The sequence below is a fragment of the Tetrao urogallus genome (genome assembly GCF_951394365.1).
Source record: "Tetrao urogallus genome assembly, chromosome: 14".
Classification (NCBI taxonomy): domain Eukaryota; kingdom Metazoa; phylum Chordata; class Aves; order Galliformes; family Phasianidae; genus Tetrao; species Tetrao urogallus.
In genome coordinates, this window is record NC_136827.1 from 15,066,476 (window position 1) to 15,171,034 (window position 104,559).

A 104,559-nucleotide genomic window follows, 5' to 3' on the forward strand; every position below is an offset into this window, starting at 1 on the left:
ATGGAGTCATCCAGCAGCACAGCCCGAGCCCGGCTGGGGGCAGAACAGGTTTCAGCATGTTCTCTCATCTCATTCTTTCTGCCTCCTTTCAGTTGGAAGCTCAACTGTCAAGATTAAACCATCCACCTGTGTGGTATACTCAAGCATGGCTGAACTTGATAGATCTGCACAGTTGGATTCTGCAGCAAAGATTATAGATCTAAGACACATTGAGAATAGTCTCCTAATCTTTCCTCCTTCTTCGCCTTCACCCCCCTCCCCCCCAAAGAAACCCAAACATGTGTTTTTCCTTACAGTGCTTTCTTTTTAAGGTATCCCCTTTCAGCAGTGTCATGATGGGAATTCTCAGTGGAAGTCTTTGCAAAACGATATTTCTGTCATTACCTCGTGGCTTACACACAGTGCATCACAGCAGCTGAGGACAGAAATGTGTAAGAAATAATTTGTGAGGGGAAAAAAGAAAGACAAAAATCAGCTATGGAAGACAGGGGTAGAGTGCTCCTGAAACATCAGCACAGCTTGGAGGGGAAACACACGAGTGATGCCTCCATGGGAAAGTGGCACAAGGTGCTCCAGGATCTTAAACCCTCCTGAGAGGCAGCTTGACATTCAGAACATCTCAGGTCTGGGCTTGGAGCAACACGTTCTTCCCAACCATTTCCTCCATCAGGTGTTTTCCTGTCTTGTTTTTCAGGGTTGCTACCATCATCAAACTTATGTTACCATGGCATCCTGTTATGTATCTGATCTTCTTTCCATTCCTGAAACCAGGCTGGTGCCCATTCATCTTTTTTATTCTTACCTCATCTGTTGAACAAATGTCACAGCCACAGTTATTAGAAATATTTGAACCCGACAGCTGCAAATACTCAAAGGCAACTAACTATATGTGCCCAGACCTATAATTAGGTGGAGCGTTTAATTTTCTTTTTAAATCACAGAGATCCTGTATTGGAATCTCTGCCGACACAGACCATCAATACAGACAGTGTGACTTAGCAATCTTTATGGTCATTTATTTTCCATGTATGTAGGGACAACCTATACACCCTGCCTACAATGGCATCTGTTGTGTTGATTTTGCCTTGCTGAGGCTCACGCAGTGCTCAGCTTCAGCAGTGACAGCACACTGGCTGCAACAAAGGTAAAGAGTCTTCCTTGGTGACCTCTATGTGGATTAAATAAAAATAACACATAATTATCAGTTAGTAACTGCTGCAGAGTGCACTGAAACTGAGGTGGAACTTCAGTTGTGTAGGTATCTATCTCTCATCACCCCAAACTTATGGAGGGAGGATCAAGACACCAGGGATGCCCAGTTTCCTCAAAGACAAAGCAACAGGTGAAGTTAGAGGCAACAAGTCACAGCCTTGGGTCCTATTATTCAGAGCAGTTGGGTTTTCCTTGATATCTGCAAATCCAATCTGCAAATCTGTAAATCTATTTCCTATTTTGCTGTGCTCCTGTGGTTTGATTTCCTGTTGTCCCATCTGGAGCTTTGTAGCTGCAACATCCTCATGCAGCACTCAGCCTGCCTGGCTTCAAAACACTCCAGGCACAATAAATCTGGGTAACATTTTCTCTTCCCTTCTCCCGTACCCAAAGAAGAGCAGAGATGCTCAGAGCAGGGTGCCACCAAATAGCCTGACCTCAGCTGGTCTGGATCAAGCATACCAGGGGTCCCCAGTTTCCTCTCCTGGTTCATGAAGCTCTTCTTTTTGCTGCTTTCCAAGGAAAAGTTTTGGACTTAGGACACGTGAAAAATATCTGGTCATTGCTGCTTCTAGGTGTAATGTATCTGCATAAATTGCATGATGCTACTTTAGGTTTCTAATTGTGAGATCAATTAGTTTATTTGAAGAGAATACATTTGGAGTAATAAAAGAAAGAGGACAAAGAAGCAACAGCCTATAAAATCATTGCATCCTAGTGGCTTTATTGATATGGATTAGGAGAAATAGCTGGAAGACAGAGAAAGAATCATATTTAGCTCAGGTAATAAAATTATATGAGCTGCCATTTTCATAATGTTAAACAAGACCGGAGGGAAGCTTAACTTAAAAGATTACACAGGTGGATTCTTTTCCTTAGGAAAGCACAAGAGATTATTGTAAATGTCTCCTCATGCAGCCTGCCTCTTCAAGCGCAGTCACAAGAAATTAGCCAAGCACTGCTTTCTCCCAAAGTGACCACCAGGTTTGCAGAGGTTTCTCTGAGCACAGGAGAATGAGAAAGAGCCCATGTCACTGCCCCAGCTCCAAACAGGGCACAGGAACGATGTTTTTGCTCGTAGTAACTTTGAATGTGGTTGTGTTGTGCCAGCACACCGCTGTGCTGCTCTTCCATGGCTCGGGCACCGCTGGGCACTGCTGTCACTCACAGCCCTGAGAACTGTCTGCTGTAGGAGAGAGGCAGGGGATCAGCGTGCAGCATTTGATGAGGGCATTGGGTATGTGGTGTGCCTACTGGTCTGGGCTTTACAAGCAACCCATGGGAAAGGGAGCAGCTACTGAGCAAGGCGCGAGCAAGAAGGGAAGCGCAGAGCTCTGTGCCTTCCTGCTGCATGTAGCTGTCGTTGGCTACCAGGGGGTTCAGTGTAACAAAGCAGAAAAAAAACCTAGGGTAAAACATGCATAACCTTGGTCAGCATGAGTGGTTTGCCACCAGGGACCTTGCTGCCTGATATTTGAATCTTATTCTGTGAAAATGTTGAAGATGAACTCTTAGATTAGATATTTTAGCCCTTAATTTTAGCATAAGTTTAATCATATGCCAAGGTTGGAAAGCTAGCAAACCTAAAGCTAGGAAAAAGGTTGGAAAGCTAGCCCTAAGCTGAGAGAAGAGCCTTACAGTTTAAAAATCAAAGTGGATAAAATAGGAACTTTGCTGTCCTGTGAGCGGGACTCATTTCCAAAGAGGCAGTGCCCTGGGCTTGGGAATTTGTTTGGGTTTTTACCTTGATGTTCACTAGCTGAGAGCACGAAGATCCAAAGCCTATGATGAGAGCAATAACCATTCCGAGACGTTTATAAATGACCCTCTTAACTGTTTATGAGACATTATCTGAGGTAAAGCAGAGTAGGAGAAATAAACTTGAAGTAGGAAGAGCTGGCTTGCCTCCCAGATGGAGCATGATAAAGCACCAGTGTCAGTGTTTCTTCTCAGTTTTATGGCAGCCTTTAACTGCTTGGTGTTTAGGATTTTTTATCAGAAAACGGAAAGAAGAAGGAATGGATCCAAAGCAAAGTGGTTTTCACAAACAATATTCTCCAAATGACTTTATGTGAGCAGATACTGTGTTATCTGGCTATCAAGATAACACCATTTTTTTTACTTGCCACAACAGCCTGCTGCTCAGATTCCCAGTCCTGGTATGTACAAGGAATTCCTGAGCACAGCAATAAATTTTCAAAGGGATCTGGGTGACTTCGCTGCTTCTTTCCTATTAGAAAATGTCTTGAACGGAGTTAATCTCTGGTCAGATTTAGCTCATTAAATAGATTTCTATTGTCTCACTTAAACACTGTGTTAGTTTTCAGTTCCATATTTAGCAATGAATATCTTTGTTACTCTGAAACCCCCTGAATTCTGTTTGTCTCCCACTGAACATTAATGAATGGCTCATGGTGGAACCACAGCAATGGGATAATTTTGTTACACAGAAAGTTCTCCTGGAAGTTCCAAGCACACAAAAACCACCTACTTTCTTACTTGTCCTTAACTCAAAGCATAAATCAGATGAAATCACAGACTTTCAGTGCCCCTTCAAGTGATCTTCAACATTATTTGAGGGACAGGTTAAAGCCTTTCCAGCTGGTTCAAATTTTATAATGCAAGATACAAAGATGCAAAATGAGAGCTGGAGGAAGGGTCGATGGAAAAGGAGGGCTCTGAATGGAGATCCCTTCTTTTAATCACCTGCTTCAAGCACCAGCAAGAAAGTGCCTAAAATGTGCAACAATCTCCAAAAAGGAGATCTCAATGAATGTGGGTATCCAGATCTGAAAGCCCAATGCAGTTGGACATTGAAATAGAAAACATTCTTACAAAGAATATTTTTGTCTTCAGAAAAGCAAAATGTAGATTTCAACCAGCAGATTTATAAGTGAATTATAGGTTAGCAAAGCCATTGAGTTTAACCAGTGCCATTGTCCATAGAAAAGAGCATCAGCCAGAATGAAAAGTGGCCACTGCTTACTGAGGAATTTCTTCGTTCTTTAGGTCAACCTGTAGAGAGAATTGAACACTGGATTGGACACGTTTACGTAGGGTGGAAAACTTCATTTTTCCCTGTTTCATTTTATAAAATAACTTGATTTTTCTTTCAAGTTGTCCCATTAGCAGAATGAACACTTTTGATAAACTGAAATACGTAGACTCATGCTGATAATGCTCTTTCTCGTGCCACTGTGAGAACCTGAAAATGTGTCCAACAAAATTCATGAAAGAAATCTGGCAAAAGGAGAAAAGTGTGTTGTTTTTCTGAAAAATGCTTCCAAAATAGAAGGCTTCAGATCCTCCTCTGCACAAATGGAGGATTTGACATACCCAGCCCACTGGTGCTTGTGGCATCTCAGCAGTGACGTGCTGTGCAGGACAGGTAGGACACATGATGGAGTGGGGCATGCCCTGGAATTCTTCCACTTCTCCTCAGAACAGAGCTGAAATAGGTTCATGAGGAGAGAGCCAAAGGGCAAGGAAGCGCCATGGCTCAGCACCCACAGAGCCAATTTGTGGTTGGATCCAACATCACAGCCTTCTGCCAAGTGCAGCATAAATTTATCACCAGTTCTCCTGAAAATGGTATTCTTCCCATCCCTAATTGCTTGATTCAGCTTAGCTCCTCCAGGCTGATCTACTGCCTGCAGGCAAAAGTGGAAACCCTTTCTCTGAGAATTTACCTGGGAATGAAGCCCACTGTCAGCAGTGGCAGCAAATGATGAGCTACAAGAATAAAAGCACTGGCCATTCCCACAGAGTCAGTTTGCTCTGTGGCACTGGGCAATCCTGGGGCTGCAGAGGTGAACCCAGTGCTTTGCAGATGGAAGGAGTCTGCATCAGCAGCAGTCAGGCAGAGCTGCTGTTCCCACCAGGCACCAGATGCTGGAAATCCTGGATAAATATGTCACATTCCCTAATTGCAGCGATCTAAAATTTCCAGGCAGAAAAAGAGAACGCTTCCACGGAAATCGCGCAGCAGCCTGACCTTCATGCTGTCAGATCCAGGGTTTTCAGAAGGTCCTGATTCAAAATTTCCACTAATGCTGTTTGAAAATATACCCTCCCCCGCCAGCAATGGAGCTAAGCATTACTTGAGTCCACAGCAAGAAAAAGTCACAGCCAAGCCTTGGAAGACTGGGCTGGTTTTGACATTGAGGAAAGCGATCCCTTCCCACAGTGGAGACTTTTTCTTGCAGAGCCACAGTTCCTTCAGGTTCCTCACCCCTGCCCTCTCTGTGTGCTGTAAGACCTGGCCCCTCTCCTCCATGCACAACCCTACAGGCGCCCTACACATTTCAGCTCACTCAGCTTCTCCCATGTTGAACCAGAGCTGCTCTAAGTCACCCTGATGTTACAGCACTACTCTGGGTTACACTTGCAGCATTTTTTACTCCATTTTCCTCTTTCATTTTAGTCTTCTGGTTGCTTATTTTTCCAGGTGAGAGTAGGGTTAACAGAAATGTTCATGCACTCTACCTCTTCAAACACAGATGCCTGGTAATGTCCCCTCTTTAGCTACCTAAGCATAGGAATGCGAGGTTCTTCCAAGATCAGCCATCCAATAAGAACCCATGAACCAAATTTCAGTGAGCATTTAAACTGTGGTTCTTCCATCCTCATTATTTACTGGTAGAATAAGGAATAGCATGCATGTGCAACACGGGTAATAAATCCTTATACTTAGCACAATCCCCTGCCAAACAAAGCCCCAAAGATCTACAGTGCTTGTGAATAGAGCCGAATGACTGCAAACAGCGTTTTAAGTATCTTAACATCTCTCCACTGAAAAATGAGGGACTTTGAGACCTTTGAGTTTGCTCCAAGCAAAATATAGACGACTCCATAAAACACATCCCACTGCCCATACCCTGTCACTTGGGTACCCAAAGCAGGATGGCCCTGTTAATGCAGCACTGAGCCCAGGAATAATGGAGCAACAAGACATTGTCCATCTTTGCTGCATTTGACCCTCTGTTGGCTGTGTTGGTCTTGCCTGGGGATACCTGCACCACAACACTTTGTGCAGACTGCACATACCTGGTATGGTAAAGTTTATCCCAGCAAAAGATTTTTGATCCAAGTCCTCCAGCACAAGCGTCAGCAAGGATTTTTGGGCATGGAAGTGCTATTCCCCATTTGCCATTTAGAGTAAAATGAAAGGAGAGACTGTGATGCAGTGTGCTGCCCATGGATTAATGCAGAGAAAAGTAACTCGTAAAGCAAAAAGGGGGACTTAAAAATAAAATAACTTGACAAGGAAATACTTGAGCTGTCTAAAATAGACTTATTTATATGTTTTGGCAAAGATCATATTAATTGGGGTTATTATTCATATGAGCCTGGAACTATATAATATTATCCAATAATACAAAGAATCTGACAATGAAACATGTCATAGGATACATTGCATTTGCATTTGCCAGACATGGAATCCTATAAATTGTTCTGTCTGATAATGGTCTGCATTTCAATGGAGAAGACTTTAAACAATTTGCAGGGGATTATGGATTTCGACATCCAACATCCAGTCACGGTTATTTGTAATCAGATGGTCCAGTGGGAAAGGGAACAAGACTCTGAGCACAGCCTGGCCTGAGGCTCTGGTGAACTTGAGAACCACACCTTTAAAACCTGGACTGTCCTCCAGCATGAGAGCCTCAGCTGCTGAACCTGCAAAAGAAGGCAGAGCTGATGGAGCATCTAGGAGAGGACAGCACAGAGATCACACTTCAACAAGGCTTCCGAGATGCAAAGCCCTGGATACACAATTAACTGCATGCACGGTGCTGTTCCAGAGGCAATGGAGATTGAGATTTTATGGCTGTTGCTCATGTTTCCTGTAAAGTTCAGTGCTCAAACAGAGAGACTCCCAGAAGGAAGCAAAGGGGGATCACAGTGTATTTCCCCTAGGAACGGGAGTCTAAATTGGAAAAAGGATTCAGCAGAGCTACTGCAAGACCGAAGAGCAGCAACAGAAACAGGGATGGAAATGAGCCTCAGGGCATGAGCCCAAACACCCAGAACTCCTGAAAGATTTAGTGAGCTCTGATACAATAGCTACTGCCGCCCAGTTTCCTGCAAAGACAGCAGTTCATACTGGAACATTATCAAAAAAGGGAAGGTTTGAGTAATCCAGCACTGGAACCCAGTACTACAGGGTAGGAACCATGTTGTCATGACTCTGCAAGAGGGAAGCTCTCAGCTTTCTCCCAGGACATGTCCAAGGCTCCTGGGGAAAAATGTTAGGGAACTCCCTGTTTTGTCTCATGCTTCGTTTGACTTAACCCAGCCTGGGTCTGGTGGACCTGGTGGCTCACCAGGGCTCCAAAGGGTGGTCACAGAGAAGCAGCCTGACGTTGGAGAAGCACCAACAGGCTTCCTCAGCAGCCATGCCCCGTTCGAGCAGCACTGAAATCTTGGTTTCTCTGGGGCTTTAGTTGTGAGTTCAGTTGTACTGAACTTCTGCTAACCATCATAATTAGGGTTACAGACCGTTGCCAGAGACGTGTGCAAAGAACCCAGTAAAATCCAAGCGTGTCAGTCTTGGAATCCTGTCTTGGAGCATTTCAGGAAAGAAAAAAAGTGCATTGAATGGAATGAAATGGTAGAAAAGGAGAAAAAAACAGATGTTGCTTTTATGCATGGTCTCTCCACACACTGGGAGCAATCAGCAAAATACCGATGACAAGATGGGCCTGTGTGGGGAGATGTCTTTGGAAATGAGAAGTTCAGCCACCTCTGATCGTCTTTGTTCGGTCCATTGCCTTGGAGCACCGCAAAAGAACAGCAGAGCTCATAGCCTTGAAGATCTTGAATGTCAGCCTGGACACCAAGGTTATGCTCAGTTCTTTCCAAAGTCTCCACAGGATCATAATCCCTTCCCCTTCTTTCTATGGAGAGTGCTGGAAACCACTTATAAAAGCATGTGCTGAATGTGTGTGATCAGACCAGAGTTTTCCAAGTGAACTGCGCGCTGGCAATGGAATCCAGGTTGAGAGCAATGGGAATTGCTCTGCTCCATTTAGTAAGAGTACAAGAGCACAGCATCAGTAGTGCAAACAGCTCCACGTCCCGCTGCCAGGAATATCTGCAGGCAAAGGAAAGAAAGGAGAGGCTCACAAGACTCCAGGAGCACACTCGTGCCCCATGGCACGATGATATCTGGTTCAGTACATTGAAGCAATCCCTCGTGAGTTACAAAGGGCAGTACTGCAGGATGACCTTCTACTTGTCCTCAGGATCTTGCTCTCTCTGCCTCTAAATCCTCCCAGGAGGACCCTGCGAGCCCCACACAGTGCAGAGCAGCATGAGTGAGAAGTTCCCAGCAGCTAGCAGGTAAAAAGCAGGAGCACCATTGAGATTGCAAGCTGGGATGTCCATCCACACTCTGTGCTTCCAAACATTAAAAACATCCAACTCTATAATTTTCATAAGCTGTTTGCTTTGAACAAATTTTGGCTTTACATACCTCAGAGCAGTTCCAAAGTACAGAGTTGAGCTGGGTAACTTCACACTCGTGTGGAAGGAAAGCTCCTGGTTGTGCACCATGTGACAGCAAGAGCAAAATGAGAGCTAAAGCAAATTCAACGCCCTGCTTTTTGCTAGCAGTGCTAAAGCCATCTCACTGCCTTGCTCCGATTGCACCACACACATCTCTCAAACCTCAGATGTGAGAGCTGATGTCGTTCGTTGGGACAGCTTGGATTTGGTTCAAAGCAGGGTTTTGAACACGGCAATTAGAAGTCAAAATATACCCTGACAGTTTAAAAAAAAAAAAGAATACTTTTATCATCTGAAAATGAAATTAACCCAGCAGAAGAGATGCCTGGGAGTATTCTTGTATCAGCAGCAGCAGCGTTTTGAAATGGGATACAGCAACATCCATTTTGCTGATGGGCTCCCGAGGCAAAAAGGCAGAAGTGACAGTCCGTGCTTGCCAACCAAACCGAGGGCTCTGCAGGTGTAAAACTGCCCCAGGGGGCTGACACATCCTCACCTCCCCACAGCTCCATGGGGCTGACACCAGCACAATTCCTATGGCATCAGTGTAATTCTCTTGATGTCAGTGAGCCTCTGTCAGGATTAAATTAGTATTAGTCATATAAGAATTAAGCCTTGTAGGTTGAGGATTTGGAATTGTTATCTCTGTTCCACCTGCCAGCTCCTAAATCGGCATAAAAATCAAAATGGTCAAAAAATATGAAATTAATCTTTTTTAGCCGCATTTGCCTAAAAACAAGAAGTATAAATGAGGAATGCTGTATCTATGAAATGCTTCACATATTCATTTGGAATAGCATTCCAAACAGCCACAGAGCCAGAGAAAGGCTTCAGCTCCCACAGCTCCCCACGACATGGGGTGGCACAGAGGCACAGCTACCACACTACAGCTCCCAGAGGAGCCCAGCAGCACTCCCATTCCATTTGCATCCCTCCAATTCTGGGCACACACACAGCCTGCAACACAGAGCTCATTTCCAACCTGGCCACAGAACTTCACTTCCTCCTTGGTGCCATAACAGCAAGGCATTCCTCACAGCTCACTGTTCTTTGTGTTGTATTAACATTATTAATTGTCTTCAGTGATGGTTCTAAATGGTTGGTCGTTTTCTCCCCCCAGATAAGACAAACATGTTTGAATGGAACAAGCCTTGACACTGCACTGAAACAATGAGGGAGCTCTTCCACGCAGTGCCACAGTACATGTGGGCAGGTTGTTGTGATTGGAGCAGTACGAGCTTGTCAGGTCACAAATGGTCCTTATTGAAAGAACAGGTACGAGGAAGAGCAGCAGAAAGTATTCTGCTGTGCAAACATGCAGCTGAGCAAAACCTCTGGAAAATCAGGATGCGTGCAACATCAAACTATTTTCTGCGCAAAGCTTGTTAGCAGTAGAAATCCCCACAAAGAATTGGACCTTTTCCTGCTGTGTGAAAAAATGTGAAGTAAGACCCAAATATCTGTAGATCCAGGTGCATAAAGTGGAGAGAGGATGAACTGCGTGGTGCAGAGCAAGGAAAGCTCCTGAAGTTGAGCAAACCCAATGGTGGCTTCTGCAGCAGCCGTGCATGCAGCATACAAAAATCTGTGCCTGGATAATGTATATCCAAATTGGTTGCTTGATTTATTTTCTGCAGACTGTAGACCTGAAGCATGCAAACAAAAAAGGTCACTGACTTTTGTTAAGATACTCGTGGTTACAGCAAATTTAGGCATCCATATACTGAGCTACACTGCGTATGAGTGAGCTTCTCTTGAGACCGCAGCAAGAAATACTGCCCATTTAACCTGCGTGCATTTCTAATAGTATTAATTTACTAAAAGGAAAGGAAGGTGTGAGAGGAGCTCTTCACACTCAGTGTGTTGCATTGCCTGTGTGCACAACATGGGCGACCCATTTCACAAAGCATACAGCAGCATGACTCACTTTGCCCACACAACTCCCAAACTTCGGAATTTCAAGGATGTTCCGGTTGTGTTCTATGCAAAGAATATTTTGAATGGCAACATGCTTTCTGGATCTGCTAGCTGAGCTGCATGCAGCAATGGGTGTTCTGTACAGGACTGCCAACTGTCACTGCCAGCCCATGAAGCCAGTGCAGCTGTGTCCTGCTCTTGCCCTGCTCCATGGTGACACCCAGTGATGCTGCCCTTAGTGGGGTGGAGAGGTTTGGGCTGGATATTTGGAAATGTTTCTCCTCTGAAAGAGCAGTCAGGCACTGGCACAGGCTGCCCAGGGAAGTGAGGGACTCACTGTCCCTAGAGGTGCTCAAGAAACATGGAGATGTGGCACTTGGGTACATGGCTAATGGACATGGTGGGGAGGGGTGGCCACTGGACTTGGTGATCTTAGAGGTCTTTTCCAACCTTAATGATTCTATGATTCCCATGACACTGAAAATATGTGGCTGCCTTTCCTAAGAGGGGGCAGGGATGGCTGGAGGTGTCAGCACTGAGGGCTTCTCACCGACACACTGACATCAGCTGTCCCTTTGGTGGAGGATTGCCCTGATTCCTTGCTCCCACCGCACAGGGCTCCCATTTGCCTGCTCGCTTCGGTCATGTCAATGCCACAGGCCCTGTGGGTCAGGGGAAGATGATAGCTGCAACCCAATGCAGCAATAATTAACTGCAGTGCACCCAAGGGGAAATACCATGATGACTGCAATGAGCATCAAGAGCCTGCAGCCTGAGGCAGGCAGCTTGTCAGGAAGGGAGCAGCATCGGCACAATGCCGGGCGGCCGCTGCCCTCCGCCTGCTGTCAGAAAGCAGCTCCGGGTGTGAATTTACACCACAGCGGTGGGCTGGGGGGTGAGTTCAGGTTTCAGCTTCTGGGAGGTGTGTGTTGCATCCCTCTGCCCCTCGCAGCATCAACCTGCAGCTGCAGGCAGCGGGCGCAGGTGCTTGTCTGAATGCAGACAACCTCAGGCTCTTCTCCAACCACCAGCTTTGATAATCCTACAAACAAGCCCTGCAGTTTAACATCTTCCCGTGGCAAGAAAACAAAGGCACGGTGAGATGGGATGTGCACACAGCTCAGTGTGTCCCACTGCCCTGGGAAGGGGAAGCTGTGTCTTCTTACTGCCCATCCCCTGGGATGGAGGGTAGGAGATGAGAAGGGATCTGGGAAAGGAGAAGTGAGATAGGTTGGAAACACAATTGCCCAAACGCATCTGTGGCAGTGCTGGGAAGGGGCTGGGAGGAGCGCAGAGCTCCATGATAAGGCAGCAGGATGCAGGCTGTGGGCTGAGTTCTAAGGAGAGATTAAAAGCACCAAATATGTGCAGAGATGGTGAAGGGGACATGATAACAGCCTGCAAGTATTTGGAAGCTGTAAACATCAAGGAGGGAGAGGAATTATTTACAGTTATACATTGGGCATAACTAAGAGTAATGGGATGAGATTAAGAAAGGAAGGGTTTAGGCTGAACATCAGGAAATATTTCCCAACAACGAGATGCATTAGGCTGCAGAATAATCCTTCCAAGGCAGCCACGGGAGCACAGCAGTTCAGATGGTTACAACTGCCCATGACTAAACCTTGGGCTATGTGCTGCCAGGCATAATGGAGAATGTAATTCCTACCTCTGGCCTCCAAGGTTATTTCCTTTCTGTGTCTACAGAAAGAATATCTTATCGAGCACTGCGTGCTTCTAGCATGATGCTGCTTTTGTCACAGACCAAAGAGGCTGCCAGTTCCCTGCCCTGCCAGGAGGGTCACTGCTGTCAGACTGGGGATGTACTCAGCTCTGTGGGTCGCATCTCTTGCTTTCAGGGCACTGCCAACTCTGCCATACTCCAACTGAAACAAATACAACCTGCACTTCAAAAAAATAAAAATAAGAGGAGTGGACCTGGGTCATTTTGCACTGCTTATAAATTTGCTGTTAAATAGAATGAAATGAAGAAATGGAAAAGAAACTGATCCAAATGAAATGCTGGGGGAAATTTTAAAAAGAAGACTAAGAAGAATGTGAATCTTCCCGGCAAGCTCTCAGTATCCTTCTTCTTTTGTTGCCTGTTTTGTCATGAGAGCAACAGGGATTGGTCTCAGCTCAGCATCAAAGGTCAGAGCTGGGACACCCTTGTGCCGTACAAACCAGTGACCCTTCCCAGGAAACAGGAGACAGGAGAGTTTCCATCCAGCCTCAACAGGGAAGAATCAGTCACCAAAAAGAAGAAAGTATCTGGAAGAGCCAGTGAGTCACTGCCTTTGCATTGTAATTATGGGATTGGGGATGCTCAGCAGCATCAGGTGGTAACAGGACTGGAACAATATCACCTTTCAGAGCTATTGCGAAAAGCATTGGATGCTGAGAGGGCAGCAGGGCTGGGACACACAGGCACAGAGGACAGAGCACTCACAAGTGCCTTTCCTGAGTGCAGGAGAGCCCAACCCACACCGCTGTACTGCACTTCTCCTGCAGGTCTTCTTGCTTCCAGCCTTACACTGAGATCCCTGTGCCATGAACATCAGCAGAGTGATGGGCAGGGAGAAGAGTCACTGCTGAGAGCTTTGGAGCCACAGGGCTGGGACACCATGGGAGGAGGAGGATGAGGGCAGTCTAATAAATAAAAGCTCTTTAACACTGGATCCCAGGGATAATAATCCATCAAATCCTAAAGGTTGCCCAGAGCAGCTCCCTGGGTTATGCACAGTGGGTTCCTTCCTTTGTACAAAATCTTTCATGCATCCTTATTGCTCATATACTATTTCACCCTATGTTATACCTTGTAATCTTGGCTTATAATGCAGTTTAGAGTTATAATATGTCACGCAAAGGTTGAAGCTGAACAAAAGACCAAACCACAGCTCGGCTCAGACACACCACAGCAGGAGTGTGAGTGGTTGCAGGCACTGGGGATTCCCCACCCACGCTCTGTAACTGCCAGCAATTGTGCTGCGTTGTGTCCCATGACCAAGGGCTGCAGGAACACGTGGTGACAGGAGCAGAGGTTTCTCATGGTGGATTGCCAGTACGGCCAAGATGTGGTGAAGTCCACACAGCAGCAGGTGTGTGGATGCTGTCTTTGAAGAGCTGAGGCTTTTTGGAAGAAACATTTTTGACATTTAGTGAGGCCTTTAAAGCCAAGCAAGAGGAAGGGATGTGGAAGCAGAGTGGTGGGAGCTCCATGCCCTGCTGATCCTACAGCACATCTCCCATCCTCCCATGAGTCAGGACCAGGCAGGACACCAGCCCTGGCCAACCAGAGGTCCCATCCGGTTTGGAGGAGCCAAACTTTCAGTGTTTACATAAGCACGAAGCAGAATAAACTCTCATCCTTAAAACTAAACATCGAAATGCACTCACTAATCCCGAGGCATACAGTAAGCAATTATACAAACACACCTTAAATGTTTTCTGGCAATTTTTGCTGTTCACCCAGCAGGACGTGTCATCTTTCAAAACATGACAATCAGCCTCCGTCAGGTTGGTGAGGATTGCTCTGCTCTCCTTTGGTGAACAAGAGAAGCCTCAGCCAGGTGAGCTTCACACAAAGCCCCCATGACTGCAAGCAACATAGAGGCAAAGCCAGCACTGCGTGCAGGGCAAGCAGGTGGATTATGACTTCAGTGATGGGGAGAGAGAAAAGAATTAGGATCTCTGACACTCTCACCTTGTTCTATGATGGTTTTCCCTCATGGGCACGTGTGATCCTTTTTTTACAGAGCCTCCACTCTTGCCACACCACTGAATCACTGTTGCAATACATTCTGAAAGACTTTTTTCTTTCTTTCTTTCCCTCCCTCCCTCCCCCCCCCCAAAAAAAAAACAAACCATGGGAATAGTTCAATTAACTTAATGTCTTGTGGAGTAAAACCACAAGGTTTCACTCAGTCCTCATCTCTAATTATGGTAGACACTAAAAAAATCCCTCAAGAGCCCTGACACACACAGAGCCAGACCAGATCCTCCAAGTTTCCTCCACACGCAAATCCTCTGAATGACTAATATTAATATATAGTAAATAATAATTGCAATACTTAGTGCTTTTCCCCATAGATCTCACGATGTTTCGCTAAGCTGGATGAGTGCCTTTATTCCCTTGCTCACATGCAAATGAGGACTTCTTTTCTGCGAACGCGTTCCTCATGGGTGTGTAATTTTGACCTGGTACCCAGTTCTGGTGATTATCTTGTGATCAGCCCCATGGCTGGGAGGGACCCAGGTTAGTCTTCTGCTGTAGATGCTCCCTTTGGGAAAGCAAGAATGCAAAAGCTATTTTGAAGATACACATGAGGACGATTGATTGGTTTTCTAAACATGTCTGCACCCAAGCTCGTTCACTTGAGATCTACAGATGATTTCTCATTGCTACAAGAATTTTTGGTTCAGTTCCACCACGTATTTCTCTCTGCAGCTCCCTGAAAAGAGGTGCTTTGTGCACACTGGAGTAGAGGCAGAAAGGGGAGGATGCAGGAGGCAGAGCAGGGGGGAGAGGCAGCTCAAGGCCAACACAGGGCAGCCTCTCCCTGAGCATCCCCTCTGTGGTTTAATCCATCCCCACAGTGAAGAGGCAATGACTCTGATGGGAAAATGTAACAAAATATTAAGCCATAGATTCTCATTCGTATGAGGCCTTACCTCAGGAAGCCATGTAACTGCTGCCAAATAAACCCTTGTCTCATTGCCCCTCTGAAGCCAGCCTGCTCACCTCTGAAAATTAACACTTGGGACCCGTGTGCAGGGCGGAGGTGAGTTTCAGATGGCCACAAGGCACTTAAATGGTTTTAGAATAACTGTAGAAGTCGTTAATGGTAACACATACAGCAGTGATGGTGCACGGAGACGGTCTCACTGGCAGGAGTTGGGGCAGCTCTGTTCCTGTCTGCTCTGCTGTCCCCTGTCCCAGCTCAAAGCCTCTCCAATGGGAGGAACAAAGGAAATATTCAGTGATAGGTCCCCAAAGATGGCACTTCTATGATCTCGGTTGTCACCCCAGAAGTGAGACTGTAGTTACCCTTAAATGTGTGTTTAGTCACTCCCTGTTAAAGCCAAAGGCATGGTGGTGATGGGTTGGTGGTTGCACAGATGATCTTAGTGGTCTTTTCTGGCCTTAATGATTCTATGGATCTAAACGCTTCTCAGCTAGACGTGGAATTGAGTATGCATATCTATGCAGGGCCCCTTTTCCCACCAAGGCCTACAGAGTTGAAGCAGTTGCCAAGGACTCAAAGGTGGCACGTGAAGTCTCAGCACTGCACCCTGAAAGCGTGTGAGCCACAACATTGCTGTGCTGGCAAAGCACAGCCAAGCAATACGCAGCACATCTGGAGCCAAATGCAATGATACATTTTGAGAACATGGAGTACATGTTATCCTTAGGGCATATATGTCATTTATCAGCTTCTCCCAGAATCTATAGTGCATGAAATATAACTGCAGCAGAGATACTTGGATCGACATGTAGACCTTAAGTAACTTTTCACTAATGCTAAAATCCCCCAGATCCTGTTCTTTGGCAGCAGCAAGTCCTCAGACAGCTCTCTAGTAAGTCATTAAACGTGTTGCAACTTAACTGGCAAGTAAACAGCTGACCACAAGCTGCAGAGTCAAAACTACTGCTCGTGCAAAGAGGAGAGATGCAATTAGAGATGCACATTGATTGAGATCAACCCCCGTTGACATCCCCACTGTGTAAGGAAACATCTCCAAATGTAACTCCTAAAGCATAACAAGCAGTTTTATTGGAGTCAATGCGGCCATCCCAGTTGTCGCAAACAGGGCTATAATTATTTTTAAAGACCTAAGAGAATTAAACTAAGTCTTACCACCCTCCACAAAACTTTGTTTGTTTGTGTTTGTTTGTTGTGGGTGATCCCTGCTTTGCAGCTTGTTAGCGGCGTGTCACCAGGGGATAAACACAACCACACACAAAATCTCTTTCCCCAAAGTCTTCTTCAAAGTCTTGCATGCTCTGCCCACTGCTGTTAACTGGTGATGTACACAAGTGCTGCAGCTTTTGTTGTTCTTCAATAAATGCCACCGTTAATAATTGGGAACGCATAAAATATTGAGCTTGTTTATTACTTAAAGATGACAATAATGTTAAGTTTGATGACTGAAAGGAGTGAAGGAGTTTCCTCACCACAGAAAGTCCTTTCTGTGCTCCATCTCACCACCAAGATCAGAACGTACTGCTCTATTTGTCCAGGGAGAAACCAGGTCTACCATCAGTGCTTCAGAGCACCGGAGCAGCTCTGCCTTTTCCTTCACTGGCAGGCATGGGGATGGCCTTGGGTCCCATCCTGCTGCTCTCATCATAAATCTGGGGAGGGGGGAATCCTTTCCGTCTTGCTTCAGCGGGGAATAGGAGAGGAGTGAAGTGCTGGAAATATGACCAGCTTTGAATGGATGATCTTGCAGGTCTGACTCACAGCAATCCCCTAGCAGAGTGAATGAGAGGGCTGCTGGACTAGGATTGAAAGGGAAAAATTCGGTATTGAGTGCCTTCCCCCCATATGGTTAGGTCTGCCTTGGGAAGGACAACATTTTCCAAACAATTTGTCATTTTTTTTTTACTTCTGAGCTCTCCTTTCCATTTGGCTCCAAAGCAAATGTGCGTGCACAGAAAGAATCTTATTCCTTTACAATCTGCCTCTTCTGGGAAGTTTAGAAATGTTAGAATCCACTCATGTTCCAAACATCCCCATTTCTCCCAAAGAAGCTGTGCAGCCTCCTGGACACTTTTCCAAAGATGCACTAACGGAGCATGAATAAAGGAACAGGCAATCTTGGAGAGCCATTTCTTTGCTATATTTGGAAATAAAGAGAGACTTTAATGAATGTTTGTGATGATGAAAGTAAGCACTTACAAGGGGTTCCTTTGTTTGCATAGGAGCAATTTGTAGCACCACACTTGGTTTTGGAAACAAGCCTTTGGGAAGCAGCTTGGGTTGGTCTAGAGACGATCTGATGCTCTTTTGGCCTGCAGCAGGAGTTCACCTGGCAATAAGGTGCCCAGCAGCAGGTGAACCTTCCCATCAGCCCCCAGCAACCCTGCCAGCATCTACCCCCATGTACTTTTGGCATCTGAATCCAACTGATGTCTTCTCTAAGAGGGAAGCCTTATGATGTCCATCTTTTAAACCCACAGGCACAGTGTCTCATTCATGCATCTTCAGATCAAGCACAAAAGAAATGACAAGCCTTGGGCACCTACAGATGGATGCTTGCTTATTTCAGGTACCACATTCCAGAGCTCACTCCCACGTCTTGCCTCAAAGGTACGTGTAGTTTCTAGTACCTGGAGCCTGTTGTTAGTGCATGGCCAGAGGCATCTCAGCCCTGCTGAGCTATCTGAGCCTCATTCTACCTCCATGGGGGCTCAGTCATGCTTCCAGCCCACTCATACCCTGCAAGTATCATCTCCTAGGCAAGGAGAAATGGAATCTCTTTACAAACACGTGCATCTGCACGTCTGTTTGTTACAGGGAAAGGGTCCCAGCAGCCCTGAACTATGCTGAACGTGGGTAGGGAGTCTTTGCCTTTTGCCACGTTCATCTGTCCATAGCCACCACACAAAACCTCGTGGTTGTTCAGTGTCCTGGAGTAGTTTCCTCAGCTCCCACTGGAAGACCTGGGCAAAGGCTTTCCCAGTGCCAGCCCTCCACCAAGCCTCCTTGACCCTGCACAGGGAACACTGGGGCCATCTGTAGAGGGACAGGGGGCATCTCACCCACACTGCTCAGGCACTCAGACAGCCAGGGAAGCTCCCTCCATCCTCAGCATGTAAACATCTGCTGGAGGAAGACTTATTCTCCTAATAACACATCATTAAACATTGATTTAAAGACAATCGTCTTCCCTCTCTTTAATTTCACAGCACCTTTAAAACAGCTGTTAGGCTGCAGTGGGGACGATCAGCCCAACAGGAAACGCATTGTTAGCTCCTCACATTAAAACAGTAGAATGCATTAATTTATGAGCTCCTACTCGCTCTCCAAACGTTTTATTATGTTAATATCACCTTGACGTGCTGGTAGGCCCCAGTGCCAAAGCCTCTTTCACACAGTATGTGCCATCCTAAATTACAGGCTGGGCGCCTCCTGGAACTGCCTTTGGAAAACTGGAGTAAACCAGCAAGCACTAAAGTTAATATTATCTTACAGACTAACAACCAGCTAATGCTCGACATGTGAATCCCATTTACTTCTTCTCTCTATAGCAAATGGCAAGTGTGGGACCGGACTGTTCCTGATTTTATGCTATTTATCTTTCTGATCCATTCCATATTCGTTGTCCTTGGTTTTCGGCTATGACTACAGGCTGGGTGTACGTGCATGTGTATCCCTCTGTCCTTAGCAAAGCACAAGCCATGTCCCCACTGCAGTGCTTGCCTGGTCCCTGCACGATTGGATGCTGCTCCCTTCAGAATGACCCATTAGGCTCTCCAAAAGCCAAGAGGGGGGCACATATTGGGAGCAAAGCATCTGAAACTTCAAAACATTCACTTGAAAATTAAAATGGATAAAGGGGTCTGGGGAGGGATGTAGGGCTGTTGGGGAAGCACAGCACTCCAGACCCATGCAACTCATCCCTGCAAACCTACGGCCTCCCTTCAGCCTCTGCTCCAGCTCTGTTTGCTGCCTCACCTCCATACCAAACACTGCAGCAGGAGCGTTTCCTCAGGGCTTCTCTCTGGGGGAAAAATTAAAGAAAAAAAAAAAAGTGGCCACTGCTTTCCCTGCCCCCTCAGCCGAAGAAAACCAGCCGGGAGGAAATGAAGAGGGCAGGGGCCGTGGAACCTTGAGCACGGAGCCGCCCGGGGAGCAGCACCGAGCCGCCGGCGGTGGGGCGGGGGGGCCCGACCCGGGATGCCGCTGCCGCGGGACGGAGATGCAGGACCCGGGGCTGCGGGTTCCGCCGTTCTCCCGGTGCGGCCGGCCCTGCCCCCGGCCCTCCCCCGTGTGCGGCACCCTGGGACGGGGCTGACGTCAGGAGGAGACGGGGAAATCTCCGAAGAAAACCCTGGAGCGGCGGGCAGGGCGCGCACAGCGCCCGCCGGGCCCGGCACCCCGCAGCGCCCGGTAAGTGCTCCGGGCGGCCCCACGCGCGTCCCCGCGCTCCCGACCCCCCCACGCGCGTCTCCCCGCGTCCCGCACGGTCGGCCCCGCGCTCCCGTCCCTCCTCCCCTCGTGCGCTACGAGCCGCGTTCCCCCCCCCCCCCCCCCACGCGCGTCCCTCGGGTCGCGTCCCGGCCCCGTTTTCCCCTCTCCGGAGGTGCGGAGCGTTGCGGGGCCGCGCGGTTCGGACCGGCAAACAAAGCGGGGCCGGGCCGGGTCGAGAGAAGGGGGGGGGGTGGTTGCGCCCCTCACCGCTCCGCGTCGCCGCCCGCCCCGCAGTTCTGCGCCCCGCGCACGGCCGCGGCCCCTGGCATCGTTCTAGCGCGTAAATTCTTTTCAGGGCCTCTGCGCTTCGTCAGCACTGACAAATACGCATGGAAACGTAATTCCAAAAGGGTTACCTCATTTTATTTCAGATTTTTGTCGCCGTCGTTGTTGTTGTGTTATTATCATTTTATCGTAAGCGCACCGTTTTCAACTCCGAGTTCTTCTCCTGAGCAGCGCGGAGTGAAGGACGGTCCCTACTATAGGATGGGGCGGCCGGATCGGGGCCCCGGGGGTGGCCGGGGGTGGCAGCACGGAGAGGCTGAGCCGGGACAGGTGGAGGGATGGGGGGCACGGGGAGCTGCGTGGGGCTCAGCTGGGCAAGAGAAGCGGGCGGAGAGAGTCTGGCTGCCGTTCAATTAATTCCCTGTTCGGAAAAAGAATATTCTTCCTTTCCCCTGCTTTTTTTTTTTTTTTCCACTTTGCGTGTGTTATTATTATTATTATTATTATTACTATGTACATTCTGATTGGAAAAAATGGACACACCTTTAGGAACCCCCACTCTCCAGCAATGTCCCGCAACTCCTCTCCGTCCAACGGGGGTGAAATTCTCGGTGCGGTGGGAAAAGGCTTTTTTTTCCTCGTGTTTACTCCGTTGAATGGACGTGCGGAGTGTTCCCCCCCGACGGTACCTTTAGAAGAATTTTCAGGTGTCGCATAAAAGGTCGTCCCTAAGAGCGTTTTCTGTTATTTCGTCCTTATTTCTTAACCTCGCTGTAAGCGAACACAAACGCCGAGACACGAAATGAACCAAAAAAAAAAAAAAAAAAAAAAAAAAAAAAAAAGCAAATACAGTGTGGGTAGCGAGGACCGAGACGCCGTTTGCTTATTTCCTAACAGTCTTAAAATACGTGATTTCTGCCTTCCAACCCAAGGGATGCTTTCCCTGCGCCTGTGAGCTAAAACCCGGCTTCCAAATAATTGCTGAGAGCTTCTTCTCTTGGAGAACGTCCCCAAAATCCTTCTGGTGCCTGAATTACTGGCCGAGTCCTGGAGATCGCGAGCCGGAGCGGTGGCACCGTTCCCCGGACGCGGTTTAGCCGAACGAAACCCTGAGCGGGAAGAGATTTCCCCCCGACAGCCGCCGCCGAACGGCTCCGAGCCTCTCCTTTACTACCGGTTTTATTGTTCGAGCAGATTTCATTGTGAAATCGTGTATTTCCCGGGCTCTGTCCTCCTTACCGGGTGGAAAGAAGAGCGCGTTCCTCGGAGAAAATCACTGCGGGTTGAACGGTGCGTTATTTCCCACCCCCGTCCCGAGCAGCCCGCATAGATGCTGCTTTTAAATAACAAAAGGGGAGGAGAAAACATTCTCTAGTAAAGCCGAATTCCTTCGTTAGACCGCCTCCTAAACGTGCTAATAAAACTAATTCGTTTTATTTGCCCTGAACTTTTATATCTTGCCCCGTGCGCTGATTAGCGCAGCCCTCTGGAAGGCGGTGGTGTTCTCCTATCTCTCGTTTAGATGTGCCCGTTAAGATACGGCCGTTCCCACAGTGAAACTGGGAAGAAAATTGTCCCCGTTCCTCATCGAGGGACAGCGCAGAGCCTTTGTGGGAGGAAAAATAAGAAAAGGGGGGGGAAAAAGAATGGGAGGGAAAGAAAAGAAAATAGAAGAGAGGGTGCTGAATGCGCACAAAGGTGAATTGTTTCTCCGATTTTGCTTTTTAAGGCAGGAAACGTGTGGCTCTGCAGAGATTCACGGCTGTTCTGAGAACATTAAAGCGCGTTCAGCCCTTCAGGAAATGTTCTGTTTAGGGGAAATGCGTTCCCCCCATCCAAATGCTGCAGCAATTAAGAGGTTGCTCGCCCGAAACAAGGTGAGGGAAACCCACAAGGAAACGTAGCATCGGTGATACCAAATGCGGCCCCTTTTCCCGCAGAAGAACGATCTTAATAAAATGCCAACGGAGTACCCGGTCCTTAGATTACCCTGCACCAGAGGCATCTTTTTTAGTCCACAAACCAAACCTATTTCGGACCTAAAGATGCACAGAGTAACATGAGCAGGCTGCCTTGCAAGCGCCGGTGCCCCTTCCTCCATCAATTAATAAGAAAAGCATGTTCCCTCTGCTCGGAGAGGGAACTGTGGGACTATAATACGGCCCTTTCCCCCTTTCTTCCCCCTCCCTACCGAGAGAAGCAGCCTCCGCACCCCGAGCTGTCCATCCTCTGGCGGTGGCATTGCTGATCCCACTCTGCGGACAACCAGGACTAAACTCGAGCCGCTGCTGACAGCGGTTTTGCTCAGAGCGTGGCTCGGTGCTCGTGGTCTGAGGGATGCGGACAGGGCCACGGAACAGAGCCAGAGCGGGGCTGTGCCCAACGGCACTTGGGAAAAACGGAGTCATCCCAGGAGATGGTTTAATTTTCGGGACAGGAGGGCCGAGGAGAACCCCCCCACACACACACCCCGTTTGCTTCCAGCTGCAGAAACCCGAATAGGAAAACCCTTTCTCCTCCCGTCATTCGCCGCGTTTTAAGAAAGCCTTGGGGTATCATTTGTATCTGTCAGAAAACATTAAGCCTTCAACTTTTTCATCCCGACTTTTTTGGAAGCGCTGCCGTTGGCCGCCTGCGCCTGGGGCAGCCCCGGGCCGGTGGGGGTCCAAGCACAGAGGGGCACCGGGAGGCACCGGGATGCGCCGGCTGTCACGGGCCGAATGCCACCGAAACATTCCGTTTGCCCCTCTCTGGTAAAAAAATATATATATCAGTTTCCCCCCGAAAATTGTGCTTTCCCCACTGGGTTTGAATAGCGGTGTGGCAGGGCCGGCCGGGTCGAGATGAGCGCGGTGCCCCGCGGGCAAATCTAGGGGAGTAACGGGGGGCTCCGGGAGGCCGGGGGTGGCAGGGACGGCCGGGGGAACCCTGAGCGCCCGCGGAGCCGGAGATTGGCTGTGCCGACCGGGGCTGCAGATCCAAAAGGGACTGATCTCGTTTTGCTCAACTTCTTAGGAAAATCGCTCTCCTGGCTGCGTAGAGGACAGGCCGGCTAGGAGCCAGCGTAATTTTCCACCTTCCTACCCTGAGCGATTTAACATGCTTTCTCGGCTGGGATTCTTCCCCCTCTCCGCTTCCCTCTGCCCGCTCGTGGGCACCCGAGGGGGACCCGGTTCGGACGGGGTGGCCGCAGAGCTGTCCGTGTCGGGGCTCGTTTCGTGCTCGCCGTTTTTTGGGGACTGCTCGGTTAGAGCCATGCTGGCGGGGGCGTTCACAGCCCCAACAAGATGGTGCTGAGCTTTTCCTTGCTCTGGGGCGTACACTCGGGTCTCTGCTTGGCTCTGCTAAGGTGATGCTGCTTGGGCAGGACCCACGGGACGTGGAACCGACGGACATCAGCCCCGTTACTCCGCGACAGTGAACTCCGTCCCATCGGAGCGGTCCGAGCTCCGCGGGGCACCGCGCAATCCGCGCATACTGTGTGTATCTCCCCTGCCTACTTGCTCCCAACCCAGAACCACGCAGCAAAGGATTGACAAGGGCCGGAGGCTAATAATCGCTTATCTACTCATGCGAGGGGCATTTTCACCGTCGGGGAGTTTTAAAAATGCCCCTGTCACAGCGCAGCCGGCTATGCGCACGGAGGAGCTGTGCGTTTCTAGCAGTTGTCGTCTCCTGCTTCAGTCAGTGGCGGTGGCCCTTCACCACCCCCGCACCTTCAGCCGGGCACTTTTGGGAGGGTTTTATTATAGATGTTGTTTTCCTGCAGCCAACTCCCTTCTACGGGGCTCTGGGAAGGGTCGCCAGGGTGAAGGTTGGCTGGTTTGCCTTGGCTTTGCTTGGGCTTGTTTTGACTGACTTTGCTTTGGATGAGTTTGGCTGGCTTGTGTTTAGATTGGTTTGGTTTGGTTTGGTTTGGCTTGGTTTGGTTTGGTTTGGTTTGGTTTGGTTTGGTTTGGTTTGGTTGCGTTCAACTGAGTTGGTTTGGGTTGGCTGGGCTTGGGTTGGATTGGGTTGAGTTGGACTTGGTTGAGGAATGTCTCCCTTATCCCTTGCCTCACTACTGCTGTTTTTATTGTTTTGCATTTGTTTGTTTGTTTATTTGTTTATTTTGGGAGGGCTTCCCTCTCCTCTCGGACTGAGATGCACTTGGGAGGAGACGCTTTCATTTTCGTAACGATTCCCAATAATTTATAGACTGAATCTGAGTCCATACAATGCTAATAAATCTGAAGAGGAAAAGCTGGCGGAGACTTCTTAACTTCGCTGCCTGATATACGGCCCAGGTGGTTTTGTGTTGGCTACAAAAGCGGCCGCCAGCCGGGGATGGGAGCTCCTTTCCAAAAGTAGGAAAGCTCCTGCAGGGTCTCTGGCGCAGGACTCGTTCCGGGATGATGAGGAGGGACTGTGGGCCCCTCTGAGACCACTGGGTGATTCTCCAGTTCGGTCTTTTCTCGTCCCCTTCTCAACTGAGTTACAACTGGCGTGGCCAACTCTAGTTTATTCATAAGAGCAGCGGCTCGTTCTTGCATTATTTATGGCAGGAGGAAAGGAGAGGTGTATTTGCGACCCTGCAGCCCTGGGCCGGGGGAGTCCGGCTGCGTGGGCCCCGGGTCCGGCTCGGGCGGGCACTGCGAGGAATTTTCCCAAGCAAAATCACCGCGGCCCCCGGCTCCAGTCCTCCACGGCCCTTCCCACACCCACGAGGGTCACGGCTCCCTCAGGGGGTGTCCCCACAGGGACGGGTGGGAGGCTGCCCCGTGGCTTCGGCCTCACTTCCCTTCTTCCAGCATCAAAAGATGCAAGGCGTGACGTCAGGGAAACGGGGCGTGACGTCACGCGGGGGTGACCGTGACGTAACGCCTAAAGGAGAGGGATGCAGAGAAGGGATGTTCCCGGCACCCGAAACGGAGCGGGCCTGGGTGGGGAAAAAGGAAAAATGCAAATGTGGGGAGGACCGGTTTGTCCCGACAATGTGTCGTCCGGGTAGAACGGGAGGAGATGGCTCTGTGTGACAGGAACCCTCCCAGCTCCTAAAGAGCAGAGCAAGAAAGCGCCCTGAGTCCCACATACGACATACATAAGGTGTTTGTAAGACATGCATAAGGCGTATATCAGACATACAGAAGGCACATACAAGGCGTGAAACAAACACGTATCTCCATGTGTGATACTCTGGATCCGTGTACAGGTGGGCAGTGAAAGCCTGATCATGGCCCGGGCACGGACACGCATGGAGAGAAGGGCAGGATGCCGGGCAGGGCACGGAGCCCTTCTCCACCCCCCCACCCCCCCGCCAGGCCCATGCCCCAGGGACGCCCTCAGAGGAAGAACGCTATCCCAGGAAAAGCCTCTGCGTCCTGGCTGAGCCTTTCCCTGAGCCCAGCCGAGGGATTTGATCCTAGAACGAATTTTGAAAATGTGTTTTATAGAGCAGAACAAAAAGTGAAAATTGGGCTGAGGGTAAAAAAAAAAAAAAAAAAAAGGAAAAAAGAAAAAAAGAAAGAAAAAAAAAAATGAAGAAAAAAGGAAGAAAGAAAAAAAAAAAGAAAAGAAAAGAAAAAGAAGGAAAAATCCCGCCTCCGGTTTTCAAGCTGCTGTGAGCAGTGGGTTTAAAATAGCCGGAGCAGAGCAGCCGGGCTGTTGGCAGCCGCCCTCCAGCGCAGCAATCCTGGCTCCAGCCGAGAGCTCCCGGAGAGCTGCCCGGGGCTGCCCCTCTTCCGGCCCCGCAGAAATTCAAATAATAATAATAATTTTAAAATAAATAAAAAAGAAAGAAAAGGAAGGAGGGGACTGTGAAATGTATCGGCTGCGGAGCTGGAAAAGAAAAGAAAGAAAATGGATAGAGACCTGAGCGTGACAGCACCTACCTGTACACACCCTGAGCTGCAAAAGGCTTTGGAGATCAGAGGTTCAGAGCCGGACGCAAGAGCCCGGTGAGGGAGGAAAAAAGCCCGCACTGCAGCATTGCTCCATTCCACTTTCCATAAAACAGTTCAAAAGTTCTCTCCCACATCTTTACTTGATTTGAAAGCAAAATAGAGTGTCAGGATGGATCAGTTAAAGGGGGCCGAGAAAATAAAGAGGAGAGAACGTCCCTTCCACGGGCAGAGCGCAGCCGAGATCCCCTCGCATCCCCTCGCCCTGTCCCCCAGATCACCGCTGCTGCCCTTCAGCGAGTGAAAAAAAAGAAGTGTTAGAAAGGGATAAAACCGAATCAGACACAAATCCCTGGGGGCCGTTCCCAGGGCAACCCCCGCAGCTCGGAGGGATCCGTTCCCCGCGGGACTCGAACTCGCCGTGGGGACTCTGCGCGGGGTGCGCAGCTTGCGCGGACAGGAGGCCCGGGGGGGGGGGAAGGGGGATGCGCGCGGAGATGCGCACGGGAACAACCTGCGAGGGATGAAAGGAGGCCAAGGGGTGCTGCCACCCCCCCCACTCCCACCCAGAGGTTGAGGGCAGGCAGAGGGGGAGGGGGGACGAACCGCCCTCCGCACGGCTGGGAATGATTTTCCACCTTTCCATTCGTTATGAAATATTTTTAATACCTCGGCGAGGTATTTGGGGGAGGCGTCGGGGGGAAGCGGCGGGGGAAGGCTGGGGGAGCACCTTCAAGAGCTGCATTTCTCGCACGAAGAAGTCAGGAGGGGGGGAAGGGGTGCGGGGCGGCCGCGCAAGAAGCGCGCAACTTCGGCGGGGAGCGCGCAGGCAGGTCCGCCCGCGCGGCCGGGCTGGGCGAGCGCTAGATGGGAGTGATGCATGAGCGAGACGGGGAGGTTTTAACCTTCAGGGGGAGGAGCCCCGTTTAACTACAGGCATTTGTTCTAGGGCAGGTCACTTTAATCTCTTTAGCTTTAAACTGTCCAACTCGCAACTCGCGTTTCTCTATAAGGGATCTTTACCACTTTCCTGCCTATGCGGCCGGACTGCCGTGCCTCTCCCCGCGCAGAGCCCGGCGGCTTCCAGGCTCTGCCCAGATCTCTTCTTCCGACACCCTTAAAATAATACTGTTAGTAATAAGTGGATTTGCTTTTGTTTTTTTTTTTTTGTTGTTGTTGTTGTGTTTTGTCGTGGTTTTTTTTTTCCCCTTAAAGAAAAAAAAAAAAAACAAAACCAAAAAACGAGAGAGAGAGAAAAAGAGAGAGAGGGGAGAAAAAAAAAAAGCAAAAAAAAAAAAGCTCCTTGTTCCTTTCTGTGTGGAATAAACACCTGCAAACTCCCCCAGGCAGCCCGGCGCCCCCGCCATGGATTCCTTTAAAGGTGGAATGAATTTGGAGAGACTGCCCGAGAGCTTGAGACCCCAACCCTCCCATGACATGGCTTCCAGCTTCCATTTGCAAAGATCCTCGGAGCCCAGAGACCCGATCGAGAACTCGGCCAGTGAATCCTCCGACACGGAGGTGCCAGGTAACCCCCCCGCGGCCCCTGCCCGCTCCCCCCGCGCCTCCCCCTTCCCCTCCGCGTTTTCCCTCCGCGGGGCGCTCGGCGGTTCCGCGCAGCAGCGAGCGGCGGTGTGGGCCGGGGGGCGGCTGTCCCCGCTGTCCCCGCTGTCCCCGCTGTCCCCATCCCCTCAGAATCCCGAGAAGGGGTCCCCATCCCCTCAGAATCCCGAGAAGGGGCGAGAGGGACCGGCACGGAACGGCTGTCACCCGCGAAGAGGACACGCGCGGCCTCCGAGCCCCATCCTGAAGCTTCTTTCGTGATTATTTTTCTTTCTCCTTCCCCATCTTTTTTTTTTTTTTTCTCTTTCTTTCTTTCTTTCTTTCTTTCTTTCTTTCTTTCTTTCTTTCTTTCTTTCTTTCTTTCTTTCTTTCTTTCTTTCTTTCTTTCTTTCTTTCTTTCTTTCTTTCTTTCTTTCTTTCTTTCTTTCTTTCTTTCTTTCTTTCTTTCTTTCTTTCTTTCTTTCTTTCTTTCTTTCTTTCTTTCTCTCTCTCTCTCTCTCTCTTTCTCTCTCTCTCTTTCTCTCTCTCTTTCTCTGTCTCTTTCTCTCTCTCTCTTTCTTTCTCTTAGCTCTTAGTTATTTAAACAGCGATCAATTAATCGCACCAAAGTGAACGGCGCTCTTCCTGGAGCGCGGTATTGCCAGATATTTCTGAAATCATGTCAGTTCTGCCCGGGTTTATTTTGCAGCTCGGGCCGTGCGGACATGGAAAAAGTTTTTTTCTGTCTGAGGAAGAGGGGAGGGAGAAAGAAAAAATATGGAAAATAAAAAATTCCCCGCAGAACGGAGGGAGCGTGGGGCAGCGCGGAGGGGACGTGCGCGGCCGCGGAGGACTTTGCGCAGGGGCTGCGCGATTTGCAGAGGCTCTCCGCGCCCTGACCTTCATGTGCGAGGGCTGCAGGGAAAGCTGTGGTTTCCCAGTTTGTATTTAATTGAAGTAGCAACATTTCCAGGGTGACGAGGGAAGCTAGGAGAGGGAAACAAAAGCTGCAGGAAGGAGCCCGATGGCCGTTTTGCTTTTCTCGGGAGGAGTTTCTCTCTCATTTCACTTCACATTACTTTTTCAAAAGATGTTGCTGCTCGTGTCGGTGTTAGCAGGTCTCGCCGCTGCAGCACGAGGCAGGGCCGGGCGGCACACGGCGATACGCAGCGCCGAGCTCCGCTCAGCAAACTGTGAGGGACCGGCGTCTGGAAGGGACTCCGAGATTAGAGGGGATTATTGGAGATTAGGGAGGGAGATTTGCTCCATTTTACCGTACCCCTCTATGTGACCCCTCGGTGCGGGGCAGGGCTGAAGACCTGCTTTTTTTTTTTTTTTTTTTTTTTTTTTTTTTTTAATCTCCGAGTAGCTACGAAATACCTTTCACGTTCTCTTTCTTCCTTTATTATTGTTATTTATTTATTTTTAATGAGGGAAAGAAAAAAAAAAAAACATAATAATAATAAGGCACAAATTCCAATTGAACCGAATGCTCTCTCTGTTTTGAAATGACACCGAGGCCCGAACTGAAGGCCGGGTTTCAGCTGAAATCACGGCGGGGCTGAACGCGGGGCCGCGGTCGCAGCTCTTCGTTCTGCGTATCCAGCCGGGTCCCCCCGCACCGCCGGGCCGGGAATGGGGACGGCGGCCCCGGGAGGGCAGGGAGGAGGAGGGGGGGTAGGGGGGGGGGGGATGGGGGGGCTTTGCTTTCTGTTTGCTCGGTGGTCCAGCGACCGGGGCAGCTCTGGGGCTGCTGCAGGCCTTGTTTGCTCTGCAAACCACTTAACTCCGGGAGAGGCCATCCGAGCTGCTATCGGCCTTTTCACCGCGTTGGGGTCTACGTTGAAGCTCTCTGTCCCTCCTTTTTATTCCGGAGGGCTTCCAGAGAGAAGGGTGACTTCTCCAGGCCGAGCTCCCCGACTCCCTTCCCCCCAGCCCATCAGCCGCACGCAACCCACGGTTCTGTTTAACGTCGCAGGGCTGCAGAAATGTCCCCGCACCGCCGCCTGAGCCTGCGGGAAAGGCGCACAGCTCGGCCCGGGGGGAGGCGGACGGGCTGCGCGCCCGCGGAGTTTCCCTCGGGGCTGAAGTGCTCGCGTCCCGCAGCGGCACTGCGCGGAGCCCCGGCTCCCCTCCACCCTCCGTCCCCTGGCCCACATCGCTCTGCTTTTGGCCCTCGCAGTGCCGTTCCGACACGGAGCTCGGAGAGAAGCGAGGAGAAGCGTTCCGAAAGGTTCTGTCCCCCGCAGCCGCGGGGCCGGGAGGGATTCCCGCATTCCTGCTTCTATAGCGTGCAAATCCCGATCGCCAAAAATGCGACTGAGATTTTTGTTGTCGTTGTTGTTTGTGCTTCTTTCGAAACTCTTTTTTTTTTCTTTTTTTTTTTCTCTTTTTTTTTTTTTTTTTTTTTTTTTTTCCTGCAGAGGGCTTTGCTCGACCCGGGGTTAAAATAAACAGTCAGGTCCTAAAAGCAGCGAAAGAGGGAAAAGGGGGAAAAAAAGAGAGAAAGAAAACAACAACAAAAAAAAGTGGGGGAGTAAAGAGAGAGGGCGACTTTTGCAATTAATTGCTGCGGGTTTTACACCCCTGCCCTTCCAAAGTTTCCTGTCGCGGCCGAACACAACAAAGAAAACGGAGCAAAGATCGCGCCTTAGGGTTTAAAGGAGTAAAAAAAGTTGTCGTGGGCCGCAATGAGGGCGATGCCGCTGTTGTAATCCGCTCCTCTCGATCCCTTTCGCCCTTCAATCCGAGCCATGCGGGTCCCGCGATCTCCCCGGGCCGGGCCGGGCTGCGCTCGGTGCTGCGGTGTCGGTCCCTATGGGTACCCCAAGCACGGCTGTAATGGGGCGGGCAGGACCGGGGGTGATGAGGGGGGGGGGAGGGGGAGCTGCCTTTGTGTGCGTGTTTTTGAGTATGAAACAAACAAACAAAACAAAAGAAAAAAAAATGTATGAGAAAAAAAAAAAAAATATATATATATATATATGTTTATACCCAAACCCAAACATCCCACCGTAGAAAAAGAGAGAAGCGGAGAGCAGAAAAACGAGGACGGGGCCGCCGACGACCCGGCAAAGAAGAAGAAGCAGCGGAGGCAGCGGACCCACTTCACCAGCCAACAGCTGCAGGAGCTGGAGGCCACTTTCCAGCGGAACCGCTACCCCGATATGAGCATGCGGGAGGAGATCGCCGTGTGGACGAACCTCACCGAACCCCGCGTCCGGGTAAGATGGGCGCTGCGGGCCTCTGCTGGGCCGGGGGAGCTGAGGGAAACGGCCCCTTTTGGGAGCGGGGCCGCTGTGGGATTGGTTTTGGTTGCTCAGATTGGTGGTGAGGTTGGAGAGGAGACATTCAGCTCCTGGCTGCGGAGGCGAATTAGGGCTGTGCCGAGCCTCATAAATGGGGCGGTGGGACCGGGCTGGGATGCAGCCGGTTTGTGGGGTGAGACTCTTCGGCTTGGCTCAAACCCTCGATTCCTTTGCAATGTTCCGGTTATCCCCATAATCCCGGCAATAACGAGGACCCCCCTCCCCCAAATAAACCACCGCTCGGCGGCTCCTCGGGATCGCGGCTCAGCCCCGGGATCCGCGCGGAGCGGTGCGGAGCGGCCGCGCATCCCCCGCGGGGGCAGCGCCGGACGTGGCTCCGCTGTTTGCGGGGCTGCTGGCAAAGCGAAGGACGGGGAGTTGGGGGGAGACTGCCCTCCAAAGTCAATAGCACGACACGTTCCCGTAAGGCGGAGGCGCTGGGTCTTCCTACGGCTCCGAGCCGATGCCATCCGGGGATATATATATATATAGCCTCGGCGGTTATTTAGAGAGATTTACTTGCGAGATAGCGCTGCGATGAACAACCAACACGGAGCGGCTCGGGCCGTATCGATCCGCAGCAGTTTTTCCCATCTCCGCTCGCCGTTTCCTCCCGAGATTTTTCCCTGCGTGGTTTCGGCCCCTCTGAGTCCTCACCAGGCCGGGGCCGGAGCAGAAATTCGGGAGAAAAAAAAAAGGGGGGGGGGATCGAGAGTCACCCCTCAGCCCCGCGGAGCCCCTCCTGGTAATTGAACTCCGAGTGATCCAGTCGGATAGCAAAAATTCCGTCTAAAATCTTCCGAGAGTAAACACGCTCTCATCCGAAAGCATTGCACTAATTGCGTTCAAAACAAAACAAAACAAAGCCCGAGAGGAGACTGAACGGCATTAATATTGCTGGAATATTTCAGGAAGCAAATAAAACTAATATACGAGTGGCCATTAACATCATTTCGTTCTCCCTCTGTGCGGAGATGTTTTGGTTTGATGTTCTGAGATTGCAGATTGCAAATCTAACCTTAATTTGCTGTGAGGGCCTTCCTTTAAAATGTCTAGGAGCCATAATTAAAACTATTACCCTCATTTTCAGGAAATTCCTGTCTGGAAGCACCTTCCGAGGAGTATATTACAGGTTTTGAAAACGTTGGCTTTCGTTTCCTCTTCTTATTTAATACGGGATTCTTTTTATTCTTGTTATTTTTTAAATTGGCTCCGCCATCCCTTCTTCCCTCGTAGTTTGTTGGTGTCTTTTATTTTTTCCCTCCATCCCCATGAACGTCTGTGAAGGAGCGTTGCGCCATCGCTGCGCGGGGAGGGGAAGGCCGGGGCGCACCGAGGGGCGCAGCCTCCGCGAGGCCGCGCGCAGTGAGGAGGGGGAGGCGGAGGAAGCTGAGAACCGAGCGCGGTGCTGCCGGGTTTAACTTGGGGAGAGAATTCGGAACCCGCGCGGCCCCAGTCCCGGCCCGGCTCATGGCTCCCATCGCGGGGAGCTCAAAGCCTTTCCTAAAAGAAAAAGAAAAAAAAAAAAAAGAAAGAAAAGAAAATAAGAGAGAGAGCCTGGATCGGGTTTTTGCATCAAACACCAGGAGCGGCCCCTGCTCCTCTGTTTCCCAGTCAGGGCTGTAAATTCTCATTAGATATAAAGGCAGAGGCTGCATCCATCCAAGGGCCATGCAGGGACTGATTTTTTTTTTTTTTTTTTTTTTAAACCTAAACATACTAATCCAATCCCCTTTTTTATGATCTGTAACAGGGGACTTTTATTACACAGCATTAGCATTCGGAAACACGGAGGAGCCGGGGCGAGCCGGCCTAATCAGAGCGGGCCGTGCCTTCTCCCCATGGCAAAGGGAGAGGGGCGGAGGGGGATGCGGACACCCGAGCACGGACGGCTGCGCGCAGCCCCGCTCGCAGATGCCGCTGAATATCGCCTGCGCGCGCGGAGATGCGCGGACAGGGAACAGAGGGGCAGGGAGCGATGGGACTGGGAACGGTGGGACTGGGAGCGATGGGACTGGGAGCGATGGAGAGCGTGGGGAGGGTGGGGACGTCTGGGCGGTGAGGGGTGGCCCGGGAGCGGCTGCGCGCTCCTTGCGCGCCTCTGCGCGGCCGGGAGCGCATCGTGCGCGGCGGGGCAGCTCTGACCGTGGCCTGTCCCTCCCTCAGGTGTGGTTCAAGAACCGCCGAGCCAAGTGGAGAAAGCGGGAGCGGAACCAGCAGATGGACCTGTGCAAGAACGGCTACGTGCCGCAGTTCAGCGGGCTGATGCAGCCCTACGACGACATGTACGCCGGGTACCCCTACAACAACTGGGCCACCAAAAGCCTCACCCCGGCGCCGCTCTCCACCAAGAGCTTCACCTTTTTCAACTCCATGAGCCCCCTCTCCTCGCAGTCCATGTTCTCGGCTCCCAGCAGCATCTCCTCCATGAACATGCCCTCCGGGATGGGCCACTCGGCCGTGCCGGGAATGGCCAACTCCGGCCTCAACAACATCAACAACATCAGCGGCTCCTCGCTCAACTCGGCCATGTCCTCGCCCGCTTGTCCCTATGGGCCGCCGGGCTCGCCCTACAGCGTGTACCGGGACACTTGTAACTCCAGCCTGGCCAGCCTCAGACTGAAATCAAAGCAGCACTCCAGTTTCGGCTACAGCAGTTTGCAGAGCCCCGGCTCCAGCCTAAACGCCTGTCAGTACAACAGTTGACGGACTTGACACGAACCGCCTCCGACAAACACCGCCGACAAAGGAAAAATTACTAAGAAAAAAAAAAAAATAAAAAATAAAGCAGAAACAAAGCGACGTTTAACGGAAATGAATATATATATGTGTGTGTGTGTGTATGTAGAAACCCGATGATGTGTAAAAGCAAAACCCGAGCAAGTGAGAGAGGGAAAGAAACAGCACAGACAAACAAACAAAAGCAAAATAATGGTGACAATAAGGATAATAATAAAAGAAAACCCGAAAGCTCTGCGGACTTCGATTGTCTAAAAACAATAATAATAATACTGAATAAAAATAAATAAATAGAAAGAGAGATCCGACGACACAACCAACAAAGCAGCGCTTTAAAAAAAATAAAATACAAACCGATAGTAACCATTAAAAAGCAAACCATTAAAAAAAATTAAAAAATAATAATAATGATTTAAAAAAAAAAAAAACAACAAAAAAAAAAAAAACCGAAAAACGGAAACGGACCAGAAAACTTTTGCAAGAGACACCGAAATCTGGTACATGGATGAGTTGCAATTTTTCTCTGGATGATGCGGGTTGTATGTGTTTACTTGAACTTGCACAGGAGGTGGTAAGGCGGCCGCTCCCTGCGGCCATTGGGGGCGGCCCGGGGGGTGAGATGGGAATGGGGGGGTGAGGGGGAGGGAGGGGGGAAGTTCGGGTGATGTTTACCACTGAGGAACGGAATCGCAGTCCAAAAAGGGGGGGGGGGGGGGGGGGAAAGAAAAAAAAAAAAGAAAAAAAAAGACTAAAAAAAAAAAAAAAAAAAGATTAAAAAATAAATAAAAAAAAAAGAAAGAAAAGAAAAAGGGAGGGGAGAAGAAAAATATAATTCGCAGAGTCGGTTCTGCGGGGGGAAATGGTTAAAATATTAGGTATGAAGCTATTAAAAAATAATAATGACAAGGGTCAACCACTTATATAAGGTTATATTTATATCTGCCGTTACATTGTGCCGGATCATTGTCCTTGGCCGTTGAATAAACTGTTTTTAAAATGCATGATTCTCGATGTTTTTTTCTTTAGTTGGAAGCTATAATCCAGTCATTCCCGATCCTAAGCAGCTCCAGGTTCCTACCTCCTCGTCCTTTCCAAACGACTGCAGTATCCCCGCTCGCGAAGCGCAGACACCCTCCAGCGATGCGAAAACTCTCCAGCGCTTTCCCCATCCAAAAGTCTTATCCTGATAATGAAATTATCGCCCGTCTTTATTTAAACGCAGGCTCCGATTCTTCTTCTTCTTTTTGTTTTGTTTTGTTTTTTTTTTGTTTTTCTCTTAAAAAAAAAAAAAAAACTTTTAGAGAGTCTAAAGAGAAAGAAAAAAAGGCCAAAAAAGGTCTGTTATGAAGCGAATCCAGATACTGCATCTCTGCTTGAGAACGGTGAGCTTCGGAGTCCGGAAGGGTTGCACGGCAAAGCCGAAAGCGTTCCTCGCTTTTCTAACCTTGAAGGAAAACCAAGGAACCAAAAACCAAAAGAGAAATCTGAAGGTGTTCCGATGTAAAATGTAGATAACTTTAACAAGCGCTTGTTGGCGAAAAAAAGAAAAAAAAAAGAAAAAAAAAAGGAAAAAAAAAAGGGAAAAAAAACCAAACAAAAAAAAAAAAAAAAGGAAACGATAAATACGATCTTTATTAATACGCATATGAAATTTAATTGCAGGCCTATTTGTTGCTTCTTTTTTTTTTTTTTTTTTTTTTTTTTCCGGTACTCATTACCTGTAGGTGACAAAGAAACGTAATATAAAATGCACACACGGTACTTCTTTCCCAGTGTATTTCACACCTGTGGCAACGTTACGCTGGATGTTTCAGTTATGCTGTTGTGGATACGGATGCGGTATATATATTGTTTTATAAGTTATGTTCTGTGATTTTATTATTATTATATTTTTTTTTCCAAAATTAAGAGCATGGGAATAATAATAAGAATAAAAAAAAAACATAAAAAAAATATCAAAAAACAGTGAAACGAAATGTAAAAATGCCTTTAATGTTCTTTTCTGGGTTTGAGAGACCGGCTGCTTAAAAGAAAAGATTTCCTCCATCCCTCCCCCTCTCCGTCCCCCCCCGGCGGTGGCATTTCGGGGGGGTCCCACCGCTTCCTCCCGTAACTGCGCCGTCCCCACGACCCCCCCCCCTGTCCCCGGGGAGGGCAAACAGCCCTGCGGCCCCCGGGAGCCCCCCAGCTTTACGGCGTCCTATCGCCGCTGCTCCGGCGGGGCGGTGGATGCCGGTGGATTTCTGTTCCTCCGGGTTGATAACCCCGAACGCTTCGTTTGTTTCTCCCTCAAAAGATTCAGTCCTCGACCCCGGAGGAACCCCCTCGCAGTGTAGCACAGCCCCGGGGCCGCTCCATCCCACGGAACCGTTCCTCCCGTTTTACCAAGGTGTGTTTTTCCCTTATTTCTCGGATTTCCCCGATATTCTCAATTTAAGGTTTATTCGATGCTTTTCTTTTTTCTTCCCCCTTCCTCCCCTCCCAATGTTGCCCCAAGCCCCGCTCGCTGATTTCACACCCGTTATCGTTCCGATGACATTTTGCCGAAAACGCCATCATTTCACCAAAACGAACCGAGAATTCCTCTGTCACAAAGCCGCTCCTGGTGGGGGGGGGGGGGGGGGGGATGTGAGCTGCAGCCTGGCCTCGCCGCGCCCCTCGGTGTCCTCTGGCAATGGGGGGACACTGGGGGGAACTGGGGGGGCACCGAGCCCCTGCCCGAACCCCTGGGTCCTCCTGAGCCTTCAGAGCTCCAGAGTTGGGGGGGGGGAGAGGGGGTTTGGAGGGAGTGCAGCGGGCGGGGAGCTCACATTGTGTCTTATTGTAGCTGCAGGAGCATGCACATCAGGTCAGGAAAATTCCTGCTTTTCCCGTCCTCTTTCCTTGGGGGGGGGGGGGGGGGGGGGGGGAGGGAGGGGAGGGTTATCTGAAAGCCCTCCGCTGTTATTTCAGCCTGGATTGGCTGCATTCGTTTTTCTCGTGTTCCTGGAGGTAGCACTGTTAGCCCTAAATCAGGGCAGCGGCTGCGGTGCTCGCATTCAGCCCTAATCCTGCTGCCAGAGCCCTGAAACCCCCCAAAATGCAGTTCGTGTGTGAGAGCCATGCAGCTGCCGGGGTCTCTGCAGTCACCACCACCATCTCCCCCCACTGCCATGTACCAGGGGAAGCTCACCCACCTCTGTGAGGGGGAAATGTGGGCTTCTCGACTCGTTTATGGCTCAGAGAAAGGAAAATTCCAAGTAGACACTGAACAGAAAGCACCTCCTACACCTTCCCCGTGCACATTTATGGATGTCCTGCTTCCAGCAGCTTTCAGGTCTCCCCCGCAATGGTTACAGCCAAATTAATGGGGAGATTTGGTGGTTTTGAAGCATGGAACCTCCTGTCCAAACACAGCTTCCTTAGGGATGTCCTCAGAGGACATCTCTGTCACAACCCAGGTGTGTGCCCAACCCCGGGGGGGACATCATTAAATGGTCTCTGAGCTCCCCGAGGGCTGTGCCCCATACACAACTCCCTTCCTCGCTGCTCTTTGCGTGCTGGTTTTCAAGCTCCCATCACCAGGGCCGTGTTGTCGCACACCGGAGGCGATGCTTTTCTCACCCTGCACATTCCTACAAGTGGTTTCCAGCACGGGAAGCTTGTGCTGAAGCTGCATCACTCCATCCCCAGTGGATCTCTGTCTTTGGCGGTGCTGTACGGAGTCCCAGAGCTCTGCCCGCCTCCCGCAGCCTCGTGTGTGCTGAGGGGACAGGATGCTTGGAGCCCGAGAAAGAGCTGAATCAAGTTTTCCATTCGTTCTGCGCGTGCTGGCTCACCTAATAGCATTCCCAAGGCCGAGCTGCCTGGGGAGCACTCTGCATACCTGCCTGGGCCGTGGTTTGGCGTGGGAGCCCTGCATGGGTTGAGTGGTCCCAAAGGCTGCTGTGCTGCAGAGGCTCCTATTGCATGCAGTCCACAAAGCCCCAGTGCCTCAGACTGTGCTGTTCGATCGAGATTAAATGTCTTCTAATAAAAAGCTGTGGTCAGTTTAACTCTGCACCACATACTTCTCTTTATCTGTGGCCTGGAACCAGGCAAAGTATGCAAAGTCCCATTTAAATTAATGGGATGCTTCAGTACTGATTTTAATGGGATTTTGTATAATAAAAATAACACCCTAACATTTTGCTGCAAACTCGCAACAAAAGTCGCTGGGACTGGGATAATAAAGTGCAGGCTTTATTTGGAACCTCTGAAGGTTTTGTCATTAACTTCAATGGCACCATTTCAGGTCTTATTATTTTAGTTTACCAGTGTGTAAGTAAAAATTACTTTACCAATTAAAAAGGATCTGTGACAAGTTTTCTGATCCATTCTGGCGACTCGTAGGTGGACATTTGGTTTGGTATTATCCAACCAGCCAAGCAGCTCAGACTCACAAAGTACACAGGGACAGAGAATAAATAAAAATAAGAGCTGCACATTCTTTCTGCTAAACGAGTTTGCCCATCAAGCAATGTGAAGTTGTTACTTGCAAGAAATACCTCCGATTCCTTCTTTTAATCTAACCGAGCGAACAGCTTTCTGCTCACCCCCATAGAAAACAGTAAAAGCCTCCTTCAAAGTGAAATATGTTTTAATTAACAGAGCTGCAGAGTAAAATCCACGCAGCTCTCCTCCGCTGCAGCTCGCTGTTGTGCGGCTCCCATTAACAAGCTGCAGGCTTTGCGCTGCGCCAAACTGATTAACAGGAGGCTGCGGGCAGATTTTCTATCAAAAATGCCCCAGCAGCAGCCAGCCCGGGCTTCTTTGTTGCTGTTGTTGTTGTTGTTACAGGAAAGAATCATTTGTTTATCCCCCAGCTCTGATTTATCTAATGAAGAAAGCACAGGCACGGTTTTAAGAAAAGAACGCGCCAACGAATGAAAATAGGAAATTAAAATTAAAAAAAAAAGAAGGGGGGGGGGGAATAATGAAAGAACATCCGCACTTGGATTTTTTTCCTTCTTCACCCAGGCGATTTCTTGCAAGAAAGCACCAAACACCGCCGGGACTCGGCGAGAGGCGAACCGATTTGCTCCCAGCTCTTCCCAGGAGGTCGGCGGAGCGGAGCAGACGCGCTGTGCCCACGGGCGAACCACACCGATGTAAAGAAGCCGCCCGGCAGCAGCTCCTCCCGACACCTCTGCGGGCGCAGCAGCGGCAGCGCAGCACGGCAAGCAGCGCCCGACCCGCGCTCGTCATTCGGGTCCCGCATGGCAGCATCGGGGCTTCCAAAAAATCGCTGTGTTAATATGCAAGAAACAAAAATCTGCCTTAGTGAGAGCGGGGACAAAGTAGCTGCCGTCCCACAGGAGCGCCAAGTAATTTATTTTACAGGCTTCAAAGTGATACGTGCCCGGGTATAGGAGATTAGCAGTGGGATTTTCAAAAGCCTTATGTGAGTGAGGAGCAGATTTTAAAAAATGATGCAGTGAATCAGTGCTGGTGTGAGATTTTCCTAGAAGTGAGTTAGGCACCTGGGATTTAGATACTAAGAGTGAGACTTTTAGAGGGATTTAGATGTCTGAAGATACAGCTGAATGCACAGTGGGATCTTTATAAGCACCCAGTGCTGTGTGAATCCGAGGTGCCGCGCTGGTTGGGTAACTGTGGGAACCCCAAAACCCTCCAATGATTCCCATGAGCATCCAGCATCCCCTCAGCATCCAGCCTGGGGGCTGTGGGCAGCGTTGGCCTCACAGAGGCAGTAGGGCTGTCACATCCCCACATCCCTGCCCGTGCCACCTGCTCGCTCCTCAGCACAGAGATGCTGCACAGACAGCATCACCGATGGATTCCTGTGCTCGGGTCGGGTGCAGCATTCCCTGGAAAGCAGGAAAATGAGAAGGGAATGCCTGTCTCAGGGAGGGTGTGCAGGTTGGAGGAAACCCTGCAGCCCTTCTGTGGCAGGGAAGCAGGCTCGCACCTCTCCCCGCACCCCACAGCACTTTGCTGGGTCGGATCCTGACCTCTGAAAGCTCAGCTTCACACCTGGCCCAGCTCACAGCCTCCACTGTGTCCCTGGTTGGCAGAGTGACTGCAGACCTGGTCCCAAAGCATGCTTTGGAGGAGAGGTGAAGGCAGCCCTTGCTGACTTAGCAAGATTCCTTCCCTGGTTCACCCTCCCAGGCCCCTCTGAGCTGCCTTTTCTCCCCAGTATCTGTCCATCCCATGCACCAACCTACACCTCCCCATGGGGTGGACACCAAATCTGTCCCCTCCATCTGAACACCTGGTCACATTTGAAAAAAAACAAGCAGAAACTGCTGCTCTATGGCCCCATCTGCTCTCCTGATCCAAACCCAGGCTGTTACCTGTTCTCCCCACACAATTCTGCCCCTCCTGACAACACCCATTGCTATTTATTTCCCAGCTGTGTGCTCACCTATGGGACAGTTCCCCCCTTCCTCCTCACCTGCCCTCCCCTGGCTTCCCTGTGCCCACCTGCCCATATGATGTGGCCACCTGGAACCATGCTCATAGCTTTCTTTCTAACAATTCTGTATCAGCTAAAGGCATATATTGCTCCCTGCTCCTCTAAGGCACAGGGTTACATTTAAGCTGGGGTAGGACTGAGGCATTCAGAGGGGTCAGGGTTTGTTTAGAGTTGGGGCTGAGGTTGGTTTAGGATTAGGGGTGGGGTTCTGTATTGAGGGTTATGTCTGGGCTCAGGCTGAGCTAAGGGGAGATGTGTTAGGTTTAGGATAGGACTGTGGTCAGTATTAGGGTCAGTGGTAGCTCTTGGTTTGTGCTAGGGTTAAGGTGAGGTTTTCAGATGAGGTTGGGTTGTGGGTTACTGCTGTGTTCACAGACTGCTAGGGGTTAGGGTAAGGTTAGGTTTAGCCTTGTGATAGGACAAGATTTAAGGTTAGGGTTAGGTTTGTGTCAGCATTTAGAATTAGTTTTAGAATTGGGTGAGTGGTCAGATCTCAGCATTCATCATGTGAGTTCTCTGTTTACTTCTTGTGCAAACAGCTCTTTCTCTCCCTTAGGAGTGCAGCCCTTCTATTCCTCCCTCCCACACATCCACACATATAGGTGTTTATATCGGACTTTCAGAACTCCTAGCAATCCATTTGCCCCATGTATTCTCATTTACTGACCTCTCTGCCTATCCTGCCTGCATTCATGTCTCACACACATTCACATTCAGTCCATCTCACATCCACTAGCCCTCATCCTCCCTTAGAGCAGTGATGTATTCACCACTTCTGCTCTTGCCTGAGACATCAATGCGACTAATGCCATGATTAACCGATCCTTTTTGCAGTCTGTTCTATTACATACTCATTACACTAATGTCTGTGACTACTTACCTATCTCATCCATCTCATGCAAATTCTAATTCATCTCTCTGGATTTCCATAGCACTCAGTAAATGATATATTTTTGTCTTCCTCCTTGTTCCATCCATATTCATCTCTTTGCTCACCCATACCACTCTCCTGAGCTTCCTGGTACCTACTCATCTCTATGTGCACCCACCTACTCCACCATCCATCATCCTGTCCAGGGTTTATTCCCTTATTTAACATCCCTCTAATTCGTACTCGATCATCAGCCTAATTTCACAGCACTCCCAGCTCATGAATACTGCTCTGTCTCTTTCTGTACCCATACCTAGTCTGACCAGTTGGCTCCCTAATTCTTCTAAGCTTGTTTTTTTCAGCATAATCTCTTTACTGTGAATGTATTTTATATGTGATCTATCCACTCCTTGCCTATTTTACCTGGCTCTTCCTTAAGATCTCTCTTGCTTTTTCCCATATCCACTTTTCTCTCACATCTGCACATTTATCTTTTCTGTATGTGTCTGCCCAATGCTTCCTTTGCTCAGCAGTCTTCTGCATCTCCTTTTTTCCCCTTCTCTGTCTACAAAGCTTCACAGGCAGCCTGACTGACCAGCTCCCCTCATACAGGAATTACTCGTCTGTTACCCTATTAACTACTCATCTATTAACTGTTATTGCTCTTCTACTATCCGTCCACATTCCCCATAACTGATGCCCTATTCACCCTATCAGTCCACATTTTCTGCCTGTATTAGTCACACATTTATTCCATTATTCCAACGACCTTTCCATCTCTTTTCCCAAACAACATGTGTTCTGTCTGCCATAAACCTGTCCATCTCAATCTAATCTCTTTCTCTTTTGGCCTTTAATTCATTAATCTGCCCTCTACACGTTTATCTGATCAATCTTTCTAACCCGCGAAAGCTCAGTTAATAATCTCTTTACTCTTTACCCATCTTCCCATCCTTCCATCCAGTTTTTACACAACTGACCTACCCTCAGACTGTTCTCAGTATTTAAAGGGGATCATCTTTTTGACTGCAATTCAGACCCCACATTACATCTATTTGGGTCGCTGCTGCTCATGTCACTTATATTTAATTTAGCTGAGAACATCTCTCCATCTCTTCACCTAAACCATTTGTTGATACACCTATCAATTTGTGCCTCCACTTGTTCCACATCCCCTGCTAAGTCTTCTATTCCATCTCTGCTTATTATGGCTGTGTACACATAACACCCACCTACTTGTAAATGTCCACGTTCCCATATTTATTCTGTCCACATTGCTCTATGGCTGGAAGAGCCTAACTTCCAGCCACCCAGTAGTTACATTACCTATCCAGCCTAACTTTGTCCCTTTCACACTCATCTACTTCACACCTGTTGAAGAAGCTGGTATGAGCTATACAGGCATCTCTTTGCTCATTTCAACGTGGCAATCAGGATTAAGTATACTGCAATCCATCCCACACATATTTATCTGTCTAGCTAGCTTCTGCCTTGTTCTAAGCCATACTAAGTTTAATCTATACTATGTAACTGATCATTCCTTCTCTCAGTTTTTCCCTCTACAGTCCTCCCATACCGAGCTGTACATTTTAACATATTTTTTATGGCAAATACAGACAAAGCCTCTTCTAGCTGCGTGTTCAGCCCAGAGATGCTCAAAGCAGTCCGTCAGCCCTCTCTGACCTCACTTCACTATCTAACCACCCAGCTCCTATGCAGAGTTCCCACCCACCCACATGGGACTTGCTGTAACATGACCCATCCTACATCTATTCCAGATATTCTGTTATCCATTGAGTCCACAGTCACCAGGCCAAAACGACGGCTAGGCTGTGTGCTCCATGTCAAATACACTCATTTTCCTTCCATTATTACCCTGTTTGCATTAATATGGAATTATCCACCCTCTGCATAGACCCTCTATGTGTCTATACAGCTATACCTTTTATTGCAGTTCATCCATCCCCCACATACTATTCTGTACACCTTTACCCAATTATTCCCATATCGTTATCTAACTTGTCCATCAGTTTACATCATAAAATGCAGAAGCCAACCCAAGTGACCATTCAGCCCATGTGCCCAACATGCTCTCCCTCATCATACAGGGGCAATTCTGTTCAAAGTAACCTTTAGCAGCAATGCTCTTATCACTCTTGGTGACCCAGCCTTGCATCAGCCCGATAGGTGCAGGGGGATGGAGAGCAAGGCCAGGTATTCTCAGAGTAAAACACCATGCAGCTCCGTACACCTCCAAGCAGAAATGCACCAGCTGCAAGCAAGCAGGAATCTGCTCCTTGCACAGTGTGGGGGGTCAAGAATGCTACGCCAATAAGCTGGAGAAAAGTGGATGTTAGAAAAAGACAAAATAATCCTCTCTGTGAAACCCACATCTGTGGAATATGCGATTTCCATGACATGGGACTCACTTTGCCTGTTCTACGTGCTCACACGGTGTGGGAGCTGCATGGGTGTTCTGTAGGTACATCGTCTGTCAGCGCGTCTATCAGGACGAGAAAAGGGACGTCAAAGATTCCTGCGTGAGCTTTTCATTCTCTCCTTACAAATTCACTTTCCTAATTTCTACTCCAAATCTTCCCCTGACCACACAAACCTACACCTGCTCCAAGCGGAGTTCTGCCCTGCAAAATAGACACCACTGCCCCACCACCCCCTTCTGAGCATCCATTCCTTCTCGCTAAGCCCTGGATCCTGACCTGACCTGGGTCCAAACAAGAGCCTCCCATGGTGAAGCTTCATGTCTGAGGGGGTGAAAACCTTTGAACCTCTGCGTTTGGAAGTGTTCATACCCAGGAATTCAAGTTATCGGGATGCTGAGCCACGCGATTTGGCTTTGAGTGCTTTGCTGTTACTTTATCTATTCTTAATTACCCTCCAAAATGCAAACTGCATCGCTTTGTGCCAAAAAACTTTGGGATCGGGGAACCACCAGGTAGCAAAGAGAGACCAAAGCCAGCGGCCAAGCGCACCCAGGTGCTGCAGAGAGCCCGGCGGTGTTTGCTGCGTCCTTGCAAGGCACACACACGGAGGGCAGGAGTCGGGAAACTCTTAGGAAAGTGTCATAAATACCTCCCGATATTCCCTGAGATAGCAGAGCCCGAACAGGCACTGCCGGCCGCAATCACAGCCCGGGTAAGAAATTGTTTGTCTTGGTCTTTGTATCGGTAAATGCCCAACCCAAAGGCACTGATAAAAGCAGACACTAGGAAAAAAAGAAAAAACAATCCAGAGACAAGGTCTCCTCGGGCCCCCAATCAACAACAAAAAGGCAGCAACCAGACAGCCATTTAGTGAGCATCTCAAAGCTATCTCCCGTCTGCTGGAGGGGCTTTAAAGGCATCAGATTTGTGTGTTTGGCTCAAGCCAAGCGAACTGGAGTCTAAAGCTTTTCCTTGAATTCAAGGCTGTGTTTACTGCAGTCAGGGCGAGGGAAGGAGGCAACCCCAAAGCCCTCCCTCCTCCTCTTCCCCCACCCTGCAAGCCCCAGGCTTGAAACTTGATTTAAAAAAAAAAATACAAGATTGAATTTCAGTTTGCAGGATTAGGGAGACGACTTTTAGGGGCTGCTTGTTGGAAAAAAAGCAAAGCAAAGCAGCTGGGAGGGATTAGGCTGAGCTGGCGTCTGCACTTTCAACTGATTCAATTTTGCTCCACAAGACATTGTATCTGAGCCTTTCTGGAGACTATTCAAAGCAAATCATTTTCATTTTACCATTTGGTAAGTGATCAGAGTCTATTTTTAGTGTCTTGGAAGCGTCGGGATTTTTCTCCTTTCTCTCTTTCTTTCCACTTTTTTTTGTCTCTCTCCCTTTTCTCCCACAATTGAATATCTGCATTTGGGGTATCAAGAACAGGCATGTTTAAAGGGAAGCATACCCAGCAATGCAGAGGCAATGCAGCCAGCAGCAGCTTCCATTTACCCAGAGAAAATGGCAGCAGAGAGATCTGGGGGCTGGCAGGTCTCTCGATCCACTGTCAGCCAGCCCAGGCTCTGCACCAGTTGGGGTTTTCCAGGTGATTCCTTACAATCTCAGCAAATGGAGCCTCTTGCACACAGGTCCTGCAGAGCAGAGGTGTGGGTCCCTGTGGGATGTGGGCTGAGAGCACTGAGGGTCCCTGCTGCCGTTTCTCCTGCTGATCCTCTCCCCCACAGTGGTTCATTTGCTGACCCCATAACGGTTGGTGCAGTCTGTGTTGCCTTTACCATGTTTGTCCTTGGGAAAAAAAAAAAAAGCAACTCAGAAAGCAGAGAATCTTAAAAATAACGAAAGGAAAGGGGAAAAATGGGAAGAAAAATGTCTGTTAAATGCATGGAGGAATAGGGGAGAGAAAATGCTTTTCCTTCCAGTTTAAATGTATGTTCCCACATTTTCCTTCTTCTTACACTTCACTTCACTGAGCACTGAATGTTTGTGCAGCATTATTTGTCTTTTATTTTTCGCTTTCTTTTCCTTCTCAGACCTGATGTTCTGGTGCACTGCTCCACAGAGCAGAGGGGCACACAGTGAAGGTCCCCAGCATCACCCTCCAGTCCTCTGCTTGGGCTTTGGGTGCCCTCCCCAAATTATCACCTGGGAAAGGCTCTTGCAAGCAGTGGTTGGAAGCAGTTCTCTTGCTCCTCTATGCCATGGGTTCATTGTGCATCTTTAGGGTAAGTTATTTACTCTCTTTGCATCTCCCCTTCTATAAAAGCCCATAGCATGGAACAGAAGATGATGAAACATTGGGCATCTTCCTCCTTACATTGCAAAATTTGCTCAGAGAGAACCGAGTGCTTCTGCTGCTCCCTCACCAGACAGCAGATGAACGATGCAATATCACTGCATTTCCACATCAAAACACCAACCCCTGGATAGAGTCCTCTAGGATGAATGATTTCCCCTTTTCTCTTTTATTCCTCAGGAGGTGCTTTTCCTATTAGCGATGTCTATAAAGCACCAGATTTGTGCAGCAGTCCCAAGCAGAGAAGGTGAGTTTATTCAGTTTAATCTGTCTGCAGAATGGGAATAAGCATCATCCATCCTGATGAGCAACAGGGAAGAAGGCACTAAACCACTGTCTCTGGGCTGGAGAAGGCAGTGCAGCAAGTCCTGAAGGCGCAGGATCCAAAGCTGTAGCAAGGGGAGCAGCCCTGCTGTAAGAAGGAACCTTAGGTGGGATGGCAGAATGGCAGAATGTGCTTTTCCTTAAATACAGCAAACAGCCCTGCTTTGGCTGTGCTGGGCTGAGTGTGCAGCCTGGCAAAAGCAGAGCCAGGCAGCAAGAGCTGCTAGGTATTGTAATAGCAACAATTATTTATTCACAAGCTGGAGCAAAGAGGAATCTGCAAGCAGGGGGAGAGCAGGGGGAGTAAAACACAACCTGATCTTGTAAAAGAGCGCCTTAAAAAGTACCACGCAGGAAGGTCCTTGCACAAGCCTTTCATTTATCAGTCTGCAGTTGGAAGAGGAGAATGCAATAAGTGCGTGGCACACGGGGTAGGAGGGTCTCGTAATAAAAAAGAATGGGTCTGAACAAAGAAAAAGGTTCTGTTAAACTGATGGTGGCAGATGGCATCGGTCCCACCATGTTCCCCTTCAGTTGCGGGAAAATATAGTAAAGCAATTTAATGAAAACGCTTAAATAAGCAAACAGTGCAGTTAATTGAACCCATATGCATTAGGAAGGAAATCTAAAGTATACTGATTCATTAAGTTTTATATAACTGTAAACCCCCAGAACCTAGGAAAGAGTAAGAAGCCATGATGAAGTGCCAACTAGAAGGAGACCTTCCACCAAACTTTGCTCCAATCTGTTTTGTTATGACAAGAACAAGTGGTTTTAACAAGTATGCCATAAATCAGGGGCGCGCGCTCCAGCCCGGAGCCTTCCAGGTACAAACTCACATTCCTTTTCTTCTGGTGGGGTTTTTTATTTTCCAAGACTGAAAAAACTGGAACTTGGATGCTGCCATCTGCAAATAGGTAGCGGAGGGCTGATCCTTGAGGTCAGTATTAGTAGCTTTGTTCAAGAAAACTCATAGCAGAATTCAGATGATGCTCTCCGAATCTCATGTGAGTGAAGGCCCAGGGCACATTGCATTTGGCTTTGCTCTGTAAGACAAAATCCTTCTTTTCTGCAGTGACCATACTCCTCTAGCCATGACTTCTTGGGCTGCTGCAGATGGAAAGCATGGGCTGGGAAATGCACGGCTGTTTTGTTCCAGAGAGCTCCTGCTGCACCCTCAGTCTAATAGCTGTCCAGAAGTGCCTTGGGGAGAAAGGAACACTGGCACCACTGGAGTGGGTGAAGGTAACAAAGGCAGAATTTCACCTACAAATCAAAACTTTGGAAATGTTTGGTTCTAGGCTCTCCCCTTGTGGTTTGGGTCTGCAGGTGCCGATGCTGTTTCCCTCTCTTGCTGAGCTCTCACTGCCCCGTGGAAAGAGATTTGTTTGGTTTTCACAGCAACATCGCTTGCTGCAAACAAAAGCCTGCAAGCAACTGACAGAGATTTGCTCCCAAGGCACAGAAAGGATGAAGCTGGGAGTCAGGGCTTGCAGGGGTGCTGATTTGAAGAAGCAGTGACCAGAAGGGGAAGCTCTCAGCCTCAGTTCACTGTAGCTGGAAGTGGAGTTTCCCTGCAGCAAAGAAGATTCCCTTAGAGAACCCAGGATGGCTCAGGAGGTCGCCAACACCTTGAAGACAAAAAGGCCTTTTCCATTCCTACCTGACTGCCCACACACACTATCTGGTGAACGGGGGCTGTAATGAGAGAAAAACTACAAAAGCAAAAAACTGAAAATGTAAGTTTTCATCCAGTAGGGTTGGCTTAGGAGCCTAAACCATTGCACAGTGAACCTTTTGGTTCTTAGGATTCAACCAACCCACCAACCTAACAATAAAGCACAGTGTAAGAGCGTCTTTAACAAATATATTTCTGAAAAATATCTTGATTTAAAAAGAAAAATTAAGGATAAAGGCAGAGAAGAATTCTTACGAGGGTGATGGCTTCTCCACACGGGCACTGAGGGACTCTAAGGGGAAAAGAAACACCAGTAGGTAAATACAGCCATCCCTGTTTGAATTTCCTGGATGTCAGGCACGGTTAATGTTAGGGAGACAGAGGGAGAGTTGAAGTATTGGCCCCATTTCAACAAAGCACTTAAGCATGAGCTTAACTCTAAGTAGGTACTTAAGTTCCTCCTTATATAGCAGAACATATGTTAACGCCCCGCGTAAGTGCATGCTTAAAGTTAAGTGTCTGCTTAAGAGCTTTGTTGAATCAAGGCTCGTGTTTACTTCTAACAATTGATGTCTCCTGGAATATCCACATTTCTGGTTGCAAACCTGACACATCTGTTTTCCCTTAGCATTATTAATAGAGTCATTCTTTTAAAAAAAAATACCCGACAAGGCAACCCTTAAAAAGCTGTGATCACTGCTCTCAGGAGAACAAGTGGCCAGCGAGACCCAGGCACTTCCATGGGCATTCCTATGGGCTGCATTTCCTTTCCATTCCAGGGAATTTAAGGGGAAGCAGCGAGTTGCAAAATGATGTGGAGTCGTCAAATCATCTGAATTTAGCTCGATAAGGAAAAAAGTGATGCTGATTTGAAGACATTTTGAATAGTCAAAGGTTGCTGGTGTGTAAACTCGTGTTGTGGTTTGGGTTAGGGTTAGCTAAGGCTTGTCTCAGCTGAAACCATGAGAAGTTGTAAATTAATATTGGATTTGTAACATAAGAGAGTGTTGGATTACTGTATACACGTAAATACTGTATATCTAAATTCTTCTCTTAAGTAGAATAGGTACCTGAGGAAATGCTGAGTTATGATAGATCCTTGGAATTCAGCTTACCACCACCACCAGGCTGCGGAAGAGACGTCATGCAGACATGGAGATAATTCAGAGCTTGGGCTCTTTTCAAAGCCACGTGCCCACTGCCAAGAGAATCAGCCCCATGAATCCCACTCGTTCAGTCCCACTGTGTGCCCACCAGGACATGCTCAGGGGCTGCCGAGCCAGGTAAGGCACAGAGCAGTGTTTTGTGGCTCTACTCATCCATTATTATGATTTTTTTTTAATTTCATTCATTTTGGAGTGGTTTTGGGCCATCTCTCCTGCATCCCGCTGCTCTTGGGAAGCAAGGCTCCATCCCTCCATTGGATGCAGATCCAAACCAGCCATCCCAGCCCTGCCAGGCAGTTTCCTAGCGATGCTGGAGACTTAGACCACAATAGAAGGAAATCACTAAAGCTGAATTGCTCCAAGTAAGTCCTCAGCAGGGTTTGACTGGTAAATATTTAACAAGGAGAACTCCCTATCCTCTCCTGGTACGTATTAAACTAATGCATTTATTTTAACAAGGGAAATGGTTTCCCCAAGCTCCTGCTCAATTTGAGCCCTTGACTTCTACAAAAGCCTAAGTAAGGTAGGCTTCCTGGGGCTTGGTAATTCACTGGGACTAAACAAGAGATGGCTCCGAGCCACGAACCAGGAGCATGGAGGTGGCAGGACCTCCCCAGGGCTGGGAAGAGCTTGGTGCTGGGCTCCCATCCCACCTGTCTCCAGTCAGGTCCCATCCCCACCTTGAGACATCCCTGCTGCTGCCATCTTCCCACTGCTTCAGCCATCCCATGGAGCAGGTTGGTCGTAACCAATAGGCAATCTTTTTGTGCTGGAAATGGTCCCACATCTACAGGTGGGGCTGGGGGCTGGTTTGAGGGGTGAGGCTGTGGGCAGGCCCAAGCACAGCAGCAGCCATGAGGACCCAAGTCTGCAGGAGGTTCTCCTGCTCCCTTGCTCATCTTTTTCAGGCTTGCCCGCAAGGAAACAAAAAGCTCAGAAAGCACCTCCCAGTTTTGCATCTATCTTTGCTCAAAGCCGGCTCATGGCTCCAGCACTTTCATTCTGACTCATGGGCAGGAGGGCAGGTTCCAACAGCTGTGGCTGCCTCTGGCAATTATGGCTCCTGGCATCACGGCATAAAACTCTATGGGAAATTCTCTCCAGCTCAGCATTCCCAGGATGGCAGCAGGCACTTTTTAGGTGGATTTGATGAAGGTAAGCCCTGCTACCTCAGAAAGAGTGACCTGGTATCACCGAACACCTTCTGCTTCACAGCCTTTGGAATAAAGACATTGTCCCTGCATCCTCCTGAGTGCTTGTGTGCAGAAGATGCCTTGAGCATGGAAACATTCAGCTTTGGTCTGAGCATCCGGTGCTTTTTCTCCTGCCATCGTGGGCCAACATCACGTCTACCTTTCATCGTCACCAAAAACTAACCCATGAGCTGTATCTCTTCCCCAGGTATAGCAGTTTGCCTTTGGTCCTTCACAACATTTAATAAACATCTCTCTCGGACATGGAGCATCTGCACACATTTCCTCACCCTCCCAAGCATGCAGAACCCCTATCTCTGTCCCCAGCCCAGCCCAGTTTGTAGCAGGCAGATGGGTCTCTCCTACCACCACCAGTATCAGCAAGAAAATTCTTTCTGCTCTTTCTATTTTTCTGGGGCTGTGATTCCAGCAAGTCTCACAGAAGCTTGGCAGTACAGAAAATAAGAAACAGATTTCTAATGTTTTGTTTTACCATTTTCTTCCTTGTAGCATCCAAGCACAGATTCTGAGGACACATAAAATTCTTCCTCTGTATTGCGGAGCTGTGCCTGTAGGTATCATGAATGGACACAGTTTTCCAGGCAGGCATCAGAGGAGAGAATGCCACTTGGGCCAGCAGCGTATCATGTCAACACAACTGAGTGGACAAGTCTTCATAAGTGCTCGATTTTTATGCAAAATGGGAAACCAGATAGGAAACAAGGCCCCACAAATGGTGAACTATGAAATGTCCAACACAAGCACATGCCAAGGGCCAGGGCTGCAGCCAGTTTCTGTGCTAGATTGAGCTTTTACTTTGCTTCCCATCGCAGTTGTTCCCAGTCACGTTGCTCCCATGTGCTCTCACACCTCTGAATACTGATTTTGGGTCTCAAAACTCTGGGACTGACTGCTCTCATGCCAACATCACTCCAGAATAACTCAACCCATTGGAATTATCCCTGAAGCACTAGCAGGCAAGAGAAGTATGAAGCAAATGATTCATCTTTTAGCTAGGCAGTTATCTCTATTACAACAGAAACCCAATTTTCAGGCCTTTTCTTAGACTTCATCTAACCAGACTCCCCAGTTGCTGACTTTGGGGAGGTCTCACTGAAAAACCCAACTCCCTGGGTTGTTCTGACAGTGTGGGTAGGTGGTGGCAATGGTTCTTGGTCTCATGACATTTATGTATCAGGGCAGGATATTACCTGTGAGCTGGTATGGAACGCAGCATCCATCTGGAGATTACCTCTTGTGCAGGACTATACAGCAGAGCAGTTTTGGAACAAGTTTGGAGACTTTCAAGGAAAATCCCTCTGGGATAGGGTCATCTTGCCAACAAAAGGCTGATTCACAGATGAGATGATGAAGTACACCAAGCATTCCTAGGCTGTGTGTTACTCACAGGTCTTTCATCTGACGCCATGGCCCAGCACAGCCAAAAGCCGTGGTGCAGCCAAGTGACAGCAGAGGGGAGTGATGGTGGGGGAGACCCCGGGTCCTTCCCTTGCCACCCCATCACCCATAGATACTGAGGTCCCTTCCCTACCCACTGAAGCCCCTTCCCTACCCGCACCTCTCCTGCTTTGGAGAAAAACATGCCGTGAGACCTGGAGGCAGCCAAGAGCCGTCTCTGGTACGTATGCAAAAGCCTCCAAATGTCTTTATCCTCATAAATGGATTTGATTCTTTTTTTCTTTTAAATGCAACATTTCACACATTGCAGATTAGTTTTTAGAATACATCAGTGTTGGTTAATGAGGCAGATTAATCTTACACTTGTTTCAGCTAGAGCCAGAAGTGGCAATAATAGCAGATCCAGCCAGTAACAGCAGCGTGCCTCCAGGCACCCCTGGAATCTCTTGTGTAAGGCTGACTTGCAAAGTAGGCAGCTAAATTGTGTGCTTATGCATTCTGTAACATTGGCACAAGGCTGTGTACTACACTGCGTGGTAATCCCTGAGGATCATAGAGGCAACACAGAGGCAGTATTTGGACAGGAGAGCTTCAAAGCAGAGTCTAGAGGCTGCAGGAACTGGTGCTGGCATGGTCTTAGTTCCCAGATATTGCTTACTCTTCTATTCCTGATGCTATTACACCCATTACTTAACATTGCATGTTAAATAGACAAAATCCTGTTGGGTTATAAGACAAAATCAACATCAGCCTGCTTAGTAACTTAGGAAGTAATTAAGAGTTGTTTTATAGGTACAAGTTCCCACTGTGCAATAGACCAGTAAAACGCTGTCTGAGTCTTCTGATGGATGCGTGCAAGGATGTGTGTAACACACGGCCAGGCTTGTGCCACAGGTATGCCTGTGCCTGCTCATCTCTGGTCAGAAAACAATGAGAGCACTTTATATAGGACTGAAATCCCTGCTCATGTCCACACGTGGCTCAATTGAGGCTTTGCTAGGCGGCCTGGAGACTTGTGTGCAGAGAGCAGTGCTCTGAGCATGGGGAAGCAAGAGTTATGCACTGGATTTTAACAGCTCAACGCCATCATAATGGATGAGAGGTGACAGCCTTAAGTTGCACCAGGGAAAGTTCAGGTTAGATATCATCTTCACCAAAGAGAGGTGATGCAGCGGCACAAGCTGCTCAGGGAGTGGGGATTCACCATCCTGGAGGCATTGCAGAATGTGGACATGTGGCACCTGGGGACATGATCAGTGGGCACGGTGAGGCTGGGGTGAGGTTGGGCTTGAGGATCTGAGTTGTCTTTTCCAACCGTAGCGATCACATGATAACGGGCAGGAGCTTGTCCCCGAAACTCCAGAACAAAGAGCAGTGATGGGACCACTGAAGCACCAAACCCATCCACCCAGAGACCTTTCCTTGGCCAAGGCAGCGCTGGGGGATTGAGAGCCAACCTCTGCTCGCAGGCCAAGGCAACATTTTGCCACACTGGTTTAAACCGTTCACATGCATCTCTACAAACCCTCACAAGCTTCCAATGCTACGTAAACACAAGAGAACCAGAATCATTCCTTCCATTACTGTTTAAAATAGGCCGTGTTTTCTCCAAATGGCCCCATGAGCAAAAGGCAGAGGGTGATGCTGGAGCAGCCCCAGCAGTGTGTGATATTTCACCCCAGCACGGTCCGGGCAGAGCTTTAAGAGACTCCGAACACAAACAGAGCTAGGTTAGCTAAGTCCTGCTCCGAGCAGCCCTGAGCGTTGGAGACATAAACAGATCTCATTTGAGCTGGGCTTAATGTAACTGGGTTTACAGATTCACAGCTGATGGTGACATACATCAGAGGTGTTGTGTATTTAGTGAGGCAGCGTGGTCCACAGGCTTCGGATCCATGTCCCAACCCCACTGCTGACCCCCGCACCCCCCTGCAATCACTGCCCGGCCTTTATCTGCAAAATGGAAAGAGCTGACGCACGTCATAGAGCAAACCTGGAATCAATTAATGTCTAGCCTGCATTTAGGAGAGGCAAAACACTATATAAACATTATGTATCATTTGGCTTCTGAGGAAAAGCCATCGCCTGACAAAAGGGGCCTCTCTTCTATATTATGGAGCCTGGTGCACACCAGTACAGCTCTCCTGACTTCTTTGGCTTGCTCTTAATTTACACCAGGAAAAGCACAGTCATGCATACTTTAATTTCCCTCATTAATACCGAGAACCTCTTTGCTGAGAACCCCCATTTCATATTTTGCAGCTTGAAGGGCAGCACCACACCGTGGGGTGGGCACCAGTGAGCCCACCAGAGCCCTGGGGTCTGCTTTCTTATCACCTGAGCAGAGAACTTGGGTCAGTCCTGGAGAGCAGGAGATGCTTGCCCAGCTTGGAGGGCTCAGCCCATCACCATATGGCACAGAGGAAGGGGAAGCAGAGCTATGAGGCCTTCACACTGCATCATATCCCCAGTGCTGGGTGCCGTCCTGCAGTCTACATCTTTTACGCATCATTTCCTGGCCCATCTGAGCCCTTCCTATAAACACAAGGAGACTCAGGGTTGTTTTACACATTACACAAATGTTTTATCTTGCCATTAAAATAATGAGAACTGGGATTACTGCCAGCCTGCATCCCACGCTGGGGCTGCCCACTGGGATGATGCTGCAGGTGACCTCAACAGCGTGACCCCAACAGAGCGGATGAGGTTGCTTTGCTGATGTCTCAATCCTACCCACCTTATAGGGATTTGCTAATTGAGACAAGCAAAATTCCTTTAACCTTGGCATTATCAGCTCACAGGGCCCATCTCTAGGATGAGTGTTTTCTTCCCTGTTTTTCCCCTGTCCTTAAAGAGAGCATAGGATCAAATCTGTGCATCAATGAAACCCTGAGCAATGCACAGGGATGTACCCAGGCACAGACCTGGGTTACCCCTAGAGAAAGGGAGGAGAGCCATTTTTGATAACATATGAGCAAAAGAATCCACCTGGATGCAGAGATGCACACGTGGTATTTCAGGAGGGGTGCACGATGTGGGAAATCTGTACCTGCACTCTTCCACTTGTCCGTCCCCTGGAACAAATCCCATATAACTGTCAGAAGGAAGCAGGTTTTTATCTAGTCTCTCCCCCAAAATGGCCACATCTTGTATTACAGCACCACATATGTTTCCATCATGTTGGGGAAGTTTTAGGAAGTATTCCTCATAAAACTGAAAATTATTACAAACGAGAACATGAAAAACAAATTGAGGAGGATCTGGTGTCGGGGGTTTCTCTCCAGCCCTTTTACGAGGAGCTCCCATTGCTGTTCCAAGCTCCCAGCACCGTGCTACCAGCAGGCAGAGCCTTGGCCAAGCAGAGCCATACAACCTCAACCTCACTGCTGATCCCAGTTGCAGGGCACGGTGCCTCCCTCTCTGCCACCCTTGGAGTCGAGTCCCACCGTCACAGTCATCGTGACCGGCACACGATGAGGAGCTGTACCACAATCTGTACACTCTGTGCTACGCAGAGGCTTCCTCCTTCCTTCTCTGATTACTGAATGGGTGGGTGTGCACTGAAACAGCTGTGTGGGTTCCTCAAGGACAACGATTGCCATCCGGCACAAAAGGAGCTGCTTTGCTCAGAGCCATTATGATCTGCTGTCACAGCACAGCTCAGCACCCTGTGACTCAGAGCAGCTCAGGGAAAGAGGATCTTCTCTGAACTGTTTGAACTGAAGATGTGATTTAAAGGAATGCTTGGAGGGAAGGCTGTGGGTGGAGGCACACCGAGCTTCATGTTCCCTTAGCAGAGATCTTTACTTTCCTTCTCCACTCATTAGGCAAATGTTCTTCTCTCATCTTTCTCAATACACCACTAAATTCATGATAGAGGAGATGCAACCTGCAGTGAGAAAAGGGCATGACAGAAACATGCTGAGAGCAGCTGGATCTCTTCCAAGCATCACACAAAACGCCAGAGGGCAAGGCAGATGGAGAACAGCATCTTCCTGAAACCCATTGCAAGGAGCAGTGACAAGATACCGCATATTCTGTGCGAGTCCCTTTGCTCTGCAGAATTTCTCTGGCACCCCTCTATTTCCTCCCACAGATCAGATGCAAATGGCAAAAGTGCAGCCTGGGGTTGGGTCAGCAACACATGTATGTGCACAGCATGAGATCTTCAGCACAGCAGTTCACGGGGAGAAAATGTACTAAAGCTCCTAACAGGAACCTGAGTCAAGTGGGGAATGGGACAAAAGGGAACGTTGGCAGGGGCAGCGTTTTGAGCCCAGGGAAGCAGCACGGAGGCAGCTTTGCTCTCTTTCAGACCAGTCCTCACTGTGAAAAGGCTGCAGGACTCCAGGCCAGACCGCAGCGTTTTTAAACAATAGGTAGCAAGCTGTGATCATAGGCTTGCACTGCATTAAGGTTAACCTAAGACATGTAAAATCCAGCCGTCTCCAACTGGTGGATTTGTTGGAGGTTTTTCTGGTTACACGGTTAAAGCTGACTGCTCGGGGTGACTCCTTTCCCTCAACAGGATCCAGAGAAGTCCACTGCTGAAACCAAGCCCAGTCCAGTCCCAGCTACAGCTGCTCCCCTCCCACCTCCTGGAGCTGAGCAGTGAGGAGTGGGGACTTTGCCAGCAGCACATTGGTGATGGACCCAAGTCCTGCCCACTTACACCTCCAGCCCCTCCCTGGCACAGCTCTGCAGATGCTGGGAGGTGACCTCAGCCCTTCTGAAGGACAAACCCCATCTCCAGCGCGTGCTGGACGATGGAACCTTCCCAGGCTCTCAGCACTACTCATGCAGTGGTTTCCCTGGGGACAACAGCTTCAAAATTTCTTCCAAAGAAAACAACTCAGGTCATCAATAGGTCATTGTTTTTGTAACTCTCACATTCAGCAGCTCCACCATTACTGACTTCTTCATTTCGTGATCCTGTATGCTCAGGGCCATCATGTACAGGTGAGTAAAGTGGAAGCTGAAACAAAATTCCTCTGCAGTGATGATATCAGAGAGGCACATCTTCTTTTTGGCATCTTGCACCAGCTCATATAACTCTTTGGACTGAGGGATTTTCTGGTGTGAAAAAGAACAAGCCCAGGAAAAGAAAAATAAAGGCTGTTAGCAAGAAGGAGGTGACACCAGGGACTGTCACCCTGCCAGCCCTCACTGTGGCTTTGCACCCAAACTGGGGCCACCCAAACCCATCCCTGCATGCTGGGAGAACAGCCCAGCAGTCCCACAGCCCTGCAGCCATCCCAATCTCTGGGGCAGCCGTCTGTCCAGGCCTGGACCCAGCAGATCTCTGGCCCAAAGAACAGCCCAGCCATTCTGAACTGATTATTTTCAAATTATATTTGTTAAAAACAACAAAGAGCAGAAGAGTTGGGAGAAAGAGGGAGGCACGTCGCTCCAATCATTTACATTTCAGTGACAGCTTTATGCACTTATTTCAAGCTGGCTTTGCAGAATCCCTTATCAAGTGGTGCAAAGCTCTCCTGTAGGCTCTGCAGCTTGGATTTTGAGGCCATGGTAATGCCTTGGATGCTGTGCTATGCAACCTCCCTCAAGCAGAAAGTGAGTCCAAGCCACTCCTGGACAGGGCTCTTGGCTGGACACGACCTGAAAGCATTTCTCCTTAACATCTCTTTGAAGTTAAACAAACTCAGACAAAACATATCAAAATCAATTGGGAGTTTTTCGAGACCTTTGCAGTGCTTTAAGCACCGCTGTAGTACATTCAGCTGCACACTCAATGAGCCAACCAAACAGGCACAGATTCTGCAGCCTGCATTGGTGTAAAAAACGGAGAGGGAAGAAAATGGACTTATTCCTCTACCAAAAAGCACTCCTCCATATCTCTCCCTGTTACATCACGCTGAATATTTGCAACTGGGCCCAGAAAAGAGTGCAGCCCACCTGCTGGTCTGTGTCTTTGCTCCCATCCTTTCTCTGCTCTCTCTGGATATTTTGTTTTCTGGCCCAAACTACAGCCGCCCGCACAGCTCTGCAGCAGCTTTCCTCCTCCTGAGTGAAGCCCTGCCAATGCAAACCATGAGGGTGAATGAGCTTCTCCCACCCCCACTCCTGTGTGCTTCTCTGACCTGACTGCAGCTCAGCAGAACAGATTGAAGAAGAGAAAAAAGCCCAGAAAGGTGGCCATGACGTTGTACAAGAGGCTGTGCTTCAACCCGTAACCATCCATCTTCCCCTGTAACTGCATCCAACCATCAACCTGCAAATGCAGTTAAGCAGAGAATTACTTCCAAACCACAGCATAACTCACGAGTCATATGAAACAGTTCTTTTTTTTCTTTTCAAAAATCGAGGAGTTTCTCTGCTCCTCGGAGGTCTGGGTTGAAAGCAGACAGTGCAGAACTCATTGCCGTCTGCTTGAGAAATTTTCCCCTCTGAATTTACAGGACCCGGTAGAGAAGTTCATCTATCAAAGCAAATTTTCCCAGGGATCAGGAATACGGAGAGCAGCTCACACTGTCCCTGCTGCAGTCACTGGTTAGTTACAGGGCTGCTCCCAAACCCAGAATTTGTGATTTGGCTGATACAGAATGGAAAATGCTGCGGCTCTTACGGTCATTAAAGTGAAGGCTGAGAGGAAGGAAGAGGAAAACTGGAACCAGTCTGTAGCATCTCCAGATTTGTGATTTCCGTACAAACCATGTCCCATAATGGCAAACACTGATGTCAGAAAGAACAGCAGAAAACAGAAGAGCATACATCATTATGTAGCGTCAGAATGAGGGACTTGATGAAAGACCGCAAGAGAGACAACAAGGGGATGCTCTGTAGGGAAGGAAGGAGATCCATGGGTAAGACAAGCAGGGATGAGGGCAGGGGAGCTGGGCTGGGGACACAGGAGTGACATGAGGGCTCCCTGGGCCACCTCTGAACCGGATGGGTGCCAGGTCACATAAACACCCCATTTCTCTACCTTTGCTTGGCATCCTCAGCAGCTGCTTTGTCCCTGTGCTTTGTCAGTCAAGAGCATGCTGCTTCCAAATTCCATCTGTTGGACCCAGGAAGGGAGCTCAGCGGCTCTCAGCATCTCCATAGGTCTCTGCATGGTTTTTAGCTCAATTTTGTGCCAGTGCCCAAGCTGCTGAGGAACAGCAGCATCAGCAACGCTCAGCCAGAGGATCCCCTGCCCACAGGTGGGGTGGTGATGCTGCACCCTGAAAACACAACAGGGGTTACACCACCGAGAGACGATGTGTCAGCAGCCCCAAACACAGAGGAGACCATGCTGAGCACAACAGAGAGTCAACGTGGGCAGCACCCATCACAAAAAGAACACAGCCAACCACGCTGCCCTGAGAAGAGCCTCCAAACCAAACTGGAAGAGCAGTGTGAAACCCAGCACGACGGCACAAGCTCCGGGCGGATGGCAGAGGGCTCCCAGCCTGGTGGGAACTCACAAGGAACAAAAGCCGCACAGCGCCGTGAGCAGGAGACATTTTTGCCACGTTATGTCACAGCGTCGGGCAGATTGGGGCTGGGGCACGTGGGCTGAAAGAAAAACAGCCACCCAGGGCCGAGGTGACGAGAGGGCCATAAAATGCTGAGCTGGAGCGTCCCGGCGTTCCCATCACTGGGGCTGAGCCAGGAGCCGCCCCGGACTCCTCTGAGCTTTTATTAATAAGGAGCTTTGTGGTTCATAGCCTGCACGGGTAGTAAAGCGCCTCGGAATTAATCCCAAATATATTTTTTGAAAAAGCAGAAAAGTTGATTTTTATTTTCTTTTTTCTTTTCTTTTTTCTTTCTTTTTTTTTTTTCTTTTCTCGAGAACAACCTGGCGTTTTTAGAGTTTCTTTTGAGATTGAAAGAAAGATGAATGGGGCCTACACTCGAAGAGGGATCGCAGCTAACAGAACGTCTCTGTATGGAATACAACAAGGAAATTATTTCCTCAAGGTGGAAATTTATTGCTCCGAGGTGGAAGGCAGAGTGTTTTAAAGAGGATTTTAATTAATAAAGGGAAACGTGCCAAGAATGTGTTGCATGTTTGAGCTCTCCGCATTAAATACTGCTAACCTGTTGAGGGCTAATTTAGACTTCAATTAATAAATTACTATACACACGGAGTATAAACAACCTCCCACACCTTCAGCAAAACGCACGGAGGCGGCCCTATCGCATTCTAAAACAAATTTTAAGCCAAGAGGTGTTGTCTCTTGGGATGCCAAATGCCCAGGGCTCTCCTCTCCAGGTCAGGACATGGAGGCAGCACCCAGAGCCCCCAGGTGGGACAGCACAGGGCATGCACAGCGCCTCTGGAACAGGAAGGGGTTGCGAGATCCCAAAGAATTTTCACTTTTTTGTATTTTTTTCCCCCCAAACAATACATTCGAGGCATTCTCACCCAACTCAGGGGATGATTTCCCAGTGCCCCCTGTCCCTTAGGTGCTAAGTCCCATCTATTTCAATTGAAACTTGGTTTTGCATGGACCAGATTTTCAAAGGTGTTCCGGCCCTTAAACCTACAGATTTGTGCCAAGCGGGATTCTTTTCAAAGCACCTCAACATTTTAAACGTCTCAGGGGAGAACGGTGCCAAATCTCACCCTACAGATCCCACCCCTGGTCTCTGGATGCAGCATCTCAGGGCTGTCATAGCCTCAAATGAATGCGTGCCCCAAAGCTCGGAGCAGCACACACCTCTCCACACCCAAACATCTCCCATTCCGCCACGCATCCTTGTGTTCCCATACAGTCAGCCAGCCCCAACAGGAGCATCTGATCCACCACGACAAAACCTGCCCTTATTTTGTGCACTTCCACACGCTGTCCCTTCTCCCAGCGACGCCAAATAATTAACATATAAAAGTCTGGTGATAAGTGAAGTTTACGATCCAAACCAGAGGAATGAGGGCTCAGAAGTGAACGTTATAAGAGCCCTGTGCCCATAAACATCCCACTTCTGGTGGGCTACCCAGCCAATTAATCACACGCAGAAATGCTGGCCGAGCATTCATTGCCCACATAAGCTCCTTGCTGAAAAACAAACCTCTGGAGCTGTCAGGAGAATAGTAAGGAGGAGACGGCGTGCTGGAGAGAAAAATACACACAGAGCAAGACTAGGACGTGACCTGTGTTTTACAGGGCTTTTTTGTGTGTCTGCTCTGCTGTAGTAAAAAAGAGAAATCCGTCTTCTCAATGGGGGAAAGAGAAACAGGGAAAATAAATGCTGGCCGAGTTACAGGACTCTTAGAAAATCAGGAACTCGTTGTTCTTCAGTTTAATTTCTGAGCTGCTGCAAGCATAGCTCCTCTCAGGGCAGCAGACTCCAACCCCTGGGGACACAGTGAGGTGCTGGGGAGCACCCAGTTGGTGGTACTGGACTCAGCTCTGGGTTTTGTGGGGTTCCCTTACATAAGAACACCCCAAAAGGAGGAGGAGGGCTGCAGTTTAACCAGAGAGCAGGACTTTACCTTCATCCCCTCACTTTACCTTAGGACCCTGAAGATGCGGATCCTCTGGAGCGCATGGGTCACCTCCTGCAGGTTGCATATGCAGGGGTGGATATGCAGGCAGAAGGCAATAAGGAGGACGTCCAAGGTGCTATAACCACTCTTCCTGTAGCCCATGGGGTCCACATACAGTTTCATCAAGTGCTCAGTGGTAGAAGCAGAGAGGAAGAACGCATCTGCCAGCTGCAGAGAGGAGCTCCCGGTTTCACATTCGGCGTCACCAACAACCCGCTCTGCTCCCAGGGACCTCTTCAAACCCACCGAGCTCCCTTCTCAGCAGGGTCCTGGCCACATCCCTACGGATCCCCCTCAGCCCCTGCCCCAGGGACGTGCCCTGTGCTCCCACACCAGCAGCTGCTGGAGCTCTCAGAAACCTCCGCAGCTCATGACGGGGTTTCCTGACGTTAGCCAGGCCTGGCTCATATATTATGGGGATATATAATTAAGGCACAGAGGTTTGCATACAGTAGCTGGCTCGTGTGAGACAAGGAAATCAGGGTGTGCGACCAAGTGGGATTTTCAATGTGAAAACTAAGCATTAAAAGGGTGCTTAAAACTGACTGTGCCAAAGCCGCGAGGGGGGAAGGGCTGCCACAGGGAGGACTGAACAATTGCATTTCAAGAACAATCATTATCGAATTAGCGGAGAGGTTTGAAGCTTGCCCCTGAAATGCATTCCCTGGCGCAGTCCCATCACAGCAAGGCCCTGGGTTTCTACAAGCTTTGGATGTGGCACTGCTGGGTGGTCACTGGGACTGGTCCCAGCTGGTGGCACGTGACTGCTGCCATGGATTTGCCACTATCCTGAGGAGGAATGGGGCTGCATCTGTCCCCTCGAGGTGTGCCACTATGACTCAGCTGCAGCCGGTAGAAGCAGTCTGTCTCCACAGCCAGGAGGGTGGTGTTGGTGGAGATGATGGGCGACGTGAGCCTTCTGGACTTAGAGTTGTCCAGCAGTGTGTGCAGGGAGGCACAGAGCTTGGGATCCCTTCTGCCAGAAGGGAGAGGAGAGATGGAGGGGCAAAGCAGCAAGGAGAGCTGAGAACAAGGAGCACCAATGGGCCCAGCTGCCCCCAGAGCTGCGGGAAGGGCTGGGGTGCGTGGCCATCCATCTTGCCCATGGACGTGCTGGGTGGGTGCAACTGAATCCAGGTTGAAGACTTCTTTAGGAACTTGGCAAAAGGGAAATCCTGATCCAGGTCTTCCTCCAGCCAGGCTGGCCCAGGACCAGCAGCTCCCACAGAAACAACAGCTGGAGGAACAACCTGATCATCACACGCACACTAACTCAGCCTATAAGGAGCTTGCTCCATGTGTACCTGAGCTGGAAGATGTGAGTGTATCTTTCAGCTACACCACATAGAGAACAGGAGAATTTCATAAGAAGATTGGAGCTGAGTTGTCCTCCCTGGGAAAAGCCTGGGTGCTCCCTGCCACCCTGCGGCACAGCAAGTGCTGGGATCTGCTGATTGATGCCACCGCTTCGTGAGGTCAACCTCCAGCTGAGGAAACCCCACTGCTCCAGGATAAACAAAAACTCTGCGCTACAACAACAGACGCTGATGATTCTTAATTAATTGAGTTTGCATTGCTGAGCAGTTTAGGCAAACTATGCCTGTTTTGGCTTAAGATTTATGGAAATTATTGGCAAAACTGCTTTTAATGCAGCCCTGCAGTGGGGAACAGACCCCAGAGGCACCGACAGTCCTCCCACAGGCTCTGCCTCCGCTGGCCACTGGCGTATAAGTGCTTGTGCACTTCTCCTGTGCCACCACATCTGCCTGAGCCAAAAGCAGGGCTGATACCAGCTCAACAAGGAGCTCCATCACAGCACAGAGCTTCCCCTTGCACTGCTGCAGCGCCGTGTCCTGCATCCCAGCCTGGCTCTCGCAGAGCACCGCTGGCAGCCGCGTCTGGACTGCCTCCAAAGTCCGTTTGCAAGCGACTTGTCAGCTCCTGACCAAAGGATCCAACTCTGCAACAGATCCTCGGCACGAGCAGCGCTTACATAAACACAGCCTTTGATGTTAGTGGGAGAACTCGCATCCATGTTTGCTTTCTGCTTTTTTTTTTTTTTTCTTGGGGGAAAAGGGAAAGGGAATGAACAATTGCTAATTTATGTCAATTTGTCAGCATCGCTGTGCCTGCTAGCCTGGCCGCTCCGCGAGCGCTTCTTCCAGGACACACATATGTTTGGCTCATCCTGAGCTGCAGCTTTGCTTAAGCCACAAATATTTGTTGCTTGGCACAAACAGTTGTGAAAAACTGAACCTAGCTCACGCTGAGGATCTCATTAGCTTCAGTTAATTGGCAATTGGCTCATTAATCTGAGGCTGAAAAAGCCAGAGGATGCGCACATACCTACCAGCTCAGTGCTTTCAAAATTGACATTGTAGGCTCAGGGAGCTGAAAGGAGCAAGGAGGAAACCTCGTGCTGGGGTGAGAGGCCATCTCTGCTGCACTGGGTGTGCATCCTGCAGTTTGCTGGAGCTGGGCTCCCAGTCTGGGGAAAGGAAGGGATAACAAGCCGCTCCTGTTCCTGAGCAGTCCTTGGAGCTTTTGGGACCGGAGCAGCAAACCCCAGCTAGGAGAGCACTGCAGGCATCCCTTGTGCTCTGCTCTCCCAGCCCCGTGTGTTCGGTTTTTAATTTCCTGTGGCTGCAGATCAGTGTTGCAGGGGCTGCACTTCCCAGCGGCTGCGGGGTGGGTCGGTGAGGTGGCTCAGCTGAGATGCACACAAGTAGCTCTCAAGGAGAAGGCCATTTCATGATGGATTATCAAAATACTTCAAGCCACCATCAACTTTAAAGCAGAAAAAACCCAAACATTCCAGGGGAATATTCAACCTGGTGGCTTCTAGCCATGCTCTGAGCCTCACAGGAAGCAGAAAAATGCAATTAGTTTGCAAGAGCGGAGGATGTGGTGCTGCTGCCATCGAACCTGCCCAAAGAGGAACTGATCAGCAGGGAAAGTTGGGCAACTGCTGGAGCCCACCTGCTGCAAGGCAACAAAGCAGAGCAGCTCCTGAGATGCCATCATACCTGGAGAAGCCCCAACACTCACAGTCTGGCTACTTTTGTTCAGAGCAGAGCTAACTGATGCTCTTTGCAATGCAGCCTCAGGCTGTTTCCTGGCTGGGATCCCATATCTGTCATTAAATCCATGCTGTATAAATTAGCAATTACCCATGAAGTTCCAGCTTGGTCAGGGAGACCAAGGTGCCTTGATTGGTGCCCCAGCATCCTGCACTGACCACCTCCACACGGGTGGAGGAGAGCTGAGGGGATGCAGGAGAAGGGAACGGGGCTGGGTGGCTCCACCTGGCTCTCAGCATGGATTTAGGGAGCCACAGGATGGGGGTGAGAGATACTGCAGGGACGAGGAGCTCGCTCAGGGTTCCCCATGCGATTGAGCTGCAGTTCAGAAATGCCCCAGTAATTAACATCTGAACAAGCACTGACCTGGAGACCACACTGCTGTGAGCATTCCAAAACTGTGCTCCTCCTCTTGAGCTGGTTTTGCTTCTTCCCCAGGCTGGGAGCTGCGACGTACGGTGGCTGCACAGCTCTGTGCCCTGCAGACAGCGGCGCTCAGGGAGAAATCAGTTGGAGGGGATTTTTTCCTCCGAGTATGTAAATAAATATCAATACTCTAAACCAAAGACCACCCAGTGACTAAATATTATTTATCTTCAAACTAAACAGCTTTGTCACATATGTATAATAATAAAGAAACAAATTACAAAGGAGGAATTTGATTTTATTGGCTTGATGCGAAGCGTTGGCACTCTGTATCAATTTCTAACAGCAGAGTTTGCACCGTTCGCTGCAGATATCGTCCAAACATTGGGTGAGACTCGCTTCACTCCTCCACCAGGAACAGGAGACATCACAGCCCGACTTGAAGCCGTACCAGTGAAATCTACCACTTCAGTGGGGAAAGGCACTCTGTAGCAAAGAACATTGGAGCACGCTGCTTGAATCCGGGTCTGTTTTAGGTTTTAATATCAATATCCCAGTACAGTCAGCATCCGTAAAGCCCAACCTCTCACATCTTGCCTCCTGCCACCAATTAGCACATGACAGTGCACTTACTGAGCATTAACAAAAATACCATTCCTATTTTACCGACAGCAGTGTCTGCATGTCAGCTACTGGCATTTTGCATTCTGAATAGCTGAGAGACCACACACTCTGTGCACACACCCAGAATAGATCCTGGCAGCCACTGCCCCTCGATGTGTGTCTCAGTTCCCAGCCGTGCCCCCGGTGACCCCAGCCACGCTGCAGGCATTTCACAGGGGTCACTTTGCCAGTGCTGCACTCGAGGGGCTCGCAGGGCACACGGGGACTGGCAGCTACAAGGAGGGTGAGCATAGCTCTGGCCGAGCCCAGCTTAGCAAGAATCCTGCTAATGCTGCTTCCCTCACTGCCGGCACCCGGCCAGGCTCCCCCTCCCATCCTGCAGGTATGAGCAGAGCGAATGGCTCCGTCCTGCAGCGTGCTGGGTGCTGCCTGACCCTGCACTGCACCCAGATGTACTGCGTTTCATTAACACTGCCAGGAGCTGAGACCTGGTGCTATTTGCTGGAGCAGCACCGGGGATATGGAAGTCAGCACTGAAAAGGGTGAGCACGGGCATTGGGAGGGGTCTCTCAGATAAAAGCTGTAAAGGCAAACAAAGCTACGCCACTCTTTACAGAATACTTTGTCCTTTTGGCGGGGGGGGTGAAATCAGAGTTACAATGAATGAGGGACACCATTCAAAATACAAGACAGCACCTTAAAATGCCACATACCTGCACTATACGGAGGCAGCAGCCTTGTCAATGAACTGAGCCAGCTTCACGTCTCTCTTGGTCAGTCCACCACAGTCATGGGAAATGAGGGTGATCTGAACCTGCCAGGAAGGAGCAGCAAGGTGTTACAAGGATGGTGCCCCGTGGAGAAACCGTGTCTGCCCACCCACAGCTCCTCTGGGTGTATCTATGGGACAGCACAGATCTGCCAACACTGCAACACAGTGCAGTGAGAAGCGCCAGGAAAACAAAACGATGGGGGAGCAGCCGTTTCCCCCTCACACAGCACCTTTCTTCCAAGGGTTGCAGAGCACATTCTAACCTCCATGATCGCAAGATCAGCAGCAGCCAGGCAATGTTATAAACAAGTTTTATAAGCTGCTACGCTGAGACACAGGGGCCGAGGATGTGTCACAAATCCAATCCAAATTTAGGTTGCCAGGCTGCTATCCAGGCACCTGCACACTGCACAGACAGAAACGAGAGCTGGTGGGAGCTCAGAGGCTCCAGCACAGCCACTCACCCAGGCTGCCTACACAAGAGGTTAAAGGCTTCTGCTCTGCTCTCAGATCTCACAGTGCCAGCCCTGAGCCACAAACAGCCGGATGCCCGGTGCCAGCACCCTGCTACCAATCACAGTACCTCTTAAAATCCCACATCTCTAGAGAAAGACACATCATCTCCCCATTCCCTCCACTCCCCCACTGCATACAAACCACAGAAAGGACGCAGAAGATGGGGCAGTGCTTTGGTCTGTGTGTGTAATTCAGGCTGGTGGACACGCTACCTTGCTGTAGACGTTGAACCATTCTGGGTGGTGATTCATCTTCTCTGCCTGTAGAGCAACTCGTGTCATAAATCCAAATGCCTAGGGGAGAAAGAACAGAGAGGAATGCCTTCCTCCATCTGCCAGGACATAGATGGCAGATGTTCTGGCAGCTGATCTGCAACAAGATTCACTCTGAAATCTCAGAACCTGCTGGCGAAGTATTTTTGGTCCTTGAGCCACCAATGTGCTTCCTGACCTCACTGAAATCCTCCCCTTTGGGTCCTGGTGAATGACTGCTCAACATTAATTGCTCCATGATTCAAAGCTGTTGTCCAGGAGCAATGATTTTACCCTTGGCACCCAAAAATGGTTTTAAACTTCCATCCCAGCAGCCCTCACCCCTCACTACTCCTTTGCCAATGTGTCATTTTCCAGCTAGGGCCCATGCCACAATATTCCCATATTGGACAGACAGGACTTCCAGAAACACATCCTCTCACATAACTATTTTGCTATTTATTTTATTGGGGGGAGAAAGGAGGCAGGTGGCTTTGCCTCTCTGCTTTATGAGAAAATATTTTATTTTAAGTGAGTTAAAATGGGTTTCCCAACCCTCTGCCCTTATATTCTGCACAGCACTTTCCCCCAGGATGCAGGTTTTATCACAGGCTCAAGAAGAAAATAATAGCATGCCTTTGCCAAAATGCTTAAGAGCAAATCACTGCATTATAAAGAAAATGAGAACATCCATGTAAATCAAGAATGCAATTATGCAGCGGGGTCCAAAGGGCCTCAGTGCGTGTGCAGAACGCCTGCAAGTCAATGGGCTCTATTCAAGCTGCGCTCCATCCATCAGGGTTGGGACCTAAATTAACATGCAAAGCCAATGTAACATCCACATTATAGTCTGGTTCATATTAGAATGCAACAATCTCCACAAAGACCTATCTGATTTAGGTAAGTTTGTAGCGCTCATTTATGGAAGAGAATGTATATGGCCTGCATTCCACCGAGCGATGGCCGCTTCAAACAAACATGTGGTCAATGAATAACGTATAATGGCTGATAATAGTTTCAGTCTTTTTTCCTCTCACAAATTACAAAAACCTTTAAGGAAAAAAAAAAAAAATAGCATCGGTGCCTGGATGAAGTATGACTTTGTTAGTCGCTTTGCCAGCCCAATGAATGCAAACGTTATAATCAGAGAAAATCATTCCAATGAGGCTTGTCATTTGGAAATCACCAAACTGTCAGCAATTAAAAAGCTTTTTTCCTTGACCCAAGAGCATTCCAAAATTCGGGAAATCCAACTTCCCTTGAAGCTCTCGTTTGGTTTCATTTTCCTCGGAGTGAACAATTACTTTTAAAAGATGCCCCATGTTTCAGCAGCGCGCTTTGAAGCACAGAGCGGTACGATGTGCATCAGCAACAAAACATCTGCATTAATAGCTCTGAAACACTGCATTCCCTCGTTCTCAGACTGCCCAAGGAATCGCAGTAGGAATTGGATAAGACTCTATTAAGATTGAGATCTTGAGGAATCTATTGGCAACCTGCACATTTGCACAGCAGCCTATACAGAGAAAAATTAAGACAGCATCGCAACCGCCAACACTTGTACAACTTCTTTGTACAAAGAACAGCAGAAGGAAAGCCAGATAAAACCTTTGGAAAGCTCCACCAGGTCCACGTGTCCCCAGCCAGGGTCTGTGCGTCCACCCAGGCAGGTCATGCAGACACATGTGGGTTACTGGGACTGGGGTTTCCCAAACTCCACAAGGGATGCCCAAGTACCCACACTTGTGCCCATGCCCCACTGCTCTCCCTCACTGCAAAGCTGAAGCCCCTCACTTTTGTGTACCAGCTCATTTCAGTTATATACAAAATAGAAGCATCTCCCGCTAAGAAAATGAGCTACGGTTCTACTGAGCAATTTCACCAATGCAATCTCCATTACGGTCCTAAATACTTCCTCTGCTAATTAAATGAATTGGAATGCTATTGTTTGGGAATCGCCTCGGTATTTGTAGAGCCGTAACCTCTCTTTGAGAAAATACAATTGGTTCTGCAAGGAAAAGATATTTAGGCTTGATTAGATATGAAAACACTATTACATAAAATCAGTTCAGACATTTCTTCACGTCTTGAAACTTGATCGGTAATTTGGTCTAATTGGTGATCAAGGAAACTATCTTGTGATCAATTAAAGTAATTACCACATTCCGGCAACACAACCAACCTTAATTTGAGCAGGAGTCTGCACTTCTTCAACCTTAATTAAAAATAATGAAAATTATTAAGCAGTCTGCAGTGCAAGATCATTGTCAAGACTGCAGCAGTGGGCAGAATCCATCAGCCCAACACACACTGCTGGCTGAGCTGGGACAGGCACTCCACGCCGATCGCGACCTTCACTGCAGCAACAGCTCTGCAGCCCCTCTGATGTTAAGGGACACATTTTTCCATCTTTCCTTGAGAAACAAAGAGAGCAGTAAGAAAGGATGTCTGCGTTTTCTAGAAGCCACGAAGAAGTGTGAAAGGAGCCTTTGTTGTATTAACTATCATAAAGCATTCTATTTTTTCGGAATGAGAGGAAGATATTTTCAACATAGACCTTTCAGGACATTTTGTCTGGAGTAACAGCTGGACACACAGGTTAGTCTAAGTTTGATGCATCACTTGGGACCTGGAAGATCACAGAGACCTGCAGTGAGGCAGGAGCAGCACCAGGGAAGCGATGAGCGAAGCAACCCCGAGCAGACAGGGAGATCCTTGGGTGTGCCAGTATGTCTCTTTCCTTCATGTCTTTTAAGATCATGAAAGAACTAAAAACTAAGGGTGTTTCGCATGTAATATCACTTCTAAAATGGTTTTTAAGCCATGCCGTAGCATGCCTCCATGAGATAAAAATCAGAGCTACTCTCTGAAGAGCACATTAACCTAATAAAGTCGTAAAAGAAAAAAAAGCTTTGAGAAGTGACAAAACACGCTATCAGAAAACGAGACTTAATGTGACTTTTGTTGCCAGAGAATGGGAAAAGCAGGGCTGGGTGCTGCGCTCCCAGCAGTGGGAGGAAAGCTGAAATTCCATCCACCGCTCCGCACCGCGCTTAACAGCTTCGGGAGAATCGTGGGATCCCGGGGCTAATCTGCTATTATTCTTCCTTCCACACTTCTTAAGCAAGGAATCAATTCATCTTCACGCTTTTTAAACACTCTGCTTTTGCACGGCGCTTGCCAACATTATCTCGATGAGTTACACATCAAAGCGGCGCGGGTCGAGATGTCGCGCTCATACATCACCCAGCAGCGCGTCCCCGGTGATGGATCACCGCAGTGCATCTCCCGAGAGCAGCGGCTGACAGTGCTCCACTCCAAGATGGAGGTGCTCCAGAGAAACAGCCGCGAGGCCCAACAACGTGACCGTGCGACGGGCTTCAGTTATTTGTCTTAAAGTGCAAGAGTTACAAAGGGAGCACCGAAGCTTCCTAAATCCTTCAGATGCTCGGCCAAGGAAACCATACGCTAATCACGAGTACGCTGAGGGTTCTGCCTCCCATCTGTCATTATAATGCTGGAGGTAGCATTAACCTTGGCCCTCCGTAGTGTGAGGGCTACCTGTTTTCTCTTCCACACCCATCCAAGCTGCATCGGCGTCATTTATCAGGCTGCCCAGAGAGGTTGTGGATGCCCAAACCCTGGAGGCTTTCAAGGCCAGGTTGGATGGGGCCCTGGGCAGCCTGGTCTAGTATTAAACGGGGAGATTGGTGGCCCTGCCTGTGGCAGGAGGGTTAGAGATTCATGATCCTTGAGGTCCAACCTGGGCCATTCTGTGATTCTGTAAGAAAGCAGCAAACAAAACACATTATAGCAATGTTGTCAGACACAGCAAGAGATGACCACTCTCAGCACGCTTGCTTCCCATCCACCCAAGGAAGAGCCCTCCCTGTGCACAGACACAGCGTGTATTCTCCTTTGCAGTCTGACACTTCTAACAACAAACTCTAATCACTGCAGTCCATTTCCAAACTGGAGCAGCTTTCACACACCCAGCTCACATCAGCACCTTCCAGTGAGCAACGGGTCAGCAGAGTGAAGGAAAAGCTCTCTGATGTCGAGCTGTACGGAGTTACGTGTAGCCAGCCCTGAGGGTTTAACTCAATCTCATGACATCAAAAACCCACGGCTTGTTTCATTTTCATTCTCTTTGTTCCATTAGGAAATACTCCCATCGTATAATTATGCAAAAATCAGCTTACAACAAAGAATGCAACTGATGTTTAAGAAGGTGAAGGCAGCACATGAGGCCTGGCATCCATTCTGAAAGACACGTTTCCATGTTGGGCTCATTGGCACCACTGGGCTGCCAGAACCAACTCCAGGAAACCTGGGAAGCAGCGACTGTGCCACGGCCACATGTTCCATCCCTCCATCCTCCCTGGTAAAGGGGAGCGTGGCTGCGGAGCATAAAACAAAGCAAAACAACTGAAAAAACCTTCATTCAAAACTTCACTATCTACACTTTTCTGCATTTACAACCCCCATCCCAGTACTGAGCTGCACACATCCCTTCCGCAGACACGAAACGCCGCTCTGCTCTCTAAAAGAAGTCACCTATTGGCATGCACATGGTGGCTGCAAACACTGCCCTCCGAGTTCCACGCTGCCTATGTGAAAACCTTTACACTGTGCTCCACAAAGAACGCTGTTTCTGTCTCTCAACACTTGTTTACAATTATGTCGGTGAAGAAACCAGCTAGCCAGCTCTATATCAAACATTTCTGACAGCGAAAGCACAAACACTGATCTATTCTAAGTAGTTTGCCACTCTGTGTAATCTTGGAAAAGGCATTCCTGCCTTTGATTCTAAAAATGTTTATACTTCATACATTATGCAAATAGTTTTTATATATTAAGAAATAATGCAAGCAAAGCTCAAGTTAAATTAAATTCTTCAACAATAACCTTGCCAAAGCACTGATTTTCCTATAAAAAAATTATTCCAATTTGTTGATCTTACATTGGATGAAACATACTGTAACAATCTTCATAATTTATGTCCTGTTGGGACACTATGATTTAAAGTAACATAATACAGACCAGCATCACTGCTAATCTAAACCACCTGACCAGATAAACAACAGTTTCCCCTTCTCTCTTCATTGAGGGTATTTCTGTTTATTGTCATATGATTTACCAATTTGAAGAACATGAAGAATAAATGCAAGCAATCAGAGCTGGAGCTCTGAGGCATGGCCTTTATTCCAGGGGCGTTTGCTCATGCAGGTACCGCACAATGTCAAGCGCTGCAGGAGATGACAGACGGTGATTCCAGGAATTCTGTCCACAGGAATGCTGCTGGCTGCACGGGGAGCCTCATGTCCCCACGGTGTGACCCAGGTCAGGTGCTGCTCCAGTGGGACGTGATGCCGTGCCTTGCCACACTTTGCCATGCCGTATCACGCTTTGCCGTGCCACGTCTTGCCGTGCCGTGCCTTATCGCGCTTTGCTTTGCCATGCCTTGCTACGCCGTGCTCCAGCAGCCTTGCACCAGGGCTGCTTCCTCCATGCATGGCAGCAACGTCTGTGAGGACACCAAGCAGGAGCAGGCACAACCTGAGGCACAGCCTGCCCCGCCTGAGACACAACGGGCCTGAAAAACACCACTTTTCTGTGGAGAAAAGGGGCTGGCAGGAAGATGGAGCAGCACTGACTTGCTCCTCCTGCTCTGGATTGACTCTTGCATCACATCCACCACACGCACTTCTATAACTGCTGAACTTGTCTTTCTCATATTGGTGATAATATGACACACAGTGTTACATCTATTTCCCTCTTCCCCATCATGTTTTTCACTTTATCCAGCAGCAGCAAAGATCATTTTTCCTACTCTCATTTTTTATTACAGTAAGTGATTGCACCTGGGCTTCATGAACAGAAAGCAGATAATACACACAGTGATTCAGTGAACAGACTTCACACTCAAATTAATCACCTAATCCACCAAAAAGATTTATAAACTTGATGGAGTGCAAGCAAGGCATCTTAAAGCAGCATTCCAGCTTCCCCCCGAAGTTGCTCTTTCTTGAACAAAAGGTTCAAAGCTATTTAGACTCCCGGGACTCAATACAACTATATCACAAAGAACACTCATTTGCCTACAGGCACGTAAAATTAATTGTAGTTGTCCACAAAGTCTATTGCAAAACACACAGAAGCCCTAAATTTAAAACCCCAGACAAAGCTGTGACAAGATCCCATCTCCACCATGGTGTGGCTCTTCCCATTGCCTGGTCCCACAGCCCTGGGGACTCAGAGTCACCACAGCCAAGTGACAGGAGTGAACAAAAGCAAAGATTTAGTGGTGCTTTCTTAATTCATCAGTAAATTAATTCCACTGTGGCGGCGTCAGTGACAAACCCAAGTCAGCTACGATCAGACGCCACTGCGAGGGTTTTCCAACATGTATTTGTGACCTGTCACTTTCTACAGAAGCACTCCAAATAAATGCTTTTCTTTTTGTTTCTCCAGTTCCGGTTCTTTCAGCACGCTGGGCAAACACAGCCAGCACTTGCTCAGCAATGAGGAGCAGTCAGATTGCAGAGATCCCATGCAGCTCATCACTTGGCCTTTCCTTCATGCCACTCCTTCTTATTCAACATGGAAAAAGGATGGAAAGTAACCACAGGAATCCTCCAGCTCCAACAAGAAATGTAGAGGCTGCACTTAGGAGGTGGTTTGCACCAAATAAAAGGGCTATTTCACAAAACGTGGCTTTTTAAAATGAGCTTTTTGCACCCAAACTCAAATCATTAAACAGCACAACGAAGCCCCTGTTAACTGAGCACCTGCCAAAGCAATCAGTCACTTAAAATCATAACTCTCCTGGCAGCGCAACTGAGAGAATGAAGATAACAGAACTTGGTGAAAGAAATGGTTGGCCCAGCACGAGGATGGGAAGAGGCAGCAGAATGGCCACACAGTGCCCAGCCTCGGCACTCATCTCTGCAGAGCAAAGGGAAACTTGTCCATGCAACATCTCAACCTCACCAGTGTGCCCAGACCTTCTATGGAGCTCAGGCACTTCATCGCCTGGAAGGCTTGTCCAAATCAGTGCAGAAGAAGAGGGAAGTTTATCAACCCATTGCATCACACTTTGGACAGAACAGACCTTGGCCACAGCAGAACTGAAATCTCAATTTTCCCCCCCCAGTGCTTTTAACTTGCCTATGAAGGAATGATTTCACTCTGCAGACACGAAGCTCTCGTGCCATACATACAGCTGATAACATAAGGAGCGCTCAGGCAAAGTTTTCCTTTGTCTTTCAGCCAAGATTACACATATTACCAGTTCAATATACAAAATATTCTCTGCTGAATATCCAAGGGCAAGCACTCCCTGCCTCTGCTAATCCTCTACATCTCTGCCCTTTATGATCCTAAGAAGACATCAAAGAGTGATAAGAAAGGCACTGCTTTGTGATGGATTAAGAGAAGCATCAGTTGCTCTCGTGACTATGCCATCCTTCACCATTCTGTTACCTCTGCACTGTGTGCAGGCCTTCTTAAAGAAGAGGACAACAACTGACACACGCACCTTTTCAGGTAGGACAGAGATTTCAGGTGAGCACGCTGAGCACAGCATGAAGCTAAATGGGAGCACTGGCAGGCTTCTCGTGTATAAGGCACCATAACATTCAACCAGTATTTTGCAGACAGACATTTCAAGTCCAGAAATGACAAAAGGCTTTGGAAGAACAGTGGGAGCAGGCATCTTCCCACGTTTCTCTTCTGGGGAGCTCTCCCATCTTTTGAGAGGGGATGGTTTGAAGAGGGCCCGTGGGTTCTTGCTGCCTTGCTCCTACGTGGTCCTTTCCAACCTCAGCCATCCCATCATCCTGTAAGCGTTGCCCCAGGCAACCCACCACGTTTCCTGCTTTGCTGCATCAGGCAGACACGTGCACCACAGCCAGCAAACACCACTTCCTGGTCCTCCAGTGAACATCACATTTCTTTTAGAACTTCACAAGAGCACATTGTAGGGAAGCACACTGTACAGCTCCGTTTCCATATCAGAGCTTCTACTGGCTGCAGGCACGCACTGCACACCATGGAACAAAGTTTCTCCCACCTTGGGCATCCACAAACGTGCGTTGGAACGCCCACTGCTACTCTCATCCCAGCACATGGAAAATCACACCTGCAATGAACGAGGGCTCTGAACCTAGGAGCAAATCCCACTTTCCTACAGAGTGATGAATAAGCAATAGCGGGCGGTGCTGCACCAAGCCCCTCCGGTCCGTGGTCTTGAACACTTCAGCCCAACAAAATTAAAGGAAGAAAACAGAGAGAGAAGCAGAGAGAGGGGAGGAGGAGGATGGGAAGCTCTTCCCCAACCCCGTCTGAAGCTGGTCCACAGCTATACTCGCGTCACACTGATAAACCGCGGGTCTGCCAGTGGCTTTTCGGAGCAGATGTAACATTTTAGCCAACGTGATTGTTTGTGGAAGAAATAATTCTGATCAAAAAACGAAATGGCAGCCAGCGCGAGCGCTGGGCTTCATCACTCTAATCCACCCTGACAGGAAGCAGCGAGTGGAGATTCCTACTGTGAGAGCTGCAGATGTGAAAGGTCAGCACCGGCCCGCGACTTCCAACCCGTTAACGTGTAAAGCAGGGTGAATGAAAGGACCCGGCCCGCCGCCGGGGAGCGGATGTCCGCTAAGTGGGGCTGATGGGCTTTTGGCAAGCAATGGCTAATTTTTAAATAGGCACTGCGCTGCGGTTTGCTTTCAGTTGATTCTGCCAGCCAGAGTCCATTTTTAATTGCAATTGCAGAGGGTTATATCCCAAAGCCTGGCTTTCCTTCGTGCTCCTTTTTGGAGAAAGTGAGAAAACTGCAAAAGGCGATTTGCAGCTTGGAAACGTAGCCAGGCATTATCCCAAAAGCAAAGGGATGCGAAAGGTTAAACAAGCAACGCGGAGAGATGTGCTTTTTGCACTCAATCAGCATCTTTCCAGCACCCCCATAAAAATAAATCCTAATGCATGAGGAATTACAAGACACGAGGATTCGTTCACTGAAAGTAACCCAATATTCTGGCTGACATCTTTGGAAGAGGCAGCACCAGCCCGCTTTGCTTCCCCTCACAGAGGCGCGCAGTCGGACCCAGGGAAGGCTGCAGGGAACAAACACAACCTGCTCACATTTGCTGCCTTTGGGTGCAGCTGCGGTTGGTGCAACGTTTGTGCCATTAATCCACGCAGAGTGAGCAATCGTGGCACACACCACAACTGCTGAAAGAAAGGGAGAAGCATTTCTTCTGTTCCCAAGGCGCAGGACGGCTTGGAAAACCCAAACGGTGTTTTGACAAATTATTTCTTTTTGCGCTTTCAGCTTAATGCCTGAAACAATGGTGTAATGAGTCCTTTCAAAGCGGTAATGAATCCATCTTTTCAAAGGAAGTGCTTGTACTGGAGGCAGCTGGAGAGCAGCCTGAAGGTCGGCTGGGCAGATGTCAGCATTGAGACACAACAGGTCTGCTCAGCACGGCACGTGCAGTGATGGGAAACGCAACAATTCCAGACAGCAAACCAAGGGTTCGTGTTCTGGAGCCACAACTTAGCTCATCCAGAACAGGAGCATCCCTAACTGCAGTTTGCTCCTATGGGCAGCGGACGGCATCAGGTAGCAACGCACAGCTGCCAGCAGGGCTAACATGCAGGAGGTTCTACAGCAACACAGGTTACCCAGGCGTGGAGAGAAAGGCTGAACTGGGGACTTTCAAAGACATAAGGGGCGGGTGATGCACTAAGGCAACTCCATTCAACACAGAAAAAATGTCTCCAAGTGCAAAACATGAGTCTGAAAACATCCCAGAGCACCGACTGACAGCACATATGTTTTTGTACCCTGCTAGCCATATGAAAAGAAACGCAGTACTTCCCAGCTTCCAGCACTGAGGATTTCATTTCTGCCTAGATGCAGCCCAGTGGCATATTTCCACCTGCTCTGCAGTATTGCTCATCAGGAGAAAAAAATACTCACTGCGGGGTAGGTGGAAAGGTTACTGGAAGCAGGATGTGCTGAGCAGAGCATCATCACCTCTAATGCCAGGGATGGAGGATGTTAAGGTTGCAAACGATCCAACTGCCAAGTGAGCTGTTAAAGGAGTGGATGGATGGAGAAATGGAGGAGTGGATGGACAGATGGGGTCCCAAACCCCCAGCTGGACCCTGACCCACCACCCCAAGGCACAGGTGCTATCCACCAAGTCAGTGAGGAGCACAAAGCCCAGGAAGCTGCTTTATTGCAATAACACATTCTTCACCCTGTTCAGACACTCACACCACCTCACTCACACAGTTTTAGCCCAAAGTTAACCTCTGCCAGTCCCAAGAATGTCACTATCAGTTTCTAATAAAGGAAAACGTCAGCAGGCAGATATGCCAGAAATTCATTATTTTCAGATACAAAGATTTTCTCAACTCCGTAAAGTCCCTTGTAAATAATCCTGATTTATTGCAAAACAGTTATTGTATTCATAAACGTAAGGAAGTTAGTGAACAACATAACTACCAAAAGAAATACTTTCATAACTCTGCAGGTGCACAAATCATGGCATATGGGACAGGACTCAAAGGATAATGGAAAATGAAGCGGTTTAGGAAAGAGTATATGAAAAACAGCACCTACCGAGATGGATAAAAAAACCCATCAAGTCTTTTCATTCAACAGGCAGCCTAGCTCAAAGCCCTGGCAGAGGGGGCGAGCGGACAAATGCGACACTAAAAGCAGCAAATTCCACCCAAACAAATGAAAAGGGGCTCGTCTTTTGATTCCCAGAGCTGCCAAGGAGGGGCTGGGGCTGCTCCATCCTCCAGGCTAAGCACCTGAAACCAATCAGTGCCCGGGCTGAGGGAAGATTCACACGCAAGGGCTGAATTTGTGGCAAATGGGTTGGTTTCCGATCCTAATGCAGCCAACTTGCTTTATTCTGACCTCCATTTAACAAATCAACTTAATGGGCACTGGGAGTGCTATAAAACTTAACAATGGAGTGATTTTAACTTTTAAAATACAGTTATGAAGCAAAATGTCGGAGAGCTCCTTCAATACTGGAAATCAAATTAAATCTAGACGTTTTTTAACAGTCTTGACAGATATAATCCTAGTTACCATGTAAATTTATGGTAAGCTGCTGTGATATTAGCCACAGGTGCTACTTTTAATATATGGCCCGCATCTGGCTGGGAATAACATTTCTCAGAGGACTGAAAATGACCTCACTATCAGACAATGGAGAAGGAGAAAAAAAAAGCCCCAAAAAACAAGACCACTGTGGCACATAAAAAGCTGGAGATGTGGCCCACAACCGAATACTTTACATAAAACTCATTTTAGCTCTGCAGATTGTAGGTTAAAGGCTATTATGCTTTCAATACGCAGAAGGCGTGGACGTATTTCAGACAAACAGCCAAAAGATTATGTCCATAAAGAGGCAATGAAACCCACTGCCTAAAAGCAAACGTTCCGATCTTTGATCTGCACGGAGGACAGAGCAATGTGCTGGGAGCAGCAGCAACTCTGCGGCGCAGGTAGCAGCAGGCATGCAAAACGAGGAGGTGCACTTACAGAGCAGCTCTAGATTTTCTGCAAGTTCTTATACAAGAAGCCTCCCCCAGTGCAGTCAAACACACGTGCTTCCATTCCCCCCACGCATCGTCCTCCATGCTGTCACCCCCGCTCGGGCTCATCCCTCACCTGTGTCCTGTATCCCCAAAACAGAAAACGCATTGAGAAGTCACAGAGCGTTTGATTTCCTGTCATTTTACAAAATGACATTGGAGGCCTTATGGAGACTTCCTATGTGAGATCTGAAAAGCGAACAAACAACCCAACACAACCAAAAGCTTACCCTGTAAAAGAGGACAGCTGTAAATACTGAACCCGGCCATCACCAAGCATGCCCACCCCTGCCATCTCCCAGTGGCATTTTCTGCCTTGACCAAAGGAAGGCCGCCATGCTGCACACTGCCTCCCCAGCCCCGAGGCCAAACCCAGTGCTGCCACATCGCTGTGGGTCTGGGGAAGGGACATGGAACCAAGGAGCAGCAGAGAGGTTGCTGGGGGAAGTCATGGGAGACAGGAGCACAGGGCTGAAGGACCAAACCCAGCCCTCAGCCCGGCCTCCCTGGATGCACCACGGCAGCAGAACCAGGTGCACCCAGCAGGACTCAGCAGTGTGCAGTGGGTGCCCACAGCACTGAGCAATCGCAGAGCTCCCAGCCGCAGCTTCAGGCTGCTTTCCAGCTCCTTTCCCAGAGCTGCATCTCCAAAGCCTATTTCCATGAAAATGTATCTTCAGACTAACAAACAGCATCAGCAGTTTCAAGTTCCATGTCACAGAGTAATTCCCTAAGCCAGAAGTGTCATTAGCTTGTCAGCTGTTAAATAGGCAGCTTGGCTCTGATGGCTTTTAACCAAGCTAATCTCAGCCTGAAAGCTTCAGGAATCCAAATAACTCTCATTTCACAGAAGTTTCATTTCATCCTCATGCTGAAAATAATATACATAAACCAAGTTCATGTCTACACATTTGCACGACTTTATAATAAAAGTTGTGTTTATATTCTTAACATCTGTTGACATATACAGACTTTGTAAACCTGGCATCCATTTTAAAGCCACAGAACTTTCCATGCATCACGAACATTATCTGTGAGAGGCAGTAAAAGAGGCAACGAATCCATTAATCATACCAATATCATCTGCAAAACGTAAATCTGGAGTACCGTTCATGTCAGCCCCGCTGCCTGCAAACACACCTGACTCTGTGCCATCTGCAGAAGAGCAAAGGTGAGTTTGCTGTGGAAATGGCACTTCTCAGTGCCCTGACTTCTACACTGTCAGTACTGCAAACAGTGTTAACTGAAATAGAAGATTTTGTATCTAAAAGTTCTTTGTTTTCACTGCTGGATGACTCTCCCAAGCGCAAGGCGGGTCCATAGCTTCAGTTCTGTCCTTTGTTCCCTAAATCATAACTAACACAGCATTTATGTGTAGCTATCAGAAATATAAGTGCCAAGAAGCAGAGGTGCACCAGGTTGTTTTGTTGCATTACAGCAAATGCTTCCCCTGCAACAGCAGGGCACACCGTGCCTCGCCGGTAACACGGACATCCTCTGCACTCACGTGGGATATTTCACCCACCTTGCAGGACCTGCAGGGGACCTCGTGGCCCCAGACGTTCATGTCAGCCCTCTCCCATGGACCCTCCCTGTGCTGCCTGCCACAGCTCTGCCTGTCCCACGTTAATTCTCAGGACGGAAGAGCAGCCAAGCAGAGCAGCAGCCAGGGCTTGGCATCCTCCATCCCCTCCACATGCTTTGCTGTTTTCTGGAAGGAAACCATCTCATCCCTACAAATTAAACATTAACACACTGTAACTCTCTGACTTTGCCCAGAAGAAAAAGCGGCTGGGATCTGCAAGGGCAGCGATGAGGATTCACTGAATCGGCAATCGGCCGCCGGCTTCCAGCTGGGAAGGTGAAACACGGCCTGCTCTCCCCACATTTACCCATTTCTTTCCTTTCCCCTCCCTCAGTTGAACCCCACTCTCCAACAGTTACATTTTTCTAGCACCAATTTATGAGCATTAGTAACAAAGGAAAAAAAAAACAAATCAGGATCCAGTATTATTTGTCTAATCCCATAATACCGACACTGATCTTGGCCCCATTATTATCATCAAGAAATTATAATATTAGAATAAATCTACTTAACAACTACAAAACGGATTTAATTTACCCCACCTAATGAGACTGGAGTCAGAGAACAATTCACTGAGGCAAATCTGACAGGGTTTGGCCCTACAAAGGTATTCCCAAAGTTCCACCTACAAATGTTTTCCCATCAGGACTGCATGGCAATGAAAGCAATTACATTTCCTCTACATTAAAAACGGGATATAGCAATAATTACCTGATTGAAATTTTTGAAGTTGAACTCTTTGTAGATGGCATCTCTTTCGCCTGACTCAGACCAGCCTGACGCTTTGAGATCCAGCAGAACTTGGTTCCTCTCCTCTGCTGTCAGCCAGTGGGACTGGGAAGACTGCTGAGGCAAAAGCAGAGCATGTCAACCCCAGCAAGGCCCAGCTGCTTGTGCACAACAAGAGAACCACGCCATGAAACCATGGGTACATATTCACAGAACCACAGAATGGTCTGGGTTGGATGGAACCTCAAGGATCACAAATCTCCAACCCCCTGCTACACGCAGGGCCACCAACCTCCACATTTCATAGCAGCCCAGGCTGCCCAGGGCCCCATCCAACCTGGCCTTGAACACCTCCAGGGATGGACGGGGCATCACAGCCTCTCTGGGCAGCTGTTCCAGCACCTCACCACTCTCTCTGTAAAGTACATATTGCAGAGAGGAAAATGCTTCAGACACAAGAGGTGGAAAATTCACTGTACGGTGCATTCCTTTTTACAATTCCTATAACCAGCTTGACTCCTGTCAAGGAGTGCTGCTTCTGTCGGGGCAGCTAAGCTGGGACAGATGCCTCTGTGCAGCGATGGGCTGGTCCATGGGATGGGCACAGACAGAAGCACACCTGCACCCACACCTCCACCTGAGCTATCCAGATCTGTAACGCTTGAATGAATTTCCAGCTATTCTGCTCTGCTGTGTAGGTAACAGATTATTCACAGAACACTCAAAGTCCAATTACAGGCTGAAGGGCAGAGGGGGAGAATAGCTGCATTGTGAAAGGCATACACAAGGGAAGCAAATAGCATTGTACACAGCGTGCATCCTGTTACTCCTAGGAAAGATCCAGGAGAGACAAAATCACCTACGGGTTGCTTGGGAAAGACATAACCAAGCAGGTGATGAATTTGACCCTGCATCTGAACAGACCGATCTGAAACTCACATTATGAACTCAATGCTTAGATGGAAAGCTCTGTTCCTTTCAGGCTGCTTCAGTCCTTACAGACTCGTCCAACTTGCTGAGAAGCGCGGGGCAGCACGGCAGCACGGCAGCCCCCGTCCGTCCGCCCGCCCGCAGCCCCCGTCCGCCCCACCGCTGCCGCCAGGTGGCGCTGTCCGCCCGAGCAGCGCAGAGCGGAGCGCGCTCCCCCCCCCCCTTCCTTCCTTCCTTCTCTCCCCCCGGAGCGAACGATGCGACTTCCGCAGCGCTGCGGGAGCGGCGATGGAGGCGCCCATTTCTCTCCAGAAACATGCAGATATCGCCACTGTTAAAAGCAATTGCCAGAGAGCTGTTATAGAAGCACGGAACCCATCGGGCTGCACGGCTGACGCCGCACAACAACGCGGGTCAATCAACAGCAGGCAGAAGAGCTAAACGCGAGGAGCAGCAGAACAAACCAGCGCGCCGCAGCTAACGTTTATGGGGCGGGGGCGTCAACATCACGCAACGCGATTCCTCCGTTACCAATGAGATCCCGCACACGCGAGGCGGCCGCGCCCCCCGCCCCATCCCCAGCCCCATCCCCCGCCTCCTGTCCCGCAGTGCAGCGCAGCCCCCGCTCCCTTCCCGGCTCACCATGGCAGCCCGGCTCCCGCCGCCCGCTCCGCGCCGCCCCGCTCCCAGCAGCGCCCGGCGCAGCGCGGCCCCGCCGCCCGGCATGGCCCCGATCCGGCCCCGCCTCGGGAGGAGAGGGGGAGGGACCGGGGGCGGCCGTGCGGGCACAGAAGGAGCCCTGGGGGGGAGGAGGTTGCGGGTCAGGCTTTCGGTTTGGGTAGGACCGGGTGAGAGCACGCCGTCTGGGTGCCCAGCTCGGCAATCCTCACCATAAACGAATTATTTCTGTTCCTACAGAACGCTCTGTGCTCCACTCGGTGCGCTGTGCCTGGCCGTGTCGCCGGGCCCGGCTCCCTCCTCCTGACCCCAGCCCCCAGATAGATGGGCAGCCATCAGATAAAGACGTCTCTGTTGATAGGCAAGGAGGTGATGAGCAGGGAGAGCGCAGCCGTCTGCCTCTCTTAACGACGAGAAGAGCTCTCCACCTTGCTGCTCCAGACCTTATTAACTACGTACTTCCTCCCTCGACCTTCAGTAGCAGCAGTTTCATCCTTGCAGCCTTAACACAGGAACACAGGACCTGCCCTTCCCCAACAGGAGAGGTATGAGCACCAAAAGGTACCCCGGAGATCACCTCTCAGGGATATGTGCTCCTTGCAAAGCACTCTGAACTGATCTGTGCTGCATCTCCAGCAAGCCAAGGCTCATAGAACATGGAGCAAGACAACCCGCACCTACCCTCAGCAGCAAAGGTGGAAAACAGTCACCATGTAGAGAGCTGCACAACAAATACCTGCATTTTTATAATTGCTGGCATGACTCTCCCCTGAAGTATAAACCAACACAGGCAGTTAATGGGAAAAACTTTTCAGATATTAGGATAACTCAAATGAAGTGAACTGGATTTTAAAACGTATCTCTCTTCTTCATAGTTCATTTCACTGACAATCTGGTTTAGTGACACCACCATTCACCTGCACATCCCTGGAAGACTTCTTCATTTCCGGAATCCACGAACCAAAACCACATTCTAATTCCAATGTATTGACCACAATCTGTGCAGAAGCACCACCTCATACATTTCTAGGTTTGTAAAAGAAGATTCCCAGATTTCAGCTGTACAGAAGCAACCCTGCACTCCAGCCAAGCGCTGCCACATATGCAGGCCAATGTGCTGCAGCAGATCTACAGAGCTCAGAGATCTCTTCATAAAAGTGAAGCAGAATGGTATCACGCATTTACATTAAGGTCCACGAAAAGCAAACAGGTCAGAGCACTTTAATAAATACTTATTTAGTTCGTGTTTCTCCACAGTAGTTTACTCACCACTTTTTTTTTGGCCTCAGTTCGCTTTATAAAAACTCAGTAGTTAGTAAACAAAGCTGGTTTTCCATCAACACTATAAATGACAACCAACAAATTCAACGGTTCATTCTTAAGTACTTCCACTCCACACGAAACCCGCTTCACACACTGCAAACTGTGTCCCTGCTTCAGCACCTCCAATCACTCCTGGTGTTCATGCTCTTGCCCTGGGATCAGCCACCGAATGCTCTCAGTCCGAACGGTAGCATACATGATAAAGCTGGCCAGGAAGAGCACGGAAAACACGAGCAGCCAGTCTACTCCTTTTGTCAGAACGCTGGGCAGAGGCCCCTTCCAGTCTTCCTCTGTCACAGTCACATCATTTTTAGCCTCTATACCTGGAAAAGAACATCCTTCATCAACACCAGTAGCGGCCGTTAAATACAGAGAAGTTCTTTGTCTTTGCAGCTCTGCTCCTGTCTCAAACTAAGGCACACATACAGTCAGGCCTAAGCGTTTGTTGAGCTGGTCCTTAGATTTTAATACGTCCAGTATTCAGTTTGCTTATGGAAAACTGAACAGCTGCCAAGGTGAATGCACAGCTTATGAACAGGAAAGGCATTGTTCTGTCATTCCACACAATTTTCTGTAAGCTTGTGGGGTTGTGTTTCAAGCATCTCTGCTGCATTTGGAAATACAGCCATTTCTGGCCTCTTATGAAGGCTCTCCTATACCTATGCATGGTTTTTTTGTTTTATTCTCCAACTGCTCTCAGCCTTGCATGGCACTGGCAACTTTCTCAAGGTTCCCCCACTCCCAAATGGAAGATTTGGGCATGAAGGTGTGCCCAATCCTTCTACCTTACACCCCACCATTTCCTTCTACATTGCAAAAGCAGCCCAGTCAGTTTCTGGTTTCAGTACCCCTCCAAATTCAGTTCCTACAGCAAATCTCTGCTGGATTCTCTCAGGCTTTTAATCAGATTCACGTTAAATAAAAGTATAAGAGGAATAAATAACAATAATAAGAGGAAAGCTTTGTATGGAGCTAAAAGCCAACTTGTTCTTCCCATTGATACTTCAGTGCTGCTTTACATACCTGTTTGATTAAAAATGAAGTCTTTCAGTGTTTCCAGCGTTCTGTCTGTATGATTAAATCTAGCCATAGGTTTAGCACCTTGGAAAAGGAGGATATTGGGGACAGCTACAGTTCCAAACCGAGTTGATAAGCTGGAGAACACAAAGCACATACAAGCCATGAAGGGAAAGAAATCCACTGAAGAAAGGAACAAAGGCAGCCACAACACAGCAAGTGTCAGCTTCCCTAAATGAGTCGCTTTATAAGAAAATAATAAGCAGCCACTTCTTGTGGCATTAGGGATGCTTACTGCTTTATCAATTACATTAATTATATGACATTCAGCAGTGTTTCTTCTCCACGCACACAAGTGCTGTATGGATCCAGGTTTTGTTATCCAAGGATATGCATAAGGTGAGTGAATATTTAGCACTCCTCAGAATTGTGATACCCAAAAGCCAGCTAACAGAACACAATTTCCAGGTAAGCTACCACACATGATGGGTGGTAAGCGCCCCACATGATGTTATGATGTGGAATACCAAAAACCAAAAATCACAAAACCATGACAGCTACCAACAGAGCAGCATTTCCTTCCTGTAAAGTTGTCAAGAGGAAGAAAATGCGGAAACATTATAGTCACAAAGAAAACAGACACAACTGCTTACAGTAAACTGTTAAAAAAACACTGCTGTTTTTAAAACACAGACCTTGCTATTGTAAATAAACTGAGACCAGAGCACAGGAAGTGTGGATTACCTGCTGTGCTGTGATGCATCCAGTGCCAGGAAGCGAAGAATGGGAAACGCTCGAGGTAAGGAATTGAAATGAGGGGCCAGGCTTACGGAGAAGCGGCACCATGGCGTATAGAACAGGACCAACGTACAGTCACTGCTGTTTGGGTTTAAGAACTCCATCAGATCCTTAGAGAGAGCATAACAGACACAGGCAAACATTTAATTAAGTTGCCCTACGTAGGAATGCATCATTCAGCAATCATAGAATCGTCTCACAGAATGGCATGCGTTGAAAAGGACCGTAATGATCATCTAGTTTTAACCCTCCTGCCATGGGCAGGGATGCCAACCACCAGACCAGGCTATCAATTAGACAGTTGATGATGAGAAACATCATTGTTTAACCCTTTTGAAAGAAATGGCAGCTTGTTTAACCTTTTTAAGGGTTACTTTAAAATAATTACTAAAAAGAAGAAAAATACAACACAACCCCCCTCCGGAAAAAACACCATCTCTATTACAAGAGCCACACTAGATACAGTAACTGGTACTGGCTGTAAGTGCCACAAACAACCCTAGAGATATGAATCTATGCAGCATTAAGGCTGACAATTCACCACAAGTGCACACACGAGACACACATACTTGTGGACTGAGCTGTTGTTCCATTTGTTTCAGCTCATAACGATGCAACCCTCGCTCAAGCTTTCCCCATTACACAAAGAAACCCACCAGGTCAAGCACTAAAAGACACAAACCAACGCTTCCCACCCCCAATACGCACAGAGCTGCACGATGCCGCGGGCCGCTCACCTGGGACACGTTCAGGATCTGCACCGTTAAGTTGCTGATACCGGTAACGTTTCTCTCCTCGCAGCTCACCTTGGGGGCCTTCACGCTCTCGGCGGTGCCGTTGGGCTCCTCGCCCGCGGGCAGCACAGTCTCCAGCACGACGGCCGCTCCGGGCGGGGCGGGAGGAGCCCCGGGCCCGCTCCCAGCGCCGCACTCCCCTCCACCGGCCGCCGCCTCGCAAACCTCCGCTTCCCGCCCTTCTCTCGCCTCTCCCGGCACCGCCGAGAGCATCACGGGCGGCCGGCCCGGCGGTCCGCTGCCCAGCATCGCGTCAGCCATCTCCGCCGTCCGGTACCGCACCGCTTCGCCGCTGATCGGCCCGGAACCGCCGGCGCCCGGCTCCGTCACCACCCCTGCACCAGGAAGGAGAGATCAGTCCCGGTCCCGGCGAAAGCTCCGCACCCACCTCCCAGTTCGGCCTGGCCCCAACCCGGCCCCGGCCTCACCCTCATCCTCCGGCAGGGCCCGGCCGAGCCCGGCCAGCAGCAGCACCACTAGCCGCCACATTCCCACCACAGCGCTGCGTCTCCCCGGACGACGGCCACTTCCGCCGGAACTGCCCAGGCGCTTCCGCTTCCGGTGTCATGCGTGCATACGTTGGGAGCGGAGCGCGGCGTGCCGCCATCTTGGCGGCGCGGTATCGCGTTCTCGACAGTGGCAGAGGAGGGCTCTGGGCTGAGGCTGGGTGAAGGGACGGGCAGGCTGCTGGAACTCCGATAGCGCTGCAGGGCACAGAGGAATTACTCCGTGAAAAATTACCGCCGAACCCAGTCACTGCCGAGTATAAATTGTATGAGAATAAATATTGAAGCTGCAGTGACCTGAAGATACAAAACACGAGTTAAGTTTGCGCAGAGAACACAGCGGTCCAGTTGACAGAAGAAATCGAGCACAAAACACACGCAGGGAGTCCAAGAGGCCGTGGGGAAACGCCCTCCATCCCAGTTGTAGCTGGCATTCTTCACCTCAAATCCGTTCTGTTTCCTCTACAGCTGTTCAGCAGCTCACATTTTTCTGACGTTAGATGCCAAATATTTGCTTTTAGGAAAAATGTCTAGGAAAAAAATAAACAAAACCAATACCAACATAGAGAGAGAATCCTGAGTAGAAACAGACCCGTAAGGAATACAGAGTCCAACTCCTGGCCCCACACACTGCTGACCATCTATTCAAGAATCAGTCGTACAATAGAAAAGCTGTTGGAAAGAGGACTTGTGTGATACGAGTCTTGTGTCGCAGCCACGGATGAACACGGAAACATCAGTCAGCCATTTGTGCACCATGTATTAAGGCAGCTGGATTTCACAGTCACAGCTTTCAGTCACAGCAAGCAAGCTCCTTCCCTGGCAATGTAAGGAGTGAAAGACAACAGAATGGAACAGAGACAACACCAAGGTCTTCACGTTTCCATTCACTCGTAATCCTTAAAGCTGATTTTCTGTGTGTTCAACAGCACGAGAAGAAAACAAAAGAAGCATTCAAGTCAGAACAGAGACTGAGGTCACACAGGCAGCTCTACCTTACACTACGTTCAGGAGGCGTGACTTTGCATTCTGTTCTCTCAAGATGGGCAGAGCTGAACATTTACAAAGATGACCACACAAAGCAGCAGAAAAACACTTTTAGTATTATGCATATCTCTGAGGCCTACTCTAAATAATCAAACTCACACCAATTGCCACTGTGATATTTTTTCACTAACTGGAAACAAGGTTTTCTGGTATGAAAAACACAGTGTGAAAGGCAGGATCTGCCTCAGATCATTTAAATACCACCTGACAATTCCACAACACACTGCAGCTTCAAAGCAGTTAAAAGTTGTTTGCTAATGACTCCTTCCAGGAACCCTGCATGATAAGCAGATATTTTTTGCCATGCTTTCACTGATGGGAGGAAGTGAGACATTGCCATCCCTAGGCCATGCGGGGAACCTGGGTGCAAGCCAGCTGCAGAGCACTGTAGTTTTGGGCTGTCAATCCTGTATGTCAGGCCACACCTCTCCCTTACATAATAAGCCATACACAGAGCCACAGGCAGAAGCCTGGTAAGAACAGCACACTGCAAGTCAGCAAGGCAGGCCCTTATCTTTAGGAATTACAGCTTTACGTGATTAACTGTTAAGAACAATTTTCATTTCTCTTGGTCCAAAAAGACACTTTGTTGAGTCATCTTTTTGAATAGGTACAATGTTGCTAATTTACACTATATTGTTTGTCCTATTGGAAGAGATCCCACTGAGACAGGTACTTCACGAGAGCATTAGGATGCCAGTCCAGCTCCAAAGCACACCCTGGTGTCAAATCAGACACACAAACAGCATTATCAGGAAGATAAAACCACCGTAAAGCTTTTTTAAGGTCCAACTTGCATAGCTGGCAAACACACACTGCCTGTCTGTCCATATGAAGAAGCTGTAACCTGTGATAAACGTGAGCAGTAAAGCAACCTCCAAGGCTGCTAAAAAGCCTGAACTGTGTAATTTATGAATGTCCTCCAACTCTCACAAATTCTTGATGCGTTTTTCAGTCCACACGAGCACCAACACAGTCTGCTGTAGTTGGACTCACCTGCACTTCAGGCAGACAAAGAGCAAAACCGATCACCTGATTTTAAGCAACATCTGTACAAGTTGCACCACAATGTTCTACACTTACCTGCAACAGAGACACTGGGAGAAGAAAACTCCTGTTTACAGCAGAGACGGGTTAAAGTTATTGGTCTGATATGTTGGCAATAGGAATCTTAAGCCAGAATTTAAAATACATATATTAAAACAAAATGCATGTAGGAAATAATTGTTAGGTTGTAAAGTATTAACTTTATTAATAAATATACATCCATATGATGATGTAAATACAGATCATGAACACTACTCCATTCCCATACACATAATTGCACACGAGTAGCTCAAGTTCATGGACATAAAAACATACACAGTATCTAATCAGGCTTTTTACAGCAGAGGACAGGGTGCTGATACTAGATATTTAACAGATTACTGTTTCCCCAAAGTAAACCTGTGGAAAAGCAAACGATGAAAGGTTAAAGTATCAGGAAGTGGTTCCAAACTTCAGAATACAGATTTATCTATCTGGAAAAAAAAAACTTAAAGAGAAAAGTCTAGTCTCTACTAAAGTCATAAATATATTTAAGCAGTGTTAAAATATATGCATTAAAATAGAGAAGAATAAACTTCTTTTGTGGTCAGAAATTAGGTCTGCAGGTCAAAGTATTTATGATTGTTATCAATTGCTTTAACTGTCAACTCTAGGGATAGCATGAAATGTTATTATACATACAACAAAGAATAGCAGAGTCTCGGTTAACGAAGCCAGCAGACAAATGACTTCATCTCACTCTGCCTTTTAAAGCTCTTCAAAAAGGGGGAAGGGAGTTCAATTCACATCTGAATTACTCTGTGTACTGTAGTTCCAAGTAATTCTTTTCATAGACGCATCACTTTTCACTGACAAGGCTTGGTTTTGTCCCGACCAAACTCTCAGCTCTTTCAGACAAAGTGAAAATATATTCCTTCAAAACAGAGATCTTAAATGGCTCTTGATACGTAGTTATTTTGATTGAACTAAATCCAAGATATAAAGAGTGCTGCTTTAACAACAAGGCTAACAGCTGATTTTAAAAATACTGAACTCAATTTCACTGTTAGCCTCTGCTGATGGATGGCATCTGTTTTGTTTTTTTCCTGCCAAAATACGGTGCTATCATCTTGAAATGTCCAGTGCAAGACTTTATAGTAGCAAAACTATTTGGTTTTAAAGTTTAAGTAAATTTAATCAGAAGCTGAATAGTCGTTACTCTATGTGTATTAAACAGTGAACTTGTATAGCATCATCAAGGAGTAATAGCAAGTGAGTACATTTCATTCATGTATAAATAAGACGTTAGAAACTTGATAATTAAAAGAAATCATTAGAAAGCAAACTTGTAGATCTTCTGAACAGTGTTAACACACAACAGTGATCCTAGCTTATGAATAGCTGAATTATGATATAGAATATAAAATAAGCAATTTACCTTACAAGTTATGTTTTCATACTACGGGGGGGAAAGTCCAGTTTTCCCACTGGTACTGGTAAGGTTTGGGCATTAACATGCTGCTTCAGTGTTTGCGTGGAAAGAAAAGTGTTGTTTGGGGTTTTATTAAAGCACAACGTATTCTGCAGACTACACGTAGGCAAAGCAGAAGTATTTGAAAATTCCATTCCTCTTTCACTTCCAATGTCTTCCTTCCTTTCTCCTCCTCTCACAGCATGGCACCAGTAGACTGCAGTCAGATCGAAATAAAGCAGAATGAAGAAATGCCCAGCAGGACTCTGCTGGTCTCCTTGCCACATCCCAGGTGCCACGCAGCCCTGTACAGACTCTGCAAACACTTTCCTACTTTATGCTCCTCGTTTCACAATTGACAACATTAACTGTTGTTTGTTTGGTTTTTTTTCCTTCTGGGATTACATTTCATTTGATATAATTAATAAACAGTGTAATGAACAGAAATTGCTTAGATGATTTCATTATTTCATCAGCATACTCAATTAAAAATTCATTATACTAGCAGAACAGTGATACAGCTGCATCATCTCCTGACACACAGCACAGCACCATCGAGTAGATGCACGAGTGAGAAATGGAACAGGAGCAAACCAGATAAACAGAGGAGGTAAGCAGAGATTCTCCAAGGTACAGTGGTGACATGCAACACGTTCCTTGCCAGCGAGGTGTGACGCTCCTGCAGGTACTACATTCAGCTGAAGAGGACTGCTTTCCCAGCTGAGTTCAGGTAAGAACTTAAAGCAGTCTTTTGTTGAAAAACCATCTGATTAAAAACAGCCAATACAACACAGATCCTGAGGGTGAATTAACTCACGTTAGCATTTTGCATGTGTCAGAAGTTACATCGTTCTGAGAAACCGCTAAATTTCAGACTTGTGAGTTTGCTGAGGAACAGAAAGTATCACTGGATTTCATAGCTTCAGCATGAAGAAACTATTTTAGTAGCAGTTTAGCTGCCGTTAATTCATACATCGACTAAGGAGCCATCCAGTACAGTTGAGGTTCATTGTCTTAGTTGCCAGTGCATACACAGTTCCCCAAAAACAATTCAACACACCTATGTAAAGTACAGCATAAAGTCCAGCTCATTATGTGTTAGGCATCACTGGAACACCTGAAGGCTTGCTGCTTTTTTCCTGATAAAAAAGGTATGAAACATGACATCTGTTTCTTAAGTTGTCATCACTGAAATCAAGAGCTCTCATCAAAATGTCAGCAGGCCAGAATAGCATTTATGTTAACAAAAGTTATCAGTCCAGCATAAGCACTAATTAACCCGATTTCTTTTACTCCCCAGATCGCCAAGCTTTATATATCCACCCCCTCCCCGGATGCACGAGCCTACAAATTTATCATCAAGTCACATTTTGCTTCAAACTGCTTAAAGAGAAACTTTCTTCCAGGTGGAAAAAAAAAAAGCTCGGATTCCAGTAAAAGTAAATTTAGAACAAACAATATGCAACATTGAGGATTGATTTTTTTTCTTTTTTTGAAGACTAGATTAAAGTATGTGCACATTACACACATACATGCGCTCTCCCACACTTAAATTAAACACACCCAGCTGAAAAATGGAACATTTCTTTTGCAAAGAGGGAAGGCTTAAGTTTGAGTCAAGAAAGGTATTTATAGTCAACCAACAACATTTTTTTTCAGCTTGCATGCATAGATGAATTCCTATGAATTACTTCATCTCTGGGGTCTAGCAGTGCAGTAAACTGCATCCTGTTTGCATCAGCTATACAGTTTGCTTTTATAAATCATGAAAATGGTGTCCTTTGGTAGATATAGAATGTTCCATAACTTAAATATAGCCTAAGTGTCCAACAATGCAGTAACTGTATTTCCAGGAATATCTGGCAAAATGAAGCCCAAAAACTTGGCAGCGGTGCCTCTTTAAAAAGTTTAATTTGTAAACATTATAGATTAATACTTTAAAAGCTATTAAACTGTCGCCACCTAAGCACAGATTTTTAAAGGCAAAAACCAGTGTAAATAGCTATTTACAGATTAAGGACGTACTGTTTAGGATTAACCAAGTACGTTACTAGAACGAACAGTACTTAATTTCTTATAAAATATTTCAAAACGTAAAGAATTATCTGTGGTTTGGTAAATATATTTAGGCATTTCTAAATTACATAGCAGAATCCTGTGCCGGCGTAACAAGCAGAGCAGCTGTCACCTGAAGGCAAAGGAGCTCGGCTGAATAAGGCGCCGTAACGCTGCACCAACGCTCAGCTTCCTGCTGTCTTTTCAAAAACATTTTTGGAACATTAATCGAAATTGACTTAATGCTACAACTCCAGAAAACACTGGAAAAAAGAAGGTTGGTTTTTTTTTTGTTTTGTTTTCTTTTGGTTTTTTTTTGGTCTGGTTGTTAAGTTTCTATGGATCTGCCTGAGGTCTGTAGAAGCTCCTGCAGAAGTGAAGAACGTAGCTTGCTTTCTATTCCTTTTAAAAAAGCACAGGAATTCAGACTGCTGCTGTTTATCTAAGTTAAACAGTCCCAAATAGTTTCTTTTTCTTTATCAAGTATGAACTCATCTGCACCAGTTCCCTATGGTGAGATAGGCCCCATCGTGAGCCAGCAGCCAGCTAATTCTGTCCTCCTTCTTTTAATTACTTAATGCATAACCACAAAACTAGATTTACCCAAAACTGAACGTAAAACTAGGAACATGGATATAGGTGATATAGGATAGGTGTAGACACCACGGCCTATGCTTCAGTTCAGACTTTCTTTTAAATTGTGACTTAAAAACAACAACAAAAAAGACTTTATACCAGTGCCCTCTTGACACTGCTTTAAAAGTTACTGAACTGCACCCGTAGACTATGGCATTATTTGAGTAAAAATAAAATCTAGAAACTCAAACGTATGCAAATGCTACAATAAAATGCAAGAAACATGCCAAAATCCAGAGTAAAGCAGATTAGTAAGCAGGTACTAATTCCTTCCTTTCATTCGTTAGGCTGCTTGAGTTTGCTGCTAGTTTCACCAGCAGCATGTACTCCTCTGTTATGCACCATAGGATAAGGAAAAGCTGCACTGCCACAAGTATAACTTAGATTTGCAAACCGGGATTGAGCTTTAATGCTACCTGGAGGTCTGCCTGGGCTGACTTTGTATCCTGCTGCTTTAGTTGTGCCCAAGGGTCTGCCTGGACTTGTCTTAAATCCAGCTGCTTTGGTGGTCCCCAGGGGTCGACCCGTGCTGGTTCGGTACCCTGCTGATTTTGTGGTCCCTGATGGCCTCCCACGTTTACCGGATCGGTTGAGGTTTTTCTTTTTCTTTAGTTCATCTTTTGTTTCTATATTCCTGCTGCTCGTGGTCTGCAGGTGGGACTCATTGAGCGCGTCTTGTCGCTGGCACGCGATGGGTTTGTGGCTCACTGCGTGGCTGTATTTACTTTGCTGCGTGGCATACAAGTCAAACTGGTCAGCAGCTCTCACGCTGTCTTCGTTAAGGCAAGAGCTCTTGCCCGTCCCACAGAATGCTGCATTACTGCTGGCAACAGGGTGCATCATTTTCTATCAAAAACAAGAGACAAATCTATATCAATAACAAACAATACTGCACTGTTCCACAAGAAAATCTTTTAAGATTTACCGCTGTTTTCTACAACAAGTGCAAGCAATTCCCATTTTTATGAAACAGCACCGATGCCAGTAAATTATTTTTTTTAATGAAAAGTTTTGGTAAGTTTTCACTTGAAGGTTTGCATGGTAACCCTTACGTGTAGTTAAAAGCAACTATTTAAAGGACACGCTATTCAGAAGCACACAATTAGGGAAGAAGTGCATTAAAGAACTGAACAAGAGCATTTCAGCCAGAAGATGCAAAATATACTCACACCTACTGCTATTTCAAAACCCTTTTAACCAAATCTCATCCACCTCCTAGCTGCTCCAGTTGCAAGATAAGCCAGCAACTGTGAACAAGGAAAAACACCAAGTGGTTCTCCTGTTCAACAGATACAGGCTCATGGAGATTGCGTTGTTTTATAATTAATAAAGAATTAATCAGTTTTGTTCATAGAATCACAGAATGGCCTGGGTTGCAAAGGAGCACAGTGCTCATCCGGTTCCAACCCCTGCTGTGTGCAGGGTCACCAACCAGCAGCCCAGGCTGCCCAGAGCCACATCCAGCCTGGCCTTCAATACCTGCAGGGATGGGGCATCCACAGCCTCCTTGGGCAACCTGTGCCAGTGCCTCACCACCCTCTGCATGTTGTTGTTTCTTTCTACAATTATGTAAGAAACACTGAAGTAGGTGAGATTCTCTGCAAAGACAGCAATGCCACAGCTGGGAATGCAGAGCTACACAAGGAATCTGTTACAAAGCAGAAACTTCAGGACGCTACAGAGGTGACTCCTGTGCAGCTCTGCACGCTGCCCCAGCTCCAGACATCCAGCAGGTAAGGACAGCAGCAGCCAACCAGGTGCTCAAAGAGGAACAGGATGACATTTGCACCCATTCAGCCTGTGTAACCGTTTAACCACGCTGAAGACAAGATTAACCCATCACTATCCAGCTCTTCAGAGCAATTCTGTGCCCTACAGTCACAACTGGAAGGACAAATGTTTCTTGCTGTGGTATATTCTCTAACAGCTAAGGTCTGGAACATTGATGGTATTTTGGCTCCTGTGATAAGGAGCATCTCCTAAGGCAAACAACTCTAAATTCTACCATCGATCACTGAATTTATCCCACAGTTGCAAAGGTTTCCTCCCTGCCAGAGAAACAATCCCAGAAGCAGCCTGTTTACCCAGGAGAAAATCCCCATGCATGCCCTTTCCTTCTGATCACAATGGTTACACTCCCTGCTCAAACTCCCATTTACCTTGGCTCCAAAATGCATGTTACAGTGTATGCATTACTCTTGTGCAAATAGATGAATATGGTTTTATGTCAAATAGTGAAACTGTGATAGCAGTACAGTGCAAATAATAGATGGTTCTAGCAGAGATTATCCACGTGCTACAGTTCTGAATGTGGAGTGGGGAAATGGTGGCGCAAACATGAAACTACTGTTACTGCAGATGTTGACTAGCCAGTAAAAATAATATTAGAATAATTAGCAAGCCTGCCTCTAGCAGAGAACAGGCAGGGTCAGCACCCAGCGTCCAGGGCAACAGCGCTCTGCAAACACTGCCTTCAAGTGGAAAATAGCCCGATGCCAGTTCTCCTTGCATCTGGTCATGGTCTTTGTTACTGCTATTATTTAAGTCATGAAAATGCTCATATTCTGTATTTTCTTTTATCTGAGACATATTTATGAAAAGTTTTCTCTAGAAAAGAGCTTTCTAGTCTACCTTAGTTACTCTGACATTCCCAGCCTCATTTTTCTGTACTCACATTGCAGTAGGGAATGAAAGAATGAAGCAGGCACACTGCATGAGTCATCTGAAGAGCAGAAGCAAGCTGTTTGGTGGGGGGATATAACTGAGGAAAGAATGGTATAAAATCCAAAGCGATGCCAGCTTAAAAATCCCACTCCAGCTATATTGTATGAGCAAATGCACACAACTTTGTGCCCGAGCATTCTTCAGCACAACCAGCCTGAAAAGTTCCCAGTGAAACAGAACGTACTTGTTTAGAACCTGTACTGAAGTATGTAAATAGAAATGTGCGGGTTTGTTTAAATCAGTTTTAAATCCTGCTGAATGTCTCGACATAATAGTTGACACCAGGCATTGCACTAAACTCATTCAGTGGCACTTTGAGAGGGTTTCTACTGGAAGCTGCACCGAGTTTTCTGTTTGGATCCTTCTCTATCTAGTAATCAATTTTCATTCCAATGCTGGGGAAAGGAGGAGACAACTGGATAAACCAGCTCTGGGAAGAGGCAGCACAAGAGCTCCCCACACAACCACAGCACAGAAGCTGCACTGCTGCCAGGAACGAGGACAGGAACAGAGCCATCTATCTGTGGGACCTGCAGGGTTTGTTGCTGGGGGTTCTGACTGTGGCCATCACCCCACCTGCCAGCACACTGCTGCCTTACCACCATTCTGAGTGCCACAGAGCTGACCTGGCTCAGCACCACCGAGGTCTGGTTTGGCTCACAGCTCTACCTGTCAGTGAGGCTGCCACTTAGCATCTTGTATTTCACTGTCAAGCTTGACATTCTTTGCTCTTTTCTGCTGGGAGATGAAATAGAAATCTTATTAAAGACAATACAGACACAGCAGAAACTTAGGAAGTTTCATGTAATTCCTGTGATATTATGAGCCTTGGTTAGGCAGAAACAGGGCCTCTCTTGACCCCAAATACAGCACTTTTCTGGCTTAAAGCTGCTGAAACACACCTGGAATCAGGGCCTTTGAACAACACTGGAAGCCTATCTACAGCTTTTCAAATATACCAAGAAAGGTAAACACCTATTGCCAATATGGAGAATTCTGCTTTTAATGACAGTAATAAAACTCACTCGTTTCCCTGCAATAGCTTCCACAGTATAAACAGAGCTGTAGGTGTATCAGCACACCTTCACCACCACCCAATCCTGCCCAGAGCAAACACATACAAAGTCTACGACAGGGCACTTAGAAACAAGAGCATTATTTCTGTGCTAGTACTGTGCTACTGCTCCCAATCAGAATAGCTGGAATGAAGCACAGGACCAACTCTGTTCAAGCTCCCTACATAAAGAAGGCTCTGTGCCATATTCAGCATCACAGGGGCTGCAGGCTTTGGGGACACTCAAGGGCTCCGTTTGGTTGCAGAGAGCAGTGTGAGAAGCAGATGAGCATTCTGCCTTTAAAGACTGCAGATAAGCTATTCGGTTTGCTCTTCCTTCTTAGGACAGCAGCTAAGAGAAATGCTTCCATCAATAAAAAGTATCCACTACTTGAAATTAAACATTTTTCAAGTGTCTCTTTTACTGCCAGCTCCTTTTCTAACCTTTATTAGAAAAAGATGTTAACTCTCACTGCTTGTTTTCCAAATCTTGTACCTCGAGAATTCCCATTAAAAGAAATCAGTGGCACAACACACACTGTAACACCTGAATCTATATTCAATACACAACCGACCCCTGAAGACAGTCAACCGGTTCCTCCACACTGTGCTTATAAACGCTTACCGAGCGCTCACTGTGCAACAGAGCTTTTCTCATCATTTGACAATAGATAAAATAAATTGAAATGAGCCGAAAGAAAAAACATTCTCTTTACAGCAGCGGTTTGCTGGTACGACTGCAATAACACAAGATGGCAAACAGAAATTGTTTCCTGAACTGTTCTCTCTTCTTTCTCCAGTTATTCTCTATCAAAAACAAAAGATGGAGAAACAAAGTTCTCCCCAAGCAATGCAACAAATTAGAAGCGCTGCCCGCAGGGAGCTGGAGGCATTTCTCCCCATCTCCCTGTCCCTCAGGACACTCAGCTCCCAGCACAGAGGCACTGCTTCAGTGCTCTGTTCAGTACTACTGTTCAGTAGAGGTGCAGGGGCATTTTGCTCGTCCCAAACCCATTTCAGTCATGCTGAACACAAAAAACTACTTCCCTTGGTGGAATACTCGAGATGTTTGATGGCAATAGGTGAAAGCTGCTTTTGCTTGCTATAAACTCAAAATTCAGCATACCTAACAGAAGAAAATGAGACTCAGACACTCATAGAGAGAAACAGTCCCCTGGAGAGCCCGAACGCCGGCCGCCTTTGTATCAACAACAGCACAGCATGATGTGACTGCACGGCCCAGCAAACAGGGAACCCTCAGCTCTCCAGCCCCAAAATAAGTCTGTCCTACCCAAGGGCAGAGTTTCAGCAGATATTAACACCAGCTAGGCTTTTTCCTTCTGAAATTAAGATCATACAACCGTGGAGTGATGATGAGAAAAAGGACGCTTAAAAGAGTCAGGACAGCTTCATGAAATTGAGGGCCATGTCAGTAATCTAATTAACTGCACCTCTGATCACATGGACACAACTGACAGTTTGGCTTCACCACCAGCAGAAACTACCCCAACCCCCCTTTTTTTCCTGAGCAAGATGATCTTGCTGTTTCTTCTTCTTATACACCCCCACTCCTTGTATCAACACTAACTGTTGTGCAAGAGCAGGACAAGCCAACATCCAGGCAAAAACTGATCCAACAAGAAAACACAGCGGTTGGCTGGCGCTGGGGTGAGAGAGGAAGTGCAAGAACACACTTTCCTCAACACAGATGGACCCAAGTTGGTTAGCCAACACCACCTTACCTCACTGCCACCAACTGCTCTTGCTCCTCCACGACCCACCCCAGTTACTCCCAGAGCTGACCAGACCTCACAAAGATGACTTTTTGACAATTCAGCAAACCTAGAAGCCCTGAAGGGTTTGATGAATCCCGGATGCAGCACAGGGACTGGAGGGTGGGGAAAAGGCAAAGACAATTGTAGGCAGGGCAGCATGGAACAAGGCAGCCATCGGGCCAGGCTGTGCCTGAGACAGTGCGGTTGTGAAAGGGCGCCCTGATTATGCTGCGGTTCTGTAATTACCAAATTTCAAAGCAAGCCAGATATGCATATGAATGACAGAGCAGGTGGAGGTGCATGTTTATAAAGAAAGTATCATTAGTGCTTGTAAAGCTGTCTCCTCCTCTAAAGGAGCTATTCCCAAGAAAAACAGAGGAGATCTCAGCTTAGAGATGGTTATTCATCTCTGCGGGTGTTCTCGCCCACCTCTCCTCTCCCCAGAGAACAGCTGAGAGGCACGAGGTGCTTCATTCATCTCCGTGGGTGTTCTCACCTTCCCCAGCCGCCTCCCACAGAAGGATTCTAAAGCTTAAGAGAGGGATCAAACATCCCCTATTCCCAGTGCTGAGCTCCCCACCTGCGCTTCCATGAGGTTTCTCTGCAGCAGGGTTAGCACAGGAGGCTCTGACACCTACCAACAGCCCCAGACACAGCGTGCAGAGCCAACATCCATCCACCTGCTGGAGCTGTGCCACAGCGGGCAAAGGCACAGCGCTGCTCTGGGCGCACCTAACACTGAGGGGTAACGACACAGACAAACAAAATAGAGCAAGAAAAACTCTGGCACTTCAATACTGATATAGGAATAAAGCGCTAATTAAGAAACGTCCCGACCAAGTGCTCCTCCTGTTCTGGGGGAAAAAAAAAGCAACCCAAAACAACATCAACAACAAGAACATGGATCAAATAACTGCTGCTTTCTTCAGTGACACCCAGAGAGAAGTACAAACAAGCTGAAGGCGCAGCCATCTACTGATGAATTACCGTACGCAGCATTAAGGACACACCGGCCTATTTACAGGTACACAGCACACACACGTGTGAGCACACCAACAAACAGGGACGGCAGGGAAGCAACCGAGCGCTCGGCAGCCCCGAAATGCACGTGAGCAGGACGCGCACCGCTCGCACACCTCCAGGAAACGCACATCCGTACCAACCGCAATCCCACAGGCCGGCGGGTCTGTAGCGAGAAGCAGGACGCGAGCACCAGAGCCGGGAACGCCGAAGGTAACGCCGGCGGCTCGAGCACAATACGCGGCCCCGCGGCTGGGACGGGGCGAGACAGGAAGGCCGCACGAGGGGCTGCCCGCGGCGCCGGGGCTCACGGCGGCCCGGCTGCCACCCGCAGCTGCCCCGCGCCGCTCCCTGCCCGCTCCGGCGGCGCCGCCTCCAGGCCCTCCCCGCCCCACGGCCCAGCCCGGGCCCCGCCGCAGCGCCGCCGCCCGCCCCGCCCGGCCGTGCCGCGGGAGTCACCGCCGAGGCCCCTCGGGGCCCCTCTTCGCGGCCCCGAGCAAATGGAGCTCGAAGGCCCCGCGGCGCGGCGATCCCCTCCCCCGCCGTCTCCATCTTGCCCTCCCGCCGCGAGGAGAAGGGCCCCGGCCCGCGCCTACCTGCGGGGATCGGAGCGGCCTGCGGCGCCTGCGAGCCTGGGAGCGGCGCGGGGCGGCGGGCGGGAGCGAGCGGCCGCCTCCCCTCCCCACACCCCGCCGGGCGGCTGCAGGGAGCGGCGCTGCGGCGGCGGGCGGGCGCGGGCGGGCGGGCGGCAGGAGCGCGCTCCCGAGCGGGGCCGCGCCGCGAGCCTGCGCGAGGCCGGGCGGGGCGGGGCGGGAAGGAGGAGGAGGAGGAGGAGGCGGCGGCCTCGGGGGCGCCCGGCGGCAGCGCCGCCATTTTCTCCCTGAGAGGAAAGGAGCGCGCTGCGGGGCGGGCTGGAGCCGGGCCGGGAGTGCTGGCCTGCGCCGCAGCTCCTGTCCGTGCACCCAGTCCGTGCCACAGCCATCTCACAGGCTGCAAGGAATACTGACGCTCGTTAAGCATTTAGCCCTATTTTATCCATCCGTGTTCTAAAGGGTTTATATAAGAGCGCAGGGGCGGTTTGTTAAAAACGAAGCTTTGTACCTTCAGACAGTATTCAGAGTCCTCACAGAACGCAGAACCGTGCCCAGCGCTTCCCAACATCCAACCTCCTGCCATCGTCAGGACCAGTGAAACGACACAGTAACGCCCACAGGAGGGCACGGCCAACTGATGATAATCAGTGCTCTTAATTACTCCGACGGCAACAGCGCCGTATATTCAGCCATAGCGGCCGGCCTCCTGCCAGCACCTGGGTAGCAGTCCGTAATAGCGCTGTACAAGTTCCCAAATACCACAGACACCCCTGAGTAACTGTCACCAACCCCGCGATATTCCCTTCTTGTAATATTCAGAGCTTTTCAGGCTGACAATTGCTGTGAAACATCCTGCCACGACCATGGCTTGCATTTTTCTGCCAGTGCTTCCCAATGCGCGCAGGAACCCCCACTTCCAACATAAAGCAGCAGGGAAATCAGCATTTATTCATTTAGCAAATGGTTGAGTTTATTTATGAGCTTCCATTGCTTCTAACTTGTTGGAAATGCCACTTCAAGACAAGAACAGAAAGAGAACCTCTTTGGTATCTAATGTTTGGTCAGTAGGTTAGTGTACAAAGTGATGGAAGTCTCCTTCCTTGTCCAGAAAAAGAAAACGTCAGCTCAACAGAATGCAGAAATGCTCACAGCAACACACAGCAGTGAACTTGGAATTGGAAGCAGGGACAGGTTCCATCCACGATGCTGTGAAACCTGAACCAGGCTCTCGTTGAGACTGCTGCTGGATGTGTCTTTGTGCAGTGGCTGCTCTGCATTGTGCCCTGGGCAAACCAATTCCACATGAGTCACCTTCAGTGCCCACAGTGCTCAAATATTAATCTGGTAGCAGTGGGGTCTGGTTTCCTCATCCACATGCCGCTAATAAAAACAGCAAGCAAACAAAAAGACAAATGTGTCCGTGACTGCCTTGTTTTGTGAAATCTCCCTGGGTCTGAAGCATAGCTATTGCACAGACTGGGAATTTCCTTCCCATTTTCTTTGTCTAAGTTATCATTACCAGTAGCAGACACTCACATTATCTGTAAGGTAATGCAACCAAATGCTGCCTCTCCCTACATCTAGACCACAAAATCCCATTCTCCTGCACTAGGTCTCTCTGATGGATCCAAATGTTCAAGTTGAGCACAAGTTCCTCCTGTTGCCAACAGTCACAGGAGCTCAGTGCTGTCCTCAGCTACGCGGAATGCTGAGCAAGCTGTGAGAATTTAGAGCTGCAACTCTCATGACCAATGCTCTATTTAAGAACAAGTTACTGGAGCTAAAAATTCATTTGTTTGCTAACATACACGGGCAGAGGAAATGTACGTTTTCGTTAAGGATTTTCGTTAACATTTCCCTTGCTAAGCAGTAACTTTCAGAGCAGTTGCCCAGTTCTATCTGTTTTTCTGAGAAACATTTTTGTGATGATAAACTTCATACTTAGAATGGTCAAGGTATAAAATAATAGTCACACACTTCATAGTAGGTTATTAATAATTGTTTAGCTCACTACAACTAGTAATTTCTGAGATATTAATTACTTTACCTCTGCTTATGCTGATTAGCTTAACAGTTTTCTCTCTCTTAGTTTGGATAAAGAAAACCATTTAAATCTATTTTGGATGAGAAGTCTCAGAGAAGCAGCGTTTGGGTGGCAATCACTCTGCAATAGTCATTTATTTAAAAACAATTGTTTCCACTGTAGCTAAAAATATCAAAACAAATCTTCCTGTCTACCATCATATAAACATTGTACAAAATGTACATTTTGGGACAAACAGGAGTCCAGCTGGGCACCTTTTATCTTTACGTTTTTAGGTCGTTCTCTGCCTCCGCTCCCCCCATGCCACCACAGTTAGCTGGAAGCCAGAATTTCTTCTGCAAACGCCCAAGCTCTAAGAATACAAACTTGTTTAAGCTGAGACCATATTTGGAAGCGATCTGGGTCAAGAAAAATAATCAAAAGGAAAGTGCATTCCTCGGGCATCACGTGAGGTCAGCGTGCGCGCACACATCCTGGTCCTGGGATCGGATGTAGTGAAGGGAAGGGGCCGTGCACGACGCTCATGAATAACTCACTGCCATTACGCTGGTGCCAAGGGCTGGTTTCACACCAACACCGACACGCTGAGCACCTCAGTTCATCTCCAGCCTACTTACAGGGCATTCAGGCTGCCTTAGAAAAAAGCTGCACTAAGTTGTACAGCACTGAGAGTGCGTGCCTGTGACAGAAAATTAAAATTCATTCTGGCAACCTCCACAGGCTCCATTCTTACTAATAAACATATTTGTTTCTTTAACCATGGCAGTAGCTCTGAAATAACAGCAGTTTCTCATGAACATAAGCAAAAACTTGTCCGTGACCCAGAACCACGTATTTCTTTACTTACCCACCCAAAATACCACTCCCTGTTTATTCAAGCACTGCAAGCGCCAGGTTAACTTAGAAAGCCAGGAACATTCCACCTTGGGTAGGTAACAAAGCACATAAGCAGAGCTTGTTCTAACAAACAAATACAAGTACATCACCCCTGCACTCTTCCAACAGCTGGGGACAGGAATCTGCCCAGGTCAGATTCCTTGGAAAGCACTGAAAAGAGATGTTCATAAAACTCTGGTCTACATCCCTGTACACGTATGGAATAACCAAGTGCACTCTTTCCAGTACTTAATTCTCTCTTCTCTCAGGTTTTATTCTCACCTCTGCTATTTATTTTTTTTACCTTGTATACTTGTTAATTTGAGAATGTCTTTCTTCTGTCTTATATGCATTTAGCTCCTGTTTCCACGTATTCAGACACCTTTACTGCAACTTCCTTCCCATCTGAGTCTGATCTGCATCTTACTGCATTTCTAGCAGAAAATGACAGGCAACAGTTACTATACATATTTCCCTACTCCAAACAGTATAAGGCTAACTCAAAGAAAATGTGGAAGCAAGATAAGTGCATAAAACAGATAAGTTATTCAAAAAGACTGTTTCTGAAAAATATACATTGAAATTATTTTTTATTTTTGCTGTAATTTAAAAAACATAGGAATATTGACATTGCATTTAAAAACCCCAGGAAGTTTAAAGACTAGACATTGTTTCAGCTCTGAAATCCAACAGAGCAAAGCTGGAAGTCACAAGAATGTTTCCTTCATGCCCTTCTGTTTGTTTTTAGGAGATACCAATATATATCTGAACATTTTGAAACAAGATTTTTAAAGGAATGTCCGACTGTCCAAACTTGAAAGTGCTCTTCATGAAATACATCAAAATCTGTTACTCTTCTCGGAGGACAGTGTCAGAAGGTGAAACAACTGCACAGGGTTGTGTGAAACATACCAACATCCACTTTTTAACAGAAATAAACCTGATGTATTTAAAGGAAACCGTGAATTTTTAGCTTGAGATTTCTGTTTTAAATTTTTGAATGCTTTACTGTGTGCTTCTCTTTGTTCTCCCCAAGGATTTACTGGATTAACATCGGCAAGTGTTACATCACGGGTGCTTCTATACTGAATGTATGCTGTTAATATCATCATTACTTCCCTTTCCTGTATTGAAAGTAAGACACAATCATGAGAATAACAGACAATTGTAAGCAAATGGAAATGGCCATTTAAATTACCTGAAGATTGGAAACCAGATGTAAATTTATACAGCTATGATGCAGATCGTACGATTTGTCTTCACCAGAGTTAAAGCAGTATATACACAGCTACTTTAAAATGACACATTTCTTCTCAGTGTCAGCTAAGAAAAGCTTTCTACAAAAGTCCTTTTGAAAGCCATCATCTCCAAAGTCGTGCAGCTGCCAGAACAAGGTGGTTCAATTACTGCTGTTTACGCTGCAAGTAAGTAGAGTCAGGAGAGCTGAACGATTCGAGTAAGGAGTCCATCACAAATACTAATGATTATGTGGATGAGACCTCAAAAAAAACACCAAAGGTCTTGCCTGTCCCAGTGATGTGGTAGCTGACTGACTGCAATGATAGGATAGATAGATAGATAGATAGATAGATAGATAGATAGATAGATAGGTAGATATCCAAATCCGTGGGTCCAATTCTTAAATCTTGTTATCCATTTTTACTTAAAGCCATGTCCTAACAGTAATAAAGACAACAGCCCCGAGGACAATCACATTAAATGTATATATAAGAACACTGTAAAAAATGTCATATATTTGT

General features: G+C 48.2%; 4 protein-coding genes across 4 annotated transcripts; 1 reads left to right on the forward strand and 3 right to left on the reverse strand.

The window, feature by feature from the left end:
- Positions 1 to 27,304: 27,304 nt before the first annotated feature.
- Positions 27,305 to 33,495, forward strand: PITX1 (paired like homeodomain 1; the record flags this gene model as incomplete). The annotated part of the gene is made up of 3 exons (XM_079542385.1): positions 27,305 to 27,467; positions 30,500 to 30,705; positions 32,956 to 33,495. The coding sequence occupies 3 exons, from the start codon at positions 27,305 to 27,307 to the stop codon at positions 33,493 to 33,495; spliced, it is 909 nt and encodes a 302-aa protein (XP_079398511.1).
- Positions 33,496 to 64,625: 31,130 nt separating this feature from the next.
- PCBD2 (pterin-4 alpha-carbinolamine dehydratase 2) lies at positions 64,626 to 82,088 on the reverse strand (the record flags this gene model as incomplete). Its single annotated transcript, XM_079542587.1, has 5 exons — positions 64,626 to 64,810; positions 65,662 to 65,762; positions 66,449 to 66,529; positions 80,415 to 80,546; positions 82,005 to 82,088. 4 exons carry the CDS (start codon positions 82,086 to 82,088, stop codon positions 65,667 to 65,669), a joined length of 393 nt encoding a protein of 130 aa, XP_079398713.1. The 3' UTR covers positions 64,626 to 64,810; positions 65,662 to 65,666.
- Positions 82,089 to 83,489: 1,401 nt separating this feature from the next.
- On the reverse strand, positions 83,490 to 86,461 carry TXNDC15 (thioredoxin domain containing 15; the record flags this gene model as incomplete). The annotated part of the gene is made up of 5 exons (XM_079542354.1): positions 83,490 to 83,686; positions 84,387 to 84,517; positions 85,125 to 85,288; positions 85,916 to 86,264; positions 86,361 to 86,461. The coding sequence occupies 5 exons, from the start codon at positions 86,459 to 86,461 to the stop codon at positions 83,490 to 83,492; spliced, it is 942 nt and encodes a 313-aa protein (XP_079398480.1).
- A 4,659-nt stretch (positions 86,462 to 91,120) lies between these two features.
- On the reverse strand, positions 91,121 to 93,556 carry LOC306951803 (UPF0461 protein C5orf24 homolog; the record flags this gene model as incomplete). Its single annotated transcript, XM_079542355.1, has 2 exons — positions 91,121 to 91,161; positions 93,130 to 93,556. The coding sequence occupies 2 exons, from the start codon at positions 93,554 to 93,556 to the stop codon at positions 91,121 to 91,123; spliced, it is 468 nt and encodes a 155-aa protein (XP_079398481.1).
- Positions 93,557 to 104,559: the final 11,003 nt, after the last annotated feature.